Source organism: Balaenoptera physalus, assembly GCF_965194825.1.
Source record: "Balaenoptera physalus genome assembly, chromosome: 10".
NCBI lineage: Eukaryota > Metazoa > Chordata > Mammalia > Artiodactyla > Balaenopteridae > Balaenoptera > Balaenoptera physalus.
In genome coordinates, this window is record NC_138889.1 from 103,600,978 (window position 1) to 103,722,641 (window position 121,664).

Consider the following 121,664-nt stretch of genomic DNA (forward strand, 5'->3'; position numbering starts at 1 on the left):
CGTGGACAAAATGTACGAGCACCCACTCTGTGCCAGACCCCAGTGCACATGCTGGGGAGGAGGAGAGGGACAGGGAGAGTGGTCTCCATCCCCACAGAGCTCACCATCAAGTGGGGGTGACTAGGAACCTGGCCACTCTCAGTGCTTGGGAGGTTCCGGAGTGGAACAGAAGCACAGAGGCTTCCTGAGGAAGTGGCACTGAAGCTGGGCTCTGGGGAAGGAAGAGAAGCAACCAGGCAAAGGGAAACGGGGTGCTTCAAGTATAGACCTGGAGGGAGAAGACGGTGTTGTCAGATCAGAAGATAGTGTGTAAGGGCCGGAGGGGGAACAGTCAGCAGGGGCCAGATCATCCCAGGCCCCACCCCACTGAGGAGTTTGGACTTTACCCTGGGGGTAGTAGGGAGCCATGGAAGGATTTGAAGCAGGGAGAGAACAGGATCAGATCTGTGTTTTTGAAAGATTTCTCAGCTGCAATAAGGAATTAACTGGAAGGGGCCACAAGAGAAGTAATAAGCAAAATAATAAATAATAATAGTAATAAATAATTATTATATCTAATATTAGAATACATAATACTAATTGTTATATTATTATTCCCATTTATTATTGTTTACTGTCTTCTAGATACTGTGCTAAGCACTTTACATATATTAAATCATTTAATGCTCACAACAACCCTATGTTGGACACTTTTATTATCTCCATTTCACTGAGGACACAGAGGATCAGAGAGGTTAAGTAACTTTCCTAAGAACACACAGCTATTAAAGAGCAGACCTGGGTTTTAAGCCCAGTCTGCCTAATTCCAAAGGCCAGGCTCCTGGCCACTTAGAGAAGACCCACTGGGAGGCCCTTGCACATCCAAGGATGACATGGGAGGCCTCCAGGACATAGGGTCCCCCTACAACTTAGCAGATCCCAGAAGGGAAGCTGTAGGCCCCCCTGAAGTCCTATCCCTGCAGAAGAGGTGGAGGCTAGCTCGTTTTAAATATTCATACCCCAAATCCTTTAATAAAACAGACCCAACGTTTGTTCAGTTTTCCTGTTCTGTGTCTGAAAAGTACACCTGTGTGAGTGAATGAGTGTGTTTGATGTCAGGAACTTCTGATGGGTTCAGGCATGTTGACGACATCATTGATAAAGCCAGGGGCACCATGCACCAGCACTGACTGTGTGCCCAGTCTCATCACAGGTCTCTACACACGTATTTCAGTCCATCTTCGAAATACACAGAGGTTGCCGACATAGGTGCCGATCTTTTCCGCATTTCACACGAGAAGGAGCTAAGGCTTGGAGAGGTAAAGTGACTACCCTCGTTCCCCCGCCCCCATCACACAGCTAGGTAATGCGGAGCTGAGACCGACGGACTCCATGCTAATGCTCAGGTCTATACCAGCTCTGGTACCTGCAAGCTGCATGGCCTTGAGTGACCCCCATAGCCTCTCTGTGCCCCTCAGCTTGAGAAGGATTGTCAAGAGGATTATGTAAAAACTGCTGAAAGAATGAATGCATCCATGATTGAAAGAATAAACTGAGGGAGAAAATAAACAAAATAAACTAAAATTAGTTTGTAATCCACAAGGAGCTATGTGAATGTTAGCTATTGGTAGATGGCTGGATGCCTTGACGGGTACGTACACTGGTGCCGGGTGTGACGAGCTGAGCAGACGTCGTGCACTCCACACACTCAGTGAGCATCCGTCTAGCCCTTCACTAGTTCACCAACGACCCATTGACTACCTCCTACGTGCCCAACACTGTGATAAACTGAGAGGAGAAACAGACATTTCTTTAAATCAGTGGTTTTCAAACATGAACGTGCCTCAGAATACCCTGGAGGGCTTGTTAAAACACAGGTTGTTGGGCCTCATTCCCAAACTGTCTAATTTAGCAGGACGGGGGTGGGACCCAATCATTTACATTTCTAACAAGTTCCCAGGTGATGCTGGTGCTGCTGGTCCAGAGACAAAACTTGGAAGGCCATTGCTTTCAATGAGCAAATATTAATTGAGTGTCTATTAGATTCTAAGGACTGGGATTTATGTACATTACATCTTTTGATACAACTCTCTACCATTGTATCTGTGAAAACCAGCTGATGGAGGATTAGTACCAAACCTCCCTGCAACTCCCAGAATGGCCTGGAATACAAGCCTCCTAGTGAACTTTCTCCCACCACTCTTGGGATCTTTTTACACCTGCTCCCGCAGAATGAAATCCACAAGAGGAAGCGCTCAGTGGCAGCCCTCCATCCCACCAGGGCTGCCACGTGTGACTGCACCGGTTGTGCACTGCACAACTCCAGATGCCATCATGCCCATAGACAAATAATGTAAACAGCACCCCCTGGAATTGAACCATTCCATCCCAACTCCTGAGAGCCCGCTGAACAAATCTGAACCCCTGGCGATTGCTGCAGGAAACTCCCTGGAAAGCATGAGTCGGGTGGAGTGGGAGGGTGAAAACTTGGGGAGAGGGTGGAGGCAGTGGTTTGGTGATGGGCAGGGGGGATGGCAGGGCCTCAGTTCCTCAGGAGGTCATCCTCATGTCACCTCTGAGGCCCAACAGGCCCCTGGGGTAAGGGTGCACTTCTTTTCCTGCAAAGCCAGGCATCGTCTCCCTGAGAAGGATAATAACAACAGCTCCGCCTCCCTGAGCTTTTACTGTGCCTGGCACGGTGCTAAGTACATTTTCACATTTAACATTCATGGCAATCCTAGGATGTAAATATTGTTTTTCCCATTTTACCCTTTTGGAAACTAAGGTTAAGTGATTTGCCCGAGGACTCCTAATTAGTAAATAAAACACAGAGGTTTGAATTCACACCTGGCTGCCCCCAAGACTGTCAGAGCCCTTCCCCAACCTTGCTTTCCTCCTGGGTGACTGTTTCCTTTCTGATTTATATGTGTGAACACACAGCTGCCCAGGGCACTCACGCATCGGTTTCCGTGATGATGATGGCAATGATCATAACCTCCATTTACCAAACCATTCTGGTGTGCCAGGCACTCTGCAGGGCCCAGTATGAACATTATCTCGAATCCTTACCATGTCCCCACAAGATCATTTATTATTACATCAACTGCGCAGATGAAGAAACTGAGACCCAGAAGATAATGTAACATGGTGGCTCAGAGCACAAACCCAGGGACCAAACTTTCTGGGTTTGACTCCAGCTCTCTCCTCCTCTAGCTGTGTGACTATGGGCAAATTACTTGACCTCTCTGGACCTCCATTTCCTCATCTAGAAAATGGGATAATGATAGTTCCCACCTCATAGGGTGTGTGATAAGGACTATATGAGTTAATATATGTATAGTGCTACCTTAGAATAGTAACTGCTTCTGGAGAACCCAAGACCTCGCGTTAGTAAATAGTGTATCACTGATTCCTAAGGATCTAAGACTGACTGTGAGTTGTCATAAGCCAGATGTCTCACCCTGGAGGAGAAAGAGTACCACCAATCTACTGACAGACATTCAGAAGAGCATCACTTCCTGGTACCCACCTCTGTCACACGACAGCAGACTGCAGAATAACACCCAGTATCCAGGAGGCACCAAAATAGAGTGACCATATGTTCTTGGCATCGATCTAGTTTGCACCAGGTGTCCTGGTGTCCCAGCTAGACAGAAGCTCTCCTGTGGATGATAAATTATCAGGTCACTGCAGACCCTGGGAAAGTCACTCTCTGCAGACAGAAAGATCCAGAGACATGACAAGAGGCCACCAGGTGGTGGTGTGACATCGAGCACTGACCTTGAGCTGAACTTGCTGGGCCCCGTGGGGTCAGTCCCACTCAATCCTATGATGTAAGTATTGTTTTTCCCAGAAAGATATTTATTTGCAGAATGGAATAGAATTGGTGAAGGAGGGAGCAGCCAGAAAAGTCACAGGACTGAGACACCAAGCTGCTTTCTTCCTGGGGTCTTCCACTGACACCCACTCCTCCAGATGTGAATACCTCAACCACAGACACTAATCATGGCCTCCGGGAGGTTCTAAAGTTATTCTGCATGTATTATTAGGCTTATCTCACCAGCAAGAATATGCAGCCTGGCAGAAGTCATCCTGCTTGCAGGGAAGGTCGGAAACACTTGGGCACCCAGGGTAGTTTAAAATTTTGGCACCCTTTGAATTAATAATCTTCCAGTATTTGTTTAATGTTCACTTAGTGAGGACGGGAAGAAATCATTTTTCCATTAGTAAGAATCGTACCGCTTCTTTCTCTGTGTTCAGAATAGAGTTGTATTACATGCACCAAACAGAACTCTAGTTATTTGGAACTGTCTTTCTTCTTCTGATTCTTCCCCCGCTCAAACTGGAGAGCATTCCTCACACAGTTACAAACTGCAGAGGTGACTTGCTGGGGCATCATAACAAATCCTTTTCCAAATATAGTGACCAGGTGTTTCCAGATGTTCATGGTTTACTGTTCTGTAGCTGTTATTCTCTCTGTAGTTTTCTTTTGCAACCAAACAGCGTTTTAGGAGACGTTTTAAAGGCTTGCAGATACGTTCTTGGTAAACAGCCCTTTGCTGTGCATTATTTGGTTTCAAAATCTGAGCTGCCTGGTAATGCCCACTCCAGGGACTGTCAGCTGGCTGGTCTCAGGGCCGGACAGGCCTGTAGGCACAGAATCTTGCAAGGTGCATCACAAAAAGACCCTATGGAGGTGGTCTGGTGCTAGGGAGGAGAAGTTTTTCTTCCTACTTAAGGGTATTATCTACTTAAGTACTTGCTTAATTATCTACGTAAGGCTATTAGGGTAAAAGGGACACTAATTTCCTTTCTACCAGCTATGTAAGGATTTACAGATAGAAACCCAAGTTAACGGGAAGCTGATCTCTGATGACCCCCTGTGAAGTTTCAGTGTTCCTCTGAGTCAGCTGAGGAAGCTGCCCACCTGGCCAGTCTCTCAATCCCCCCGGACCTGCCTCCTCCAGGAAGTCCTCCTAGGTATTCCCTCACCCTCAGAAGCCTTAGCAGGTAAAACCCTACAGGTTTACCACTGGGCCTAGCTTGCCTTGCTGGGCTGGCGGTCTCACAGGCTTCAGTCTTACCTCTCCAGCTGGACTCAGCATAACTTGAGGACAGCATCCCCACCTCACACTTATTTGTGGTTCCCCTGACACTCAGCAGACACCAGGCAACAAAGATCATCTGAATCGATTCTTGTTTGATGATTGATCCTAAACCACTTTAGAGAGTGTCCAGGAACAAATTCCTTGAACAAACTGCTTAGCACAGACCTGAAATCCCCCAACTGCTCATCACACATTTAATGATTCTTTTTTTCCTTTATTTCAAGAAAAGGTTGGGACTCTTAGCTATGAATTATTAATTCCTAACTCTTTTAACTATTCCCTATTATTCTCGCCTCTTCTCTATTCTATTCTCTACTATGATTCACAAGAAATTCCCACTACAATGTGAGCTTGCCATTATCCAAAAAATAATTTTCTGTTATGATAATAACTAGAACCTGGTAATGTTAACTAAATTCTCTTGAGAAATCATTATCAAAAAGTGTGCTCACTTGATGTTTCATCTGCATTCACTCATTCATTCAAAACTTACTTATTGAGCAACTGCTAAGTACCAAGTACTAGTCTGGGCTCTAAGAATGTAGTAACATACAAAACAGAAAAAAAAAAAAATCCTGTCCATGGGGAACTGACATTCTAGTCAGTGGGAAATAAACAATAGACAAGTAAACAAGTAAAATGTATTAACATACTGAGACTAAAGAACAAGGAATCTGCTTCTGCCATCAATCTGCCTCTAATAAAGTCATGGGGCTACGACTGGGTGTCGTCCTTGCCAATCACACCTGCCCCAGGAGAAGGTGCAAAAGAGGCCACAAGATTTTCTCGCTTGAGATAGACTCCTGATTATGAGAAAATATCTCCTGGTTCCAGTTACTATTGCTGTGTAAGAAACACCCCAGAACTTAGTGGTGTAAAACAACCATTTCATTATGCTCACAGATTCTGTGGCCCAGAACTTGGACATGGCATAGTGGACAGAGGTTGCCTCTGCTCCATGATTTCTGGGACCTCTCCTAAGAAGACTCAAAGTTGGCAGTGACCTGACAGGTGGAAGCTAGAATCATCTGGAAGTATCTGTGCTCACGCCTGTCAGACAATGTGGGTTGTCAGCTGCGACATCAGTTGGGCTGTCAGCGGGAACACCTTCACTGGACTCTCCGTGTGGTCTCTCCACGTGGGATGATTTGGGCTTCCTCACTGCGTGGCAATTGAGCTCCAAGAGTGAGCAGCCCATAATAGCCAGGCGGAAGCGCATGGCGTTCTTATGATCTAGGCTCAGAAGTCACAGAGCAACAGTTCTGCCGTACTCTTTTGGCCAAGGCGATCACAAAGGTCCTACTACTCAAGGGAAACGGTGTCAGGGTCACACTGGAAGAAGAACACATGGATGGGAGAGACCAATGCAGCCAATATTTCTTTATTTATTTGGCTGCACCGGGTCTTAGTTGTGGCTCGAGGGATCTTTGTTGCCACGTGCAGGATCTTTAGTTGCGGCGTGCAGAATCTTTTAGTTGCGGCGTGTGGGATCTAGTTCCCTGACAAGGGATCAAACCCGGGCCGCCTGCGTTGGGAGCGCGGAGTCTTAACTGCTGGACTACCAGGGAAGTCCCACAGCCAGCTTTTTTTTTTTTTTTTAATTTAAATTCATTTTATTTATTTATTTATTTATTTTTGGCTGTGTTGGGTCTTCGTTTCTATGCGAGGGCTTTCTCTAGTTGCGGCAAGCGAGGGCCACTCTTCATCGCGGTGCGCGGACCTCTCACTGTCGCGGCCTCTCTTGTTGCCGAGCACAGGCTCCGGGTGTGCGGGCTCAGTAGTTGTGGTGCACGGGCTTAGCTGCTCCACGGCATGTGGGATCCTCCCAGACCAGGGCTCGAACCCGTGTCCCCTGCATTGGCAGGCAGATTCTCAACCACTGCGCCACCAGGGAAACCTCCCACAGCCAGCTTTTAAAAATGCAATCTCCTACACCTTCTGTGTCTGATTTCAAAGAACAAAAATGTGTGGTATCTACATCTACCCACAGTCATCTCACAGGCAGAGAACTAAAACAACTCAAGCAGAGGGTGATAATATCTGAGTGTTCTGTAATATGCTATTTTGAAGAGAAAATAAAAGAGCAGCAGAATAACCAAATACGCAAAGTTATAATCAATAACTTTGATTGATAAGCCCTGCTCTGTGTGGAAGGCATACAATTTCTTAACAACATGAAATTTCTGCCTCGGGACTTATTTTTAAAGAATCGAAAATTAGGCCTAGGCTAAAGAAAGGATTTCTTTTTTTATTTAGGTCAAGTGCCTAAAACACAGAGGCAGAGCGGTATAGGTGAAGGTATACCTGCTTTGGAGGCAGAGTCGTGGATTTGAATTCTCTATCTGCTTGTCTCCAACTGCCCGTCCCTGAACACTTTCCTTCACCTCTAAAAAGCAGGGCAGTAGGATTAATTTCCTCATAAGGTTGCCTGAGACTAAATGAGATAATACCTGCAAACGCCCTCCGTGCTTGGTAGCCACTGTGGACAGAATCTCTATCATTTAAACTGCCAGTGGAATTGGTATATTTTTGTGTTTTTGTAATCCACAGCAATAAAATGTCTTCTCATCAAATTTGCTATAATTTTTATGTCCTTAAAATTTACCATAAACACTATGCTTTTAAATCTGTAAGCATATGAAGGGGTCTTTAGGGGGAAATGATCTGTTCGTTTCTGTAACGATCCTTCGGTAGAGCAAGCCTTAGGGTGTGAGGTCCAGAAGGATGAGCCTGGCTGACCCACTGGGCTCCAGGAGCATGAGGTTTTGGACGCAGTGTGAGAGGAACAGAGACGCAAGACTACTGACTAAGGGGAAACCTCAACTTACCAGCTCAGTCTGATACAGGGCTGGTTTTTGTTCACTGCTAGGGTGTGCAGAGGGGGAGAGAGAGCAGAGATTCCCCTGCCAAAGGGCCAGCAGATTCCCATCCTCAAATCAGGGGCCTAGTTGGTCTGTGCTTCAGAAAAGGGGCCTCATAATTTGCACCTTGGTCACCAAGGCAAGGTCTCCAGGGGTTGCCATGGAGACGAGGCTGCCATATTGGATGGAGGAGACCACCCTCGCTGGAGCAGATATGGCACCGAGGAGGGGCCAGAGCTGCAGAGGAACCAGATGTTAGAGGACATGAGAGGAGAGGGGTAAGTGAACAGCGAGGAAAGAGGCGAAGTGAGTCACCGTGAAACTCTGCAGTTATCCTGGTCTCAGGAACTGAGTCCTGTGTGTGGGGGCGTGTGGGGAGGCGTGTCTGTCTGTCTGTCAAGCTCACCTTCCATCCATAAGAATGAAGCCCCCAGCTGTCACCTACGGACACGTGTCCAGGGTCTGTATCTCTGCCATCGAAATCCAGCCCCATGAAACTGAGATGTATCACAGCCATGGGATGGTGGCCAGATTTTGAGTTGAGAAGTCCTGAGTTCAGGCCCTGCCACTTAACATTCACGTGGCTTTCAGCAAGGCACGTAACCTCTCTCCAATGCTATTTCCTCACCTGTGAAATACGGATGATGATTCTTGCTCAGCTTTCTTCAAAGGGTAGTTCTGAGATTCAAGTGTTTAACACAAGTGCCCCGAGACAACGTAAGTGCCATCGAGGCAGGGACCACAACTGCCCTGCCCCCTGCTGTACTCCTAGTGCCTCTCAGAGTAAATATTCCATCAATATTTGGTGAATGAGTAAATGGTGGTAGGATGATGGGGAACTCAGCCCCAGCCCCGTGAAGGTGAAACAGGAAATCTCTCACCCCCTCCAGCAGGACACAGCTCCCCTAAGTGCGGTCCACGTACCAACATCAGCATCACCAGGGAGCTTGTAGAAATGCAGAACCCCAGGCCCACCCCAGACCTACTGAATCATCATGTCTGGAGTTTGGGTCCAGAAGTCTGGCTTTTAACATGTCTTCTATGTGATTCTGATGCCCACCCAAGTTTGAGAAGCATTGCTATTGGACACATTGGGGTGAGGGTGAGAGGCGCCATGAGTTGCCATGCCCCCCTTCTTGGGGTATCTTCCTCCCACCCGGCACAGGTGTTTATTCCCCAGCCCACCCCTGCGCTCCCTTCCTTGGCCTGCCCAGGGCAGGGGACCAGACTGTGGAAGCTGGCAAGGGCCCGGGGGTGTGGGAGGGCAGAGAGAGGTCTTGTCACACCGGCAGTAGCGCATCCACCCCTTCCTGTTTCAGCAAAACCTGCAGATGCTGTGAGGGGATCAGGAGATAAGCTTTGCGGGTTCACGAGAGCTTTGCAAAGGGGTCCCTTCCCAGTCAAGTCAGCGTCTCTGCACCCTGGCAACGCCCAGGGGTCCCAGGTGCCACTCCTGCCCGTCCTTCCCCCTGGCCCCTCTGCTGAGGTCTCTGCCCCTTCCTCTTGAGGATCGGAAACTCCTTGCGAGCTGCTGGGAATGCGCAGAAAAGATGAACCTCCAAGATAAGAACCCATGATAAGAACAGACATGATAACCTCGCTCTTGTTGCAGGTTCTCAGGAAAGCCCCATTCACGGTGCCCAGAGCAGCTGTTCACACGCCCACAGGAGGAGGGGGCAGCAAAGATTGAAGGAGGAGAACCGGGTCTCCAGAGAGGTCAAAGCAAAATGTAGCACGGCCAAATGACACATCCCGCACTTGTCTAGAAAAGCCAACAGCTCACGTCCAGGATCCTGGGATCGGCAGCTGGAACCAGTGTTTCAATTGGCAGCTCACTGTTGAGAAAGAGGGTGGGTGCCTGGCCATACTGAGAGGAACCATGGAGCAGGGAGGTGACAAATCCACTCGGCTCTCTGTGGGACCATCAACCCTGGGTGCCTGAAGGAGCTCTGGACACCACGGTCTGGAAGGCTGTAGAGAACCAGTGTCTTCCCCAGAGACTGACTGCTGTGGGAGAGACAGCTGCAGGAGCAGATATTCAGCCAGGATAAAAGACAATTCTGGGGAAGCTTCAGGAAAACTGTCTTCAAATACTTGAGAACCCTGAGTGGAACAGAGAGCAGCCTGGACCCACGTGACCCAGTGAAGGGCAGGCATGGGCAGCTCAAGTCCAGTGATGCCTCCGCCTCATCGGGGCCCTGCTCTCACTCCAGCCACACTCAGCGATGTCCCAGTCGCCAGATCCACCCTCCCAGACCGAGGAAGTCCTTACACATCCTCAGCCCCCGTCTCCTACTCCTGAGCACAACGCATGTGAGAGTGAGCGCTTGGGTTTAGAGTCAGGAAGCCCCGAGTTCCAGCCCTGACCTTGCACCTTGCACCCTCTCCTTGGGTCACCCTGTGCCAGATCACAGCCTGTCCCAGCCTTGGATTTCCTTGTTGGTAAACCGCCGATGTTCCTCCCTGCCCGTTCACTTATACAGCAAACGCTCATCCAGCACGTGCTGCAATCACCCTCCTGCACCGATGTCCCAGGGGATTAATGAGCACCCAGGGGAGGCCCGGCACTGAGCAAGTGCTCAAGGAGTGCGTCTGGTGACTGCCAGGACCCATTCCCCAGCCATCTCTGATCTTGGTGCTGAGCAGAGGATACAGGGATACAGGTCCCTGACATCTCAAACCTGACATGTCAAACCCTCTCAACCACAGCACCTGTGGCTGGATGGAGGCTCAATGGCTCCGAGAAGAACACCTGATCTGTATCTTCCGTCATCTGTGGGCACGCAGTTTCCTTCAGTCAGCAGATCTCAGGTTACATAAACAAGCCTGGTATTGCTGATTCAGCATACTCCGCCCCGGGGCGTGCGCACACAGAGCCCCGGCAGGCCCCTGAGGCGACCTGGCACCGAGCATCTCCCAGTGCGCAGACCAAGATCAGTGTGAGCAACGGGTGAGGGAGGCCCACGGGAGGGACAGGTGCAAGGCAACTAAGCTTGTCAGCACCGGAAATGTAGTCCTTGCTCATCGATGTAGAGCTGTGTGACTTTAGGCAAACAGCTTAGCTTTTCTGTGCCTTGGTTTTCTTACATGGATAACAGGGAGATTTACTCTTAAGTGCTGTGGCTCTGCAGTCAGAAGCCCACATGTGGATCCCACCTCCACCATTTCTCTGCTGTGTGACCTTTACAAGTGTCCCGGCCTCTCTGTGCCTCAGTTTTCTTTATCTGTGAAATGGGAGTAACAACAACAGCACCTGCCTCACAGGGTGGTTGTGAGGATTAAATGGGTTTGTACATATAGAGCACTTGAAAGAATGCCTGGTCCAATAATTGCTTGTCCCAGTGTTTTTGGCTGGGTTCCTCCACAGCTGACTCTGAGACAAGGATTTAAATGCAAATAGTCTATTCAGAAAATGACCCCAGCAAGGGGACTTCCCTGGTGGTCCAGTGGTTAAGACTCCTCACTCCCATGCAGGGGGCACGGGTTCCATTGCCTGGTCGGGGAACTAGGATCCCACATGCCACACGGCGCCGCCAAAAAAGAAAGGAAGAAAGGAAGGAAGGAAGGAAGGAAGAAAGAAAGAAAGAAAGAAAGGAAAGAAGGAAAGAAGGAAAGAAGGAAAGAAGGAAAGAAGGAAAGAAAGAAAGAAAGAAAGAAAGAAAGAAAGAAAGAAAGAAAGAAAGAAAGAAAGAAAGAAAGAAAGAAAGGAAGAAAATGACCCCAGCAAGCACCTATAAGGGAGTGGGAAGCTGAGACAGGAACAGGGGAGAAGCCAAAAGAAGGTGCATGAATGACCAGGTTGCCTTCGTAGAAACTGAGGCTCAATCCTGCTGGGGCCTCTGGGAGACTATAGAAGACCCACCCCCCTCAGCATCCTTTCCCCCGAGGGCAGGAGGCTGGGATGCCTGCAGTAGAAAGACAAAGAGCATATGAGAACAGGGTTCCAATAGCAACTGTCACACCAACCTTTTCTGAAAAATTCAGGAGTGTCCCCTGGGCCCCTGCACACCATTTATAATGACAATGACAAACTGAGCCTGGGTGGAAGGGATGGTTCTGGGCCAGAGATCGCTTGATGCCTCCACTGACTAGGGGTCTCCTCACCTGATCTGAAGGATGTCTGTAAAGCATCCCCTGCTCTTACACCACCTGGCAGGGAGCTGAGATCGCCCTCGGAAGTATTTTAAGCGGAACCAGGCTACGATCCAATTGGCGTTCGAGAGTGATCCCTCCAGCTGAGGACGGGTGCTCAGGAAGCCAGGAGAGCTGAGGGGACCCAGGGTAGGGCAGGACAGTGAGGTGGCGTGCCCCCTCCACAGCCCTGGTAATGCATGCCAGGTGTGGATCTGAGTGGCAGGCCATTTAGGCGGCCAGGCTGGGGCAGGGGATTTAAGGAACTGAGAATTGGGAGTTGGAAGAGCTGGCCAAGGAGGGGTCTGAGCTGCTTCTGCAGCGGGGAGCTGCACTGCTGGGCTGGGGCACTGAGACAGAGCCTCGCTGCAAGGATTTCCTTGGTCCAGGAGCAAGGGGCCCAAGGCCGCTGAGCCTGCAGATGGGGCCACTGAGAGCAGCCAGGAAGGCAGGGACTGACACAGGATTACAGCACAAGGGTGCAACTAATTCTGACAACCTCTAAGGATAGTGAAGAAGCCGTGCCATCGCCTTACCCTTAGGGAGGTGATTTCAACAGGCTAAACTCATCGGGGTGCATTCTAGATGCTGTGTGGCACCAGCCAAGGGGTGAGAGGTGTTAAGGGATCCTCAATCCATTTTTCCATCCTCCAGGAACCTTGCCTGTGTTTTCCTCCTCCTCACCTCCTCTTGATCAGCAGTCAAGACACCCTGGGGCCCATCTGATACTCTGATACTCTCACTCCTGCTCCAGTGTCCTGTCCGCAGTGACTCAGCAGGTGGGGCTGTGCTCAGCGCTGAAGCTGAGTTAGCAGTAAAGAAGTGAGTTAGCAGCAAAGTTTCCATCCAGCCTTGCCTACAGCCTCCCTGGATCTTTTTCCAATCCTCTTCTCTCCCGAAAATGGGACCCCTTCTACCTTTTTCCGCCTGCACACTCTCTTTCCCCCCGGGAGACTGGGCTCGCAGGTAAGGTGAATACGGATCTCAAGCTGGGACTCATTCTTCGATCACAGGTAAAAGCGCCAAAGCGCTTTGCGCATGCGCCTAGTAAGACCCGCTCTCCCCGGACTCCTCCCCGCGCCTCTTCGCCCATCACCAACATGGCCTCCGAGGCAACAGCCCCTCCTGCCCGGCGCAGACGTGGCGGGGTTATGACGTCATAGGACGGCGCCGGTAGTCCCAGAGACTGCACGTGGGCTCGCGTTTAGAAACTCTGTCCGGGCCATGGATACGCCGCTGAGGCGCAGCCGGCGGCTGGAAGGACTAAAGCCTGAATCCCCCGAGAACCCCACCTCGGTTCTGCGGGCGAGACGGGCCCTTGTGGAGTTCGAGTCGAACCCAGAAGAAAGGAGGGAGCCCGGGTCTCCTCGGAGTGTGCGGCCACCTGGCCTGGAGTCTCCCAGACATGAGCCGGAGACAAGCCCGGGATCACCCAGTCTACGGGAGGGGGCAGGCTTGGAGTCTCCCCGAAAGCAGCCAGAGCCGGACCCAGGGTCGCCCCAGCGTCAGCGAGACCCAGGCCTGGAGTCGCCCCAAAGACAGCCGGAATCGAGTCCTGAATTCTCCCGACTTCAGCCAAAGCCAAATGAGGAGTCACCAAAGTTTTCCCAGGACCGAGAAGAAGCGGATTCGGAGTTGCCTAAGAGTAAGGAGGAGCCGACCCCGGGGTCCCCCCGACATCAGTTGCAGCCGAGCCCAGGGTCACTAGAGCCTTCCCCCGGTCAGCAAGCGCCGGGTCCCGAGCCCTCTCAGCCACTACAGGAGCTGACACCCCAGTCGCCCGGCTCCCCACGGGATCAGCGTGAGCCGAGCAAGCCCCCGCCGGCCGGGCAGCCGGAGAGAGACGGCCTCGGGCCAAAGAAGCGAGAAGATTCTTCAGCCCAGGCCCCAGCGTCCAAGAAACCGAAGAAGGAGGAGGTCCCTAAAATCCCGAAGGGGAAGCCCAAGTCTGGGCGGGTGTGGAAGGACCGCTCAAAGAAGAGGTGAGGTGGGGGCCAGCTGGGCAGGGATGGGGTTCTGTGTGGTGCTGGAGCCTGGGTTCAGCCTGGAGATAGCCCGTAGGTTGGAGAGATCTCACATCACTGGCGGAGTCACACAGAGAGGTAATTATAATGTGATAAAATGCACTGGGATCTCAGGGAGGGGTACCCTTAAAGGACCCCTGGATAGCACCTCATCTGTGTTCATTCAACAGGCATTTATCCTTGTCTCTGCCCTCTCTAGTAAGGGGGCAGACGCAAGTAAACCAGCAGTGAGGTCTTCATCCACCATTATCTGTTACAGTTATTTGCCTTTTTGATAAAAGGCACTACCAAGCGCTGAGTATATAGGACGCTGCTAAGCGCTCTCGTACGGATTGGCCGGGGGAAGGGCCTGTCAAACAGGGAGCAGCATGCTTCTTGGCATTTAATCTGCCCATCAGCTCTATGAAGCAGCAGGCATTAGGATTATCCTCATTCTACATATGAGGACACTGAGGCTCAGGGAGGTTAAATGTGTGGTAGAGGCAGGACCTGAACACAGATCTGATTCCAAAGTCTGCGTGAAAGCCCTTTACCCATGCTCTGTAGAACCGCCTTGCGTTGAATTGCAACCTTCTTTTTTTTTTTAACTTTTATTTTATCTTGGAGCATGGTTGATTAACAATGTTGTGTTAGTTTCAGGTGTACAGCAAAGTGATTGTTATACATATACATGTATCTATTCTTTTTCAAATTCTTTTCCCATTTAGGTTGTTACATACTATTGAGCAGAGTTCCCTGTGCTCTACAGTAGGCCCTTGTTGGTTATCTGTTCTAAATAGAGCAGTGTGTACACGTCCATCCCAAACTCCCTAACTATGCCTTCTAAAGGGTAGGCGTGAGGTCTTGTCTTTCTGTGCTGCGGGCAGTAAGTGCTCAGTTAAATGCTTGTTGAGTGAAGGAACAAAGAGGTGCAAGTGAAGAAGGAAATGTTTAGGCTGCCAGGAAGGAGAGGTGGGGTCCAGTTCATGTTTTAGCTACTGGGAACCACTGGGCAGACAGCAATTCGTGGCTGTGAGGGCCCATAGGGGAAGGCAGTGATTTTACGGAAGAAGCGGACATTTACTAAGGGATGACTGTGCGTCAAGCTTTGTGCTAGGCTTTTTGCAGATGTCATTTTGCTGAACCCCTAAACCCCAAGGCGGTGGGCATTATTCCCCTCCCCCAAGCCCCTCCCCCCTCAAACAGAGAAGAAACTGAAACTTAGGGAGTGATTTCCTACAAGTCACCAATCAGAGACTTTGAAGATGGAGCGACTGTTGGACTTGGAGAAGTGGGTGGTGGCGCTGCCCCTCCACCTCGGTCCCAGCAGGTCCCAGAGAATGGTGGGGCCACTGGTGGCCATGTGGGACCAGATGAAGAGGTCGGTCCCGGTGGGAAGAGGATGGTGAGCAAGTTGAGTGTGGGAGCCTGGAGTCCTGGTGCCCGGGAGGTGTGGGGCGGGGGAGAGGAGCTCACTGAGCGTGAGGAGGCTGCTCCGCCACACAGGCCAGGAGGAGAGAGGGTCAGCAGAGGACACCGAGAAGCAAGAGAAAGGGTGTTTTGTCCCAGCTTCGTGCCCGAGCTGAAATGCTTCCCAGCTTCCTGTCGTTTGCTTGGAGCTGCGCTCCAGACTTCTTCCTCTCCTCTGCCATCTCTGCCATCACCAGGAGTCTCCCACACTGACCTCCCCTCTGTGTGCCCCCTGTAGGTGATGCTCCCTCCCAGCTCAGGGCCTTTGCACACGCTGTTCCTTCTGTTGAAAGGCTCCTCCCCTGGCCATTCCCTGCTCATCTCCCAGGGCTCCCCTTAAACATCACCCCCTGGGAAAAGCCCTCTTTGTCCAACCCAACCAGGGTTAAGTCCCCAAGCTATATGTTGTCATTGTACCTTGTATCTCTCTTTTGTCACACCCCCATTTGCACAAATGCTTGTTTACGTGTGTGATTCTTGTCGGCTGCCGGCTTCCCCTCTAGACCAGAGGCTCCAGGAGAGTGAGGATTTACCTACAAAGGCTCGATTCTCCCCAGAGCCCAGCACATGTTAGGCACTGAGTCGAACAAGTAGATGAATGAGAACAGAAGGTAGTTCATTCATTCAACCAGTTTATATTTCATTGAGCTAGGATCTGGGGGTAAATGTGGCTATAAACAAAACATTCTAGTTGTGAGAAATGGGTAACCAACACGTAATATATACATAGATCAGTAATTAGGACAATACAGGAAAATAACAAAGCAAGAGGTGCAGGGCGTTGTCACAGTGATTAGAGATGGCTTCACTGCCACAGGGATGTGAGCAGAGGCCTGAATGAACATATTGCGAAAGAGTATCCAGGCAAGGGGAACAGAAAGGCCAGAGGCACGCGTGTGCTCTTGTGTTTGAGAAACAGTCCAGAGGCCTCGTCACTGGGCACAAGGGGAGCGGTAGGAGGTGAGTGAGGTCAGAGTGGTCACGGGGCCAGGTCACGTGGGCCCACGTGGGCCCTTGCAGGGACCTGAGTGAGCGTGAGAGCCATGCGGGGTGTTGAGCAAAAGAGTGACGCGATCTGACCTCTGCAAGGACCGGTCTGGCCTGTGGAGAACAGACCGTTAGGAGGGCAGAGGGGAGACCAGGGAGACCAGTAAGGAAGCTGCTGCAGTAGAATTAAAGCACCTTCAGAAGCGGCACCAGGCCTGTGGATAAGGGCCAGAGGGGCTGTTGAATGGATGTTTGGGACCTTTGAGGAAGCAGCTTCAGCAGTTGGTGAGTGAGCCCGAGACAGCGGGGGCAGCACCTGCTGCACAGGTGTCCCAGCAAAAGGGGGCATGCGGGGGGAGGGAGTCGAGGCCGGGAAGCACACACCCACCCACCCACCCTGCCCCACCCCCCTTGCCCAGGCCTAATGCCACCTTCTGCCCAGTCCTCCCTGGGTGCACCGTCTTCCTTCTCTGAAGGGTGGATTCACTGAGCGCCTACTATATGCAGAGCACTGTGCTAAGTGCTTCTCGGGCCGTGAGCCATTAATCCTCCCACCACCCTTTGTGATGGGCATGGTTCTTGTCTCCACGTAAGGGGAGGGGGAGAAGGAGCAGTGGGGGGTGTGCTGGGGTCGGGCAGGCAGAACTGGGGAGGAGGGGTGGGAGGGGGGAGGCAGAACAAGACTGAGGACGGACAGGCCTGGGGTCAGGGTCCAGGCTGTATGTGCAGACTCCTGTGGAGCAAGAAAGGGGCAAGATGAACCGGAAGAGCCGTATTGACCTTCCCCAGGGACGGGAATGGGCTCTGCCCGGTGCCCGCTGCAGCCCACTGCTGTGACCGCTTGGGGCATGATAGAGGGGACGTGGGTAAACAGGAGCTCTTTTGAAAGTCAAGAAATTATTGAGGGAGGCGGAAAGGCCACTACGAGAGGAACTGCTGAGGGGGAAAGAAGGCCCGTGGGACACCCAAACAGGCTTCAAATCGTTCAAGGAGAAAGCTTACAGAAAAGGGGCGGCACGGCTGCCTGAACCTCCAAGCCCTCACCACCAGTCTCAGCAGCCCTCAGCATTTTCCTGGTCTAGTTTCCTCTTGCTCCTTGACGTTTTTCCATCTTCCTGGAATGTTTTACAGCACGTCCTAGATTTCTTATCCCACCCCTAGATCCTGGCGGTGTGCGTTCTTACAGAGGTAATCTCGCTTCTCCTGTGACCGTGTCACCATCACTCTAGGAAATCAAGACTTCCCCGATGTTCCCTAGCACCCACTCCATTTTCACATTTCCCCTGCTGGGAGAGAGGTTCTGAATCACTGCAGGGGACCGTGACCATTTGCGCTGTTCTGAGATGAAATGGGCGCCCCAGTAGGGAGTGAGCCCCCTCTCCAGAGGCGTCCACGCCCAGCCCTCTACGCGCGCGGCCGGAGGAGCGGAGCTTGGTGGTGGAGGCCGTGTGGCCTGGGCTCTGGTCACAGACTGCTGCTCAGGAGCAAGGTGACCTTGGGCCGTTACTTAACCTCGCTGAGTCTTTGTTTGCTCCTCTATAAACTGGAGGGAACAGGAGTTCCCACCTCAGGCACATAACCAGGGCTTAAGAAATGGCAGTGGGCGTGATCAGGGCCCTTTCCTGCTCCATGTTTCTACAGACCCGGAGGGTCGACTGCCGGGCAAGCAGGCAGGTAGGGAAGAAGGCGCAGAGGGAGGGCACTGGGGCATCCCGCGGACCCCAAGAGCACTCAGTCTCCCCCATCCAGGTTCTCCCAGATGGTTCAGGACAAGCCCCTGCGCACATCCTGGCAGCAGAAGATGAAGGACCGGCAGGAGAGAAAGCAGACCAAGGACTTCGCCCGGCACCTGCAGGAGGAGAAGGAGCGGCGCCGGCAGGTGAGGGGCCAGCCAGGCAGGGGTGGGGGGGGCTCGGTCAAGAGCCGTTCTCCAGCCTGGGGGCCCCGGGGAAGGGTGGGAAAGGCTCACAGATGGGAGGCCTCATCCGGGTGTTACTGGCGTCGGCAACACATCAGCGAAGTGGGCGGCCTGCGCGTCCGTCCAGCTCTCCCTCACGCTCATCCCAGGGCCACGGGTGCCCTGTTAGAGGTTCACGCCCAACCTCTCTAGTCTCCAGGAAGCCCCAGCAGGCAGACAGGGAGGTGGTGGTGTCGATCCACCAGGAGCGGACTACTCAGTGGGACATCACTCGCCTCGTGGTCCCCGGGCCACCGGAGGAGTCAGACACCCCGCCCCCAGCCTGCAGTCCCTGCCTGGCCATGAGGGGAGGGGGTGGGTCAGCCACTTGGTCATCTGTCCCCTGCTTTGAGTTGCCCCAGCTCGGCCTATGGCCAAGGCCCTGCAGACTGTGTGGCCGCCGCCTCGTGCTGAGGCCTTATCTAGCTTCCTGTGTGGCCCTGGCTCCCTCTTGGGCAAGAGAGAAACTTCTTGTCACCGTCCCCTTTAGAGGTGCCCCTGCCCAGCCCCCAGCCCAGACCTTCCCCTGCACCTGCGGGAGCTCAAGTGTCACTTCTCCTTTCTCCCCACGGGCCCAAGCCACCCCTTCTACCCTGTGTTGCCAAAGCCGAGGGAGGCCCCTGACCACGCACAGCCTTGGGGCCACCGTCCCTGCCCTGCCCCACCAGGGACAGCAGTCGGCGTAGCCGTTCCCAAGGAAGACTCCGTCTACATTCACCTTCTGAGTGTTCCCGGTGGGCCAGTACTATTCCAAGCCCTGTATGTGTGTTCATTCATTTAGTCCTCAAAACAATCTTAGGTAATCATCTTCACTTTAAAGATGGGCGGTTGAGGCACAGAGCTTAAACCACTTGGCCAAGGTCACACATTTAGGAAGTAGCAGAGTCGGGATTCAAACCGGGACCAGATGGCTCCGGAGCCTCTTCTCTGCAGCCTCCGCCCTTCCCAGCCCTGCGCCAGGGTGAACCTCAGGAAGCCAGCCCTCACCCCAGCCCTTGCATTCTAGGGGCTCATGGGCTTCAGGGGGAGAGGGGGGACTCTGAGAGGACGGGAATGAGGGAAAGGGCCAGCCACCCCTTCTCCCCGGGCAGTTGATGAGGGGCGTGGTAAGGGGAACCACTGTCTGCATGGGCCTGAGTTTCCGGGTGGGGTGCCACCTGTGTCTTACCCCGCCCCGCCCCCTCCAACCCCAGTGTCAACTAAGCCCCCGTCCTCAGGCGCCCCCCTTCTCAGGTGAAGTCAGGAACTTCCCACCACAGCGGGCCGCTGGGTGCTGGTCCCAGGGGCACAGGGACGGTTCCTTGCTGGCTCTCCACCCCCAAGCACCAGGAACGACCCGGAGCCGGGATAAGTGGGCCTTTTGCCCTCCTCCCTGGGAATTCTGTCACCTCTCACTGCCTGGGAGACCAGGGCCGCCTCGGTTGGCTCCCAGACCCGATCCCCTTCCCCTGTGTGTCCAGGAGAAGAAGCAGCGCCGCGCCGAGAACCTGAAACGCCGCCTGGAGAACGAGCGGAAGGCGGAGATCGTGCAAGTGGTGAGCATTGCCCTGCTTGCGGGACGGGACACGGCCAGGCCGAGTGTCGTGTTCCAGACACCCCGGCACCCCTGCTTCACGGCCCCCGCTCGTGCCGCAGTCCCAGGCCCCCGCGGTGGCCTCCCTTTCCCTGGGGAGCAGGGCAGAGACTCCAGCCATGCTAATACCCTCCCTTCAACCTCCCCCAGATCCGAAACCCCACCAAGCTCAAGCGGGCGAAGAAGCAGCAGCTGCGCTCCATTGAGAAGCGCGACACGCTGGCCCAGCTGCAGAAGCAGCCGCCACAGCGGCCGGCAGCCAAGATCTGAGCTCAGGATGGCCGAGGCCTTCTGTGGCCAACCACCGTGTCACACACGGCAGCCCTCAGGCCACTGGCCACACGCCTCTGCTGACCCAGCACTCCAACCCCATGGCTCCAAAACAGTGGCTCCACCCAAGACGGGGCTCTGAGCCTCCCAGAGGGCTCACAGGCAGGTCTTTGTGGCACAGAGACCCAGAGGTAGCCTGGGACCTGGCAGAGACTGGAGGAGGGAGGAGGGTCAGCTCTCCCCTCCCCCGTCCTCTCTGAGTGCCTTCAAACTACGAAGAGTAATTTCTGGTTCCTCAGGGAGCTGCTGACTGGCGGGTGACGCCCCAAAATATGTGTGTTCTGTCTCGGGGTCCTGGGTCTAACCCAGGCCAGGAGGCCGGAAGTCAGGAATCCACCTCCCCCCCACACACACCTCCCCCCACACACACACCTCCCCAAAGGCTGCTTTGGGTCCCTCTGCATCCCACTGACCCTGTCACCAAGCAGACTGCATCCAGCTCCGCCCCACTTTTCAACACTTAAGGTTAAAATGGGGAGGTTGCAGGGGGCAGGGTCTCTCTAGCTCCCCCTTTCCTGTACCAGACTCTGCAGAAGCCCCAGAGATCTGATTAACTCATGCCATCCAGTCTACAGCAGAAATATTTATTGAACGCCTGCTGTGTACAGGCACAATTCTAGGTACCAGGGAATACAGACAAAAGTCCCTGCCCTCAAGGATCTTTCATTCTGATGGAGAAAACATAATAAACAAGTAAAATGTGCTGTGTGTCAGTTGGCGCCAAGTGCTCGGTGAAGCAGGGGAGCAGGTAGGAGGGAGCATGGGCCAGGTCGAGATGGGATGTCCGTTCAGCCAGCTGTCTATCGACTGCTCCGTTTGCCAAGCGCTTGCTGTGGGCCGGGCCCTGCCTGGCACTGCCTGGCACTGAGAGTAAACGCTGGGAGCCCAGCTGCGGGTGGTGGCACAGGGAACACGACCAAGATCCCAGGAGAGTCTCTCCCCTGGCTCTTCTGCTGCCGTTCCATCCACCAAACGTGTACCACACCAACTCTGCACCAGGCCCTGGGATGCTGAGCTAAACAGACATGGTAGAGTGGAGATTCCATGGTAAGTTACCCCTCACACCTACAAATTGGGGGTCAGAGCTGCAGCCCCGTGCGGTTGGGAGGGAGGTGGGGGTGCTGCACAGATCTAGGGATTACCAGCATTGATCAGAGGGCGTCCCAGGGAACTGTAGGCTGGCACATGTGTCAGATGAGCTAGGAAATATCACCGGCTGTGGTCACGGAGGTTGCGGGGCTCATTCAAACACTAAAGACCTTCAATAAGGATGTCCATTGCACTTTGATTAGCCCAGGTTTCCCAAGCTTTTGACCATAGCACCCCTTGCTTTTTCCACTTTGGGCAATGCTGGGTCGGACAGGTAGAGATGGGGGCTCCCAAGCAGCTGCTATCTCAAGGACCTTGGGTATGTGGGGGGTGCCTTTTCACGTACTAAATAGTAATTGAACAGGTAATGCCTAATGGTTGGTATGCAGTCCCTGCACCTTGGGCAGGTTACCTAACCTCCCTGCACCTCAATTTGCACATGGTAAAAAGTGGGGCTAATAGAACCCGCCCCTCGAGATTGTGGGATAAAGCGTGTAGTTCAGTAAAGCACAACTAAATGACCAAAGCGAAAAGGTTAGACTGGAACAGTGCTTCCCGAACTTTTCCTCTCTCGCTTTCTACTCCAAAGCTACATCACTGGTTTAATGTAAAAATCCACCCCACCCATCATCTGCTAAAAACAGCTCCAGGGAGATGCGTCCTGTGTACCTTGGGGCGTCCACTACCCTAGTTTGAGATGTCTTAGGGTTTTAACCTCGCATTACTCCGAGTGTGGTCCCATCGCCTCCTGGGGGCTTGTTAGAAATGCAGATTGTCAGCACACCCGCCCAGCGGCCCGTTCAAGCAGACAGGATCCCTGGGTGACTCCCGCATAAGAAAGTCTGAGAAGCACGGCTTTAGCTCACTTCGTTTCTGAAAAGGATTCACTGAGTCACGTGGGGCGCTTTAACATGCAGATTCCTTAGCCTCCGACTAAACGTCCGGGCCCTGGGGAAGCTGCTGCGCGCGATCGCTCCCTGCCCTTGCCTCCCGGGGGCGTGGGGAGAATGGTCCGAGCGTGGCGATTCCCCGGCCCGTGCCTGCTACGCCGAGGTGGTGCGCAGAGTCCGGTTCAGGGGGCCCCGCTCGTCCTGGGATCGGGCCCGGTCCCTCTGCGGGGGTGCCGCGCGGCCACCCCGCAGCCAGCCGAGCAGGCCTGCGGGCCCGAGCGGGGACAGGCGGCGGCCGCCCAGCGAGAAGGAGGAGGCCGAGGTGGAGGAGGTGCGGCGGCGGCGGCGGCTGCTGCCCCCGCCGCCCAGCTCGCTGTCGTCCACCAGCACGCTCTCCAGCACGCTCCGCAGCGAGCGCCGCAGCTTGCGCAGCACGTCGGGGCAGGTGAACACGTACAGCAGCGGGTTGACCACGCTGTTGACGAAAGCCAGGCTGGTGACGAACGGCAGCCCACGCCACACGAGCGGCCGCAGCGCCGGGTCCGCGTGCGCCCGCGCCTCCAGCACGCTGAACACGTGGTAGGGCCCCCAGCAGAGCGCAAAGGCCGCCACTACGGCCGCCACCAGGCGCACAAAGCGGCCGGGCCGCCGGCGGCCGCGGTGGCGCAAATGCACGCTCACGGCCGCGTGGCTCGAGGCGATGATGGCCAGCGGCACCGCGAAGGCCAGCAGGAACTTGCTGACGGCCAGGGCCGTCTGGCGCGAGTTGCACGTGGCATCGCGGTCAGGCCCGGGGTTCAGGAGCAGCACGTTGTAGTAGCACATGATGCGCCCGTCCACCCGCGGGATGGTGTCCCGGAAGATGAAGTAGGGCACGGTGTTGAGCACGGCCAGGGCCCAGAGCGCCAGACATACCCTGTGGGCCACGGCCACCGTGCGGTGGTTCTGCGCCCACACAGGCCGCAGCACCTGCAGGCAGCGGTCCAGACTGATGGCGCTGAGCAGGAAGCCGCTGGCGAACATGTTGAGGAAGAAGATGGAGGAGTGCAGCTTGCAGAAGGTGGTGCCCAGCTCCCAGGAGTGGCCCACGGCCAGGAAGTAGGTGAAGAAAGGCAGGGAGGCGGTGGCCAGCAGGTCAGACAGTGCCAGGTGCAGCACCCAGGTGGTGACCACGGTCTGGCGCATGCAGCAGCCCACCACGAAGAGGATCAGTCCGTTCTCCACCAGGCCCAGCAGCGAGGCCAGCCCGTGCAGCAGCACTGACGCGTGGTCAATGTAGCGGATGCTGGAGTTGCTGTGGCCTTGGAGGCGGCTCATCTGCTCCAGGAGGGGACACAGGGGCTTCATCGTGACGTTGGCCGACATCGTGGGCTCTGCGGCGGAGAGAAAGAGGCACTGTGGTGGGCAGTGCCAGGCAACGGGCGACCCTGGCCAGGAGATGGGACTCTGACCCATGACAGTTATAGGTGAGGCCCCTGGGGATCAATGAAGTTGAGCAAGGGCAGTAAGGTGGGGGGATAACATCCCAGCCCCACCACCTGCTCACTGTGCAACCTTGGGCAATACACTTAACCTCTCTGAGCCTGTTTGCTCCTCTGTAACACGGATGGCAGTCATAATAGGATCTAGGTCACAGGGTTGTTGGTTGTTGAATTAAATGAGTTAATAATATATATAAGCATTTCAAGCAAGAGTAAGCATGCAGTAAGCACTGCATCAATGGCGTTGTGATTATCATTAAGCAGGCGGCCTAAGATCACTTGGAGAAATAGGAACCAAGGTCAGGCCATGAAGGACTCCTTTTCCCAATCCCCAGAGCACTGGGGCGTGAGCGAGGCCCCCCTGAAGGGCAGGAGGATTCAGCTGGGCTGGAGGATGGGAATGGAAGGCGGAGTCCATGCGTTCAAGGGATGACCCACCCACGCACCCACCCACGGCACCCCCGGACCTTGCCTCTCTGCAGATCGTCCTGTGGCCCTTCGCTCCCACAGTGGTGGCTGGTTGGGTGTGTTGACTGCAAACAGTGGAGCCAGCCCCTCCTTTGTTTGGTAGTTTAAGAGGAAATAAGATAAGAGCAGGGAGAGAGCTGGGCAGAAGGAACTACCAGATTTGGGCTCTGGAGGCCCAGAAGGGCCAAAAGACCTCTCCCCTGCTCAGGGGCAGCCCCCAGGCACTCTGCCAGCCCCAGGAAACCCAGCCCTGTTCATACTCATTCAACAGCTATTTATTGAGCAACTACTCAGCTAAGTGCTGGAGAAGCCAGCCCCTGGCCAGATGTGCAGACCCACAGCCTCATCAAGAACCTGAGGCCGGAACTTGCCTGGTGGCCCAGTGGTTAAGAATCCACCTGCCAATGCAGGGGACACAGGTTCGAGCCCTGGTCTGGGAAGAACCCACATGCCGCGGAGCAACTAAACCCGTGCGCCACAACTACTGAGCCTGCACTCTGGAGCCCGTGCTCTGCAACAAGAGAAGCCACCGCAATGTGAACTCCGTGCATCACAACGAAGAGTAGCCCCGGCTCTACGCAACTAGAGAAAGCTCGCGTGCAGCAACAAAGACCCAACGCAGCCCAAAATAAATAAATAAATTTATTAAAAAAAAAAAAAAAGAACCTGAGACCATCTGATGTGGAGCCAGTGGAGATCAGTGAGGGCAGAGGAGGTCAGGGTGGGAGGCTGCCTGCAGGAGGTGGGGACCGACAGATAGCAGGGGTTGGGAACTCCGATTGTCCTGGGCCCCCCATGACATGCCAGGGACTGTGGTAGATCCTTTACATAGGTACTCACTCTCTTGCTCACAGCTCTAGAAGAAAAGTGCTGGTACTTCTCTCCATCCCGTTTTGCAGATGAGGAAACTGAGACTCAGGTGTTTAAATCACTTACCCAAAGCTTCCCGAACAACATAGGCATGTGGAGGAGCGACAGTTTAGCACTCAGCCTGTTCTCTTTCCTCTACCTCTGCTCTAAGCACGAGATGATGGAGAAAGAAGAGAAGGAAAGTGGGGGAGGGAGGGGGAGGTGTTCTTCAGTATTCGTCTTTCCACGGGAGGCACTGTTGGCCAGGATGAGAAAATCCACACCCTTCTCCAGGGACCACGGTCCTTCGTAGGGTGAGGGTGCCGGATATCAAACTAGAATTTCCTTGGCAGGTGAGCCGCTTGGAGATGGGGACATGCACGTGGGGGGAGGGGAGCTGTTGTCCCCGTGCTCCCTGAAAATGCTCGTATTTCCCAAGCTCTAGAGTCTGCAGAGCAATTACATTCACAATGACCCTGTGAGACTGCATTTTTTAGAAGAGGAAACAAAGGTTCAGAGAAGCACAGCAACTTGCCCAGCGTCCCTCAGCTGCAGTGGAAGGGAGAGAACTCCACTCCCAGCAAACACACACGAGCCATCCCCTTTCTGTGCTGAAACATTCCCTTTAGCCCCATCTAAGTCCCATGGGGATGCTCAGACAGCACATCCTGCTGTGCCCTGGGGACCGATCCAGTATGGGCCTCCTGGCTGAAGGAGTCTGCCCCCCAGCCTCCCAGGGTTCTCAGGGAGCCCAGCAGCGAAGGTCCTGTTTTGACAGAGGGCTGGGGGCAGAGAACACCAGCTTTTGGTGTCAGAGACCTGGCTTTGAATCCCAGCTCCTCTTCCTGGCTGGGTGCACTTGGGTCAGTTACCTTAAGACTGCTCGTGTAACCCTCCCACCCAGATCGCTCCTGAGTCTGGGAAGAGAAGCTTTAATGGTTGACCACTGTGCCTGGCATCTAGTTATTCCCTAAGAAAATGTAGTCCTTTCCTCCTCGGAGCAGCAAGTCTCCTCCAGTCTTTGGTAAACCCAACCCTCTGCCATCCTAGCTGGTAACAGCCCTCTCCCCTGATAAAACTGTGCCTTCTCTCCTGGGTCCAGAGAGGGCACTGAGGCTGCGCAGCCCCAGGGCCACCGTCTCCTTACCTGGGCACAGAGGGAGCACAGGATTCCAGCCCCGGAGGCAGTCAGCTTCTGGAGGCAGCTAGACACAAGGCAGCAGGCAGGCAGAGGCAGGGGAGGGAGGCTGAGGGAGGAAATAGATGTCAGCCCCAGAGTGTGTGTGTGTGGGTGTGTATTTAGGGGTGGGGTGGGGGGAGGCGGGGACAGCTAGAGAGTGAGTTGTCACACTGGTGTTCAAGTAACATCCATCTCCATTGATGGGGACTGGACGTAACTGCCGGCAGCCCAGCTCATGCTATCTCCCTCTACGAAGGAGATTTTGCAAAAGCCCAAGGTCAAGTACAAGTGCACATGGGGACATAGGTGTGAGCCAGAAAGTATGAGCCCGAGTGTGCATGGGGGGTGCTTTTGAGAGCGACAGGTATGTAGGAAATGTGAGGAGGAGGGCGTCCTGTCCCTCTGTCCACTGTCCTGGACTGTCCTCCCCTGACCCCACCACCCTCAGGAAAGAAACCGGTGTGGCTCCTTCCATGTGCCCGGCAGCATGGGGGGCCCGTCTGTGAGGGGCCCCAGGGGCTCTATGGCCAGGAAGGCAGGGCGGGGCCATGGTAAGAACACAGGCCTGGCTGTCCATGCTGCCCGCAGGCCCAGCTGGGAGGTAAGCCACTTCCCCATGCCAGCCCCCACTCGGCCATCTGTGACCAGAGCGACAGTGTCACTTCCCAGGCTGAGTGAGGTGTCCTCATTCACAAAGCACCCAGCACACAGTAGGTACTCATAAAAATCAGGTTTCTTCCCTCTTGGGGAAAAATGGGTATAGGCTGCAGGGCAAAGGCAATGCAGCTTTTATTTTAAATGGGCTGGGACTTCCCTGGCAGTCCAGTGGTTAGAACTCCACGATCTCACTGCCAAGCGCCCAGGTTTGATCCCTGGTCAGAGAACTAAAAATCCCACAAGCCATGTGGTGCAGCCAATAATAATAATAATAATAATAATAATAATAATAATAATAATAATAATAATAAAATGGGCTGGGCTCAGAGCCCATGGATGAGGTGATTGAACTGTATACATTTGCATTGAACTGTTCCCTAAGTCTTCACTCCTGTTCGCTGACCAAGCTTCCTGGGACCTTTCCTCCAACCTCAGCATCCCAGCACCCAAGAAATACTCAAAACATGTTAAGAACTCAGTACCCCCAAATCAGGGCCAGGGTACCCCCATAGGATTGACTCTACAAAACTCTTCCATTTTGGTACAGACTTAATCCAGGACCTGGCACTGGATAAATTTGCTGAGAGACTGCAATCCTGAGTGAAGAATGTGATGGAGAAACTATTGCTCACTGTCATCCAAGATGGAGTCAGTAAGAGCCTTGATTAAACAAATCACTAGCTCTAGGGTAATGCCCCTTTCCTCTTAGTGACAGAGGGTCTCCGTCTGCTAAAGACAAGTGCCTACAGCCCTCCCTAGGTGGGTGTTTCCATTCCACTCGTGGGAAAGTACCTTCATCCCCATCCACCCTCCTCCACACCCAACCTGCTGAGCCATAGACATCCGCTAAGGCCATGCAGGCAGCGGAGTGTAGCAGGTGATCTTGGGCAAGTAACTTCACAGCAATAAAATATGAATTTTTTAAAGGTGCTCCTTCTGCACGGTCCCTGCCCCAAAGTGGTGCACAGACTGCTCTTTGGGCTTAGAAAGAATCCCTGCCTTGGGAATTCCCTGGCAGTCCAGTGGTTAAGGCTCCATGTTCCCGATGCAGGGGGCATGGGTTTGATCCCCGGTCGGGGAACTAAGATCCCGCATGCCATGTGGTGCGGCCAGAAAAAAAAAAAAGAATCCCTCCTCTCCTCTTATAACCTACCTCAGCTCTAGGGCCTCAGGCTTGGGGTGGGGCCCAGCCCTCCTCCTGGCTCTCAGCCCTCCCTCACCCCCTCCACCAGGTACCCTTGAGCAGTGAACACTCCTGCACAAGCCCTGACGGCGGCCCTGCTCACCTGAAACGCTCACTCCTCTGCCCCTTCCCCCAACCCTCGTTTCCAATCCTGTAGTCACTGTGGTGACTGTCTCCCAACGATCCCCGAGGACAATTTATGAAAAGTTACTAAAACAAACGAAGTACTCCAGATGAGCAGCGCCCCAAGGCATTTTCTAAACAAGGAGGCAGGGATGTTTGTTCCTGTAGGGCCCTTGGCTGCACTCCCACGGTGTAAACCTGCCTCCCACACAAGTCCCTCAGGCTCCACATGGAGGTGGCCTGGGCGGGAAGGAGCTGGAGTTGGGGCAGGGGGTGGGGGGGTGGGGGCACGGGGAGGATGTGCCTCTTCCCTGGATGTCAGGAATCTCGAACACTGGGGTTCTACACCAGACACTTGAGAGAGAAAGTCTCGGGAGCTGTGGGGGCTCTGAGCCGGGGCTCCCTGGCTGAAAGCAGAGGACAGGCGCCTCCGGGAGAAGATGCAATCAGAGAACCCTGTGGAGGCCTCCGCAGTGTCAGACCAGTGCTGTAGGCAGGAGGACACCCCAGCGGCCAGACGGGCCCGTGTGGCGCTCAGAGCCCGGAGGAGAGTGACGTGATCAGGGCCTTGGCCAATAGACCAGCCAATCCCGCTTGGAATGTGCCTCAGGACCCACTGGAGGGCTTGTTACGTCCAGACTGCTGGGTCCCCCACCCCGAGTACGTGCGATCCAGCAGGTCTGGGGGTGCAGCCTGGGCATCTGCATTCCTATCGAGTTCCCCAGAGCATGCTGATGCTGCTGGTTTGGCTGGGATGGAGAACTCGGGTTCCTTGCGTCTGGTGCACTCGGAGCAGGCAGCAGCAGCTGGGTCCTGGTAGCACTGGGAGGGAGGGAGGGTGGGCGGTCCAGTGACCCCCCCCCAGGACCTGGAGAAAGATGCAGCCACCCCCAGAGCACAGGCCATAGTCCCTGAAGCACAGCCTTCTCCATGGCTTGCAACTTGATGTCAGAGCCTGAAAGAGCCAAAGTCAGGTCTGTCTCCACGTCAACCACACGTACTGCCCTGGAGGAGACAAACCAGAGCCTCACAGAGCTCTGCGGGGGTTCTGCTGCCTGTGGGAACTGTCTAGACTCTCAAAGTAGCCTTCAGGTCGTCTCGGGATCCAGCACACTGCCCACCAGTCCCTGCCCCCTCCCCCTCTGCTCACCTCCAAGCCTTTGCACTCGCTGTTGCTGCTGCCTGGAATGCCTTTTCCCCTCCCCATTCATCTTGCAAGACCTCTTTTTTTTTTTTTTTTAAACATCTTTATTGGAGTAGAATTGCTTTACAGTGGTGTGTTAGTTTCTGCTTTATAACAAAGTGATACATATATCCCCATATCTCCTCCCTCTTGCGTCTCCCTCCCACCCTCCCTACCCCACCCCTCTAGGTGGTCACAAAGCAATGAGCTGATCTCCCTGTGCTATGTGGCTGCTTCCCACCAGCTATCTATTTTACGTTTGGTAGTGTATATATGTCCATGCCACTCTCTCACTTCGTCCCAGCTTATCCTTCCCCCTCCCCGTGTCCTCAAGTCCATTCTCTATGGCAAGACCCCTTTCTGTGATCATCAGTGTCTCTGGGCTCCCAAGAGGATGATCATGGCATCAAGTGTGTTTAACGAACAGTCAAGGGAAGGGACCAACTACCCCCCAGCCATGGGGCCAAGCCCAGAAGGGCCTTCTCCCTCCGGCCCTGCCTTAGGAAGCAGGTTTTCATGTTCCTTTCTGGCCTCTTCAAAGAGTCAGTAAAACAGGAAGTGAGATGCACAACAGGAAGCAGGGGAGGCATGCCCTGGAACCCTCCAGCCTCCCGTACTTGGGAGGCCCTGGAGTTGGCCACACACAGCAGAGGGGCAGGACCCCACATGACACCTCGTGGGAGGCCCGGGTGGAGCACCCTAATGCCACTCTCACCCACAGGTGGAGGCTTAGCGCCTCACATGGCCCATAAGCCCCTCAGTGATCTGGCCCTGCCTGTGCCTCCACCTTCATTTCTGCTTCTCCCTAATCACATCCTATCATCAGTCAGCATTTATCACTGCCTCCCCACACCCCGTACATACCAGACTGTTTCTGTCCCCTTGTGCTGTTTGCTTCCTGCTCTAGAGTACCATTTCCTCCCTTGGCCTCTTTGTGAGCTCCTATTCATCCTTCAAAACCCTGATCAGAGGTTACCTCCTCTGGGAAGACTTTACTGAGCCTTTCAGACCCTACCTCCCACATCCCTGCCTCACCTCATATACTGCACCTCTGCCCTCCATGGTAACTTTCACACAACTGCTCCCCACCCTCATCACGAGCAACTGGAGGACAGAGACAGTTCCTATTTTATCTCCTCATCACCAAAGCCAAGCAGAGGGCCTGACATGTGGGAGGGCTCTCAGTGAATGTTTGCTGCACAGAATGAATCTCTAGTATTGGAGATTAGGCCCGAAAAGAACCCCCAGTTCCTCATGGTGACCAGTCTGGATCCATTGTTACTCGTGGCCTGATGCAATTCTCCCAGCCTCTGTTTTCACCTGTGGTGGGTGCAACCCTGGGGACTAATAACTTCCTGTTATTATTAACTAATAACTTTTCTCAGACCCACATGTATGCCAGTTAATCCTCACCAAAATATATATATATATTTTATATGCATTATTTATATATATATACATATATATATACATATATATATACATATATATGTATATATATATATATACTGCACCCAGATAATCCAGGATGATCTCATTTTGAGGTCCTTAACTCAAATTACATCTGCAAAGCCCCTTTTTCCAAACAAGCTTTACATTCACAGTTTCTGGGGGTTAGGATATGGACATACGTTTTGAGGGGCCGCTACTCAACCTATTTCAAATAGTAACAGCTACACTTACCAGGTGCTTCCTATGTGCCAGGCACCAGGCTAAGCACTTAACGTGTATTAGCTAGTTTAATTCTCACGAGCACTCTCTGAGCCTGAGGTAGGGACTGTTATCCTACTCACTCCCGGAGAAGAAAACAGAGAGGTTGAGTGGCCCAGCCAAGGCCACTCAGCCAGTGGGCAGAAGAGCTGGAACTCAGAAGCAGGTGCTCCAGGGACTTCCCTGGTGGTCCAGTGGTTAGGACTCCATGCTTCCACTGCAGGGGGCATGGGTTTGATACCTGGTCAGGGAACTAAGATCCCACATGCCGTGTGGTGCAGCCTAAACAAATAAATAAATAAGTAAATAAATAAATAAACCAGGAAAAAAAAAAGAAGAAGAAGAAGGTGCTCCAGCACCAGAACCCAGCGCTTCCCAGATGACTGGACTCTCTGAGGTTCATTGTCATCAGCCCTGCAGGATAAGTAGGGCTGACTTTCTGCTGTTAAACATGCTCCACAAGCTTTGGGAAGCATCTCTGCAGCCGACAGGATCCACAGGTGTTACCAAGTCCAAGTTTGTACTGTTCGCCACAGGACAGGCCAGGAAACTGAGAGACCAATTGTTGGGGCAAGGCCTAGCGACTTTATTCAGAAAGCCAGGAGGACGAGAAGATGGTGGACTTGTGTCCCAAAGAATCATCTTGCCTGAGTTAGAACTCAGGCTTCTTTTATACTAAAAGACTGGGGCGGGGTAGGGGGGGCGGTGTGGGGGGGTGGGGTGGGGGAAGTCAAACACTTCCTGGTTCCAGCCAGACTCCGGAGGGGATGTGTTAATTTCTTCTTTCCTACAGCCATTCACATGTGGGCTTGGTCAGGATGTTTCCTGTGAGCTAAGCAAAGGGATTTTAGCTTAACACTCATTACCTGGGAGGCAGGGTTCCCAGAGATGGGCCATTATGTATAATTTAAGCTTATAGGCAAAATCCCTTTAGTGATTAACTTGTAGCAAAAGCAATAGAATACAAAGGTTAAAGTAAAATAAACAGATCCAATATGGAGTCAGATTTGTTCTTCCCTATGACACAGAGACCATGGCTAGGGCTTCCCTTGGGTCTGTCTGCAAGCCCCTGGGGTGAGGTGACCTGCTTCCTGCTGGTTCCCGTACATGCTTTGGTCCCCATGATTTTGTGTGGGTTTTTTTCCCCATGACACCAGCTGGGTGGCCTACAATTCAATTCTGACACTACCTCCATGGAGATATAGCATCAGATCCCACAGGTTAAGGACTCAGTCCTGTAAGACTGTCCCCTCCCCCTACTCAGACACCAATCACAAGTCCAGGTGTCACCTCTTCTTCTGATCTGAACTGGTTATCAATCTGAGGTTCCAACGACCCCCTCCTTGGGTTTGATTAATTTGTTAGAACAGCTCAGAGATCTCAGAGAAACGTTTTGCAGGAACAGCCGGATGGAAGAGGTGCACAGGCTAAGGTGTATGGGAGGGGCGCAGAGCCTCCATGCTCTCTGCGTGCTACTCTCCCCGTATCTCCACATGTTCACCAATGTGGAAGCTCTGAACCCCGTCCTTTGAGGGTTTTATGGCGGCTTCGCTACATAGATATGATTGATTGAATCATTTGCTGTTGGTGATTGACCTCAATCTCCAGCCCCTCTTCCCTCCCAAGAGGTGGGGAAGGGGGGATGTGTTCTAACCCTCTAACCATGTGGTTGGTTCCCTTGGCAACAAGCCCCCATCCCTAGGTGCCTTCCTAAAGGAACCTCAACAACATAACAAAGGACACATTTGTTTTGCTCCCCTCCCAGGAAATTCCAAGGGGGTTTAGGAGCTCTGCCAGGATGGGGACAAAGACCAAATACATATTTCTTATCATAAATCACAGTATCTCAGTCCCCTTTAGCCTTGCCTTTCCAGCCTAGAAAGGCCCCTGCCTCCACTGGCACCCTCCCTCCAGCCTTGGCTTTTATTAGCAGAAGAGATGGGGTGAGGACTTCCCTGGTGGTCCAGTGGTTAAGACTCCGCACTTCTACTGCAGGGGGCACGGGTTTGATCCGTGATCCCTGGTCAAGGAAGTTCCACTGCCTTGTGGTGAGACCAAAAATAAAGGAAACAAAAAACAAAAAACAGATGGGGTGGAGAACTAACGCGGAATTCTCAGCACCTCAGTGACTTCGACCTTATTTTTTTTTAATATTTATTTATTTATTTCGTTGCACTAGGTCTCAGTTGCAGCAGGCAGGCTCCTTAGTTGTGGCATGTAAACTCTTAGTTGCAGCATGCATGTGGGATCTATTTCCCTGACCAGGGAACAAACCTGGGCCCCCTGCATTGGGAGCGTGGAGTCTTAACCACTGCGCCACAAGGGAAGTCCCTTGACCTTATTTTTAATCCCACTTTACATATTCAGAAACTCAAGTCAAATTTTCAAAAATAAAAAGGACTAAGTTTAGAAAGGTGAGAAAGAGATAAACAAACTGAGGTTCAGAAAGAGGCCAAGAGGGAAGCCAAGGTTCCGAGTCAAGTCACCCTGATCTGACCCTCTCTCCTCAACCATAAAAAATAATGGTGGTTTTCACCACTATCACGTTCAAATGATTACCACATGCAGATTGTTCTCAGTGCTTTACATGGGTTATTTATTGAATCCCCAGAGCAACCCTACAAGTTATGTACCCTTATTAGCCCCATTATACAGATGAGGAAATGGAGTCACCAAGCCGGTAGGTGACTTTCCCAAGGTCTCTAGTGGGTGAGCATTGGAGCTTCAGGCTTGAGGCAGGAGACAGATGGGCTCCAGGCTGAGCAGCCAGAGTCTGTCGCCTGCGGAGAGATACTCCAAGATGAGGAGCAAAAGAATAGCTGAGCCGTGCCCAGAAAAGAGATAAAAGACCACATATTCCTCATTCTTGAAGTCAAGGAGTCCTTCCCAACTATACATGTGCAGAAAGGCTCCTCAGAGGTCAAAAGGGAGGGGGCATCATCTCATAGTAAGTGATGTCAACCTACCCATAGCCCTCTTCGCTAGAATCCATCTTGGCTAAGAGATGCGTGTGCACACACGGGAGGACCCCGAGATAAACCAAATACGGCCTCAGAACCAGGCAAAGCAAGATGATTGGCCAAAGGAAACCGGGAAGGAATGCCCCATATAAGTGATTCAAACTATCACAAGGGCATGACTCTCTCTCTCTCTCTCAGCCCGCCCGTGTGTCTATCCACACGTAACCCTTTTCCTCCTAATAAACACTTTACTTGTTTCACTACTTTCCATCTCTATATGGAAATTCGTCTCTACACAGCTGATGGGCCAGGGCTTTGCAACTGGCCACTTGTCCCTTGTGGTCTAGTGACTAGGACTCAGGGCTCTCACTGCCGTGACCTGACTTCAATCCCTGGCTGGGAGCTGAAACCCTGCTTCCAGCCGCTGCAGGCTGAAGCGATCCAGCATCAGGCAGATGAGCTCTGGTACCCATGAGTCTTTGCAGAAATGTAGAGTCATGACCAAGGGCTCAGGGCTCTCTCTCTCCAGGACAGCTCAGCACCACTTTTCTCAAAGGCATCCTTCTGCCCTTGGCCATGAGGAAGCTCCCCTGCTCTTTCTCTGCCTTTCCAGGGACTTGGGAGAGACGCCTTCCTCACGAGTAAGGTCCGTGATCCGTTAGAAAACACCTCTCTGAATATTATCTAATTCCATGCCTATTTTACAGACGGGGAAGGTCCCTTGGCTCCTGAGAGGTGAATGCAGGATAGAAGCCAGGTCTCTCAACTCCTCTGTCTGGTGCTTTCCCTGGCACCTAAAACCCCCCATCGGGGAAAGCTCTCTGTTACAATAGAAAGCAAAGCAATGTATTGACAGAAGGAATGATGGATTGGAGAACCAGCACACCAGTGGGTGAATGTTTGCTGAGAGGCGGGATAATTAAGTAGTCTCAAAATATCTCCCCATAATATACTTTCTAGTTACAAAGAGAAACACAGTAGCTAGCTGTAGAGTGGAGAAACCTGGCCAATCCCATCTCACCCAGTGATCAAAGATCTATCAGCAGTAATAGGACAAGCCAGTCCGATGGGCCTCCGGTTTGAATGCAATGAGAAGGACACAACATCACCTCTGGGGTGTTGCTGCCTGTTATGGGTTGAACTGTGCCTCCATTCATACATTGAAGCCCTAATCCCAGTACCTCAGAATGTGACTATTTGGAGATGGGGTCTTTAAGAAGTGATGAAGTTAAAATGGGGCTATTAGAGTGGGTCCTAATCCAATCAGACTGGTGTCCTTAGAAGGAGAAGAATTTTGGACCCATAAAGAGACACCAGGGGTGTATGCGCACATGTGAGGGCTTAGCAAGAAGGCAGTCACCTGCAAGTCAAGGGGAGAAGCCTCAGAAGAAGCCAGGCTTCCTGACATCGTGATCTTGGACTTCCAGCTTCCAGAGCTGTGAGAAAATACACTTCTATTGTTTCAGCCACCAAGTCTATGGTATTTTGTTATGGTGGCCCTAGCAACCCACACACCACCAAAAATGCATAAACTGCGTCTAAGCAGCGGGAAACACGAGACAAACCCAAATGAGGGCCATGCTGCAAAATAACTGGCCTGTACTCCTCAAAAATATTCACGCTATGAAAGACACAGACAGAGGGACTGTCCGAGATTGGAGGAGGCCCAAGGAACATGATTCTGACCTTGGACTGGACCTGGTCTGGGAAAAAAACTTTCTCCTTTGCTGTAAAAGCATGAGGACAATAGGTGAATTGAATAAGGTTCATAGATTAGACAGTTGGGTCATACCAATGTTGATTTCTTGATTTTGATCTTTTAACTGTGGTTGCTTGTTTTTTAAGAAATACACACAGCAGTGTTTAGAGTCAGTCACGTCTGCAACCAGCTCTCTCATGCTATATGGAAGAAATTGTGTGTGTGTGTGTGTGTGTGTGCGTGTATATACAATCAGAGAGAAGATGAGCGCTGAAACAAATGTAAAAAGAAGTTAACGTTTGAGGAATCTGGGTGAAGGATATATGGAACTTCTTTTCAGTAAGTCTGGAAGTATTTCAAAATAAAAAGTTGAAAACCTCCCATCGTCCCGCAGGAAGAAGTCACCTCACCAGCCCCTGCCCCCCTCCAGCCACCTCTCCTCCCCTTCCCAGCCCAGCTTAAGTCCGATGTTTCCCCACCTCTCTATGCCCTGCCCTCCCCCACCCCCAAATTCCCTCCGCTTCAGCACAATACCCCCCTCCACGGCACCCCCCGTGCCCACTGGCGTCTCTGCCTCTGCTCAGGCAGCCTTCCCTCCAGAAACTGCCCCCCCTCTGGGTTCGCAGGCTCCACCTGCTCTGCTCCCGGGGCCCTTAACCCACAGAGCTTCCCCCATCTCAGTGCTAATCGCAGTAAAAGTTGATCACTACCAAGTGTTCAGTCATTATCACAAATGACTTATCACCCCCAGTATTCGTCTCTTTCAGTCTCCCCTCACCCTGCGAGGTAAGCGATATCAACCCCAATCCACCAACGGGAAACCGAAGCTCAGAAAAATGACGTGTCCCTTGTCACAGCCAGAAAGTGACCAGGGGGCTGGACTGGAGCCAGACTCCTAACGACCAAGCCACATGCTCTCCCTGCAGCTGTGAATTATAATGACCTACGGGGACGAACACGCGCTGAGCCGGGCTCCTCCAGACCCTGCGCTCAGGCTTCCAGGAGATGAAGACGGGGACAGCCCCCCCTCCCCTCGGAGGATGGCCCCTAATGAGCTAATACAAGCAAGGCCTTGGGACCCTGCCGGCCGCGTGGGAAGCGCCCCTGTCTGTGAACCAGGCTTGCTGTTGTTAATAGACTTTATTTCTTAGAACTGTCCTAGATTTACAGAAAACCTGAGAAGATAGCACAGAGAGTTCCCATATACCCCACACAGCTCCCCCTGTAATTAGCATCTCACATTAGGATGGTACATTTATTACAATTAATGAACCAATGTTGACACATTGTTATAACTAAAGTCCATTTCCTTAGCTTTTACCTAAGGTCTTTTTCTGTTTTAGGATCCCAGCCAGGAGGCCACGTTATTTAATTGTCTGTTCCCGTTGTTTGTCATCGGTAACAGCCACGGTGGTATTAATGGCCTTAATCCCCCAGGAGACCTCTAGGAGGTACTTCTCCTGAGTGGGGAGTCTTTTCAGCAGACTCCAACGGCCTCTGGCTTCACCCTTCAGCATCCGTGACTCCTTCCCTCCATCCCTCTCTCCCCTCCCCCCATTGCAGATGAATTTGGGAACCCAGGGACCCGAGGTCTTTTCTGCCAATTACAAAGACTGTCATGTGCTGGAGAAGGTAGGGGTCTCACTGCTCTGGGGGAGACCCCACGGCTGGGAACCAGCTTGCCCTGACACAGTGTCAGGCTAGAGAGGCCCCTCAGGGACCAGGGACACATCGGAACCCAAGACCACTCAGTGGGCTGGTGGGTGAGGAAGACTAAGTCCTGGGCACTGACCCCTCCTCTTCCTGGAAGCTGCTCCCCTGCCGCCCTCTCTCCTGTAGGATGGGCGCTCCCACCCGAGGGTGTTCGTGGAAGCTGTGCTGCCCAATGGTCACTCTGATCTGTCCCAAACCTGATCACGCCTGGACTCCAGACTCCCACCTGGCACCACCAACCACATTCTCCCTTCCTGCCCCTCATCCACATCCCCTCCGCCCTACCCCAGAGGACAGCTTAGCCCATTTAACCCCTGCCTCACTGTCCCTGGACCCACCCACCCCACCCTAGCTCGACCCCAGCGGGGCACCTTGGAACACGGTGGGGAGCAGCTGAGAAGCAGCTTACGTAGATACGGAGGAGTCCTCCGTGCGCGCACACGCTGTCGGGAGCCTTCCTGAGGATCGGGTGGCCTGACAGCCCTTTGCTGGGCTCTACGAGGCCACTGCCCTCCATTTCCCTGGAGGTCTGCAGCCCACTTGGCTCCTTCTCCTGTCCTCACCACTCTTGTCCCCAGCCCTAGGTACCCTCTGACTCAGGAACAGTGCCAGGTGGCCTCCAGGCACATCCCCCGCAGAGTGAGAAGAAGTTCAAAGGAAGCCCGTCAGCTGGCTGCAGTCATGACAACACCAGAGAGGGTCCCTGTTACTATGGCAACACAGGTGCCACTTTTCAAACCGAGCAAGGCCCTGGTCCCCTGAATGCTGAAGGAATAGGAGGGCTTCCTCCCCCACCCCACGATGATGAAACTGCTCCACGCCCCGTTCCTAGGAGAGCCTGGCCCCCAGAATGGACCGCAGAAGAGATCTTTAGATGTGGTGACCACCTGCCCCAGCCTGATAACAGTTAATCTTTTTTTTTTTTTAACATATTTATTGCAGTATAATTGCTTTACAATGGTGTGTTAGTTCCTGCTTTATAACAAAGTGAATCAGTTATACATATACATATGTTCCCATATCTCTCAGTTAATCTATCTTTACATGTACCCCTACCCGTAGATCTAGAACATTCCAGCGTGGATGATAAATTAAATGGTGACCCTACTTCTAGAGTGTAGTTCACCTGTCTGTTGCCTGCGTGAGAAAGTCTGGTCTGTGAAGGCTTTGCTGGAGTTACCACTGCAAGAAAGGGCAGTGAGAGAAGCCAGCTCTCCCCTCCGAGGCCAGCCCTCAAATGCTGACGGTCGCCCGGGCCCTCCCCGCACCGTGTCTATGATGGACCCTGAACCCCAAGGCCCTGACCCTCCTCTTTGATCTGCCTTCGTCCCAGCGACTGTCCAGTGCTTCAGAAACAGTCACTTCGTCCTGGTGGTGTCCCAGGAAACGGCCTTGGTGTGCAGGACACTGATCGATCTCCACCTGGCCCGCTCCGCCCCCCGGCTGCCCCCTAGCCAGGAGGCGGGGTCCTCCGTGGTCTCCATGGCTGGCCCGCTCACCTGCTGTGACACCACGGTCCAGGAAGAGTGGGGGCCACCCTGGTGCCCATGACCACCCCCTGGGAGGGCCTCCCCCAGCTGTCTCTTCCTACAGGTGGACCGCATCCAGCACAACCAGCTGGTGACCAACATCGGCATCTGGATGGGGCCACAGGGTTCCATCACGTGGGACGGCACCTTCCTCACACAGGCTGGGCTGCGGGCTTGGGTGTGAAGGGAGCACAGGTGAGCTTAGCACAGGCTTTGGAGCCGTCTGGGTTCATGTCCAAGCTCTGCTATCACCCACTGTGTGACCTCGGATGAGCTACTTACCTCTTCCCAGCGCCACCCGCCCCCCAGGCCGGGGCAACACCCCTCAACCAGAGCTGATGTGAGCATTAGACCGGGCCTGCCCACGCCTGGCAGGCAGAAGCCACAGCAGGGCCTGAGAGGGCCGGAGTCCTCGGGAGCCCTCGCCTTTAACCCTCCAGGAACTAAGCTGAGAAACGAAGCATCAAGAAGCTGAAAAGTCCCCTTCCAGGCCCCAGGAAGAAGCCAAGGCTGTGCCTGGCCGTTGCCACCTCCTGATCTCAGAGGTTACAAAGCCGCAGATGAGGCAGAAGATAACTGGGGCTGAAGCTCTGAGGGTACGGGGTGGGGTGGGGGAGGAGCGGAGGGAGAATCCCTCACTGAAAGGGGCCACCGGCACCTGCTGACTCAGGTGGCAAAACGAGCCAGGAACCCAGGATGCCAGGGGGTAACCCCTGAGGACATCTGAGCTTGTCACACCTGTCTCTGAACCCCAGGGGCCAGGCACCAACCTCAGCCTGAACTAATATGGTAACCACGGGGTGTAGGAATTCTGTGCTTGGCACTGAGTCGGTTTCCAGATGTCTTTTTTCCCCACCCTTCCTGCCATGAGGGCTGGGGCAGGCTGCTGGCGTCAGGGTTCAAATGTCTTTTCTTTTAAAATGCTATGTATTCCCAGGGGCACCAGGGGACAAATCTGGCATGCTTTGGACATCAGGATTTAAAAGCTACGGGAGCTAGCCAGAATTCATCACAGAAGGGAAGCATAAGGGGAAACAGCTGTAGGCCATCAGGAATGAGCTGGAGGGCTCCGCAGAGGAAAGGCCTTCCGGTCAGGGTGGAATCGCTCGTGTGTACTGACACCTCCTTTGTGCCAGGCCCTGGTCTCCATTGGTAGGACGTCCTCCCCAAGGGCACCGGCCCAGGCCCGAACCCAGGGCTCTGCCACATGGAGAAGTAAAGGTCGAGCGCTCAGGAGCCGGGGTGGGGTGGGTCAGCTCCTCCTGCAGGACACCTCCGGGTGCCGGCGTGCCCCTCCCCCCACCAGGTGCGTGCAGTGCCACGCAGGCCAGCCAGGCACACTGGACCCAGTGGCAGATCAGCCACAACTGCAAGGACAATGATGACCCCAGGGTGCTATCTCGTGACCTCACTTGATCCTTAACCACAGCCTTTGGAGGGAGGGGGGTCAGCGCCATTGCACAAATGAAGAAATTGAGGCTTAGGTTAAATGGCCGGTAAATGCTGATAAGATTCAAACCCGGGTCTGTGAGATGACAGAGCTTTCAGAACAGGGTGGGCATCTGTCAGCCCCATGGGGGCTCCATCCTCGGCATCTAGAAGACGGCCTGGCACAGCAGGCTCGAACTGCCCCGAGAAGACAAGACGTGGTGGGCAGAGGATGGGGCAACGACGCACATCACCCAGGGGACTGCAGGTGGCATCCATCCGCCCTGCTGGACCAAGCCTCCTATGTCCCATCCACATAGTACAGTAATCTGGATGCGCCGATTCTGTGTCTCCTCTCCTCCATCCTCTCCAACTTGGACTTCAGGCTTCACATCCACTGTGTCTTCAACGCCAGTGACTTCCTGCCCCTCCAGGCGCCCCTCTTTCCTCCCCCATCCAGCCACTGTGACCCAGTACAGCCCCTGCGGCTCCAGCTGCAGATCGACAAGGGAAAAGGGTACACAGTCCCTGCGCTTTCTCTACCCACCCCCACTTCCCAGACATACAGCCGACCGAAATTCATGAGCCCCTCTCCCTGCAGACAAGGCTTTCAGCTCCTACTACAGGGAGGGGGACCACTCCATTGTGGGGCTGCTTCAAGAGTCTGACCCCATGGAGGTCTGGCTCCTGCAGAGGACAGACCCCATTCTGGTCCTGGTGCTGCACCAGCGCCAACCCCTTCCAGTATCCTCAGTGGCCCATCCAGTCAGGTGAGTGGCGGTGGTGCTGGAGCTGCCCCTCCCCTCCCCCTCCTTGACTTCTCTCCTCCCCAGGTGTCCTTTCGGTGACAGCTCAGGACCTGAATGATGGCCTTGGAGGGTAGCTCTGCCCTTCCACTCTCACTACCAGTGCTTCACCGTTGCCACCTTCGCCCTCCTGGACACTGGCTCCTGGAGGGCCCGCAGGGGACCACTCAGAAGCATGTGTTCTTCCTGCCTGCTCCCCATCTGCTAAGCGGGGATAAGCTGGTCACCGAATCCCTCCAGCCCCCTGCGAGCTAATGCGGACAAAGGTCCCCAGACGGGACTTGGTCTTCCTGAGTGCTGTGGAGGGCAGTGAGCCCCGACCTGCAAACCACTCCAGAAGGAGGAAGGAAAATGCCGGATCGTGAAGGCAATCAACCCTAACCTGATCCGGGCATGGTGTTCCAGAGTGGCCTCACTTCTGACTCTAGAAATGACGTGTTCAGCATAATTCTGCTTTGAATTTTATTTTAATTAATTAATTTTTGGCTGCATTGGCTCTTCGTTGCTGCGTGCGGGCTTCTCACTGCGGTGGCTTCTCCTGTTGCGGAGCTCAGGCTCTAGGCACGTGGGCTTCAGTAGTTGTGGCATGCAAGCTCAGTAGTTGTGGGTCGCGGGCTCTAGAGTGCAGGGTCAGTAGTTGTGGCACATGGGCTTAGTTGCTCCGCGGCATGTGGGATCTTCCCGGACCAGGGCTCGAACCCATGTCCCGAACCCATGTCCCCTGCACTGGCAGGCGGATTCTTAACCACTGCGCCACCAGGGAAGTCCCTCTGCTTTGAATTTTTATAACTCAACTTCTGCGGAAGGTAAATATGGATACATTTAGTGTATATTTAGGTTTTTCTATGTAATCTATAAATGGCACCATAGGCCACATACTACTGTTTAACTTTCGTTCTACTGAACAATATAAATCTTTCACTTTAATATAGACAGATCTCTATATATTTTAAATAGATGCATGGCATTCCATCAGATGTAGACAGATGTCACTGGTTAGCACCTGGGAGGCTAGCTGAATAACCAGCTCAGCTGCGTGCCTCTTCCTGAGCCAAGAGACCCTCGCCTGCTGGATGAAGGGGTACCTGTTGGTTACGCTGCTGGCTGCTGGTTCAGGTCAGTTCCTCCTGCTTCTACTCCTTTTTTGTTTTTAAATTAATTTATTTATTTATTTTGGCTGCGCCAGGTCTTAGTTGCGGCACGCAGGATCTTCATTGCGGCATGTATGCAGGATCTAGTTCCCCGACCAGGGATCAAACCCGGGCCCCCTGCACTGGGAGCGTGGAGTCTTACCCACTGGACAACCAGGGAAGTCCCTGCTTCTACACCTTTTGGGAGCTGCCCGTGGCTTTGTGTTTTTGGAAGCCATGGTAACCCGCCCCCCCAACCCTGCCCCCAGTCATTGGTCATTGAGGGCCAGGAAGAGAGGGCGCTAGACATCTGTTCTCCTGCTGCCCAGTTAACACTACGTCCTCGGAATCCCCTCTCCGCATCTGTCGGGTGGCAAAGGGAGCAAGTCGGCCCTCCCGGGGGGACTCTGAAGGCCGGGGCCAGGGCTCTACGCGGCACAGCGCTTCCCTCCCGCAGGGTCCACTACTGCAGACGTGAGCCATCCAGAACGAGGGAGGCACAGGTTCCAAATTGGGAAGCAGCACCTATGGCGCTGTACCTCGTGGGACTGGGGCTGGTCAGCGTGCCCAGATCTCTTCCCTCCTGCCTGGCCGGCAGCAGTGTGGGCCTGGGCTGGGTCCCAGACCCCATGTCCCTGCCTCAGGGCTTCTTGCCCATGGCTCTAAGCCAGCCCCGTGCCTTGACCTTATTCTCATCCCACCAGGTCTACTTCCTCTGCGGCACCTCTGCCTGCTGCCCCCCAGGGCTGAAGACTTACTCGACTACATGTAGCTCTGGGGCTGCGGGTGAGTCCAGGGTGGAGGACAGAATAGGGGGGTTCTTTGTTCTTTCATGTCTGCAGGCCTGTTCCTGGCTTCTGAGCCACGTGGGGAGCAGGGCGGCAATGACATTGCCAGGTCCAGAGCATGGTAAGCTCTCCCGGGCCACTGGGCTTTGAGGATTCCTACAGGTGGGAGTCTACGCTGGGGCCTGCAGGTATGAGGCTGTGGGCAGGCCCCTCAGGCCTTGGCCCTCCAGGGTGTGCTGACAAAACGGGGAAGCTCTGGCTATAGTGAGGGCAGGAGATGGTGTGACTGAATTCATTGGGGAACTAAGCAAAGCTAGCCACGGTCCACCTCACCTGCAAAAGGGCAGCTTCAGCTCTGCCCAGTGTGATTACCAAGGGCTGGGGTTTGGGGAGAGAGTTGGAGGGGCCCTTGCCCAGCCCTGCCATCCTTCAGATCCCTTTTGTCTGGCAGGCTCCACCATGAACTGCAGCCCAAGTCCTCTCCTCTGGGTAATTCTTTTGCTGTTGGCTGTTGCCCTGGTCTGAGGGGTTGGCGTCTTTGTGGACCTGAGCCAGGCCAAGCCCAGAAGCTCCTGGAAGGCAACAGAAGGTGAACAGGCTGAATAGACCCTTGTTTCAAGCCTAGTGAAAGCAGGTGTGGAAAAGCTACTTGTGATGACTAGACAGAATCATTCTCATCTCAGACACGTGCGCCTCAGAGTCAGCTCTGTCCTTTCAGAATTGCGGCCTCTATTATTGGGTAGAGTCCAATGCCTCCCAGGACTGAATTTAGGAGACTTTGCTTCTCCGGAAGGAAAGCCGGCATTGCAGGCAGAGAAAGCAGGACAAGAGAAGGTAGGGGGAGGTCAACTCATGGCAGAGTCAAAGCACAGCAATAGCTGGGAATCGGGAACCTGGCAGGGCTAATGGCCTGTGAAGGCTTGTCACCTTCTCACAGACACAGGAGCTCTGAGTGGGCATCCTCGAAGCATGCCACTTGGTTGCCATCATGCATGAGGGAATCCAGAGCACCCGGGGGCCAAAAGAACTAAACTTGACTTGAACAAGCTCCTCCCGGTCCCCCTCTGAGCCTCCCAGCCTCCCATAGAGGATGCTGGCTACTTCTCCCATCACCAGCCCCCCTTCCCACTCCCTTGGCCCCTGGGACTGGTCCACACAGGGGTGGTCGGCACAGGCTGAATGGCAGCCTGTTGGCCCTGAGGCTGCCTGATGCCACAGTGGGCACGGCTGCCAGACAGGTCAGTACCAGTGCTGGCTGTGCTGCTGACCGTCTGCTCGTGTATGACATGGGCCTTCATCTCTGACTTGTCGGTCTGGAAAGGTCTTTGCTGCCATGTAGAGCTTCTAGGGTGGGAAAGGTAACCCAACCTAGGTGGAGTGGGTTGGGTTCAGCCTCTGGCAGCTGGAGGATCTGGTGGGGAAGTCAAACTTGGTTTCAGACACCTCTCTGGCCTTTGGTAGGGCGTGAGTTAGAGAAGTGGCGTAAAGGGAACCACAGTGCTTGAGTCAGGCCCGTGGCCTTGACACCATGCAGGCACTCTCCAGCCCTGGCCAGCTCCATCTTTTCTGTTTTCAGGATACTGGTCGAATACAAGCCAGGCTGTTTGAGTTATAACCCTGGCTCTGCCTCTTACTAGCTGTGTGATATTGAGTTATTGAACTCTTCTGCGCCTCGGTTTCCTCATCTGTAAAATGGGAATAATACCTATCCCCATAGGGATGTTGGATAAAATGAGTTAATAGATAAGAATCCTTAGAATAGTACATAACAGCCAACATTTACTGAGTACTATTAACTACCAGAATTTCTCCTCCTCCTGCCCCAAAACTAATGCTTACCTAAAAATTTTTTTTTCTTCCCCATATGAGGACAAGCTTATAGCTCAAGATGAGGAGGGGCTAGGGGAAGCAGCTGCCTTAGGCTTTTCTAGCAGAATAGAGCACTTAGGCAGGAAGATCCAGACACTTGCTATGGAAGTTAGTTAAGGAACTCCCCTTAGCTGGGACTATTTCCCCATCTGTGACTAGGGATGACGTGTTCTGTCCCACCTCCCGGCTTGTGCAGGGCCTATGGGATATACTTTTCAGGGTCAGTGTGAAATAAGTGAGGATTCTCAGCTTGGATGTTGTTTGGAGGAGCCAGGCTGACAGGCTCTGAGGGGTCAGGGATCCAGTTCCATCCAGGGCCAACTCTTCTTACCATTGCCTTCATTGCACAAGCTCATTGTGAGCGTTTAAACAGCACGGAAGGGTGGTTCTGGGAATGGCATCGATGCTGTGTTTAAACCAAGCATGAGTCTATAGATGCCAACTGGAATCACATTACGGAACCAACTTTTCTCTTTAACTTTTTTTTTCATGCAAAGGTAGACATCTTGTGTCATTACCTATTACTTTTAACAGCTGCATTCTCCTTCGTATCATGGTTGAACAATATATTTGATCTCCTTTTTTAAAAACAATTTTTTTTATTAAAAACAATTTTTAAAAAAATTTTGACCGGGCTACATAGCTTGCAGGATCTTAGTTCCCTGGCCAGGCATTGAACCTGGGCCATGGCAGTGAAAGCAGCAAATCCTAACCACTAGACCACCAGGGAACTTCCTGATCTTCTTTTGATGGAAACCAAGTCTATCGTTAAGGATAACAAGTGTTGAATACAATTATGTAAGCGTGTAATTCTTCGTATACCATTTTCTCAGAAGAAATTCTTAGAACTGCTGGGTTGAAATCTACGCCCCTCTTGACTGTCGGGCTCTGGGAACGTATGGGTGCCTGTTCCCCACACTCTTGCCACCACAGATCAATAGCATTCTACAGCTTTGCCTATCTGAGCATCATTAGGTAAACAGCATTGCTGATTTAACATGGACCTCTTTGATTAGACGCCAAGCATCTTTATAGCCGCTTATATCTTATAAATCGCCTCTTCGTGTCTCTCATCTATTCTCCTGAGTTTGTTTCCTTGTCTGTAAAGAGCTTTCACAAGTCAAGGGGTGGATATCCTCATCTTTCAAGTTTCCCACTGAGTTGGCCATTGGTTTTTCTTCATGGGGTCCTTCCATCTTGCTGTTTGAAAGGATTACGTAACAATGAATATTTTTTCTGTCCTATTTTTATCTTTAAATGCAGCAAAGACCTTCCCTACACTATACGCTCATAGAAGTATCCATTAACTTTTTGTAATACTCCTATGACACTGCAGGTGTTTTTCTCCTGCTGTTTCTCCTCGTGTATACAGGCTCATGATTTTGATAGGTAACTTCGGCAAACACTATTTCCATTGTACATAGATTTCTGTCAACACTTCCATGTCAAAGGGTCCTGTTTACAGAAACAAATGTACAAAGTATGTGAACAATGAAGGTCCTTGCAGCGCTAAGTCCCCTGTACTTACCCTGGAGGGAAGCAATCTAAGTTTTGACTTTCCTGGATATCAAAAGCCAGTCCAAATTTGCCCAATTTAAAACTTCTTCCCTCACCTGAAACCACCTCCTGGTATAAGAAGGCCCCTGAACCTTGAGCACAGTTGAGTCAGACTTGATGGGGATGATTAACAAACCACTTTTGCTGACTTGTGGCAGGAAGCAGAGCTGCTCGGCATCTGTCAGGTTTTCTCTCTTCCTGCCTTTTGGGGAGAGGGCCAGGGGCCGTGGCTGCAGCTACGTGATACCCAAGGGGGATCCCCTCCCTCTCCATCTACCCCTGGCTCCCTCATCTTTACACTGAGATCATGGCACTTTGCCTTAAATAAAAGGGAGAATACTTCACAGCCTGTTTCTTCAACTTAAGCAAAATTCAACTCCGTAAAGTGTGACTCCATGCTCAGACATTTCTGTAAGGATGTTTTACATGAAAGTGACACTCTGGGGCTTTCCTGGTGGCTCAGTGGTTAAGAATCCGCCTGCCAGTGCAGGGGACCCGGGTTCGAGCCCTGGTCCGGGAAGATCCCACATGCCGCGGAGCAACTAAGCCCGTGCGCCACAACTACGGAGCCTGCGCTCTAGAGCCCGCGAGCCACAACTATTGAGCCCACGTGCCACAACTACTGAAGCCCGTGCGCCTAGAGCCCATGCTCTACAATGAGAAGCCCACACACCACAACGAAGAGTAGCCCCCGCTCGCCGCAACTAGAGAAAGCCTGTGCGCAGCAACGAAGACCCAACGCAGCCAAAAATAAATATAAATAAAATAAATTAAAAAAAGAAAAAGTACCACTCTGTTCCAGCAGTAGGAAGACCAGATACCCAGGTCAACTTTCAGAAGCAAAAAACTAAAATGCCAGATTTGTGTGTGTGTGTTTTTAAAAACATGTTTAAATCATTGCTGAGCTAATATTAAAAAAAAAAAAAAAAAAAAAAAAAGGCATGCACAGAGGCCAAAAATAAAGTAAAAACAAAAACTCTGGAAGTGAGCCCAGCTTCTATTCTGGGATTTCTGCGGAAGCCTGGAGGTCTTGACATTCTGCTTTGATGAGCACAGGGAACTGCAGATCAGCCCAGAGGCTGCCAGAGATGGGGAGCCTAGTGCAGGCCTCTGTCCAAGCTGGGACTCAGGGGGCTTCATCTTCAGGCCAGAGGGAAGGAGAAACAAACCACTGCACGGAAGCGGGCAGCAAGGGATCTTGCCTATCTTGACTATGGTGCTGGCCGGATGGATGGATGAAAAAAAAAGTCTCCCCTGAGAATTAAGAGTACAGTTCCCTCTTCTCTGGTCCAGATTCTCAGTCTAGGGCAGGGGTGAGTACTCTTGAAAGTTCAGTCTGGAGAAAACCTCAAGGGCTGAACTTAATTTAAAGTGATCCCGGGTGAGAATTAAAGTAGTCTGGGCTCAAGCAGAAGCAAATGCAAACCTTGACTGAAAAAAAAAACATGATTTCAGCCAAAGTCCCAAAGAATTCTCAAAGTCACAGATAAAATGAGCATTTCACAAACCCAAAATCACAAGACACCATAAAAAAGAGGGAAAAGACAAGGCTCCAACTGAGAAGATAGTTGCAACACAACAAGGGATTACTATCCAAAATATATATGCATTTTAAAGTTGCCGCAAATCAAAAGGAAAAAGACAACCCAAATAGGAACATAGGCAAAGGCACAAACAGGGCTTTCGCAAAAGATAAACTCAAATGGCCTGTAAGTGGATAAAAATATGCTCAACCTTATTAGTAATCATGGATGTGAAAATAAACTTCAAGATACTATAATATACTCCCCAGATGAGCAAAAATTTAAAAATCAGAAAATATTAAGGGTTGGCAAGGGTATGGAGACAGGTACACTCATCCATTGCTAATCAGAGTGTAAACTGGTACAACCATGTTGAAAAATAATTTGTCATTAGAAAACAGACTTGTGGTTGCCAAGAGGGAGGGAGGGTGGGGAAGGGATGGATTGGGAGTTTGGGATTAGCAGATGCAAGCTATTATATATGGGATGGATAAACAACAAGGTCCTACTGTATAGCACAAGGAACTACATTCAATATCCTATAATAAACCATAATGGAAAAGAACATGAAAAAGAATATATATGTATAACTGAATTACTTTGCTGTACAGCAGAAATTAACACATTGTAAATCAATACTTGAATAAAATAAATTTTAAAAAAGTTTGTCATTACCTATATGATCTATATAATAAATCCTCTCCTAGGTTAATATCCTAGGAAAAACCCTTGTACCAGAATGTTCACAGAAACACTGTTTATAATCACAAAAAAACTGGAAACCCATATATCCATTACCAACAATAGGACATATAAGTGCAGTGCGAGGTATTCCTATAATGGGATTCTACAGTGAATGAGAAGGGTTAACCTGTCCAAGTTTATCCCTTGCAGGCTGGCCTCCCAGAAAAGGAGGCCTCTTATAAGGCTCCATGGAATCCAGCCACTGCCAAGTGCCTAAGGCGCTGATCAATTACAAAGCTTGGACCCCAGCCCCTTAATTGTGTCAGAGGAGGGGCTGGTGCTTCTCCAACCATGAATGCAATGCGGTGAGTCCTGCTGCCCACTAGCCACATCCAACAGCTGCAACGGCATCCTTTGGACCCTAGATCCAGGATCACGTCAAGGGAAAGAGCTGCTACAAACCCCCCCGCCACCCACCCACCCACCCACCCACCACAAAACATGGAGCTGGCAGGTTAGGGCCTGAAGCAAGGTTCTGCTACATCATACTGTTACCGTCTCCCTTCCCCGGAGGACAACAAAGGAGAAGCTATGCTTCCCAATCGGGCCGCTCAAAAGCACCTCAGCCCGATGGTGGGAATCGTCCCCCAGAGCGCCCTGCCCAGGATGCATGCGCCGTGTGGGACCTGCACATCTGTACGGCTGCCCCCCGTCTCTGGTGAATGCTGTTCCAGCAACCTGGGGGGAGTTCTGTTTGGCCATTTGCCTTTGTTGGCACAATAGTGAAGAACTACAGCTACGTGTATCAATACAGGTAAGTCTTAGGAACAATGTTGAGCAAATGAAGTCAAAGAAAGAGAGTTGAATGATTTCATTTATATAAAATTCAAAGATAAGCAAAAAAAAAAAAAAAGGAAGAAAAATATATAGTGACAAAATTATAAAAGCAAAGGAATGATCAACCTCTATTTCAGGGTAGCAGTTTCCTCTGCGGGGGGAGAAAGAGGGATGCTTTCGTGGAAGGGCACACAGAGGGCCCCCAATGCTGTCTTTCCTAAGCTGAGTGGTGGATACAAGGGTGTTTATTATCCTTTAAACTGAAAAGATGTGTTTTAGACACTTTTGAATGAATGTTTCACAATAAAAAACTTCTAAAATGTTGGTTAAAGACCTGTTCCAAATTCTGAAAAACTTCAGATGAGATCTTAGACTTCACACTGCTGGTTTGAAACCAGCCACCTCCCAACCTGCCTGACTACGATCTGCTGGGCGTTATTCCACCATTCCTGCCCTCCACCCTCCACGCTGTCTGTCTTCCCCTCCTGGCTCTCTCCTCCCTCCTCACTTCAGCAAGGCAGTGGGGCTGCCAGAGCCTCTCCTTCCACCAGCCACCCCTACCCTGGGTCCACCTAGTGAATTTTTACTTCTCCAAAATATGCCTGTGTCGCCTCTCCCCAGATTTACCTTTCGTAACAGCTGCACCCCATCCTCTGCATTGGCACCTCTATGAGAACTCTACAGCCCCACGGTTGTATCACCTGTGTGCTCCCACCTCCCTGCCTAATCACGTTCCACGTCGTGTTATCAGAGCCTTATAAACATTAAGATTTATGAAGGAAGAAGGCCATGTCAGGCCTCACCTTTATAACACAGGTGTGGAGGGTCAAGGGCCACCAGGACCCCAGCAGTGTCAGTGGATGCCAGTGCAGACAGGAGCAGGGAAAATAGCAGCCAGCTATGGAGTGCTTCCCATGCCCTCTGCACACAACAGCCCTGTGCAGTAGGCACCATCAACTCAGTTTTACAGGTGCAGAAGCTGAGACACAAACACGTAAGTCATAGAGAGCTGCAGCTCTGGGATTCATACCTGGCTTCTGACTCCAGAGCCCACACCCAACCATAGCACTACATCCTGGAACACCGTGGAGCTGCCCGCTCCTGTCTCAGCTGATGATGGAGCAGTCAGCTGTCTCTGTAGCCAGAGAGCTTAAAACCCTGGCTCTACTACTTATGGTTTCCAGTCTGTGGAACGGGGAGAACAGGGCCCAGCTGTGGTGCTGACAGCTCGGTCCTGGGGCCAGTGTTACTGGGGAGACTAGTGTAACTACAGTGCCCCCAGGTGGCCGCCTTGGTCAGTGCTCCAAGGCCGAGCAAGCTTCACCAGTGGACGGACAAGGGTGGGCTTGGGGACTGGGTCCTCAGGCATCAACGATCCAGGAATGGATCGTCAAAGGGGCCAAGCTCATGTAGGATGCAATAAGCATTAATTACAAAAATTCATGAGTCTAATAAGGGTCCAGAATAGGTGAGCCCTTTAGAATCTACCAACTGAGCCCTACTTCCAAAAGGTTCACCTACAAGACAGCTGAGCTGAAATTTGGAGAGACGTGGCAGGGGTGACAGCTCTCCATTCCATTCTGGCCGCAATAACGGAGTCTGTCATCCATTTCCCCCCAGCCCTCCCCGCCCCCGCCTTTTGTTTCTGCGGAGACACAGAGCCTGAGCTTTGGTCTGAGCCCCAGGTTTGAATCTGTCTGCCCTTCAGCAGCAGTGAATTGAATGCCAGCAATGAGTACACGGTCCTGCCCTCGGGAGATTAAAACCTAGTTATGAGAGACAAATGCATAAACACCTCCAAGGTAACGTGGTTAGAACTACGCCAGAGGCACGAACCCGGGCTGAGGGAGGGCACTCGCCTGGCAGGGCAGCGACCCTGGGGAGAGCAAACAGTGCAGCAGCAGAAGTAAAAGTAGCAGCAGCAGCAGTTAAAATGTGTACGGCATTCATCACGCCCATCACTGTCCTGAGCACTGCTCACACGCTAACCTGCTTAAGCCTTACAACACCCCTAATAAGTACACTATCCCCGTCTTCCAGATGAAGGCACTGAACAGAGAGGAGTTAAATAATCTGACCGAGGCCCCTCACTGCTAAGTGCCAGAGCTGGGATTCAAAGCCCAGAGTCTGTCCCCAGAGTCCCAGAGCCTATCTTCCACCCTGGACTGCAAAGGGACATGAAGCCCCAGGGGGGTGCAGGAAGCTGCCCAGTTGCTGGACAGCTAAAGGCAAGGTTGTTTCAAGCATAAAATGAGAAAATGTACGTATAGTGTCTGGCACACAGCCCTTCTGCCCATGAGAGAGGAAAGAGGGCAGGAGATGAAGGCACTGCAGAGCCTCACGATCCACATACCAGTCCTTCTAGGGCAGCGGTCTGGAACTGACTGGGGGTGGGGGCGGGACTAAAGTCCCTCTGAGATATACTCTAAGCCCCGCCCCCAATGCACATCTGCATGGATACAACACACGCTTCACACAACCTGAGGGGGACCACGGTGCCCTTTCCAACCCACAGGTCCCCCAAGAACCTTTGTCCTTACGTCCCGCAGTTTCCAGTTTTCCTGGAAACGAAGGCAGACCTTAAGAATGCATATTAGTATCCAGCCAGAAGCCATGAGATGGTTTGGTGCTGTGCTGGCCCCAGGACACCCCCAGGGTCCTCAGCCACCCCCACCCTGAATGATGCTGATTCACCACCTGCAAACAGCAGCGGACAGCTCTACAGGTCCATCTTTCACTCAGCAGTTTCCCTTCTCCTTTTTGGTCCTGCTTCAGAACTATGATGGGTCTTTTCTTAAGACCCATACTCTTTTCAAATCACAAGAAATACCCCAAATTGGCTGAGGATACATAAAATTAGTATCATCACACATTGAGCCACACCTTCAAATTGGTACTACCTTGGTTGGCAAATGTGGGAAAACTTCTTAAGTCTTCCAAACGCTGGCTTACCACTCCACTCTTGGAAAGTTACCTGTAAGAACTAACCTAAGCTAGCAAAAGGCTGCATGCTTGAAGGTGCTCACTGCACACTGTTTACAAACAGCTAAAACTCTGGGATGTTTTCCAAAAGGCGAGTTCCATGGACACCAGGGGTTACACACACATACACAGAGCCTCTCCTTGTCAAATATTTATGAGGAAACTGGGTCCAAAAGTTAAATGGTTTCTTTGCCGGAGTTTCAAGGGTTTTACTAGTTAAGAGGCATTCTGACCCTCCTAGAAGGCACGGCACGCCCGAACCGACTTGGCCACACGGCACAGACACAGCAAAGCACGCGTGGAGGGCTCTGTTGTGTCAACATGGATCGCTATGCTTCGACCCCACCGCCACCCCAAGGGGACACCCCATTTCTTGGCTCCCCTCCCTGGCGCGATTCCTTACCTACAATCACTGCCTCCCACCTTCTCACTTCTCTCGCCGCAGCGCTCTACTGGGACCGCTCTTCTCAAGGGTACTGATGATCTCCCGGGGCCACACCCAGTGGCGCCACACTCCGGCCACACTGGCCTCCTTCCCCTGCTCCAAGTCCCTTGACCATTCCAGCCTTAGAACCTTCCCTCGGTCTGCAACACTCCACCTCCCCTTTAGCTCCCGTCCATCAGGCTTCAACCTAAGTGTCATCTGCAAGAGGCCGTTCCTGACCACCCAAAGCAGCCACACTGACCACCCCTATTTCCCTAATTAAATAGGGCATTCGCTGATCTTTTGCTTGTTTACTGTTTGCTGGCTGTCTCCCCTGGAACCAGTTCTATTTCAAATCTTCAAACACCAGCGCTACAGAAACCCTTCTGATTCAAGCTAGTCTGGGACAGATTTTCTGTCACCTCGGACTGAAGGACTGAGGAATCCCTCCTGACGTGCTGGCAGCTCCTCAGCTCCTCCCCCTCCCTTCCAGGCTCACGTGGGAGCCAACCCCACGAGGCAAGTGACGTGAGACCCTAGAAACACAAAGTCAAGGCCTGCAGGGATGTGGAAGAGTCATTCTGGCAAATGGCTTGTAGATTTCTGTTTGTTTCCTTTTTATTTCTGTTGTGCAATCGGAAAAAAAAGGAACGATGGGCATCCTGGTGGTCAGAGTCCTACTTGGTGCCCCTCCCCTTGACTTTCGCTGCTACAGACACACAGAGGAAGGTGGCTGTGTTTGGTGTTTTCTTTTTTTAATGAAAACTAGATCGCTGCTTACAAAAACCTGCCTGAGCCCTTGGCCCAGCCCCTTCACAGTGCCCTTGGCTCGGCCTCTCCCCGACTCTGCCCCACGGCTGCTCCCAGCGGGCCGGAGGCTGCACGGATGGGGGTGGGCCACGCCACCGCGGCTCTCAGCCCGCCGCCCGGACCAGAGGGAAATGATGCAAATGTCCCGCCCCATACACCCCCCGCCCCCCAGTAGTCTCTTTTCCCCTCCCCCCCCACCCCCAACGCTACCCCACTACTGAGATGAGGCCCAGCTCCTGTCAGGAGGGCCGGGGCCTACAGGCTGTAGAACTTGAGGCTCCTGTCCATGCCTGTTGAAGCAATGAACTTGGCGTGGTGCCCAAAGGCCACCCCCGTGGTCAGGCCGCTATGCTCTGTGGGGAGAGACAAGAGACAATGGTGAGGAGGCTTTTCTTCCTCGGGGTCTCAGCACTGACCCCTGCTGATACGCTCCCAACCCATCCAGCCCTCCCCCGTCAGTGCTCCTCATCCTGCGGGCCCCTGCCCGTATGGACCTCCCCGTGGCCTGTCAACCCCCGAGGCCAGGGCTCTAGTCTGACCCGCACAGCACTGAGCTCCAGGGCCTCACTCGGTGCTGGCCCACGGCAGGCCCCTAGGTTTTTGCGGCTGGGCTGAGTGGAACGCCAGTCTCCCCCACCTAAGCTTTCGGAGCAGCTACGATTCGGCTCTGCTCGGCTCGGTTCAAGTCCGAGAACTGACTGGGAGCTAGGCTGGTTGGTATGTATTTAGTTCGGACTCCCTGTGTGTAACTGGAATAGTCTATCAGCTGGTTCTAGCTCATGGGGTTAACTCCAGGAAACTTGGGCCCCTGGCACAGGGCAGGGCTGGGGCAGGGGCAGAAGAGGCTGGGCAACCCTCCTCGCCGGGCTTGGGCAGTTCATGGGCATCAGTGCAAATTCCTAGGACCACAGCCGGCCACCAGCTCCCCATGACAAAGCCACCCCGTGCCCCCAGCCCTCCACTCCACCTAACTCTGCTCCAAATCAAAGCACCAGGGCCCAGGGAAGGCTAAAACTCGTGGGCCACACAGTCAGGCCTGGCCACCTGTGGAACACACACACTGTGGAATCTGGGGTGGGAGAAGGTGCTGGCGCCCTGCCCACAACCTGCTAACGAGGACAACAACTTCATCAACAAAGACAACAGCAGCTGCCGTTCACTCCGCTCCCGAGGGTGCAAGAGGCACCCTGTCACCATGCAGCACCTCCACAGCACCAGCTGGCACAATCTGCAGTGTCAGAACGCCCATTTAAAGATGAAGCAACTACAGCTCCAAAAGGGCAAGTCACATACCTGAGGCCACACTATAGGGAGGTTGCCAACCGTTACCCACTGTCTCAGCGTTTCATTACTTAAGGCACTTAAGTAATTACTGGTGAAGTCACTCTACATCTGCCTTCCCAACCTGACCAGAAATTCCGTTAGTGCAAACACTGGGTCTGCCTTATTTACTGCTCTAATCCCACCGTGGACTAAGACGCAATACTGAATGATAGTAGCAAATCCTTCCTACGTGCCAGACACTGTTCTAAACACATACGTTTATGTGTATTGCTATTTTGTATTTATATATTTACACATTATGTACATTTGTATTTTATATGTTTGTATATTTATATAAACGCATCTAAATACATGTATGCATATATAAACTCAGCTAAACCTCACAGCAACCCCACTGGGCATGTACAGTCCTCCCTTGGTATCTGAGGGGTGCTGGTTCCAGGAACTCCTGCAGACACCAAAATCCACAGACGCTCAAGCCCTTTATATAAAATGGTGTAGTATTTGCATATAACCTATACACATTCTCCTACATACTTTAAACCACCTCTAAATAATTTATAATTCCTAACATAACATAAATTCTATGTAAATAGTTGTAAATATAAGGTAAATGCTACATTAACAGTTGCCAGTGTGCGGCCAATTCGAGTTTTGCTTTATTTTCGATCCACAGTTGGTTGAATCTGTGAAGGATCAACTGTACTATTATCATTCTCCAGAGAGGTTAAGTAACTTGCCCAATGTCACACAGCTTGAAGTGGTAGAGCCAGCATTTAAAGCCAAGCAGTCTGACTCTTTGAGTTCATTGTCTTAGCCATTAAACTCTACTGCCTCAGACAGTGATTAAAAGCGGCCTTGGCAAATGCAAGCCTACCCCTAGAAATTCCTAACACAGTGAGATTTTCCCACTTTCCTCTGGGCCAGGGCACCCAGAGACCTCAGGATCCCAGGGCCAGCCTCTACCTGTAAAGTGAAGAATCTCCGTCCACTGTTTGCAGATGTAGATCTGGACATCTGTGCCCCCAAGGGCCAGGTACGTACCGCTCTGGTCAAAGATCAGTGACTTCACCTGCCAGAATCAGGAGAGAGGTCGCATGAGGGGAGCAGAAACTATGAGCAATCGGGGATAAACAGAGGCAGTTTAGAGTAATTCAGTGAATAACCGACAAATGAGGAGGAGAGGCGACCAAGAGAGCTGGGGGGAGGGAGGGGGCGCACCTCAAAGTTGTTATCCAGCTGCAAGGTCTTAAAGTTCTTAAGTTTGCGCAGATCCCAGAGCTTGACAGAGGAGTCATCAGCCGCCGTAGCCAGGTAGTAGCCGTTCTCGGAGAAGGCGATGCTGGTGATGGGGCCCGAGTGGCCAGGGAAGTTGGCCACGTTGGTGCGCTCCTACAGTTGGGGGGCAGGGAGTAAAATGTCACCCACTGGTCAGGGGGAGAAAACGGAGCTCATCAAAGTCCTACTTCTGAGACGTCCTCTTCCCTCCTTCAGGGAGGACAAGCAGCAGGACAGCAGGGGTGGACGCCAGACCACACCTACTGCGTGACACGCACACACAGCCACTGCCCACTCTTGGGACACCCCTGGGGCCAGGCGCCATCAGCACTTCATCACACTGCACAGTTGCAAGAGCTCCAGCCCTGGGCCGCAGATGGAGGCCACCACGTCCTACCTTCAAGTCCCAGATCTTGATCTGAGAGTCCATGGTTCCTGTCCCGAAAATGAGTCCGTCCGGGTGGAACTGCGCACAGGTGAGAGCTGTGGAGAGGGGAGACGGACGTGCGTCAGAGCCCGCCAGGGGAGACTAAGCGCAGCAAAGGCAGGGTCCTCACTCTTCCCACTGCTCACCGGGCTGGCACCATGCCTGGCGCTCAGCACGTACCGGTGGTGAAGTGTGTTTTTAGAACAAATGAGCAAATGGCTAAATAAAACATTAAAATACACAAAACGTAGCAAATGACGAGCCCAGCGCTTCCGAGGCAACTTACAGCAGCCAGAGGTTTCATCGGTCACCTTGGTGAGCACACGTCCTGTCTGGATGTCAGAGAAGGCCCAGTACTGAAAAAAGAGAGACAACGGAGCCAGTAAGACAGTGGGTCCCCAGGTTCTGGTGGCCCCTCAGGAAGGCAGAGACTCTAGTCCGGCAGACCCTGGCAAGGCCAGCCCCTCTTGGTAGAGGGAACATTCTCCTTGGGGTTCTGGGGAACCGGCTGGGGTTGGTAAGATGTTCCCTCCTCCCAGGATATAGGAGCTTGGGGACCAGGAGCCTCTTTGGGGCCCTGGCTGGGACCACACCTGGTCATCAGAGGAGCTCAGGAGATAGTCACCAGTGGCGTGGAGGCTGAGGCCTGTCACAGCACTCTCATGGGCCCGAACAACCTGTACACAAGAGGCGTTCGGAACAGACCAAATCCTGATAGTGGCATCTGGGGAGGCGGAGAACACCAGCTCCTAAAAGGAAAGCAAAGAGGCAGATGATCAGAGACAGAGAAGAGATGGACCACAACCATCTTACAAAAGAGGGCTGGGGACAGCCACAGCCCCGCCCTGCCTGGAACCACCCATCCGCCCAACGATGCCTAAGAGAGCCCAAGGGTAAACGCTATTAGAATGGGAAATTAAACAGCCTTTGGCCAACGGCGGGAGGCCCCGCCATCTAGTGGTAAAAAGGATAACTGCACCAGAGGGAAATTTCCCATAATCCTTATCCAGGACCAGAGAGAAATGTGGCTAGTGCAATTGAGAAACCGAATTTAAAATTTCAGTTTACTTAAATAGCCACATGTAGCTAATGGCTACTGTCTGGGGTGGCAGAGGTCTGAACAGTACCAGGCCTGGAAGGGGCTGCAAGGGCATGTTCCAGTGCATCCCACACTTAAGGATTTCGGGGACAAGCTAATTCTCAGAAAAACTTACGTGGTGTCACCAACCAATTATTTTGGTTAGTTAGGACATTAAAAGCTATAAGGTAAAACCAACTACCATCTTCCATCAATGCACTTGCATAAGAGAAATAACATATTAACACGCAGTAAGCAGAAAAATAGTGCTTCAATTTGAATATATCTAGTTTAATGAAAAATTCACCATGTTATTTTTCTATTTCTAATTTCCTTAAAGGTACAGAGCAAAGACTCTGGGAAGAGCTGATCCAGCCACTTGTCCTACAGTCCCAAACTGCCCTAGACTTAAAAACTCAAATCCCATAACGTCATTAATCTGGTCAAACGAGCTGCCTACCCTCTAAACCAGCGGCTCTCCATCTGTTTTAACCCAACCACTTTCAGCGGTTAACATCGTTTTCACCCTCAGCCTGGAGGACCGTAGGAATACAGACCCATCTGTCTTCCTCAGATACATGAGGCAAGATTCTGTTGAGCTTTGTTTACTGTAGTTTGTATTATAAACGCTATAGGGTTTTTTTCCTTTTCCTAACATAAAACATTTCAATGAATATGCTTCTCAAACTACACAATTCCTTTCTCCCCTGGTTTGAAGGCCACGCTTCAGGAGCTCTGACACAGAGTAGAGGGCAACCCCGTAACCCCAAACCCGGCCCCTAACTGCCAGAGCTAGAGAGTCGGCACTCTTTCTCAGGCCCGTGTCACTTCACCAAGGAGGCAACGGGGTGGGGGTCTGGTCCTGGGACCCTAAACCACTGAAACAGGGCTCAGGAATGAGGGCTGAGGGTGCTAGGAGAGCCCTTACCTGGGAAGGGTGGAAGACCACGCTGGTGACTTTCTTGGTATGGCCTTTGAGGGTGGCCAGGATTTGCTCAGAACTCTTGTCGAAGACGACAACATTTTTATCTGCCCCACCTGAAGAGGACCAAAATGAGATCCAAAAATGTGTCAGGCCCAAAAATGTGTCAGGCCCACCCAAGTCCCTCTGCTGAAGAAGGTAATTTTGTCCCCAGGCCCGCTCTCACCAGTGAGGATCTTGTTGGTGTCGGAGGGGCAGAGGTCCAGGGCAAGGATCCCGGGAATGCTAGCACTGTGCAACCCCTGTGCAGAGAGAGCCACATCAAACCCAGTCACGGCCGAATCAAGGCAGGCCACAAAGCCACCCAACTGTCCTGGCCCCGTCCCCAGCCCCAGCCCCGGGGAACATAAGTGACTTCTGTTCCTCATCCACTGCACTTGGATTTCTGCCTGGATGCAGTAAGTCCCTCATATGCTATTGGGAAAGCCAGAGTTGGGCAGGAAGAGAAGCCTGACAACTCAGCAGCCAAGACTAGAAACGGGGCAGGGCCAGAGGCCCTGGTGACACTCCATGCTGACCTGCCCCACCCCAGAAACAGCCTGGGAGGGCCCGGTCTCCAAGTCTGCAGGACTCCGCCACTCACCACGTGGGATGCCACCTGCCGGTATTTGCTGAGCTCTTCCGGCTTCACCAGCTCCTCAGGCACAGTCTTCCCTCTCTGAGAGAAAGAAAAAGCCCCCCAAGAAAAGTGGCAGTGAGTGCAGGACTCAGCCATCCCCCCTCCTCCTAAGGGGCCAGCCACCTCCTCCAGGCCAGCTCCCTCCCCTGACCCTGGGAGGACTCACCTTCTTCCGCTCTGTGGTTAGCACAGTGGCCTTGTCTTGAAGCTGGGGAAGAGAGAGGGGAATACGCTCAACGTGAGACACATTATTTTGCCAGGAAAACAACACGGTGAATGCTGGTCACATCTACGCTTTCACAAGCATCACCAAGAACTCATCATCTGCCAAGCTCTGTGCTAAAGGCTTCTGTGCATTATCTCTTTTTACTTTCATTCCAACCTTATGAAGTGGGTGTTGATGACCCTATTTCACAGAGTAGGAAATTGAGCCTCAGAGAAGTGAAGTCACTTGCCCAAGGCCACAGAGGCAATAAATGGCACGGTTCCCAGACCATGCCTGCGCCACTAAGAGGAGAGCTGAGATGCATGCTGACAACCTGAATGGCTTGGAAAAGACACACACTATCAACTCGTACTAAGGAGGATCCCCTGAGTGTAACAGAGCACCGGACTTGGACTCAGGGGCCAGCTCTGCCTCTTGTGAGCTGTGCCTTTGAATCTGGACCTCACATTCTTTAGATTCTTCACTTGTAAAATGAAAGTCATCACTCCTGTCCTGTCTCCCTCAAAACAAAAAAAATGAAAACATGTAACAAAATGTTTTAGTATCTGCAAAGAACCCTAATAAGAGCAACAAACGGTACTTAACAGTAATCAAAATCTTTAAAATTCCCACAAGTCTATAAAGTAGGTACCATTATCCTCACTTTAGAAGCAAGGCAAATTAGACACAGGACTGGTTAAGTCAGCCCAAGGTCATAAAGCTTATAACCGGTGACATCAGAACACAAAGCCAGGCAGCCCAGTCGGAGTCTGTGCTCTGCACAACTCCGCTTCATCTCCAAGTGGATGGGATTTTTATTCATATTGGACTCCAGGCAGATAGTGAAAAGGGAGGGCCCATCAGCCTTCCCACCAAGTGAGAGCATGACATACCTTCTGAATAATCTCGGGGGTCATTCCCACCAGCTCGCCCAAATCCATCGGCTCGCCTGCACCCTGAAGAGCAGAAAGGTGAAGGTGAGAGGAGCACAGAAATGCCAGAGACCCTTGCAGAGGAGGGCTGTGTGAGCCACCGCGCGCATGCGCGTGCACACACGCACACACACACGCACACACACACGCGCGCGGGCTGCTGGCGGCGCTGCGGGGACACTCACCACAACACTCGGCTGGGAGCTCGGCACAGCCTGGGGCACGATGAGACCAGCCTGCGGTTTCAGGGTAGCCAGAGCTGGGAGAGAAAACAATGTCAGAAACGGGCTATTATAAAACAGGCGCAGCCCAGAGTGGGGCATGGCAGGCGAGAGGCCATACCTTCTCGGGCAGCAGTGACCTCCTTGGTGAGACGGGCGATGACACGGCAGGCGGCATCGTGCTGGTACAGAGCGTGCGACAGCTCTTGGCGGGTGGTCTGCAGCTGCTGGCGCAGGGTGAAGCTGTGGAGCATGACTGCGTCCTGGGAGAGGGAGACGCCACTGTGAGGGGGCGGGGAGGCGCGGGGAGCAGCCAGCAGAAGAGTCAGCCCTTGATAAGAAGACTAGACCAGTACTGGTGACCCAAGCAAGACCTGCGTGACCCTGAACGCTCTGGGAGATGCTCCCGAGCTCCTACGCACGCCAAACCCTGGGCACACAGACAGAAGTGGGAGCCAACTCTTTCCCATCCCCATCTTCTCTAATTTACCGGCACACCTCAGGTGTCATGCCGTCACCTCGTCAAAAGGGAATAAAATTGCTACAGCTGCTATTTATTGATGGCCCTCACTGTGTCAGGCACTACGCCAGACAATCCTCAAGATGTAGTCGTTCATTCACATTTTAGAGCACCTACTATGTACCTGGCGCTGCTCTCAGTGCTGGGGCTCTATTGATGAGTAAAATAAGCCCCTGACATCGTGAAGTTTATACTCTAATCTTATTCTAATTCTCCCAAAACCCCGAGAGACAGGCACTAATCCATGTCAGGCGGTCAGGAAAATCAGGACTTGGACGCGAGCAACGTGCCCAGGGACACGGCAAGCGGGCAACGGAACTAAGCGTGGAGCCCAGACCTGTGTGAGGTCAACAGGCAGCCTCCTCCTCTGCTCTCACCCTCCCCTCAACAGAGAAAATAATGCTCCATGCCTCCCACCCCCACGTCCTAGTCCAGTGATCCCCTCTCTTCAAGTGGGTAAGATACCAGTTCTCTTCCGGGGACTTACCCATTCGTCCTGCAAGGCCTTCAGAATGGCCGGGATGCTGGTGGCGGAGGGAGGCTTGGGCCGGATTGGGTGAGCAACTGCAGAGAGAGGGAAGTGGATGCGAGAACCCATAACCCGGGGCGCTCCATCGCTCCCCCCTCCTTCCCCTTCAGCCTGCACGAACAGGCCACCGCCCCTCCCTGAGCGCGCGGGCGCCCCCTCCCGCCCTCCCAGGCTGCGGGCAAGGACGGCCCTGGGTTGGGGCCAGCCGGCAGGCACCTTTGATATCAATGAGTTGCTCCTCGGACAGAGGCTGGTTGTTGATGGGATCTGTGCCGTTCTCTGCAATATACTTCTCAATGAGCCGCCGCTCGTAGACGTGATTAGAGACGGGGGACACACACGGGTGCTCTGGCACTTCATTGGAGACTGCGGCGAAGGGCAGGCAGTGAGCTTGGGGTGGTGAAAGGGCCACAGGGGTGCTTCCCCTACTGCTGGCCTCCACAAGACCACGCGTCCCTACGCTCGGCTAACAGGAATCAAGACGTGACGCCAAGCCAGTTTTGGACTGTACCCAGCACATTTTCCAGCCACCTAACTAGCGTCGCCATCAGTCTCCTGACAGTCAGATAGTCAATAAATAATTATTACAGGACTACTAAACGCCAGGCACCTAGAGAGCAGTCAATAATCCCCGCCCAGCTCATTTTTGAACAAAGATGCTTAGGCACCCATTGTACCGCAGGACAGGGAGATACACACGAGGCCATTCAAATCTCAAGCTAGAGCCTAGATGGATTCTCACACAAAGAAATTACAAAGCGATGTGCCAAGTGCTATGATAACAGAGAGCATTTACATGGTGTTTAGTAGGTGCCAAGGGCGACTGTAAACATTCTCCACTGATTAACTCATCCTCACAACAACCCCCAACAGAGGTACCATTTACACCCCTTGAGGACAGGGATTAGAGCTGGTCTCTGCCTTCTGGAACAATGCAGATGCCCAGCAGGCACTCAGTAAACATCTAACCGATGAGCAAATGAGAGGAAGGATGGAGCTGGGAAAAACAGAAAAGAGCTTTCTCAAGATTCAAACAATGAATGTGAAAATACTTTGCACACCGTCATTTCTTTAAGGTGTAAGGTTCCTTTTTCTACTCTCATTTCCTTTCGCGCCTTCTTCCCTTTGTATTGGATTTATGGAGAGGTTCTGAGAGAGTAAAGGGCTTGAGAGTTAGGAAGCCAAGAGAGAAACAGATGAGAAACTAATACCCAGATGAACAATGAGAATGCAAAACATCTGCACGCCTCAATAAAACACCTAAAGGAAAGACAGGACAAGGCATTTGAAAAGAGCATGGATTCAGGGTCAGAGAACCTGGCTCCATCATGCAGCTCTGCCACTTACTAGCTGTTCTGTTTTACAAAAGCCACATTCTCCTTGAGCCTTACATCTTTATCTGTAAAACCGGATGTTTATTTCTGCTTTGAAGAATTCTTACGAGGATACAACGAGATCACAGTCTTGGAAGCGCGCTGTAAACCAACAGAGGCTTTTTAAGTGTGCGCTGTTTTCATTAGTCCTACAGTCAGGCTGGGAGCTAGAGACCTGGCTTCCAGCCGTCACTGCCTCTAACCTACTGTGCGACTTCTGCAAATTGCAGAAGCTCTGCCTACCCAAGCGAGGCGCCTCAGACAACATCCAGTGCCAAGGCCTTCATTTTGCAGATAGGGAAACTGAGGCCCGCATCCCTGCGCCAGCGGAGGCGGATCCTGCACAAGCCCTAGGGTTTCTTGTTTTCCCCGCACCTGCTCCCCTCTATCCAGGCCTCAGTTCCACTGCGCAAACGAGGTGGGTGGCCTCAGTGCTGCCTGCGACAAAACGCTTGAGGCGTTATGTAAACTGTGAAGCGCAGCGCAAATGCACCCCACGCTTAAGGAGGAGGACCCCCGGGCTGACAGGCCGCCGCCCTGCCTCCCGGGAGCCCCGTTTTCACCTCCGCCCCAACCCCGGCGTCGCAGCGGCCCGCATATCCTCCCGCTCGGCTCTCCGGCCTCCTGCGACCCGGGATCGGCCCCAGCCGACACTCACTAGAGCAGATGAGGGACATGGCGCCGTCGCTGCGTTCCAAGGCTCCTCACACCAGGCTCCGGGATCAGCTTCCGAGCCTCCGCGGGCCACTTCCGGTTCCCCGCTGCTTCCGGGACGCTCCGCTGCGAGCGGGGAGCAGCCCCGCCGAGGGACGCTCGCGTAGGGCTTCACGTGGGACCGCGACCGGTCGCGCGCCTCAGCCTCTGGCACTTAACGGAAACTGCCCTTTCCCAGAATGCAATCGGGCAGGAAAGGGCGCGCCAGGAAATACTCGGCTATTTCCGGACCCTCTCGGCTCGTTCCGTAAAGCGCTCCCAGGGGCTAGGAAAGGAGAGCCGAAACTACATTTCCCATGATGCAGTGGGACTTTAAAGCCAATCAATTCAGCAACACCCTTTTGAGACCGGAGCTGGCGAGGACCGTGACACCGTAGTCTTGCAAACTTTGGTGTATGCGAGAATTTCTTAACGAACTTCTTAAAATGCATCTTCCTGGGGTCTACTTTAGAGAGTCTGCGTTGTCAGTGCGTGCCCCACGTGATTCTCGGGCAAGTGTTTCTCGGAATACGCTTTGAAAGACCCAGTGAAGAAGGCGCAGATGCAGATGGTTAGAGAAACTAACGCTGGCCAAGAAACTGTTCTGGTCTTGCCTCTACTACCAATTTGCTGTGTGATTTTGGGCAAGTCCTCACCTTCTGCTCATCCACACTGGCCTTTTAAGTCCTCAAACTTACCCACTCCGGCTGGTTCCAGTTACGTTTGCCCGAACATTTTCCTCAACTCCCTCTCTTCTTTCCCTCCCCTCCCATCCGCTCCAAAGTAAACTCAATCACACCTTAAGTGGTACTTCCTCTGGAGCCTCTTTCTTGACCCCTGACTGAATTTTAGTCATGGCACCCTGTAATTCTCCCCTGAGCCACTCTGGATAACTATAATCATTTAATTATTTAATTATGTACAAGTATCTGTTTGCTGTCTGGGTTCTCCGCTAGACCGTAAAGTCCGTGATGGCAGAAACCATGATTGTTCCGGTCACTGTTGTTTCTCAGAGTCTAACACGGTGCCCGACACAGAGCAGGAACGTCATAACTATTGTTGGTTGAATGACAGGCTGCGTGACAGGCCAGGCATCTTAAGTACTTGGATGTGGTAGGAAATAAAATGGATCCGTTTAGAGGGGACCTTGAACCAGAGGTGGTTAGACTTGATTGGGTTCACAGCCGGACAGCACATCAGCTATGGAGTGATAACCACATTTCCAGAAGATTCCTCTGGAGGACATTAACTGGATGGGTTGGAGGGGGAGAGAGAAAGACCCAATAATTCATTTGTTGGACAAATCTATTGAGTATCCACTATGTGCTAGTCAGGCACTGTACTTGACATTGGGAATAGCATTCTGAGCAAAACCAGAGGTGTCCCTGTGCTGGGGAGCTTATGGCTGTGACAGAAGATGGAGGAAATGGGGAGTCATTTCAAGGCTTTTGAGTTTCAAAACAAGCCCCTCAGGGAATAGAATGGATTCAGGGCAATTGATTTTGGAATAACTATTACAGGTGAGAACATGATCTCAGGTTCCTCCCCACTCCCCCCAGTCTCAGTCTCCCCACAAAGGAGATAAAGATTACCTAAGGCTGGGAAGGAAAGAGGTGGGGGAATGGGCTATATGCATAGCTGTCAGTGGGTTCTTGAGACTGGAACTCTATGCCCTGCTCCCCCAGGCCAAGGCTGCTCCTCCTTGGGAAGCAAAGGTACACATTGGTCAATAACCCAGAAGCTCCATTTCCCAGGTAGATTTAGCTGCAACCTGTGTGGACAACTGACAGGATTAACCAGGACAATGCAGCTCAAACAACTAAGAGGATTAGCTGAATTCTTCCCCTCCATCCTTTGGCCCTATGTTAATTTTCCAAAAGGTGTGTACAACCTGTAAAACAAGGGTGGGAAGAACCCTGAACTGTCTAAGAGTGTTCCTACCACTCAGATGGAAAAGAGAGTTGAAAAGAAATTAACTTGTCATAAGAAAAAAAAAAAAAAAGTTACATTTCCTGCACAGGAAAATCCAAGTGACATGAGATTGGTAGTCCTACAAATCAAAAACGATCTCACAAGCAAATGTGAAGTTGCAACTGTGAGAAAGGCTGGAAGGTGTGGCCCAGGATGCTACCAGAGCCTGTTCTGGAAGAAAGAGACCCTTAGCCAAGGCAGGAAGTGATGAAGGTCCAGAGGAAGATGGATGTGTCTGAGAAACATCTGAAGGAAAGAAACAATCTGACAGGGGGACAGACCGATTGCTACTCATGTGTAGTCTGTGTACAACAAAGAATGTCACTTATCATCCAGTCCTATAAGGATTAAATCATTAGCCACTATAATCGCAGCCCTACAGTACACCCTGAAAGGAATTCAGGACAAAGAACAGGATGAGGCACGCTGTGCTTTGGAAAAATGCACAAAACAGGCCCTTAGATGTAACAGGAGAATTTTTATGACCCCAATTCTTGCATCTTCCTATACTTTAGAAAAGCACTAAAATCATGAACTGAGAGGGACTTCCCTGGTGGTCCAGTGGTTAAGACTCCACGCTCCCAATGCAGGGGGACTGGGTTCAAATCCCTGGTCGGGGAACTAGATCCCGCATGCCACAACTAAAGATCCCGCATGCCACAACAAAGATCCTGCACACGGCATCCCGTGTGCTGCAACTAAGATCCAGTGCAGCCAAATTAATTAATTAATTAATTAAAATGAAATCCCAAACATTAAAAAAAAAAAATCATGAACAGAGATACCTGTTCCTCGTGACTAGCAGTAACCTTCTACTGAGATGTCGGATTGTACATACTCCTTGGCCAAAATCACACATATACTGGCCTCTCCCCCTACCTCTTTGGAGCAGTTCCTCAGAGCTATTGGAGAGGCTGTCTCCTGGGCTATAGTCCTCAGTAAGACAATGCATGAAACTCAACACACAGCTCCTATGTTGTGCACTTTTTTGTCAGTTGACAGTTTTGGTGACCATGAGGGGAGAAACCCAGAGCAGACTTCTCTCCTTTGTCTAAACTCTAGGGTGATCCAGACCCTTGGTACCAGCAAGGGCCCCTTGCGCCCGTCCGCCTCCTTGGTGTGTCCAGGTGAATTTAGCAGAGTCTCTCCTAAGCTCAGATCTCTCACCTTGGTTGACAATCCTGAGTTTAATTCAGAGGTTGTTAAGCTTCTTGGTATGAGGAGCGGGTTATCCTTCAACTTAGGTTCAAGAAGAGGTGCCTGTATTCCCCAGTTGAGAGACACTGGGAAGATTTTGCTCAGTTGCTGAAAGACACTGAGGAGGTTTGGACTGGGTGATTAGGTGGGAGGCTGACCTGATGTCTTTCCTCAAATCAGCTTCATAAACTTTAACAGGGTTTGTCAGAATAAAAGTGAAGATAGCATATGAGAGCTTTCAGCTCCAAAGATAAGAGACATAGCTCCTCCCAGGTGGTTTCGGCTTTCTCAGGCAACTGAGATATTTACGGGAGGGGGGAGGTGAGTCCTCATACTGTACCGCAGTCCCATAGGGAAACCCACTCATTAATTTACGTTATTTTTTTTCCTATAGGTCTTTGGGGTCTTTTTGTTCTTTGTTGTTCTTGTTGTTTTTATTTTTTTTAATTTTGGCCGCACTTTCTAGCATGTGGGATCTTAGTTCCCCGACCAGGGATCGAACCTGTGGCCCCTGCAGTGGAAGCACGGAGTCTTAACCACTGGACCGCCAGGGAAGTCCCCCAGTCATTAATTTAAAAAGTCGCTCATCCAGGGATGCGCACATAAGGATTGGCCGTCCGGTGCTCCGAGCACCTGCGGGGGTTTTAGATTGCTGGAAGGAGAAACCGAGACAGGTAAGAGAGCTGAAATGACTCTAAGGTGACACCTTAGAGGAATTAAGCTCACAAACAGCACATGGGCCCACCATACAGTTTTCAGTAGTAATTTTATCCTGACACACCAACTTTAAAATGTGGAATAGAGTTTTCCAAAAAGAAGAAAAGAGGAGCATCATACAGCCAACCTCCAACTAACACCCCAGTCAGGTTCATGTATTTACAGAACTTATACTTTGCAAGTACTTACTTAATTGGGAACTAAAGGAAATCCCACCCTGAAATGGCCAAGATGGGGCTCTTTTAACATTCCAAAACTGGTTTTTGCATTGTTAGAGAAATCGGTTTGATAAAACATCTTTTCAAAATTCTGAACCTAACGGAACAAAAGTCCTTCTAGGAGGAGCTTGCATTTCTCTCCTTGTGCCTTTGAGATGTAAACGTTCTACCAGGGCTCTCAGGAACTCTTATCTATCTAGACCATCTCCAATTCCTGAGACTGGAGGGGAAAAAATGGAAAAGAGGCCTTTTTAAACTCAAGCAAGTAAACAACTTATTCTGTTATATAAACAAATGAGTTTTATATTGTAATATCCAATTCATGACTAAGTTTTAAATGAAGCTTTGAGATCTCTGGTTGTGTTGTCTACATGTTTGTGTGTATGTTATAGATATGATATGTTTCTACCCGCAGGTGGTATTGCCAAAATCAATTTGTAAATGAGTTCTATTTAATTGGCTTAAGTGAAATTAAGCACTTATATAAATTCTCAGAAATATAAATAAACTAAACCAAATGGATTTCAGGTTCATATGATCTGGGAAATATTCAGTATTAAATTAATATTTGGTATTAAGTTAAAGTTTGTTGGTTTAATTAATACTGAGATGTCTTTAAAGTAATCAGCATTAAGTGTAATATTTTTATTGTATGTAGGTTTACTAAAAGTCAAATAAGATCTTATTATCTCTATTACAAAATTTGTCAGCAAGAAAAATAACTTGCTGTAGTAAGATTTTTACAAGTAAATTAAATGTAAATGAGATAAGAGTTTTTAGATGAACTCTTTAGGAAAAATTATGTTTTATCGTATGTCTTCTTAAAAATAGTTTCTCCAGGTTTTTGGTAACTTGAAACTTTAGAGCTTTGCTAAGTTAAGTTAAAGTTTATTGAATATCTAGAAGTTTATTGACTATCTAGATCCTTTACAAATAAAATAAGATACTGAAACAGTAAAATAGGCTTCCCTCTACAGAGAAACTAATGATATTTAGAACTATTAATTGAGACTTTTTTTATAAGAAAGCACATGTTTTTAGAAATTATAGAGTTAATAAGTTTGCCATTCTACAGAATGCTAATTAAGAGAGTTCATAATTGCTTACTTCTTAGCTTTTACTAGGAATTAAGGTTTTTAAAAGTTAAAGAATATAATTAAAATAATATAATTAAAACTTCCAAAAATTAATAAGGAAAAAATATTTGTGTGCAAAGGAAAAAGAAGGTTTAAGGAATGGAAATGAATTTTGTTAAGGGAAAAGGAAGTAATTTTGTCCTAAAAAGAAGTTAAAGAGAGAGAGAGAGAGAAAGGGAAAGCACAGGACAAAATCTGAAGGTATAAAAGAAAGTTATAGAAGGTTATCTAGGAAAAGAGTTTTGTATGTGATAAGGACTGGTGAAGATGGGAATGAATTTAATTGATTGAATGAGTTTTAATATTAAAAATAAGCTGGTACAAAATTAGAATTTGGTTTTCTCTCTCTGTCAAGAGGGGCAAAGTTTTCTTGGAATATTGATCTGCTTTCCGATAGCAGAATGTAAAGTTTCTCTACCTTTTAAACAATCTGTTGTAACTTTTTGTATTTGCCTTTGAAATCTTCTATTGTCACTTGATTAAGTGAATAAATATTGTTTCACAGTGACGGATGATCCTATTTGACCAAGTGTTTTGAAATCTTTTGATATCTTTGACAAACTTCCGTGCGTGCATCATGGGGGATGTTACCAGGGAACTCCCAAAGTTCTTCTGACTTCTAGCTAACTTTGGGATACTTCAGATACTAAAACATCTCAAAGAAAGATATTAAACTAATATCTAACATACTATTTGGTATGTTTTGGGTTTTTAAAAAAATTTTTAATTTAATTTAATTTTTTTTTTATACAGCAGGTTCTTATTAGTTACCTATTTTATACATATTAGTGTATATATGTCAATCCCAACTATTTGGTATGTTAAATTACAGGGGAAGCATTGTCAACCTTCTTAGGTTATCGTTTATGGGTAATTGTTATTAACATAAATGTTCTAGAAATTATATGAAATTTCTAAAATTTGAATGTAGAAATGTTACATTATAACATTAATAATGTTATCAGTCATAATGTTATCAGTCATAATTCTAGTTATTATTTCAATATTCTATGTCACAAAAATAACTAAATTTCTCTGACAATTGCATTGTAATCAGGTCTTTAACTATGCCTTTTAAAGTCTCCTGTCATTTATAGATAATTACTGTTTCGCTCTGATGCTTTTGCAAAAATGCTTCATTTTCAAGAAGATTCATAGAAAGGACTTTCTGATAAGTACAGGTTTCTGATAACCTTCAGATTATACTGCTGAATTGGGTAAGAAATTAAAGAATTCGAATGGAAAACCTGATGGCTTCATAAAACTATGAAGTATCAAGATCAACAAGTGTGACTTTTTGTCTGAAATATTATTGACTTTTAATCTTTGTTTTCCAGATATAAGCAAACCTTTCCCCTTAAGCTGTGACTTACAGCAATTTGGTAAATTATACCTTTGTAAGCAGCACTGAAACATTTATCTTTTCTCTCTACCTGATCCCTCCAGAATTTGGAAACTCTTAGTATTCTTATTTTCATGGCAATATGGTTATTTGCGTAAGTTCAATAAGAATCTACTCTCCTTATAACAGCACACAATTGGAAACATTCGTTATACTATCAAGGCTTTGATTGGAATGTCATAATAGAGAGAGATGTGCATAGGCTCAGATATGACCAGACAGCTTTAAGGAACTAAGACTGACTTTATGGAGCCATAAATCCCTTGAAAAAACAGTCTGGTATCTTGCATACAGGGTCCCCAACAGCCTTATCAGGTGAATAAAGAAAGCCACCTCCTGGCAGATGCAAGGACCTCAAGATATTTTGGACCTCAAGAAGAAAGAGGTTCACCCAAATTTATAGGTATTCCAAACAGAATCTAATGGCAAGTCCTTGGCATGTCTTTCCTGGCCTTGAGAGGACTTTTAAAGTTCAAATCTGAGATTCCTTATGAAAAGTTCCAACAAAGCCAATTTAAAAGAGCATATATGATCAATTATACTTATGTAAATAATCAGGCCAAGTTTATTGAAACCAGACTCATTTTGCAAGCAAATTAGTCTTAATTTGGCTATATTTGGTAGAGATGAGGGTGGTTTTGGAGATAAGAATTATGTTTCAGTAATATACCCTTGTGGATATTAAGTTCTAGTGCTGTTAGTAGTCTTTGAGTTTCGGTATTTACTGCCGAAGACTCACTTCCTAGATGGCTCCTTTTTACTAAGTTGCATTATTGTAAAGTTTAATTGAACTATTAAAAGGACATTCTAATCTTGTTTCTGAAGCTTACCCTAGTTATGTTTGGATGAAGATCAGATGCCCCATGACCTGCAACCAGGAGATTGTGCATACTGGAAAAGACATCATTTAAAGAACTCTCTCCAACCTAGATGAAAGGGTCCTTATCAGGTACTCTTAACTAGCTCGTGTGCAGTGAAACTGAAGGGAATTGACTCTTGGATTCATTATCTCCCACTTTAAAAAGGGCCTCTGTACCAGACTGGCCTATAGAGAGGACTGCTGACCTCAACATCAACTTAAAACGACACTCAGAGGAGAAACTACAGCCGCACCAGGAAAAAAAAAGACAACACCAGAAGTAGACAGCTATTCCAAGATGCTGGGCCTGACCTGTGTGATAATTTCTAATGTTTTCTTGGTTTCTACAACCGGTACATAAGTCCTATGCAGAGTTTAAAAATCAATCCAATTGTTGGGTTTATGGTCAATTACCTATGTCCAGTACTTCTGGTTTACCTTGGTGGATTTGTTCACTCCAACCCTCTGATTGAATGGCCCTTAGGAAATTTTTTCCAGAAGAAAGAAGTTATAGTTCCATTCAGGCCACTGTTGATATTGCTAGATGAGACCCCCTCACTTGGCCAGTCAATCATACCTGCTCTGACCCTGGCCATAAATACAAATATTTTTTAAAGGTTACTCACTCCAGCTCAATCGGAACAATGAGCTAAATTTCAGTCAAAAACCATAACCTCCTGCTTATTGGGAGAGACTGTCTCTCAATTATGGGATGGATTTATATGGTTAACACCAGGCTACAGTCATTTAAATTGAAAAGCCCCCTTATGTTGGGAACAATTAAATTATACTAAGGATAATCAGATTAATAACATTGGGAAATTGGGCTGAGTACCTTATGAACAATGCCAATTTATCATTACCCTTAAATATAGTGACTGGTATGGAACAGACTGGGTCAGGTGGCCAGGGCCTGCACCTAATGAAAGTTCTTAGTTTAAATTCCTACTTCAGACTTTATTAATGCTGCTAGCTATACTACTTGTACTCTGCCTATTCTACAAGATTGTTATTTCTTATATTACCCAATGTGCAATTGAGCCTCCAACAAAAATAATGATGACTAAGCAACTTGAAACAGTTGACCAAATATACAGTTCTATAAAAAATTAAAATGATGGTAAGAGTGTAACTCTAGATATGGGAAGAAGCAACAAGAGAGAATCATTTCCTGAACCTTAACAGACTAGTAATACAGGTGGTTCAGATACTTCTATGGCTACAATTAACAGGGTCTAGTCCAGTAATTTCACATTAGGCGGCATATCCACGAAATCCTCGCCTGACCTAGAAATAAGCCTTGCTGGCCCCATGGGACAAATTGGTTATGAAATGCCTCCCAAACCTTGGTTAAATTTATGACCACAGGGGGGCACTGTAAAACAAGGAATGCTACTCACCATGCAGTTCCACAAGTCTACTAAGGGCTAGTCTACTAGTCCTAAGCCACTGTACTTGCTGACCTACAGTACACCCTGAAAGGAATCCAGGGTGAAGAACAGAATGATCCACTCTGTGCTTTGAGAAAACAGGCAAAACTGGCCCTTAGATAGTTAGATATGACAGGAAAATGTTTTATGAACCAAATTCTTGCATCTTCCCATACTTAGAAAAGCCCTAAAATCATGAAGTGACATACCTGTTCCTCATGGCTAGCAGTAACCTTCTGCTGAGACGTATGCTGGATTGCACATACCCTTTAGCCAAAGTCACAGATATACTGGCCTCTCCCACTACCTCTTGGGATCAGTTCCTCAGAGCTATCGAAGGCTGAATCAGACAGCTGATTCAGGGAGGGAGGGAAGAAAGAGCTCTATTTTAGAGTGTTGAGTTTCAGGAACTGTTTTAACATCAAAGGGGAGCCTGCCTATGTCAGCCAATGTGATAAAAGCATTTGGACAGCTACTTGGATGTTTTTAAAAACATGTTCACCCCCCTTACTTCATTGAATCCCCACACCTACTGTGCATTGAAGAGGTATTTTTAGGACCTTCTAGTACTTTATACAGTTAAAAAGCAAAATTCAACCCAGTAAATTTCAAAGATCTAACTGGCTATGAAAGATTCATGAATCAGGCAGCAGGCCATCTCTCCAAAGGGCTACAGTAAGGGAAGGGTTTTTAAAGGCAGGACATGGAAGTCATAAACAGAAAAAAGGAGATTATTTTAGGCATAGGTAACCTATCCATGGGGAATGGAAGGGGTCTATATAGCAGATTATCTCATCTTCTTTGGAGGCAAGAGAGAGCCCATGTGACAGATTGCCTCATTGGTGCTGACCAAAAAATTCCTGACTGACTAGTTAAGACTACATTTCTGGGGGAGGCTGAAAGTTCAGCTAGGTCAGGTATTAATCCACGGTTTGGGGGCTTGTCCTAGCAATAAGTGACTCCATTTCGAGCCTATAGTTTTATTTCTAACAATAGCAAAGTTGAAACAAGGAGATCCAGAGAGATGAAGTGACCTGCTAGAATCACAAGGCAGACCAAAGATCACTTCATCCCAAATCCCCTGGCATTCCCCCTCATGATGCTGCCTTTTTTTAATATATATATAGAAATGGGTCTGGATTCGGTTCCCTTCCCTCTCTAAAACTGGGAGAACATTTAGGAGCCATCTGCAGAGTTTGGGTGTGGAAATGCTCTCAGAAGGAAAGGATGCATCTTCCCGGTTGTGCGCCTCTTACTTCTCCTCTAAAACCCTTTCCCTTTGTGCCTTTTTAGCGCGAAAAGCTTCTCAAAAGACCAGGTGCTCTGAGGCGCCTCTAGAACTACATTTCCCACAATACCCCAGGAGGCACCACGTAGAGGGAGAACTACATTCCCCGAAATGCCAAGCGGATTTTAGAGGCGGATAAGCTTCCACTCCAAATTCAAAGATCCAGTTTACCCACTCTATAGCCCAGACATAGTCACCTCTTTCCCCTTTCCTGCCAGAGACTTCCGTTCCCAGCTCTAACTTCCGACCCCATTCTTCTCTCCGTGGGAATGCTTGGGAAAAAAACGTAACCAGGGGGTAGGGCGCATGCGCTGACCGGCACCAGGTTTGGGCTGTGAGTGAGGCCGGCCGGTCCGTGGGCGCATCCCGCTTCGCGCGTGCGCAGACGATAAACCAACGCCCCAGTACTGAGGCGCGGCTTTACTGGCGCGGCTTTAGTGGCGCGTTTTAGTGAAGTTGCACGTGAAGAACAGCTGTGGCCGGAACCCGGTGAGTGCGACCCGAGACCGGGGCTCCGGGGCTGTACCCGGGACTGGGTTGCGGCGGCCGCTACAGGCGGGACCAGGGCGGAGCCGCGAGGCCTGGCGAGCACCAGTGGAGAGGGCTCCGATGTCGCGTGGCGGGGAGACTACCTGGGGACTCGGATCCTCGTTGCTATGCAACAGGGGGCGTCGTTAGTAGGTAACGGGAGGCGCGCGTTTCCGGGGAGAAGAGTTCCCAGCGCTGCTCCGAGGTCCGGTCAAGGCCGGGTGGCTGTCAGGCTGGGGGACGAGGCCAGCGCTGAGCCCCTCGCCCCCGACTCTCGCCCACGGCCCAGCCTCCCGCGGCCCCTCTCCGAGCCCTTTGGGGTACCCCGAACCCCTGGGCCGCGCCGCATCCCTTGCCGGTGACGCCACCCAGCAAGCTTGGCAGGGGACACGCGGTTCGAAATAGCACATGCATGCCACTGACACCCTGTCTCGGGGAAGATGGGTCCTGGGGAAGGCGTCGTGCGCCTGGGAGGCTGCCCCTTTGCCCGTCGCCCGGCCCCCAAACAGTTGCTGGGCAGCAGCAGCTGTCAGGGGTTTAGCGGGGGCTGCCCCCACCTGCCGGGACGCTGATTTCATTCTTCTCAGGGGCAGCTTCACCCGGTCTAGCAGCTTCCTTTCCACGCAGCTGTGCTTTTCGGGCGACCGCTGCATATTTGGATCAACTTTAAAATAGCCTCCTCTCCGCACCTCTCCATGGCTCTCCATTGCCACCCTCACCGCTTCTTGGCGGGCTTCTAATACTCATTTAACAAGCATTTATTAGTCATTGTTCTGTGCTAGGCGCTGGGGATTCCAAGAAAAGTTAAGTCTGACGAGGAGGTGCTCAAAGTCTGATGGGGGAGCCAGGCATAGAAACTGGTAAATGATGCTACAATACAGTGAGTGGTATATTGGCAGTTTGTGTACTGCAACGTTCCTATAGGTGTTTACAGTTTACAAAGTTCTTGCAGAAACATGTTAACTCTTTGCAATAACTCTTAACCTTGCTTAACGCCATTTTACATTTGAGGAGACTGAAACTCAGACAGGTGAAGTAATAAGACAGAAGGTAGTGGTTTTTAGTGTGTGGCAGAATTGAGCCTGGGACAGAAGGAAGTCTAGAGTCCTCTGTCCACTGCTGCACTCTGGGGGCTTTGCCCAAAGTAGACTTTTCCCTGTGCTGGTGATGATTGGTGGCAGCTGTCCCGTTATGCATCAGAAATCCCCGGGGAGCTCTAAAACCAAAAGCCTGAGCCCGTCTCTGGGGAGGGTCGGAGTAAGGAAGCCCCGGGGTAGGGGTGGAGCAGACCCTCTAGCTTAAACCGGCTCAGGCCCTTCTGATGGGCAACCAGAGTCGAGAACCGCTGCTCCAAAGGGGCAAGTCCCTCACCGATGGGGAAATCAGAGCCGGCAGAGGGTACTAAGTCAGCTGCCCCTCCTGCCACGTCGTGATTCATAGCGCGAGAGGAAGCTACGGGGGAGGAAGGAGCCTTGGCAGGGGGTGTGGGGACCGCCCCGCCCCGCCCACTTAGCAAACCACAGCTAAACATATGCGGCTCCTCACTACCATAGTTCAATGAAGCAGTTTCCCCAGCTCAGCCCGTCCCTTCCTGAGCCCCGTTGCAGCTGCCTGAACAAAAGTGGCAGGTCTAGTCCCAATTTTTGGCTGTCCTCATACCTCTTGCTGCAGAGCCATGACGTGTGAGCCCAGCAGGTGGGTCATCTTCTGGAGGGTGATATCCTCGTGGGAGTCTGGATAGTTAGTCCTCTAACTTTGCGATTGTTGATTTGGGGGGCAGAACTTTAAGCACCTTGAGGGCAGGGACCATGTCTTACTGAGGCAGAGTGGAGGTGTGGAAGGAGCTAAAGGGCAAGGTTTAGATCCTGGGTTCTGGAGTCAAGTCCCAGTCCTGATGTGTGTACTTTTAACAAGTCACTTGATCTCTCCAAGCCATTGTTTTCTGAGTAAAACGTGGAGAGTAGCAGTATCTTATACGATCGTTATAGGAGTTAAATGAGATGGTGAAAGAACAAGCACTTTGTAAATTATAAAGCAACACACACACTATACACACCACACACACACAATTTGTTGTGGTTGTTGAGTGCCTGCTGTTTTTCCGAGGTCAGGCATTGCAGGAGGTGAAGACGTTTAAGACATCCTTCCTCTCAGAGCTCAAGACTGCTTCGGCTTCTGACTACCATGGCTTCTCTTTATTAAAAGTATTTGATCGGGCTGAAGTGAGGAAGCGTAATGGTGGTGGGTTAGACTCATGCTGAAGAAGAAATGAGAAAGATGTTGTAAAGCAGAAACTAACACACCACTGTAAAGCAATTATACTCCAATAAAAATGTTAAAAAAAAAAAAAAAGAAATGAGAAAGAATCCTGTTAAAGAAAACAATTGGACGAAAGGGACAAGCCAGTAATCTGCTCTCTTATCTGCAAAGGACACACTCCAGAATCCTGTTAGATTTGGTTTCCAGTGCCCTTTGGAAGGTCAGCTGGCAGGGCAATGCCAGCCACCCCATGGAGAGTTTATTTCAAGGTCCCCCAGCTCCCCTTGACTGGAGCAAATGGCCGCCTGAAAGTCGAGGCTGGCACAGAACGCAGAAGTCTGCCAAGGGGGCAGCAGCTCATGTCACCCTGACCTTCCAGAAAGGAGGAGACGACATCTGATCCCTCCTGGTGGAGGTCCTTGGATATAGAATCCAACCCAAGATAGCAACCCTGCTCTTTATGTCCCCAGTGTGGTCATGACCCAGATAGACCAGGAACTGACCTGTGCTTTCCTCATCTCTGACCACCGGCAGGCAGGAACCATCTGGTTCTTGATTTGTGCCAAAAAGAGTAGAAGGCTTCCCAGCCTGAGGCCGTTCCCTATGAACTGCATGTTTTGCAGCCCTGCTTTACCTACAGGCCTCAGGAGGGACTTGGAGCAGCTGTTTCTGGGCCAGAAAGAGGCCCGAATGTGATATTTTTATAACTCCTTCTTGGACCCTGCTCCTTCCCACTAAACAAGAATGGGAATATCTTCTCTTCGCTCTCCTCCATCCTGATGGCCCCAGATTGCTGGCCGACTCCCGGAGTGCCCTGGTAACTACAAAAACTTCGAACACCTGGCTGCTCCTACCTCAGGGACATGGCTTAGCCTCTCTGCTCATCAGGTCTGAATCACAGAAACACCCTGGAGCTGCAGGTTCATTTCTGAGCCTGGGAGAGAACGGGATTTGCTGGTGCCATTTGACTTTTCTCAAGAGTGGTAGCAAATAGAAGTTGGAACTAAAAACGTTTTTCTTGGCCGAATCCACGCGTACTTCAATGAGTCGATACTTGTTGGGTCTTAATTTGCCTACAGTATCACATTACAGATGAGATCAGAGCACAAAGCGGTTAAGTGAATTGTCACCAGTAATTCATGGAGTGGATTGGTAGATGCCAAGTCTATTTTAGCTCATGAATAATCTATTGTAGGACTTTCCAAATCACTTCTGAGACTGAAGTTGGAGAGGATACAACACAGTGGTGTGTGTGAGCGGGTCTGATGTCAGATGCACCTGGATTCAAATCCTGGCTCCCCCGCTTACTACCTATCCTCCCTCAGTTTCTTCATCAGGAAAATGGGGGATAAGAACAATACCTAACTGATGGGTTGTTGTGAGGATTAAACGAGATAGGGGGCGCATGGTTAACTTTCTGTTAATAATAATAATACCTTTCCTTAAAAGTCGCGCTTTAACTCCTTGCCTACGTTGGGGGCTGGGGAGTTGAGGTCATCTCTGTATCAGTGGGTCTCAGCTTTGCACAGTGGAATCCCCTGGGGCGCTTTTGCAGGTCGAAGCCCGGGGCACACCCAGATGGTGACATCAGAAGCTCGGGGCTTGGGGCAGAGGTATCGGAACTTTGTGCCGCTTCCAGGTGATTCCAGTGAGCAACCACCTTCACTTCTGCGTTTTGGAAGCAGAAGCTTGGGTTTAACTCCTGACCTTTCTCCTTGGGCAAATGCTTATTAACTCCTAAGTCTCCGTTTCTTCTCCTCTCTCCCCTTAGTGGCGAGGAGGATAACGCCCACCTCACGTGATGGTCCTGCAGAGCGAATGGCCTATGTGCAGTGGGTTCTTATTTGTGCACCTAACTGAGCACTTTTCTTTACATCGTTATATAGCGGTAATCCTATTCGAGTGCTATTTTTTAAGGTTTTTTAAAATATAAATATCAGCTTTATCTTAAGTAGATTATAACTTCCTTGAGGACAAAGCTGTATAGTCTTGTTTTTTCAAATAAATTTATTTGTTTGTTTGTTTGTTTTTATTTTTGGCTGCGCGTCTGGGTCTTTGTTGCTGTGCGCGGGCTTTCTCTAGTTGCGGCGAGCGGGGGCTACTCTTTGTTGCGGTGCCAGGGCTTCTCATTGTCGTGGCTTCTCTTGTTGCAGAGCACGGGCTCTAGGCACACGGGCTTCAGTGGTTGTGGCTCGTGGGCTCTAGAGCACAGGCTCAGTAGTTGTGGCACACGGGCTTAGTTGCTCTGCGGCATGTGGGATCTTCCCGGGCCAGGGCTTGAACCCGTGTCCCCTGCATTGGCAGGTGGATTCTTAACCACTATGCCGCCAGGGAAGCCCAAAGCCATATAGTCTTATAATTTTTTTTTTTTTTTATGCCCAAAGCACCTAAGACACAAAGGCAGGCCTTCAGGTTTTTAGAACTGGAATAAGCCTTAGATCTTCTCATCCACCTTAAGGCATTGACTGATACTCGCTGGCTAGTTAATATGCAAGTGGTAAAGAACGTGAGAGAGGAACCCATGAATGAGATGGTTGTGCCCAGCTTAAGTTGAAGTCCGAGTTCTGCCTTTGTCAGCTAACAGGGAGGGGCGGAGGTGGGTGCTGGGGCCCGTCACGCTGGGGACAGTGGGTTTCTCGGCCAGTTCGGGCCCTCTGCTCACCCCATGCTTCTTCTCTGGCAGACCCAGCCATGGCAGGCTCAGGCAGCAGTTCACCATGGGGCAAGCATCTGTTCCAAGTCGTCCTGATGTTCCTAGTGGCCCTCCTCCTCCTCCACTCAGCGTCATCCCAGTCCCATCGAGACTTTGTGTCACCAGGCCAGCAGAAGAGGGAGGCCCCAGTTGATCTCCTGAGCCAGATAGGTCGATCTGTGCGGGGAACCTTGGATGCCTGGATTGGGCCAGAAACCACGCACCTAGTTTCTGAGGTAAGGAAGGTGTTCCCTGCTGTGGCTACACGCATTGAGGACAGAGGAGCCGTTGTTCATGGCCGCCCGTCTTGGCTCCACATCCTCTGTGTGTCATAATCCCTGGGGCAGAGAGCCCCCAGTTCCACAGAATGAAGCCAGACAGCGCCGGCCTTTTGCACTCTCATTGTTTCATTCCTACCCCAGGGCCTTTAGCTCCACCCCTATCTTTCCCTTATTCCTGCCCTTTCTTGCCAGAAAGGCTGGGAAATGAGCCATCTTTATCAACCTGTGTCACCAGTGACTATAGAGTCTGGCTTTGGTCTAAATCTGACCTAAAGTCTTAAATTGGCAAAATATCAAGACCTGAGTTCATTCTTTCACCTTTAGAGGTGGCGGTGAGGATGACTCAGGGTTCTTAGGCAGGGCTGTCTCTTCTACCTAATGGCATCCCAAGCATGCTGGTGCATACTTGTGATAGGTCGTCTGAAACAATCATTTATAAAGTGCATAATATAGAAGAGCTGATTGACTTCTTTTTCACTGAAACATCCTAGCCCTCCACCGATGTTACTTCACACACCTTCATGAGTCCTTGGGAGGCTAGAAGGACCCCAATTTTACAGGGTGACTACTCCAGGGATTTGATGATCCCCCCACACGCCCACGTTCACCCACTACTACCACCAAAGTATTCCAGCACATCAGTTGAACTAGGGCCCAAGTGTCCTGGGTTCCAGTTCAGACAGGAAGGAGAAATGGCCCGCCGTCCGTCCCCATGCACTGAAAGGTGGCTGTGGAAGGGACCCCTCAGCCAGGCTGAGAAGCAGGCGGAGATGTTCGTGGGCGGCGGTGGTGAGACTCGGAAGAGAAGAGCATCATTAATTACGGACTCAACTCATGCCCTCCTCTTCCCACAGACCTTGGCTCAGGTGACGTGGGCCATCTCATCGGCCATCTCTGTGGCCTTCTTCACTCTGTCTGGGATTGCCGCACAGCTGCTGAATGTCTTGGGGCTAGAAGGTGAGTGGCAGAGAACTGGTTAGGTCAGCTGGAGCTTAGCCTGTCCCTTCCTGTTTGTGGGAATTTATCTTTTCAGGGTCTAGACTTTTCCCCGGCTGTTCAGCATCTCCCAGGTCTCCCCAGAGGCGAGCATAAGAGAAGGCTACTAACTGCCGCATCACACTAAGCCGTAACTGTCACCCACCGCCCAGAGAATTACTCCCATTTCATAGATGCAGCAGGCTCAACCAAGGGAAGTAGTCTACCCACAGTCAGCTGGAACCGGAGCTGAGATTTAAGCTCTAGGACCCGGTGGGAAAGGAGTTTTCCTTGGCAAGGGGGTTTGGCTCCTTCCCCTTTTGGTTCTTGACGCCCTCTCCTTTCACGGCACCAGGTTGGCTGATTCTGTGACTCTCTCCCCTTCCAGGAGATCACCTCACCCAGGACCTGAAGCTCAGCCCCAGCCAAGTCCAGACCTTCCTGCTGTGGGGAGCGGGGGCCCTGGTTGCCTATTGGCTGCTGTCCCTGCTCCTTGGCTTGGTCTTGGCCTTGCTGGGGCGGATCCTGTGGGGCCTGAAGCTTGCCCTCTTCCTGGCCGCTTTTGTGGCCCTGGTGAGGTCAGTGCCCGACCCTTCCACCCGGGCCTTGCTCCTCCTGGCCTTGCTGACCCTCTACGCCCTGCTGAGCCGGCTCACTGGCACCCGGGCCTCGGGGGCCCAGCTGGAGGCCAAGGTGCGGGGGCTGGAGCGCCAGGTGGAGGAGCTGCGCTGGCGGCAGAGGCGAGCGGCCAAGGGGCCCCGGAGCGTGGAGGAGGAGTGAGAGGGACGCCGGACGCTGCCACCTTCGTCATACCAAAGAGCCGAGCTGCTTCTGGGTCGCACAGCCCTCCTTCCAGCCCCCTGCCCCTTTCTTGACCTGTCTCCGAGCCCTGTCTCCGCACCAGCCCCCTTAGCCGAGAGAGAGAGAAAGACCATCCCCTGTGCTGGTCCTCTGTGGTTCTCTGTCTGCGGCTGGTTCTCCTCACCCTTTCTCTGCCCCCATCTGTCTCAGCCAGGGGAAGGTGGGGGGCCTCCCGCCAGCTTCTGCATCTCCTCTCAGCAGACACCTCTGATCACTGCCAGCAGCCTCCCATGACTCAGCTGCTGCCTTGCCTTCCTCCGATGCTCTTGCTGTCCTGTCCTTCTCTAGTTCCTCCCCTGCCAGGTCCCCAGCTTCCTTCCTGTGTGTCTTCTCCTGCTAGCCCTGTACTCCAACCAAACCACAGTCCCTCAAGGCACGCTCCTGTCCCCTTCATTGCCCAGCGTGGGGAAGAGGCAGGGCATTTGGGGCCTGAGGGGAAGGGAAGTGGGGAAGTTCCCGCCTGGGGCCCGGGCCGGGATGTACATTGAATCTGTTACAAGTGCCTTAATCCGAGCCAGCAGGGCCCTCTGCTTGCCCGCTGCTGTACTGTATGTAGGAAACTGCCCTGTAGCTGTTTTGTGTCAAGAGGAAAGTGGTTCCTCTCAGAATCTTGATTTCCCTTCAGCCAGAGCAAAAGATGACTGCTTCGTAGGCTTGTGCCTGCAAGTAGGACCCTGCAGTGGCCATGAGATCCCCTGTGGGGATTTCAGAGACCTGAAGGAGGAAGGAGGGTTCATCTTCCTGTCTGTGCAGCTCCAGGCGGTTCTCCGTCTCTCTCTCCATCACTGCCACCAAGGAGATCGCAGATCAGTCGCCTAGGAGGAGCGCAGAGCAGACAGCAGAGATGCACCGCACAGCCCCTTCCCCTTCTCGTGCTCTGCGGCTGCACCCTCCCCACCAGGGCGCTCATTCTTCCTTCGAGGCTTTGGTGGAGGTGGGTGGCCTCCTCTGCCAGGCCCCACACGTGATGTGAAGAGTAGAGAAATGCCCAGTTCTTACTGTTGAGGTTGGATATGGAATCACAGCTGCAGTGAAATATATTTTTATCAGCGCTTGGTTGGTTTTAAATAAAGTGCACGCTATTTTATTATCTAGTTCTGGATCAAATGTATTTGCTCAAAGTCTGGCTTGCTTTGATTGCTCCCTCTCCAGCTAAACCCATTTCTGTGGAGCTGCTCAGCTTTCAGGACTTCTCCCTGCAGGTGTCAGGTAGTGCGAAGCTGGGAGAAAGGAAGGGAGTGCGAAAGAAGGCTGTTACCAGTCACCCTTGCCTCCAGGGGTGTGAGGAATGAGGAGGGCACGAGCCCCTGTTACCAAACTTCCAGGAACTGACCAGCTCTGTGGCAATAGTGTGCTTGTGGGGGAGGGGGAGGAGGGTACCCCGTCCAGCCCTGTGTGCAGGAGCGAAAAAGGCTGGCCCCCAGCCAGAGAGAGGCTTGCCTGTCCTCCCTGCTTCCCCACCAGACAGGAGTTTCTGCGCCGCGGTTCTCAACCCGGCCCATGGATTGGATCAGGCATTTCGGGGAGGGGCCTGGGTGTGGTTTTTCCTTTTTAAGCCGCTCAGGACCTCTCCCAATGCTGCCTGGCGAGCAAGGCTGCGCCGAGAGGCCGGACCTGGGAGGCAGGCCTTCCCTCAGCAAAGAGAGCAGCCCTCCCTCTTCACAGACCCACAGACTTCTCCCAGGGATGGGGCTGCCTGCATCTGGGGCGCTTCCTCTGTCAGAGCAGTTGTCACCTGGCCCTACTGGCCCCTCTCATCCCCTCTCCACCCCGGAGCTCGGTTCTCTACGTCCCCCCCACCCCGAATTCTGGTTCTGGTTCAAGTGTCAGATGCCTTTATAGGAGAGCTGCTTGTGGGGTGGGGGTGAGGCAGAGGAGGTGCTTTTTCCTCATTGGTCAGGAGCTTCCGAAAGGGAGCGAACCGAACACGTCGTCATGTCCCTTTTGGCAGAGGCAAGTCAGTCCCCGGGGAAGTGGCCTTCTGCCTGACCTCTAGCACAGGGGCGCTTGGGGCTTCGGGATCCGTAGGGCACTAGGACCCGGCGGGGCTGAGGGGCAGCCCGTGAGCCGCGTTCGCTCCCTCCCACCCTCCTGCTCCAGCTCTAGCTCCCGCTCCATTGTCTGGGAACTGCAGCCGCGGGGCGGGCGGGCCCGCGGATTGGCGGGCGGCGGGGACGCAGCCGGCCTGGTCGGGCCGGGAGATGCCGGGAGGACCGCGGCCACCTGAGCCGCCCGCCTAGTCCCGGCCTTGCGTGGGAAGGATGAACGTCTGGATGGCGGGGCGCGCGGCAGCGGCTCCCCGGGGGCCCTGCGGCTCCTGGCTCTGCCTACTGGTGGCCCTCGCCCTGGACGTCGTGAGAGGTCAGCGGGAGAGGAGGGGCGGGGCGGGGCGAGGGGCAGCCGGGCCCGAGCAGAGGCCGAGCGCGAGGGATGCTCGGGAGCCGGGAACCCGCGAGTTCTGGGACTAAACCCCGAGCCGGGTCGCCCCGCAGCGTGCCCTGAGGGTTGGAGAGGACTTACCCCTGGGATCTGGCCCCCAGCCTCGCGCCTCTATGGCTTTCCTCACTTGAATAACCTGGCAACTTCTTCCTGACCCAAGGCCAGCGGGGTCCCCGGGCTCTCACCGTCATCCCCCCATCCTCGCCGTGTCCCCGCACCTTCCACGAGTTTCCCCTCCAGTCGCGACGTCTAACCTGGCTGCCCCCTGCCCCGCACGCACCAGCTCCCTAATCTGCGGTACAGAGAGCTGTAGCCCCGTGGCTCCTGGCCTCCTCCCCGCAACCATCAACCCAGCCCCCACGGAACGGGAAGCAGCCCCTTTGCCCAGGACCTGCGAGATCCGCAGCCGCCTTCCCCCTGCCCCAAGGAGCTCTTTGACCTTGGAATTACTTCATCGGTGCCTTCCTGAGTATGGGGATCACTGGAGGAAGGGGCACCGCCTCCCCTGTGCCCCTGCGTGGGAGGCAGACTGCCCTTGGCGCGGGCTGAGGCTGCTAGGTGGATGATGCCACAGAGAGCGAGGCATTCCCTGCCCGCCTCCCCCCATAAGAGAGCTGAGCTCTGAGTGATGCGAGTCCGTGGGAGTCAGGCCACAGAGCATCTTGTAATTATCCAGGCAGTGGAGTATGGAGTAGGAGAAGGACCAGAAGCCAGGGTCTGCCCCCAGGGAGCCATAGTCACTCACCTGTTACACTTCGGGGTGGGGGGCGCGGGGAGTGGAGCTTCTCAGCCACATGCTCCTTGCTGGGGAGGGTCTAGAAGGAGGTTGAAACCATCACGACCCCCAGCCCAGCAGTGGGGCTGAGAGCGAACTGGCTTTAGGGCTGCTTTCAGCCACCTGCTCCCCTCCCCAGGGGACCCAGCAGGAGCCCTAATAACCCCTCACACAGAGAGAAGAGGAAAGCCTTGTCACATCTATTATGCAGCAGCAATAATCCCTCTTCCAGACAGCGCACCATAGTTTACAAAGCCCTCCCCTGTCCACCGTGTCACTAAATGCTCGCTTGTTCTACAGGTGAGGAAACTGAGGCTCCAGGATGTTAAATGACTGACCCAAGCCTAACCGAGGAAGAGTTAGGACGTAAACACAGGTCTCCAGGCTCCCAGGGCATCCTCTCCAGGGATGGGGGATGCTGGGATGAGTAAGACAAGGCCCCCAGCCGACAGACAGGAAGATAACTAATTCAGGGGTGCAGAAGACTGAGGGGACTGGTGAGAGGGCAAGCAATCAAGGGGGCTTCCTTAAAAGGAGGTGACAATGACTCTTGACCCTGAAGGAGGAGGGAGGCGCTGCCCAGCAGAGGAGGAGAGACCCACACTCTAGGGAATGAAGCCCACAGGGTGCACGGTGGAAAGCAGCACAGGGTGGAGAGAGGTGGAGGGTGGAGAGGCAGGGTGTGTAATGGTTGGTGTCTGGGCTCTGACTCCCAGCTCCATCACGTTCCTGCTGTGGGACCCCAGGCAAGTCTCTGAACCTCTCAGCTTCATTTTCTACAACCATAAAATGGGATTAATATTAATAGAACCTAGTTCTCAGAGCTATTACAAAACCCGAAAGAGTTAATACATGTAAAGTATTTAAAATAGTAGCCAACATATAGCTTGCTGTCAAAAAATGTTAACTATTATTTTTAGGGCTAACTAATAGTCAGTTGATACAAACCAAATATGGTCTTAGGGGTCCTTTGCCCTTCTGACTGTTGGTTGAATACTTTGACTCTCTCCCCAAGCTTATGGTTCCCACCCCCCTCCCCCATCCTAGACTTGCACTCCAGTACCCAGTTGGGATGGGTAGAATGGAGCAAGTTCGGGAAACCAGTGCAAGGTTGCCATGGTGATGATGCAGCGGGAGGGGGGGTGGATGCCCAGCCAAGTCTGGCCAAGGACCCAGGGGCTGAGAAAGGGTCTCTACTTCTACAAAGCTCACCTCATCACCATCTTTTACTACATAGACCCTGTCTTGGGAGGTCTGTACCCCGCAAATGCCTTGGTGTCAGAGGCAGGTAGGTAGGGGGCAGGAATGGGGGAGGAGACATTGAGAAGGTTCTGCTGGCGTGAGGAAGGCCTGGGTCTGTGGAAGGCAGAAGAAGGAATGACTCAGAAGCTGGCAGTCAGTCCTGGATGTAGATTCAAATCCTGGTCCCAGTTACCTCATCTGTGAAATGGGGAGACTCCCCCCGACACCCTGGGAGGATGGGACATTTACAACCCTTTTCTTCCTCCATCGCCCACCACTGCTGTGCCCCGGGACAAAGCTGAGTTCAGCCCCTGCCTGCTCTAAAGCTGTCACCATCCCTCCCCCTTCTCCCTCTTCAGTGGAGTGTGACCAGGACCCCCTGGACCCAGTCTACCTGCCTGCGGCCCTGGAGCTCCTGGATGCCCCCGAGCACTTCCGTGTGCAGCAGGTGGGCCGCTATCCACCTGCCAACTCCTCTCTGGGCTCCCGATCTGAGACCTTTCTGCTCCTGCAGCCCTGGCCCAGGGCCCAGCCACTTCTCCGGGCCTCCTACCCACCCTTCGCCACTCAGCAGGTAAGGAGGGGCCACCAGAGTCTCCTGGGCCAACCGGACTCAGAGCCAAGGTCAGCTGCGTGTGGCTCAGCCCTAGCTGTGCTCCCCATTTTCCAGAGGGGGAAAAGGAGGCCCATAAAGGCTCTCTCCTGCCAGCCTGAGTTTTTGCTTCTCCCCACCCCTTGCTTTGTTGAGCACCCCCGTTCTCCCTCCAGGTGGTCCCTCCTCGCGTCACTGAGCCACAGCAACGGCCAGTCCCGTGGGACGTGCGGGCCGTGTCAGTGGAAGTGGCTGTGACTCCAGCGGAGCCCCACGCCCGCGTCCTCTTCCACCTCAAAGGGCAGGATTGGCCCCCGGGGCCTGGCAGCCTGCCCTGTGCCCGGCTCCACGCCACACACCCTGCAGGCACTGCTCACCAAGCCTGCCGCTTCCAGGTGAGTGGGAGGGCCCCACCTGGGCTGGCCCTGCTGCTGTATCCGCCAGACGGTGGTCCCGGAGTAGGGAAGAGAGGGCCTCACCACTCCTGGGAGGTTTGGAGGTCATGGACCACCTGACTCCATTCCTGCTCTGCTGGCTTTCGCGGGTCCCTCTTATTTAGGGCCCCTTAAGGAGTTCAGTCCATTGTACATGACTTTGGGCAAGTAACGTAACCTCTGTGAGGCTCAGTTTCCTCATCAGTAAAATGGGATAATAACAGTTTTTACCTCATATTGAGTTGGAATAAAGAATAAATGAGATGGGTGCAAGAATAGCTTTCGGCACAATGCCTGGCACAAGAGCAATCCCTCAGTGAGTGTTTGTATTATTGTTAGCGTTACTCTTATTATTGCAATTTCTGCTCTTTTGCAGTCTAGCACAGGATTCCACTGGAGAGAGGTGTTCTGTGGGCTGTGGGATTCTGAGAGGCCTGAGGATTCTGAGTGGTCGTCAGGGCGGTCCTGGAGCATGATTAGGGGCAGGCGTTGGGGTTGGTTCCCTCTGGAATGAGGCTGTTCCCAAAGGTGGAAGAACGGCCAGTGGACGCGTTCTGAGACCTAGCCTCGGCCGCGTTGCCAGTTGGCTGTGTCACGTGGGATGCGTCTGCGGCCCGTGCTGGCCCTGCTCTCATGGACCCCTGCAGCTCTGGGTTTCCCGCCCTGGGTGCCGGGACTCCCCTCCCCCGCCACGCTGACCATGGCCGTTGTGTCTTTGCAGCCATCCCTGGGCGCCTGTGTAGTGGAGATGGAGTTCCCCTCCCACTGGTTCTCCCAGGGCTCGGCCACGCGGGCCGAGCTGGCCTACACACTGGAGCCGGCAGCCGAGGGCCCTGGGGGCTGCGGCCCCGGCGGTGAGGAGGACCCTGGGGAGCAGGCCCTCCCGGTGGGCGACGTGGAGCTGCGCCCCGCGGACCCCCCACAGTACCAAGAGGTGCCCCTGGATGAGGCAGTGACTCTGCGGGTGCCTGACATGCCCGTGCGGCCCGGTCAGCTCTTCAGTGCCGCCCTCCTGCTTCAACACAATTTCACAGCCAGCGTCCTGACCCTGCGGTGAGCACCGGGCCCCTGGGGGCGGGTCAGAGGCCGGAACCTCTGCAGGAAGACTGCGCAGGTACCTCTTCCTCTTGGGGTCTTTAGTGGAATCCTTGACCTCTGCAAAACATGGGTCCGCCATACCCCCTCCAGGCCAAGCACTGTGATTGCCCTGGCAGCAAGCAGGACCCGGCGATTGGGCACAGCCCTGAACTTGGAATCAGAAGGAGGAAGCTCCCCTCCCCTGGCACTTCCCTGAGACTCCTTTGTCCAGTGGGCTAATGTTGCCCACAGGGCAGTTGCGGCTCCAGGGAGGGGAAACGGGAGAGGGCTTAAAAACTGGGAAGTGCCGTGCCTGGGAGTGGTTAATGCTGGGATGCCCCGGCAGAGGCATTTGCCCTAGTCCCATTCATCTGCATCTTTTCCCTCTTACCACCCTCACCATGGGTCCTTAGCCTTTGGACAGAGCTGGCTCCTCCCCATAGGAGGGCCCTCCTTCCTGTCCCTTTCTTCAGGAAGTGCCCCACCCCCAGCCGTCCCCCACCCCAATCTTTTTTTTTTTAAATTAATTTATTAATTTATTTATTTTTGGCTGCGTTTGGTCTTTGTTGCTGCACGCGGGCTTTCTCTAGTTGCGGCGAGCGGGGACTACTCTTCGTTGCCGTGCGCGGGCTTCTCGTTGTGGTGGCTTCTCTTGTTGCGGAGCACAGGTGCGCGGGCTTCAGTAGTTGTGGTGCGCAGGCTCAGTAGTTGGGGCTCACGGGGCTCTAGAGCGCAGGCTCAGTTGTTGTGACACACAGGCTTAGTTGCTCCGTGGCATGCGGGATCGTCCCAGACCAGGGCTCGAACCTGTGTCCCTGCATTGGGCTGGGCAGATTCTTAACCACTGCCCCACCAGGGAAGTCCCCCCTACCCCAGTCTTACTACTACCAAGGATTTGCAGAGCGTGACTTGCCTATCCCATAATCGGGTTTGTGTGTGTCCCATCCCTGTGTCTCACAGGTGCCTGTCCCATCTCCCTGTCTCTCATGCCCTCCTCTCTCACTCGTATCATTGTTAGATCTCCCTAGACACTTAAAATATGCCAATCCCTGTGTCTCCACTCTGGACCTTCAGAAAAGAGCAAGGCCCGGTCCCCCTCTGGCACTAAGGGACCCCTAGTGGTAGGGAAGGGGATTGGACGGGCATGAACTGGATTATAAGCTCTGATGAAGGTACAAAGTGCTGCACGGGCTGGGGTTAGGGGGGTGGAGGCAGGGGAAATTCATCCTGCCACAGGGAGAGCTTAATAAAGGAAATGGTATCTGTGTTGCTGGAGACTTGAAGAATGAGCAGGTGAAGAAAGGAAGGGCAGACCAGGCTGAAGGCACAGCCTGAGCAAAGGCTTAGAGGCTTCAAGGGCATCGTGCTCGTGTACTTTGGGTGCAGCTAAAGCTAAGAGTGCGTGGAGAGATGTCACAGCCAAAGAAGAAACTGGACCAGACCCTGGAGGGCCTCGGATGCCAGGCTAAGACTTGACCTCGTGGGCAGTGGGGAGTCATAAGTGGTCTTTGAACTGGGGAGAGCTGTGTGGCAGGACCTGCCATGAGATGCGGTCCTTGTGGGTCAGAGGATGGCGAGGAGGAGATTCAGACTGGAGTCCCTTATCTTCCCGCTCTGATCCAGTCCACACTTCAGCACCCCCCTGACAAACTGGACCTGTGTCCCCTTCCCCAGGATCAAGGTAAAGAAGGGGCTGCATGTGAAAGCTGCCCGCCCAGCCCAACCAGCCCTCTGGACTGCCAAGCTGGACCGCTTCAAGGGCTCCAAGCACCATACCACCCTCATCACCTGCCACCGGGACAGGCCCGCGGGGCCAGACTCCAGGTGGGTACTTACCTCTCACGAGGGGTAGGGCGGGGAGGGATGGTACTAGAGTGCTAGTGGGCAGATTTAGGGGGCCCGAGGGGAGGGGGCTGCCGGCCCCCATATTCCCATGTAGGCAGGCACAAGAGCAGACTCCTTCGAGGAAGCAGCACAAAGCAGATATATCTTTTGTTCATTCAGCTACTATTTATCCATCCCCAGGTACGTGCCAGGAACAGTGAGTGTCTGAGTCTTATTCCAGGTGATGACAATCTATCCTGGCCACCCAGTCACAACCCTCACTGCAGCTACCCTGCCTCCCACTATCACCAAATGGGTCCCTTTTTCCCAGCCATTAATATTCCTCCAAAAGCCCAGTTGCAGTTCTTAACACTTATGAACTCTTCTTATTCATGCCCTGAGTCTGGGTCAAGGCCATGCGCTTTGTAGCCCCTGTCTGAATCCTAGTTCTGACACTTTTTGGATAAATAACTCGGGCAAGCCAGTTAAGCACGCCCCCGCCCTCCCCCACCAGAGCCTCTGTTTCCTCACTTGTGAAATGGGGGTAATGATGCATCCCTTAGGGTTTGTGAAAATAAGGTACCACCCAGCAAGCATCTAGGCTGGTTCCTGGCACATAGTAGGTGGTTGATCAAAGGAAACTGTGAGGTTATTTATTATTCAAGGTGTCAAGTGCCAGTTCTGGGACTGGGAAGTGAATCTTCCTACTTGGTAAAAATTGACATTGGTGCTTCATGCCACCCCAATGGCTGTGGAAGACAGAGGCCTGAGTGCAGGGGGCCCAGGAAGGCAGGAGAGCCAGCAAGCATTCTAGGGGTTGGTAAAGTGGCTCCATGGATCTTGAGCGGATAAGAACTTGGGCTCTGGAGCCAGGATGCTTGGGTTTAATCCCAGCCCTACCACTTTTTGCTGTGTGACCTTGGGTGAGTTACATAACCTCCAGACCTCAGTTTGCTCATCTGTAAAATGGGGATAATCGTAGGACCTACCTCACGAATACAGGAAGCGCTCACAACAGTGCCTGGCCGCTCTCAAGCACTCAGATTCTCTCTCTTCTGGCCAGCAGCCCCCTTGAACTGTCCGAGTTCCTGTGGGTGGACTTTTTGGTGGAGAATGGCACTAGTGGGGGCGTGGCGGTCACTCGCCCTGTCACATGGCAGCTGGAGTACCCAGGCCAGGCCCCCGAAGCAGAGAAGGACAAAATGGTGTGGGAGATCCTGGTGTCGGAGCGGGACATAAGAGCCCTCGTCCCACTGGCCAAGGTAAGGGGTCCCCAGCTCTTCCCAGACAGACTGGGGGCCAAGGGAGGTGAAGAGCTTGGGGCTGAGCTCCTCCTGCACCCCCAGGCTGAGGAGCTGGTGAACACGGCGCCGTTGACTGGAGTGCCGCGGCACGTCCCTGTGCGCCTTGTCACCGTGGACAGCGGCGGAGCTCTGGTGGAGGTGACAGAGCACATCGGCTGCAAGTCAGCCAACACACAGGTCCTGCAGGTGAGTGGCACGTATGCGTTTGTGTACGCGTGGCGCACACAGCGTTCCTCCTTCCCCACTCAGGTCCCCAAGAGAACAGCTTCTTCTTGACACCAGTAACCTCATGAGGGGAACCACAGCTTTGGTCCCACCAACTCTCTCCAGAGTCAAGTGGGAGCTGTGCAACCCCCAAACCCCCAACTGAGGCACTTTCACGTTCTTACTGCACTGGCAAATGAACTGACGTGGGAGAGTTAAGGGCATGTACTTTATGGTGGGAAAGTTTTCATTTGAAGCCCATCTTTGTTATCAGCTAGCTGTGTGATTGTGGACAAGTCTCAACCTCTCTGAGCCTCCGTTTCCTAAGCTTTAAAATGGGAATCTATTTTAGGGATGTTGTAAGAATTAAAAGCACTCTAAGACAGTATCCAGCAGAGAGCAGGGGCTGAACAACGGCAGCTATTGCTGTTATAATCATAATACAATACAATCATTATCGAATGGTAAAAATAATGACATCTGTTATTATTGGAACCTCATAATGACCCATGAGGTTAAAAAGAAGGCAGGGCAACACTCCCCATTTTGAATTCCCCTAAGAGGGGAAGCCCAGAGCCTGCATGTCCTAAATTCTGGCCGCCTGAGTGGAGGTGTCTTTGGCTACCTGTGCCAGCACTTTGTCTCTGTGTAAGTGGTTCCTACCTGAGGGTTCACGGTCTGCCGATAGGCAGATAGGTCCGCCTTGCCCTCAGCCTCTGCCTACCCACTCGTACCTGGCGGCTCCAGCACCAAAGCCAGAGGCCAGCACTAACGAGGAGCCAAAGTTGTGGATTCAAACCCTCCTCTGCCCGGAGATTTTGTCCTGTGCAAATAGCCAGTTCCCCCAGCTGAGCCCCAGGTGAACTCAGGGAAGGGCTGTTCCCGCCAGGGGAATGGATCTTGGCTGCATGGGGAAATCTTAATCTGAGGACACGCATTACAGAAAAATACAGAATGAATTTCAACCGTACCCCTTTCTTATGGTATGGGGGTCAAGAGATGCCCCCCGGTCCATACCTGTCCCGGGTGGCTGAGCCCACCCCCCCTGTCCTCTGCCCTCCCACAGGTGTCCGAGGCCTGTGACGCTGTGTTTGTGGCTGGCAAGGAGAGCCGGGGTGCTCAGGGGGTGCAGGTGGACTTCTGGTGGCGCCGGCTGCGGGCCTCGCTGCGGCTGACCGTGTGGGCCCCGCTGCTGCCCCTGCGCATCGAACTCACCGACACCACCCTCGAGCAGGTCCGAGGCTGGAGGGTACCTGGCCCAGCGGAAGGGTAGGTGGAGCCCTGGGGAAGCTGGCAGGCCTTGGCGAAGTCGCTCGGGGACTGAGGGTGCAGGGGACACAGCCATAAGCCCGAGCTGGGGTCTGAAAAACTGCCCGATTGCCTGCGGTTCCTTCTCCCCCTGCCCGCCCATCACCCAGCTTCTGACCGCTGTTTGTGATTGCCGACCTCCACTCCTCTCCTCCTTCCCTGCCTTATTTCTCTATAGTACGTATCACGTTCTAACATACCACGTGATCTGATTAATCTTGTTTGTGGTCTGACTACCCTCCACACTCCTCCCCTAGAATGTAAGCCCTTGAAGGAGGGGATTTCGTCTATTTTGTTCCCTGCTGTGTCCTCAAAGCCTAAGATGGCACTTAGTAAATATTGAGGGGATCCCACCAGAGCCCAAGGACGAGGTGGCCTCAGGTCTCTGGAATCTGAGCTCCCAGGCCCTCCAGAGAGTGAGCACCGTGGGTCTCCCCCATAAGAGAGGGTCTCGTCCCGCATAACCAGAGTTCCAATTAGGAGTAAGAGGAGGCCGAGAGCGGCTTGATGCATAGGCAAAGGCACCAGTCAGAAATGGGACTGGGGGCGCGGCGCCTGCAGGTGGAAGGACCTGACCACGGAGGTGTGGCTGCAAGCGGGGCTTGGGGAACGTGCGCCCACTAGGAGCCGGGGGCCTCCCTTGGGCGGGTCCCTCGGCCGGCTAGGGGCGGGGCCCGCGCTGACGCCCCGCCCCCGGGCCGCCGCTCCCCGCAGGGTGCCGGAGCCCGAGGCGGCAGGGGCGGAGGAGGCCGAGCGGCGCGTCCGCGGCTGCCGTCTGCAGTACCAGCGCGCCGGCGTGCGCTTCCTCGTCCCTTTCGCGGCCCACCCGCTGGACGGCGGCCGCCGCCTCACCCACCTGCTCGGCCCGGACTGGCTGCTGGACGTGTCCCACCTCGTGGCGCCGCACGCCCGCGTGCAGGACCCGAGCGTAGCCTCGCTGGAGGGAGGCCGCGTCCTGGTGGGCCGGGAGCCCGGCGTCACCTCCATCGAGGTGAGCAGACGGCCTGAAAAGGGTGTAGGTGACTCCCATAATGTTAATGGGAAGGTGTGACGAGTGTCGGAAGGCCCAGGGTGTACCTGGGGAGGTATGAACCCAGGGGGGTTGGGGTTTGGGTCAGAATAGGGCGGCCCGTGTAACGGGGGAAGTCCTCAAAGTATGAAGGGCTGGGGTTGGGTATGTGGGAGCCAGGTCTTGAGGTGCCAAAGGTGGGAAAGCAGCCTGTGCAGATGCTGGGAGCACAAACCAGATCCCTTTGTAAGGGTGCTGGGCTCTCAGAGGGCGGAGGCGGTCTGTGTACGAGGCCCCCCCCCCCACTTCCAACTCCCTCTCACCCTCAGGTGCGCTCCCCGCTGTCTGACTCCATCCTGGGGGAGCAGGTGCTGGCTGTGACGGATGACAAGGTCTCGGTGCTGGAGCTGCGGGTGCAGCCAGTGATGGGCATCTCACTTGCCCTAAGCCGGGGCACTGCCCACCCCGGGGAGGTCACAGCCACGTGCTGGGCACAGTCAGCCCTTCCTGCCCCAAAGCAGGTGACAGCTCGGGGGTCAGGGGGATGAGGTCAACATCTCCAGCTGGGGGTTGATAGCAGGGGGATGGGAGGTACCTCCACCCTTCACCTTAGGGTTTTCAGGATGAGGACTGACTCCCTGTAAGGTAGTGAGCTCTCTGCGGCTGGAGGTGATCAAGCAGTGGCTGGCTGGAGTGTGGCAGTGGGAGGTCATTAGATGGCTCTAACTGAGGACCCTCCCGATGACTCAGACCGCGGGGCTGAGTACAGGTGATTGACGCGTGTCCCCTCTCTCCCTGTGTTCTGTCCCTCTGCCTGTGTCTGTTTTCTCTCTGGTCTCTCCTCCTCCGTGTGGCCTGTCTCTGTGGGAGTGGTCTCTGTGTGCATGCGTGCGTGCCCTCGCGTGTCTCTGCCTGTGTCTGTGTGCCCGACAGGAGGTGGCCCTCTCCCTGTGGCTGTCCTTCTCTGACCACACCCTGGCCCCCGCTGAGCTCTACAACCACCGTGACCTGGGACTGTCCGTCTCGGCCGAGGAGCCCGGTGCTGTGCTGCCAGCCTATGAGCGGGGTGCCCAACTCGGGGTGGTGGTGAGTGGGGCGGGCGTCAAGGGGCTGCCCCTGCATGTGGCTCTGCACCCGCCCGAGCCCTGCCGCCGGGGCCGCCACCGTGTGCCCCTGGCCTCTGGCACCACCTGGCTAGGGCTGTCCCCCGCTCCCACCCCAGCCCCTGCCCTCCCATCCAGCCCAGCTCAGAGCTCACCGGCCCCAGAGGCCAGCGTGGGTGGAGAACGGCGGGCGGCAGGCAGTGTGGGGGGCAGCGGGGATGTGAGGCACAAGTTTGAGCAGGCAGAGGAGGAGGCCGGGAAGGAGAAGGCAGAAGCTAGGGAGGAGGAGGAGGAAGAGGAGGAGATGGTCCCCGCCCCTCAGCGGGTCACCGAGTTAGAGCTGGGCATGTACGCCCTGCTGGGCATCTTCTGTCTGGCCATCCTCATCTTCCTGGTCAATGGTGTGGTCTTCATGCTGCGCTACCAGCGCAAGGAGCCACCGGACGGTGCTGCTGACCCTGCCTCCCCCCAGCCCCACAACTGGGTCTGGCTGGGCACTGACCAGGAGGACCTGAGCCGCCAGCTGGACCGGCAGTCCCCTGGCCTGCCCAAGGGGGAGGGGGGCTGCCCCTGCGAGAGTGGGGGAGGAGGGGAGGCCCTGACCCTGGCCCAGGCCCCTGCTGGGGGCACCACCAGCTCCTCGAGCACCCTGGCCAGAAAGGAAGCCGGGGGGCGGCGGAAGCGAGTAGAGTTTGTGACGTTTGCGCCAGCACCCCCAGCCCAGCTGCCCGAGGAGCCCGTGGGGGCCCCTGCCGTGCAGTCCATCCTGGTGGCGGGCGAGGAGGACATCCGCTGGGTGTGTGAGGACATGGGGCTGAAGGACCCCGAGGAGCTGCGCAGCTACATGGAGCGGATCCGGGGCAGCTCCTGACCCTCCCCAGCCTGCCTGGCCCGGCGCCGTCGGCCTCTGGCCTGGGCAGCTTCCTGCTCATCCTCTGGTGCTGGTCGATGCGAGTCCCCTGCCTGGTCCCTCGCAAGGACTCCCACCCAGGCCCCCGCTGCCCTGCCCCTTGTCATGGACCATGGACGTGAGGAAGGGCTCAGGGCCCTTATTTATGAGAACCATTTCATCCTAATGTTGGGTACAGAATAAACTGAGAAGGAAACCCCAGCTGGGCCTGTGGCTGTCTGTTGGGGGAGAGAGGCAAGGGGGGGAGTGGGGGCCGTGTTCAGCCACTGCCCCTCCTGGGACAGCTTTGGGAGGCTGGGCCCTGGGCCACCCTCTCATAGCGACCAGCGATCCCGATATACAGCAAGGCCGTGGCAGCCTGAATGCCGGCCAGCAGGAAGAAATAGAGGTCCATCCGGCATTTGTTGATGTTCCCTGGGGAAAGGAGGGGTTGGCATTCGGGTCAGGGCAGGGATCCCCCAGCGCTGGCAGCTGAAGCCAAAGTGGGCAGTGGGTGGGGTCTGAAAACAGGGCAGATAGCGCACTAGCATCGGGCTGCCCTAGGTGTCTCCTGTGGCGTCTACAATGCCCTGGTAGCTTGCTGTTCTTTCAGGGGCTTAAAACATCATAAGTACCACAGAGAAAGGTGACCCTTAGCCAGAATGGCAGAGTTCCGGAAGCAGGAAGGTGCCTTGGAGGTCTGCTGAGTTCACTGATTCCTTTTGGGCGGTTAGGGTACCTGAGACTCAGGACAGGACCATGCTGTGGGCGCTGGGCCGGGTTTGGGCGAGAGCCCTGCTCTGAGTCTAGCGTGCCATTTCCATCTGCCTGGGGTCAAAGCACTTGGCAGCTGCCATCACCTTTCCAAGTCGCCCTCCACCCATGTCCCATTCCCGGGGAGGCCCCCCACACTCACCAAAATCCTCCGGGCAGTGTAGCCAGCCCCCCGGCAGTGACAGTAGCGCCACCAGGCTGGAGCCTAACAGCGAGCCCACCCCAGACAGGCAGAAGAAGATGCCCATCATGGCGCCCTGCATGGAACGCGGGGCCTCTGAGTACGCAAACTCCAGGCCTGCAGAGAGGGAGGAAGGACGACCCAAGGGGCTGGTGGAGGAGCAGAGCCTGCTGGGCCACAGCCCTCCCCTCCCCCAGCCAGGCCTCCCTCCTGGCTTCCCCTGGGTGACCCCTTGCCTCTGCCCTGCTCATCCCCCCTGAACACCTCCACCTGGGTGCTCCCACACTGCTCTGTCTCCCCTCTTCCCCTTCCTCCTGGGTCTCCCATTTCAGTGACAGAAGCCCCGTCCTCATCCTCTCTCTCTCTCACCCTCTCTGCCCACCTTCAGCAGCATCACCAAATCATTTTGATTCAACCTCAGAAATCTCCCAGTGTCTCCCCCGCCACATTCCCTCTGCCCTGGGCCACATGAACAAAGGGAAGACAGAGAGGACCGCCTTTGCCCAGAGGCCTTGGAGAGGGCCTCATGGAGGAGAGGGCAGTTAGACTGGGAATTGAAGGGGAAATGGGAGTTCACTTCCAATCTGGGAAATGGGAAGGCAGAGGGAACAGCAACCGCAAAGTCACAGAGGGTGGGGAACATGGCACCAGGGGGACTGTGGGGGAAGGTGGTATGGGAAATGTCTTATTCACCTCTAATCCCCACTGCCTATCGCAGTGCCTGGCACAAACCAGTGCTGATAAGTCCCCACGGGGTGACTGCAGCCCCGCTCAGAAAACCCTGCCTTCCTCCATGCAGACAAGCTCCAGAGGCTGTGCCCGTGGGACCTCTGACTTGGAGGCACCACCAGGCAGAGCCCATCACCCGTGCGAGAGCAGGGGAGGGGTCCAGCGTACCTGGGATGCTGGCAAAAATCTCACTGATCCCGATGAGCAGGTACTGAGGGGTCTGCCACCAGATGGACAGTGGTGCTGCATAATATGTGTTCTGCCCAATCTGCTGGGACACCGTCTGGTTGTGACTGATGTACTCTAAACGCTCCATCTCCAGGACTCCTGGTGGTGGGGAGAGGGGCTACAGTCAGGCCCACAGTAGACAGCTTAGCCCATGACAGAGCTTGGCATGTAGTGGGTGTTCACTAAGTAGCCAGTCATTGACTAGGCAGCATGAAAGGAAAAGAACACTGGCCCTCCAGCTCTTCCCTTTTTGCCTTGGCTGCTAGGAAGCTCAGAACTAGGTTTTGCACTCAACAACCGTAACAGTTCTCGTTAATTGAGAGCCTGTTATAGGCGAGGCATTTAATATGCATTCTTGTAAATAAGAAAGAGAAATTTAGGTTAAGCAATCAGCCCTGAGTCACACAGCTGATACGTAACTGAGGCTGTATTTGCGCCCCAGCGTGTCTGGTTTCAAAGCCAGCCCCATTCCCATGATACCACATGACTCCTCTACTGCAGCATCAAGTATTACAATAGCGTTTCTAACCTGGCTTTCAAGTTTAGTTTATCTCCTTCCCCTTCACTGCTTAGGAGACAGCTGTGCTCTAGTGGAATGAACACCAGATATGGAATTAGGTGACTTGGGTTCCAATCCTGGTCCTGCCACTGGCTAGCTGTGTGATGTTGGGCCAATCACTTAACCTCTCTGAGACCCAGTTCCCTTATGCAAGAAGTAGGAATAAAAACCCCAGGATTATTGTGAGGATCAAATAGGACAAAATGCACTAAAGCATGTAGCTGAAAAAGAATCTAGTTTGGTTTTCATACTTGCAACACAATACTAATTGAGCTTTAATTCCTCTGGTTCCTACTTGTGATCCAGGCATGGTGCTGGGTGCTTTACCAACTTCATCTTGTTTAATCCTCACAACACTCCTGCTAGACCACATTCCAGGAGGGTAGAGCCTGGCCTCTGCACAGGGTCTGAATGAATTACTCTCCGCATTTTAAAGATGAAGCTCAAAGACACTAAGTAACTTCAGGATCGTTAAGTCACAAAGTGAAAAGGGCTGAGGTTTGTGCAGTAGCATGCAAGGCTTCTTTACCAGAGCTTCTTTCCTATGAGTGGCTTCAAATCCTTTTGAAATGGAAGAGGGAAGAGAATAAATAATAGATACTTTTTGAAAACTGTCCCCCAACTGCTAAATGGCTGTGTGTCTTTGGAAGAATGCATTCAACACATTTTTTGAGCACCCGTGTGCATTATTCATAGCAGTGAATAAAAAAGAAAAAAATCCCCTGCCTTCAGGAAGCTTACATCCCACTGGGGAAAATCTTTTTTCCTCTCCTGGCCTGAGTTTCCTCATCTGTCAAAACGAGGGGAGGCTGGACTCAAGGAGGAGGGTCTCTTTCAGCTCACATCTTCCAGAAGCCAAGACTGGCACCCACGGGTGGAGGGTGTACTTGGCCCAGGCCCACAGCTTCAGCATCAGCCCCTGGTGGAGCCAGCCTCCCCCCAGCCCCAGAGAAAGGCCAGCCCCCTCCCCAAGGCCCTCCACTCAGGCCGACATACCTGCCACAGTGACCGAGGTGAAACCAAAGAACATCCCCAGCGCCATCTTCTGCAGAGCCGAGGGAAGCAGCTTGCAGCGCAGCAGTAAAGGATCGAGCAGGTGGTCCTTCACAGGCACCAGGATCAGCAACACCACGACGTTGGCCAGGAGGAGCCAGGCTTCTGGGATCTGGGAAAGAAGGAACCAAGAGAGGCAGGCTAGCAGAGCAGAAGGAGCTCTGGGCTGGAGTCCGGAGACCTGGACTCCATCCAGACTGTCCCTGGGTGACCCAGAGTCAGTCCTTTCCCCTCCCCTGATACACACTCCTCGGCTGGGTAACTAGGGGATGGATTAGATCAGGGATGGCAAATACGTTCCTTTAACTTCTATCAATTGGTAGTGGCTGCCTGGAATGTTCATGGGCTCAGCATGAAAGAATGCCATGATCGATTAGTGATGTCTGCCATGGGCAAGGAAGGGAGGTCTAGTAGCAGATATGTCATTTATCTGCCAGCTCTGAAGATCTTTGATTTTAAGAGTCTCTGAAATGCCAAGGAACTGGTTTGGAAAGTCCTGGTGAAAGGCAGAGATCTGAGCATCCAGGAGTCCCACTGAGGGAGGGAGCAAGGTAAAGTTGAGGATGCCCCCGAATGTGCCTGACCTGAGGGCCTGGTGCAAACTGGGCAGTGAGGCCCGCTTCAGAGCAGCAGTGGGTGGGAGTGAAGCTGGCCTGAAGTCTTGTATGTACTTGAGCCTTTTGGCAGGATGTCTGGGCCTCCAGGTGCGTTTCCTGTATCCCGAGGATGCCGTGCCGCTGGGGGACGGGAGTGTGGCGGCAGCTTCATTTCCTCCTTTTCTTGGAGGAAGCCCCCAGCCCGGCCTGAACTGGGGGCTGAACACGTTTGTGTCTCTCACCTTGTAGCCACCGCCCTGGGCCCTCAGAGCCGCGGATCTGTTGGCAGGGTAGTCTGGGAAGATGTTCGGGATTTGGAGGTGAAGACCTTGCAGGACATAGGTGGACTGCATCTGCCGAGAGAGCTGGAGGTGAGGCTGGAACAGAGTTGGCCGCCTCACCTCCGTCCCAGGATGCTCCCAGCTCCAAGGCAGGCATTCCTCCGCAGTAGCACAGGGCAGCTGGGCAGTTGTCTCCTCGCCCAGCTTCAGGGGGAAAGTGACCTTCCCACCCTCCTCCCTCCCCGGGAGCTTCCTTTGCTCTGTTCCCAGGCCTGAGGGCTGTGTGTGCCGCTTTGCTCCAGAGCCCAGGCCCAGCTGGTCTGGCCCACGTTCTTGTCTCCAGGGCCTGGCACGGAGTAAGCGTGGATAAATACTTGTGGACATGGGGAAGATAGTGCATGGCTGTCCCCGCAGGGAGCGCTCATCTGACACTGAGGCCAAGCTGAGCCCCACAGGTTGACGCAACTGGGGACCGCGTAGGCACTGACCCAGCAGAGTGGCCCCGGACAGCAGCAGTAGCACGCTCCAGGGGACCCCGCCATTCCGGCCGTTATCCCATTAGTTGCTGTATGAGGGAGGGGGCGTCTGGGAGAATCCTGCAGGAGGGCCTGGGGCCAGAGGAGGGCACTTGGGTTGCTCAGGGCAGCAGCTGTTTGCTGACTGGTATGGAAGGATGTCAGTATTCTGACAACTGGTACGACTAGGGATCAACCGTGGACACACGTGTCCCATCATAGACACCTTCCGCCTCTGTGCCACTCCCAAGTAGCAGGCTGGCCCTGCACGACCCTGACCCTCTGCAGCTCGCAACAAGGTTCCTGCAGAGCACGCGTGGGAGGCAGTGACCTTGTGGACTGGGGATTAGAGGCTGGGGTTAGGCTGCAGCCCGCCCTCCACACACCCGCACACACATTCACTGCAGTAACCTTCCCCTTGGGGAGCGGGCGGGAAGCAGCGGTTTTCAAACCTGGCTGAGCGTCTGCATCATCTGAGAAGTTTATTACACTAGAGACTCCTCCAGCAATTCTCTTTCGGTAGTCTGCGGTGGGACCTGGGAATCTGTATTTTTTAAAAAGCTCTGCAGGGGATTCTGAGGTGCAGCCAGGGTGGGGAACCGCTGTTGCAAAGCACTCGAGGCACTGAGCTTGCCCCTAACTTGCTGTGGGGCCTCGGGCAACCGACACACCTTCTCTGGGCCTCCGCTGCCAAGTCGGAGAATCTGAATGCTGCAGAACTGTGAGAGCCTCTAGTCTAACAGGAAACTGAGGCCCGGAGAGATGGGGTGACTTATTCAGTCACTGGGCCTCAGACCCGTCTCCAGAGCTCCTTGTGCTCTACCACCCAGAGAGAGTAATTATTGGGACGGCTTAGCGCCAGGCGCCACCCCAGCTGCTACGTGGCAGCAGTTCACTTTGTGAGCCCCTCCCCCTTTCCACATACCCTGAGCATCTACCGTGAGAGATGAGACCAGTGAGGGGCCTGGGGAGCCAGTCCCCCCAGAGCGAAAGGGCAGGGGTGCTGACCTGGAAGTATACCATCCAGTAGGGCACCAAGGTCACCAAGACGGGCAAGATCTTCACCAGCACCTGGAAGTTGGCGATGTCCTCTTGGGGGGAAGGGCCAGGCTGGGGAGACCTCTGGTCAGGCAGCAGCTGGGCGCCTGGAGGGTCTCTGAGAGGCCATAGAGGCAGCAGATAAAATGGCTGCTACCGTCACCACCACCACGGCCGCCTTCCCACCTCCCCCATCATCCCCTACTTTAATCCCACTCCCTGTCACCGGCTATCACAGACATCATCTCGGAAATCGCCACCCTCACGTCCTCCACTCCACCATCGGCATCCCTTTCGCCGTCATCAGCATCATCACCAATGCCAGCATCCCTATCATCACCATTAGCATGGTCATCACCATCACCAAAGCCATCCCCTCCGTGGAGTTCTCATTCTATCACCATTATTTTTTCAGGGCTGGCACTGCCACTGTCAATACTATCACTGTCATCCCTGTGGCAGAGTTGGCGATCAAGACCCATTCCATCCTAGAGCTGTGGCCTCTCGGGTCCTGGGGAAAGTAAGACCAGAGGCTGTGGCGAGCAGAGTCTTGGGGGATTTTTTGGCTCGTAGTGTTGATGTGCCATGGGAACCAGGGAAGCCCCAGTCCGTGCCTGACTCAGAGAGAAAGGCTGTCACAATTTGAGACACCCCAGTTCCCCCAGTGCGGTCTCCAAGTCCATCCTCCTCAACAGGCAACATGGGAGCCCTCTCCCTACAGAACAAGGGATGGAGAGGTAGGGGTGGAGGGAACATTATTAGGAGACAGGAAAGATCAACCTTCACCCTTTACCCTTTGCCCTTTGTCCTGAGAGGCTTCTAATCCCTACTTGCCCAAGAGCCTTGCCTCGTCCTTTGAGATTCCAAAAGGGACGACACCGGTGTGGTGCGACGGCCACCATCAGCTTCTCCCCACCCAGCCTGTGATGTTGCTCTTCCACTAACAGGTGGATTTTAGCTGCCCTGCCCTTGAATCTGAGCTGGCGTGTGACTGTACTGACCAACAGAATGAGGAAGGAGTGATGCTTTGGGACTCCAAACCTCCAAAAGGCCTTCAAGGGACCGACAGCTTCCACTTCTTGCCCTCTGGAACATTCCCTCTTGGAATGCTCCCTCCTCTCACAGTCCAGACACCTTGCCGGGAGAGGCTTCAGCCACCTGGGGGGCAAGGCCACACGAAGGGGAGCCGAGGTGTCCTCGTTGACAGCCAACGTCGACTGCCGGCCAGGAAAGAGAGCCGTCTTGGATGTTCTAGCCCTTTCAAGTCCTCAGTGACTGCAGCCCCCCGTGGTATCATAAGAAGCAGAACTGTCCAGCTGAGCCCAGTTACCCACAGGATTTTGAGGGGTCAAAAAAGGTGGTTGCTTAAGCCTCTAAGTTCTGGGGTAGTTAGTTAGGCAGCAATGGACTATTCGAACAAAACCTTACAGCAATGCACCAGGTTAGGGGAAAGCATGTTCTATACCTTTTCTGTCTAGATCTCACTGACAGGAGCTGTAACTGGGTCCAAGGTCTGGAGACAGGTTTGCTTAGCATAAGTAGTCAATTAACTCAGGAAAGAGAGGGGCAAAAGGAAGCCATTGTGCACACGCAAGGCCATTCAGCACCTTCCTCCCTTGAATGCCAGATAATGGGAAAGGGAGCCAGTTTGGCTGACATCTTAGCCTTTCTTATACTTAATATCCAGGTAGCGTAGACTGCTATCCCAACAACCTTCACTGGTAGATCATCTTCATAACCACCACTCTACCGCCATGGTTATCACCATTGCCAGTGTTTATCTTCCTTGTCACTAATAACACCATCATCCCTATCTTTATCGCCACCATCACTGTCAAGACCACTAACATCCTCATACTTTCCACAGTTAGTCCACTGCCACTACCACCACCAACACCCTGACCTCTATCAACATCCTCAGTCATGGCGGGCAGCTCTAGCCCACTGGGGAGCTGGTCATCATAAAGGGCTACCACTGGAGCTGATCCAGAATGTCTTTAAACTGGATCACGTGGCCCCTTCACCCAGAGCCCTCCCCTTACCTGGCAGAGTGTCGGCGCCACCGCCTGGGACAGCAGTTCTGGAGAGCAAGTTTGAGCATGGAGGACACTTGGCTGCCTGTGGGGGGCTTGGTAATGAAGCTGGGGGTGGCGAAGAGGAAGATGAAGAAGGCCAGGCCCACACAGCCCACGATGATGCTGTAGCCCAGCAGGAAGTTGATGTTCTGTTGGATAAAGGCCAGCACCAGCAACGACAGCACGGCACCCACATTAATGCTCCAATAAAACCAGTTGAAGAAGCGGCGGTTGGCATGGCGGCCAAGATCCATCACCTGCCAGGCAAGGGTGAGAGTGAGAGCCAAGGAGGTGTGAGGGCACCCTGCCGTGTGCCTGTACCCCCTCTCCCACAGAGACACTTCTTGGATCAGTGGGTGGGCGTTCTGGCACTTTCCTCATCCTGATCACTAAATAGATGCTCAATAATATTTGTTGAATGGATGAATAAACCCTTCTCTTGGGAGTCACCTGTTAATGATCAGGACATTTTGACACAGCTGTTTCTTCCTGCCCTTGACACACATTGCTTTTTTATTGTCACTAAGTAGTACACACAACAGATGTCTCTGGTGCCACTTTGTTCATTTCTAGCTGATTTATCCCTTTGTCTTTGAGCAATCCATACTGTGCGTCACCTTCATAGTCAGAAAAAAGCCAGTCAAGGTCTCAGGTCTGTTCCACATTATTAAACATGATTTGTGCATATTACTGAAAGAACAGTTAGAAGTCTAATTGAAAATTTCCTCTGCAGTTTGAAGATGCAAATGGAGTTTTCCATTGTGCTCCCACCACAACTTGCCTCCCAGTCAGACAAAGTTGGCATAATCAAGGAAAGCAGAAGTGGTCCCAGACACGGCCCCAAGAGCGGGCTCTGGCCTGGTGAAAAAAAAAATGGGCCCCCCAGCAAGGGCAGTAGGGCTGAAAATCTTTACCCAGGATTTGGATCAATCTGCAACAGCCAGGCCCCAGGCCCCCTTCCGGTCTGCTGGCTTGGATCAACTGCACTGGCTGCCCGTAGCTCTCCTAGACCCTGGTCCCACATTCTGACTCAGCAGGTCTGGGGCAGGGCCCGGGCATCTGTACTTTTTAAAAGCAGTGATGTCTGGAGGTCACCTCTCTAGATAAATGATTCTGTACCCCATCACCGTTTCAATAACTCCCCAAACCTCAGAATCCATTATTCTCCTTCCACCCAGAGATACATATATCCATTAGTTAAGATTTTATCAAGCTTTAATTTCTGTAGTTGCATTAGGAAAAAGGTAACTAGGTGTTTTGTTCATTTTCCAAATGTAAAATTTTAGTCCACACAGGTGCGCTTAAAACTGCATCCCCTTGGAGATTCTGAAGGGTCCTCTTGGCGATGAGGAGGGAGGGGCCTCTCACTCACTGAGAATCCTTGCTGTAGACTTTCAAGCAGAAAATTGAATAAGTCCCATTATGAGCAGGCACTCCATTTATTAATTGGATATAAATGAATACGACAATTGCAACTCTAAGGGGAAGACCAGGCAGCCCATTCAGGATATAAATGAGCTCTCCCAAAATGAGAAGCCACTTTGTCGAGAATGATGGATGGCCCTTTCTGAAATCAGCAAGTGTGTTAAACACTCAGTTCCTGGGTATGGCTGCCTGCCAGATGGTGCCACCCGCTCCCCCCCGCACTCCCCATCCGACTGCCCCCCCTGAATTCTGCAGCAGCCCCCTCACTGCTCTGGTGTGCCCACTCATGTTACCCCCATCCACTCCCTACCCTGTAACCAGAGCCATTTTAAAGAACTCAAATCTAATCGAATGATGTCCATCCCTGCCTCAAATCATTCTAGTGTTTCTGAACTGTCCTAGGGATCAGGCCAGACCCCCAGGCAGCCTTCCAGCCTGGCCTGGCCCGGCCCCACCCAGAGTCCATGCTACCCAGTGGCTGAGCCTCTGAGAGACCAATTCTGCCACCAAGAGGAGGGACAGACAGGAGGCACTAGATGGCTGAGGCCCTCTGGAGGTCAATGAAGTCAAGGGCACCTGGGGGTGGAGTGGGATGTCAATGAAAGAGCAGAATTAAGGGAAGATGAGAGATTCCCACTGGCAGATATTGGGGGTCTCCTGGTCTGCAGGAAGGTCAGTGGTGGCTGAGGAATGGACAGGGCTGTCCTGGGGGCACTGAATCCCCCGTCGTCAAAGGAATCCAAACGGGCTGGATGAGTCACTCCTTGGTAAGGACTCTGGAGATTGTGTTGGATGATGGACTGTGGATGCCAGCTGGATGCAATGTTCCTTCCAAAATGTCCCCTTTCTGATTGTAATGCATGCAATTAAAGAACATTTTAAAACAGACAATTAGGAAAAAAGTATAATTAGTCCAGTGGCACCTGATCACACTACTGTCACGATTTTTTCCTGTTTCCCCCTTTTGTTGACACCTGGTCTTTTCACATGGCTGTAATCATATTCTGTATGCAATTTTGCATTGCTTTTGCTCATTAACACTGTATGTGGTTTTGTTCAAGTCACGTTACATATTTTTAAAAATTACTGTCTAATAGCTCGCTGAGTAGAGCTATCAAAATATAGCCACGTTATATTATATACTGTTATATACTAGCCATAGCTATATATAGCCATGTTATATACTGTTATTACACAGTATTTACTCATTCATTTAACAAATATCTATTGAATTTCTCCTATGTGCCATGTTCTGTCCAAAAGGGTACAGAAAAAGGCTCAGAAGTTAAGGTATTGGCCCAAGTGCCTCTGGCTGGTGAGTGGCAGAGTTGGGATCTGAACACGTGGGCCTGACTCAACCTCTAGCACAGCTGGCAGGAAGAGGCTCCCGCCAGCCCCTAGATGCCGACAACACACAGATGGGGCGCAAGGTGTGGGGCCTGAAGTGCAGCCACCCTTACCCTGCTCTTCGACCTGCTCTCTATGAGACCTCAGCCAGGCTGATAAATGTCCTGAAACATCAGTGTCCTAATCTGTAAAATGGACATAAAAATACTACCTACCTTCTAAGTCGTTAAGAGGTTGAAATGAGTTAAAACACTGAAAGTGGCACATAGTCAAAGGCCAGCTACGGTTATCACTATTGTTGCCATCGTTTTTGTTGTAGGGGTCCGCACCCCCAAACCCCCAACCCCACAGCTTCTTTCACATCAAGAAACTGGGCCCGGAGAGGGGTCACGCCGGCTGGCAGCCAGAGCCTCTTGACTCCCGGGTCCGTCGCTTTCCCTCCGAACGAACGCGCCCCGGGCCTCCCGACGGGGCGGGCCCTCCTGCCACTCACCTGGTCGGCCCCGAAAGAGGTGAGGTTGCTCCTGACGGAGCTGGCGGCCAGGGCGAGCAGCAGCAACACCGCGTAGAGGATGGGGGCGCAGTAGGGGGCGGGCGAGGTGTGCAGGCAGCCGGGCGAGGGGCAGGCGGGCCCCAGCGGCAGGGAGAGCATCTCGCCGCAGAAGGAGCTGCGGCCGTCGGGGAAGGCGGTGGCGGCCAGCAGGCCGGAGGCGGCCAGGTAGAGCAGCAGGCTGAGCGCGATGGCGCGGTGGCGGCCCAGGTATACGTCGGCCAGCCAGCCGCCCACGGGCGCCAGCAGGTAGGAGGCGCCCAGGAAGACCAGCGCGGCGCGGGACGCCTGCTCGCCGGCCCAGTGGAAGTCGGCGCTGTTCAGGTAGAGCACCAGGTTGCCCGCGACGCCGAAGAAGGCGGCGCGCTCCAGCATCTCCACGAGCAGCACCGCGGCCGCCGCCGCCCGCCACCACCGTCGGGGCCCCCGCGGCCTGCGCTCCAGCAGCGGCCGGCGCTCCCCGGACTCTCGGGGCTCCACTGGGGCGCGCGGCCCGGGCATCCTGGGCCCCCGCTGCGCTTCTCAGACCCCCACCCTGTCCCCAGCCCTCCGCCCCTCCCCCGCGGCCTCCCTCTTCTCTTCTCCTCCCTTCCCTCCTTTCTCACCCCTTTTGGTCCCCCTGCCTCTCCCTTTTCCCCTCTGCTCCCCTGTCCCCTCTCCCTGTCTTTCTCGCCCCCTCGGGCCTCTGGGGCTACCCAGATTCTACTTCCCGCTCCCTAATTCTCTCCTCTCCCCTCCTCCCACCCCTAACTCTTCTTCCTTCCTCCACCCTTCCTCACTGCCGACCCTTCTCTTTCCTCTTCTCTGCCCCTCCCTCTCCTTTCCTGCGGGTCTCTCCGGTTGGTCGTCTTTTCTTAACCGTTGTCCCCTCCCCTGGTGACACCTGGCCCGCACTCCGGAGACGAGGGTCCTCCCACAGGGGCTCCCTCTGCCCTCACCGCCCCGCTGTCTCCTCCACCTCCTTGCCTTCCGGAGACTGCCTCCCCTGCCGCCCCTCCCAGGCCTCTCCCTTCGGGCTCAGCCTCTGTCCAGCTCTCTGCTCCTTGAGAAACTCTGGGAGCCCCTAGCTTCCCCTTTCGCTGCTTCTGTGGCCAAGCTGAGTCACATGGTGTCCTAGGGTGTTTAGGAGAAGCGAAAGTCTGGGTCACAGGGACCCTGCCAGGCCAGCTTTCTAAAAACCTCCCTCCCCCCCATTATCCTCCCCCCCAGCTCTGCCTACTTTCCTGGAGGCTGGAGGAATGTTTTCCATCTTTCACTTTCGTTTCTCTCCTGGATCCCACTTTTGCTGCATCCTCTTCCAATCACAAACCAAAGCTAGAGTGATAGGACCGGAAACGCCATATGCATCATTTAGTTCTACCCGCCCACTTTGTGGATGCAGAGACTGAGGCCCAGGGGAGGCGGGGAAGGGAGGTCCGGGGGTGACTGGTTCATGGTGGCTGAACTAGGGGTAAACCACTGCCCGGGCTCCTGAGAGACACAGGAAGCTCTCAAATGCAATTCAGATTTTGCAAATGCTATCATGAGGAAGGAAGTGGGGGCACCTTCAAGAAGCTTGTGGCGCCATAGAGGGCCCACAAGTAAGTCGAGATTGAGAGAGACTGACCTCAGACTAAATCAAAATCAGGCCTTAGCCCTCCCCTCCTCAGAGCCCTGCGGTGCACTTGGATTAAGCGCCAGCCTTCAGCCTGACCTAAAAGCCCCACGGCATCTGGTCCCTGCCCTCCTCCAACATCACGCAGCCCCACGTCCACTCAGGTCCAGCCACACTGACCTACTTTCTCTGTTCCTCTCACATGCTGAGCCCCTTCCTGCTTCGGGACCTTGGTCTCCGCTGTTACCTCTGCCAGAACTGCTTTTCCTCCACATCTTGGCATGGGTGGCCTTTTCTCTTTATTTAGATTTCAGCTGGAATGTCTCCTCTTCATGGAGACCTTCCCTGGTATCCTATCTAAGCAGTTGCCTACTGGATTCTCAGCATCCTGCCTCTGTTTTAATGTCTTCGGAGCACATAATACTCGTTCAATTACCAGTTATCACCTCCAGTGGAATAGAAGTGTCATTGGATCAAGGAACTTGTTGAACTTTTTTTTAAGACTTTATTTTTTTAGAGCAGTTTTAGGTTTATATCAGGAGGATGGTACAGAGATTTCTCATACCGCCCCCCCACCCCACACATGCATAGCCTCCCCCATTATCAACATCACTCACCAGAATAGATACTTTTTTTTTTTTTTTTTTTACCTAGGGTGAACCTACATTGACACATCATAATCACCCAAAGTCCATAGCTACCTTAGCGTTCACTCTTGGTGTTGTATGTTCTGTGGGTTCGGACGAATGTATAATGACATGTATCCATCATTACAGTATCATACAGAGTATTTTCACTGCCTTAAAATTCCTCTGTGCTTTGCCTATTCATTCCCCCACCCTCCCATCCCCCGGCAACCACTGATCTTTTTATTGTCTCCATAGTTTTGCCTTTTCCATAATGTCATAGAGTTGGAACCATAAAGTATGTAGCCTTTTCAGATTGGCTTCTTTCGCTTAGGCTTATACATTCAAGATGCCTCTATGCCTTTTCATGGCTTGATAGCTCATTTCTTTTTAGCACTGAATAATACTCCATTGTCTGATGGACCACAGTTTATTTATCCATTCACCTACTGAAGGATACTTTGGTTGCTCCCAAGTTTTGGCAATTATGAATAAAGCTACTATAAACATCCGTATGCAGGTTTTTGTGTGGACATGCATTTTCAAATCCTTTGGGTAAATATCAAGGAGTGTGATTGCTGGATCAGATGTCCAGCTGTTCCAGCACTATTTGTAGAAGGGGTTTGTGTAACTTTTCACTGTTTTAACCTAATGACTGCCCAGTGCTTGGCAAATAGTAGGTGCTCAATAAACTTTTGGTTGAATAAATAAATGAAAGACTGTCCCAAGCCAAGATTTGTAAGAATAGCCTCAGGAAGGCTAAAAGCTAAAATAAATGGAGTCTTGCAGAAGCTGTAGATACCACCAAAATCTGGGTCGTTAAAATTTTCTATCAGGTAAGAAGCCAAGCTGTGATGGATGGGACAAGCCCATGCAAGGGCAGGGGTAATGCAGGGTGATGGAGAGAAAGCAGAGCTCTCCACCCTGGATTCTGTTTCAGTCACGCCAGTCAGGGACAGTGCTGTGGATGAGGTGGGCAGAGACTGGAGTCTCCCAGTCCCTCCCAGATACTTGGACTAATCTGCCTCTACCTCGAATTGGTAGAAGCTCAGGATCACCAGGGTGTGGTGACGAAGTGCATGTCTCATTCAGACTCCACTCTGTCCTCTCTTGACAAGGTCACTAAGGTGGCAGAGGTGACAAATGCCATCCCAGAGAGCTGAGCCTTGCCAATGAGAGTGGTGACCTGCCACCAGTGACCTTCATGGGGTGGTGAACGAAAGGAAAGGTCCTAATAACTATGTAGCCAGCGGAGAAAAACCAGGAGAGGAAAGCAGCCAAAAAAAAAGAAGTGCAGTTTCTTCCTTGCTGACCAGTCTCCATCCCCGGAGGTGTGTGGTGACCAGGAACTAAGGCGGGGTGACTGGGGAAAGTCCTGGAGACCTGCTTTGCTGGGTAGGGGCGATTTGTGTCCTGCAGACAGCGGAAGTAATGTTCTGGAGATACTTGTGACTACCACCCAGGCACGAGTTGACATCGATTACCCATGTAATGGGCTAGAGAGCAGAATTTTAGTCTGAGGAGACCCAGAGCCGGTGGCCCATGACCATCACCCAGAAACATATGTGGTTTGGCCCAAACAACCTTTGGCCCCATGGTGTGTAATTTTAGTTCTTGTTTTGTTTTATAATTTTAAAAAATGTTTAAGTTATGTCCTTAAAAATTCAAAAATGTTCACATGAAAATCAGGCTTTCTGGCTGCTCTGGAAATTGGGGATGGTCTGCAACTCTGGGCCTGCAGGCTCACGTGGAGCCAAGTGTCAGCCCCGCCACCCTGGTCTAGAGAGGCCATCACTGAATCACTGAAGTGGCTCTGCAGATGTCTCAGTCAGAGGCTGGGAGCCTTTTCACATACACACCGAGCGGCAGCTACTGGTGAATGTGAGAAAGGCAAGGACGGCACTGTCTGCAAGCTGGGGATGTTTGGTGGCAGTGGCTTCACCCACGTCCTCCTGACAGCCTCTGCCAGGCCAGGTGAGAGACGCCAGGTTGTGGGAAGTCCCAAAGTGGGGTTTGCCTAAACTTTTAGCCCTCCAGCCCCACCTTCTAAAACCCAGCACAGTTACTTTATGTGGTTGAAAAAAGGAAGCGATGACACCTAGATCTAACTTCTAGTTTGCAGGTACAGTTTTTTAGCAACACCCCAGTGCTGTCCTGCTACATCACCCGCAGGTGATACAGACCCCGGTAAGCATCATATATGCACAGCCTCACTGCAACTCTGTAAGGATGACCAGGATGCAGCCCCTGAAGTGGAGCCAAGTTTGTCTCCCAGGCCCACCCAAGGCCTGCCACACACGTGCAGGACAATTTGGGTTTTTCTTATACCGGGACAACCTATTTCCTGTACCGGTAGGGGATCCTGGGTTAGAGGATAGGTAGGAATCAAAAACAGAGCTGGATGAAAACATAGCAGCGGTGGAGTGAGGAGGGGCAGAGTGGAGGGAAGGACAGCGACAGCCCGGGGCAGTTCCTGGAGGGCTGTGCAGGTGTCCACCCACAGCAGCTTCCTATGCCAGGGGTGGCCAATCCCAACACGTCCTGGGGTGTAGCAGGCGCACCAGGAATGGCATGTAACCTGCAGCTGACACGTCTGTGCAGGACTCACGTTCTCCACGAGGTGGGTAGCAGCACACGGAAGACCCTAGTTCCTAGTTGGGTTGTTGTAGGACGAGGTTGAGAACTGCTGGTTTATTCCGTTCCCATGACCACCAGGAGAACCAGGGGCCTTTAAAGGAATGGAACAGAGTGGACGCCTTTCCAAGGCGATGAGTGAAAGCAAGACATTTCCAGGGCTGAAGGTCTGGCATGGATGCGGACTGGCCTGTGGAAGGCCGTGGCCCCCAGGGGGCAGGTGGCAGTAGAGGATGCGTTCTCGCATTGTCTTCCTGTCCCCTTAGCACCCGTGAGTGTGAACATCCATGGATTGGGGTTTGGGTGGGGCGGCAACACGTGGCAGATGATAGGTATTACATATTATTTCCTTTTACTAAATGTCCATTCTCAACCTTTTACAAAACTGATGGGCCAGCAAGCCTGCCCCTCTTTCAGAATTTCCAAGGGTCCTGCCCCCAAGTCCCAATGATTTTGCCAGACAACCCTGTCTCGTCTCCACCCACCTCTCTCTGTCCCGTGGCACTTGGCCCATTCAGGCTGCGTCCTTCCCTGCCTGGACCACTGCAGCGGCACCTTCTAGTTCGTGGTCAGCATTGCAGTTGGTGTGCTCGAAACCCTGCAAGGGCTCCTCCCATCCCCTGCCAACTCCTGAGTCTCATCCCTCACAGCTCCCTCTCCATGGCCCCTGCCCCAACTCTGCTTTCAGCTTCCAGTCCTGTCTCTCATCTAGAAATTGGCACATGCTGCCCCAGCCTCCCCAGCCTAGAACCTCCCATGACTAATGAATCCTGGTCCCTCAGGACTTGACTGAGATGTCACCTCTTCCGAGAAGTCTCCCCTGATTTCCCAAGGTTGTATTAGCCCTCAGAGCCCCCTGCATGACTCATGTCATAGTTGTCTGCTTACTTGTCTGTTTCTCCCACTGGCCTAGAGACTTCTGGGGACAGGGATTGTGTCTTCTTCATCTCTGTATTCCAGAGCCTGACACCCTACCTCCACAAGGGAATATACCCTGGGGTTGGACACCTGAGAAAAGGCTCTGTCTTGACCTCTTAAGAACTGTGTGATCTTCAGTAAGCTACTTAACCTCTTCAGTTTCTTTATCTGAAAAATGGGGGAGAATAATACTCCTTATCTTACGGGGGTTTTTGTGAGCATCAAAATGAGAAAACCCAGCACTGTGGCTGGTGTACTGTAAAGGAAATACCTGCACTTTATTTAACTAATAAATTAATTAATACATGTTTCGAGATTGCTTACTATGTGCTGAGTGCTATTCAAGGGGCTGAGGACACAACAGTGAACAAAACGAACACAAATCTTTGTCTTCATTGAGTTGACATGTTGGGGGAGACAAACAAATGAATAGAAGAGAAGAGAATAAAATAAAAGAGAATAAGATGTATTTAGTGTCACATGTAATAAAGGCTATAATGAGAAAGTCGGATAAAGAGATGGAGATGACAGTGGAGGTTTCTTAGAGAGAGTATAATATAATAATAATAATTTATTATAAATCAGAATTTCTCAACCTCAACACTATTGACACTTCAGACCGGCTAATTCTTTGTTATAGGTCTGTCCTGTGCATTGTAGGGTATTTAGCAATATCCTTGGCTTCTATTAACAAAATGCTAGCTGCATCCCTCCACCTCCGTGTGATAACAAAAATGTCTCCAGACACTAGCAAAATGTCCCTGGGGGGTAAAATCATCCCTGGTTGAGAACTACGGCCATAAATGTCTGCTGTGAGAGGGTATCGTGGGCTGAATGGTGGCCCCCCAAAAGATATGTCCACATCCTAATCCCTGGAACCTGTGAATATTATCTGATAGGGCAAAGGATGTGATTAAATTAAAAATCTTCAGAGGAGGAGCTTATCCTGGATTATCTTTTTGGGTCCTAAATGCCATCACAAGTATCTTTATAAGAGAAAGGCAAAGACAAGAGATAACAAGTCTTTGTGAGGCTGTGGAGAAAGGGAGCCCTCATGCACTGTTGGTGGGAATGTAAATTGGTACAGCCAGTATGGAGAGCAGTATGGAGGATTCTCAGAAAAGGAAAAAATAGAACTATCAGATGATCCAGCAATTCCACTTCTGGGTGTCTATCTGAAGGAAATGCAATAACTATCCTGAAGAGATATCTGCACCCCCATGTTCACTGAAACATTATTCAAGACATGAAAGCAACATAAATGTTCACTGATGGGTGAATGGATAAAGAAAATGTGGTATATATACACAGTGGAGTATTAGTCAGCCATAAAAAAGAAGGAAATGCTGCCATTTGCAGCAACATGGATGGACCTTGAGGGCATTATGCTAAGTGAAATAAGTCAGACAGAGAAAGGCAAATACTGTATGATTTCACATATATGTGGAATCTAAAAAAAATGAATTCATAGAAACCGAGACTAGACTGATGGTTGCCAGAGGCAGGGGATGGGGAGTGGGGAAATGGGTGAAGAGGGTCAATTTATAAAGGGAGAGAGGGCTTCCCTGGTGGCGCAGTGGTTAAGAATCCGCCTGCCAATGCAGGGGACACGGGTTCGAGCCCTGGTCTGGGAAGATCCTACATGCCGCGGAGTGACTAAACCCATGCACCACAACTACTGAGCCCGAGTGCCACAACTCCTGAAGCCCAGGCGCCTGGAGCTCGTGCTCTGCAACAAGAGAAACCACCCAATGAGAAGCCCGCGCACTGCAACGAAGAGTAGCCCCCACTCGCCGCAACTAGAGAAAAGCCCGCACGCAGCAACAAAGACCCAAAGCAGCCAAAAATAAAAATAAATAAATAAATTTACTTAAAAAAAAAAAAAAAAAGAGAGAAAGGAAGACAGGTAGAGGGAGATTAGACAGACCCATACAGAGGAGAAGGCACTGAGAAGACAGAGGCAGAGATTGGTGTGATGCTGCAACAAGCAAGAAATGCCAAGGAACTCCCGTTGTCACAAGAAGGTGGAAAAGGCAAGGGACAGATTCTCCCAAAGAGCCTCTGCAGCCCTGCAGACACCTCGATGTCAGATTTCTGGCCTCCAGAACTGTGAGAAAATAATTTTCTATGGTTTAAGTCACCAAATCCTTGGTAATTTATTACATCAGCCGCAGGAAATAAATGTAGAAGAGATATGTCATCAGTGAGTGTGGTTTCACCATTAAACGTTATAATCCAAGATTCACATTTCCATAGGAGAATTTATGAAAGAGGCTGTTGACGTGGATGATGGGGACCCCATCTGCAGATCACACAGAGCTGTAAAAACTTTAGCCAGTGGACTCCAGACACCAAAAGATGTCTACAGGGCAGCTCTATATGGATGAAGTATACAGATTTGAACGTCAGGCCCTCTTCTTGGGGCCCCAGACCCAGCTAGAAAGGGCCAGGGTGACGTGGCTTAGCACTAGTAGGACAAAAAAAGCCTTAGGGATTTTCATCAATGGTAAATTCAGGATGAATCAACATTGTCTGAGGTCACCCTTGGCCACAACCTAACAGTGGTTGTCAAGGTGATGAGATTATAGTGATTTTTTTTCTTTTCTTAATTTTCAGCTTTCCTCTACTGTGCTTCTCAGGCTTTGATTGTTCACAAAATTCAAATTTGGTATCGGGGGTATCATTCTGCTCAACTCCAGGCTGATCAGACCCAATACGGAGTATTGGGTTCAGCGGGTACCACATTAAAATTTCAGTGGGGAGTGATCAGGAGGGGGAGTGGACTTGAAATCCTGCCCGTGGGAGAGGAAAGACAACTGGGCAGCATGTCCCTGTTGTCAAATCTCCACAAGGCTGCTCCTCCGAGAGGGCTTACATGTCGCTGGCAATGCTTGGGTGAAGAACCAGGATATTCAAGATGCTGGGTTTCAACTCTAAGTACCATAGCCCTTCCCACTGAACCAGCAGTTCTCAAAGTGAGGTCCATGGAACCCTAATGGGTCCCTGAGACCCTTTCAGGAATCTATGAGGTCAAAACTATTCTCATAAAGAAAGTAATTTTGAGATAACCAACAAGGACCTACTGTATAGCACAGGGAACTCTACTCAATATTCTGTAATAACTTATATGGGAAAAGAATCTGAAAAAGTGTGGATATATGTATATGTATAACTGAATCTCTTTGCTATACACCTGAAACTAACACAACATTGTAAATCAACTATACTCTAATATAAAATAAAAATTAAATTAAAATTTTAAAGTATGAAGACACAATTTGCCTTTTTACTGACATAATTTGCCTGGTACAAAAGCAGTGATGGGTAAAACTGCTGGTGTCTTAGCATGAATCAGAGGGGGGGCGTTAAATTTTACTAGTAGCCATTGAATTCTTCACCCCCATGCACCCAGAGTTAAAAAATAAAAAAAAAATTGCTAACTTTACTTAAGAATGTCCTTAAGGAAGCAATTAAAATGATTAATATGATTAAATCACAATTCTAATGTACACAAATTTTTAATATTCTACATGACAAAATGAGCAGTATAATAGCATAATAATGTATAAAACACTTCTTTCTGCTGAATATTGCAGTATAGTGGTTGCCTCTGGGAAGAGCAGTTGTGCTATTGTTTGCTTTGCCAGCTGAACTAGCTTTTTAAAATTTTTTCATGGAACGCCATATTTACTTGCTACTATGGTAATTCAGACTTAAGGACTGGCAGACAAGTTTTTGAAAATCAATGAAGTAAGCTTGTCACTTCAGAGAAATCAACTGACAGTATTTGTTGCCAATGATGAAATTGGAGCTTTTAAGTGAAAATTGGAATTTTAGAAAACTTGTAGTAGCCTCCATGATCTAGACAGCCTCCCAATACTTAAAGTTTCCTGATGGGATCAGAGATGATATTAATGAATGTGATTTTTTTTTACATTGTGTAATGAAATATGTCAACATTTGGAAGATCTACATAATTCTGTGAACCAGTATGTTCCAGAATGAGCGATGCGTGTTATTTCAAAATCACGCATGGATAAAAGATCCATTCAAGTGCAAGATAGACCAATGGATTTTAATTTAACAGTGCATTAAAGTTCATTGATATGATTTCAGATTCCATATTGCAACTAACCTTTAGAAATTATCACTTAAGTTTTGTAGTAGTGTCAGAGAAGACTATCTAAAATTACCTAAAAAGATAATTAAAATATTCCTTCTTTTTCCAACTACATATCATGAGGCCACATTTTTTCCATATACTTCAACCAAAACAATATATCTCAGCAGATTGAATGAAGAAGCAGATATGAGAAACCAAGTGTTTTCTATAAAGCCAGACATTAGAGAGATTGGTAAACATGCAATACAATGTTACCCTTCCCAATAATTTTTTTTGGGTTTGGAATATATATTAATGTTTTCATAAAAAGTGTTACTTATGTTGATATGTAATGAGTTTATTGTTGCTATTTATTTACCTTTTTATTGAGGTGTAGTTAATTTACAATGTTGTGTTAGTTTCAAGTGTACAGCAAAGTGATTTAGTTATACATATATGTATTCTTTTTCAGTATTGTTGCTATTTTTGAGCAAATTACATAAATATTTTAAATTTCTCAGTTTAATTTCTAATATGGTCAATGTGGACAGATATAATCCACATAAACAAAAGGTCTTTGGCGTGCTTGATAGTTTTTAAGAATATCAAGAGATCTTGAGACCAAAAGAGGTTGAGAGCTGCTGCCCTATTTGTGCTGAGCGATGGCAGATAAACCACACAAAGATTTAGGTGGGTGCCAAATTGAGAAAGATTTGGGGGATCCAAAGGTCTGGGGTGCGCTGGGGCATTGCCTCTAGGGTAAAGAACAAGCTTTGCACCTTACATACCCTACCACTAAGAACAGCACAGTACACGGTGGACCTCTCTGGATTTTGGAACATATATCACCTTTGGGGATTCTGTTCTGACTACTTCTCACGTGACTTGGGGAGCTGCTCATGCTGAGTGGGGTTCAGAGCAAGAGAATGTTCTTGTAGCAGGTCCAGGCAGTGGTGCAAGCCATTGTGCCATTCTGTCCCTAAGACCCATACAGTTTAATCATGCCGGAGACACCAAGGTGGCTAAGGATGCTGTGTGAAGTCTCTGGAAGGCTCTAATGGAGGAGAATTTGCAGCACAAACCTTTAGGGTCCTGGAGCAAAGCCATGACTCCTGTCACAGAGAACCACTTGTCATTTGAAAACCATCTCCTGGTATGTTACCGGGCCCTGGTAGAAATTGTGCCTGATGATGGGTCGCCGATGACCAGGCAACCTGAGGGCCCGTCATGATCTGGGTATTATCATACACACCAGGTTGTAAGATCTAGGGAGAGGGTAGCAGTGATTCACTTTACAACAGCTTCAGGCCCAAAGAGGCCCAGAAGGTTCAAGTTAGTTACATGAACAGAAGGTCCCACCTCTGTTGTCTCCATGTTTCTCTTTTAACTCATACCTCTGGCCTCAAGGGAGCTGGCCTTGTTGGAGGCAAACCTCAGGCCTGGTTCACAAATGGGACAGCACAATGGTTGTTACTAACTTGAAATGGACAGAAGCTGCCTTAAAACCTCACTTAGAGGTGGTCCTAAAGGATAACGATGAAGGGAAATGCTCCCAGCAGGCAGAGATGTGAGAGTACAGTTGGTCATCCACTGCCCATGGAAGGAAAAGTGGCCGGAGGTGTGGATATACCTGGACTCCTGGGCAGCAACCTGGAAGGAGCATGACTGGAAAGTCAGAGATAAGGATATTGGGGTAGATGAATAGGGACGGGTCTGTGGGAGTGAGCACAAAGCATGCAGTTCTTGATGTCTTATGTTAATGCCCAGCAGAGAAGGTGTACACAGGGAGACCTCCAACAAGCAAGCAAGGGGGCATGATGTCTTTTCCTGCAGGTGTTTCCAGCGTCTCTCCTTTGGCCACACCGGTGCTGCTGCAGTGGGTGACAGGAATGGAGGCCACATGTGGGGTGGACATTTCTGAGGACCATCTCATAAGTCTGAGATGGAACACTAGTTGCGCATAGTGTGACCAACTCAGTGGTGCATCCTTTTACTGACTTTCCTTCTTTTCCTATTTCACTGCTTCTTGTTCCTCTCTCTGCTCCCTGGGATCACATTCCCAAATAACCTACCTGCAAGCAAAGGCTCTATTTGGGGGGTGGGGGCAGGCTAAGATATTACCCTATTTAAAATTATAACCCCTTCCTGGCACTCCTAACCTCCCTTGCTCAGCTCTGTGTCTTTTCTCCATATAATTCACTTATTTATTATGTCTACTGTTTATTATGAGACTCTCCCACTAAAATGTGAGTATTATAAGAACAGGAACATCTGTTTGTTTTGTTCAGAGTTGTGTGTCCCCAGCACCTAGAACACAGGATAAAGTTGTTTGAATGAATGGCTAAGTGATTAGCGCTAATGGCATGTATATTAAGGGGCTGAATATTTAGACTGTGGTAGAGAACGCTGGACCTCAGGAAAGACAAGGGTTGGCTGTGGCTGGTTTGAAGACTGTGGTCAGGACTCAGGAGTCTCAGGACTTGAGACTAAGCAGTAGGCTTGACTTGGGCTGGGGGCAGGGCTGGTCCAAAGTTCAGAGTCCCACGGAGCCAGAGCCTTTCCTGGCAGAGGTGCTATGTTTCAGCCCAAGTCTTTATTGTTGTCTAGTGAAAACTCCCCCCCCCCACCCCGCCACCACCCCCAGCAAGGCTGAATTGCCTGTGGTTAGAGGCAGGGTCTTGGGTCAGACAGACCTGAGTTCAGAGCCCAGCCCTACTACTCTTAGCTGTGGGAACTTGAGCAAACTACCTCTCTAACCTCAGTTTTCTCGTCTGCAACGATGTGTTAAGGTTGGTGCCTATTTAGTTGGGCTGTTGTGAGACTTGAGGGGGGAATCCCATGTCAAGTGTTTAGTACAATTAGGAAGTGCTCACTAAGTATCAGTTGGCATTAAACTTTCCCCTATGTCACATGGCGGGGGGTGCAGCCCTAGGGCCTCCCTTCCTTCTGGTCAGAATCAGATTGCCCTCAGTAATGTTGCTTGTTCTTCTCTGCTGGGCCAAGGTCAGGAGAGAGATTCAGTGTGGATGAAAAATGCCTGGTTGTCCACATGATGCAGAAAGATAAGGTGTTCTTGCAAATTGGGTTTAAAAAGTCCTGGCTCCAAGAGTTCTAAAAATGAGCACATGAATTTGGGCCCCAGCTGGGCGCATCTGCCAGCTTCCTGTTCAGAGTTTTGTGTCCACGAAACATAGGCTACTTCAGGTGAATCATATGCGTTCCCAGTGATGCTTCCACCATGTGGTCCTCCCTCGTCCTGCCCTGTATCCTCTGCCAGGAGCACCCTTCCTGCCACCTTACACCTGTCTCTACCTGCTGAACCTACCCATCCTACTGTTTGTCCTGCCTTTCTTATTTCATTTCTTTTCCTCTCCTTTCTTGGTTTTATAGAAGGCTTTCCCCACTAATTGTTCCACATTTAACACGCACATTTAATTTAACCAAGTTAAAAGCTACTCAAACATTTGTGTTCCTGCAAGTAATAGACCTTTTTTTTTAACTCTGATCATTCCTTACCAATTCCTTTGTTATTGTTTCCTCGTTCTTTGTTTTTATCTTGTTTATTTTCCTAACCCAACAAATTAGACATTCTTACAATTATTTTATACCACTGATGCTTATTTAATTTATCTCCATGTTCACATATTTCTTTGGTCACTATTCCTACTTGAATCTTATTCTTGCCTTCTGGGATTATTTTCCTTGTCCTTGAAGAACATCTTTTAGAATTTCCTTATGTGAGGGTCTGTTGTAAATGTTTTGAATTTTTATCTGAAAATGTATCTGAAACATATTCAAGCTTAACAGTTATTTTCTCTTTGCACGTTGAGATGTTATTCCACTGTCCTCTGGCTTCAATTATTGATATTAAGAAGTTAGCTGTCTGACATGCACCCCAATGTTCATTGCAGCACTATTTACAATAGCCAGGTCATGGAAGCAACCTAAATGCCCATCGACAGACGAATGGTTAAAGAAGTTGTGGTACATATATACAATGGAATATTACTCAGCCATAAAAAGGAACGAAATTGAGTCATTTGCTGAGACGTGGATAGATCTAGAGACTGTCATACAGAGTGAAGTAAGTCAGAAAGAGAAAAACAAATATTGTATATTAATGCATCATGTGGAACCTAGAAAAATGGTACAGATGAGCCGGTTTGCAGGGTAGAAGTTGAGACACAGATGTAGAGAACAGACATATGGACACCAAGGGGGGAAAACTGCAGTGGGGTGGGGATGGTGGTGTGCTGAATTGGGCAATTGGGATTGACATGTATACACTGATGTGTATAAAATTGATGACTAATAAGAACATGCAGTATAAAAA

General features: G+C 51.8%; 6 protein-coding genes across 13 annotated transcripts; 4 read left to right on the forward strand and 2 right to left on the reverse strand.

Moving 5' to 3' along the window:
• The first annotated feature begins 12,414 nt into the window (after window positions 1–12,414).
• On the forward strand, window positions 12,415–21,101 carry CCDC86 (coiled-coil domain containing 86). The gene is made up of 4 exons (XM_082476120.1): window positions 12,415–14,061; window positions 18,289–18,418; window positions 19,957–20,031; window positions 20,220–21,101. Exons 1-4 carry the CDS (start codon window positions 13,304–13,306, stop codon window positions 20,337–20,339), a joined length of 1,083 nt encoding a protein of 360 aa, XP_082332246.1. The 5' UTR covers window positions 12,415–13,303; the 3' UTR covers window positions 20,340–21,101.
• Window positions 20,970–64,308, reverse strand: LOC309667533 (pre-mRNA-processing factor 19). Of its 5 annotated transcripts, none has more exons than XR_014267809.1 (17): window positions 64,058–64,307; window positions 62,243–62,392; window positions 61,985–62,061; window positions 61,099–61,240; window positions 60,942–61,015; window positions 60,718–60,780; window positions 59,786–59,827; window positions 59,584–59,658; window positions 59,167–59,242; window positions 58,947–59,056; window positions 57,534–57,689; window positions 57,227–57,296; window positions 56,911–56,996; window positions 56,457–56,627; window positions 56,202–56,307; window positions 22,204–23,751; window positions 20,970–21,414 (listed from the first exon to the last, which is right to left on the reverse strand). XR_014267809.1 is itself a non-coding variant. In XM_082476082.1 (17 exons), the coding sequence occupies exons 5-17, from the start codon at window positions 61,229–61,231 to the stop codon at window positions 22,532–22,534; spliced, it is 2,382 nt and encodes a 793-aa protein (XP_082332208.1). In that variant the 5' UTR covers window positions 61,232–61,240; window positions 61,985–62,061; window positions 62,243–62,392; window positions 63,418–63,501; window positions 64,058–64,308; the 3' UTR covers window positions 20,970–22,531. The 5 variants fall into 5 exon arrangements, 3 of the variants coding, with proteins under 3 accessions (XP_082332208.1, XP_082332207.1, XP_082332209.1); XR_014267810.1 differs by having other exon boundaries at window positions 22,158–23,751; XM_082476082.1 differs by adding an exon at window positions 63,418–63,501 and having other exon boundaries at window positions 20,970–23,751; window positions 64,058–64,308.
• On the forward strand, window positions 36,810–49,347 carry ZP1 (zona pellucida glycoprotein 1; the record flags this gene model as incomplete). Its single annotated transcript, XM_082409596.1, is given in 19 exon segments — window positions 36,810–36,935; window positions 37,435–37,503; window positions 37,711–37,760; window positions 37,762–37,862; window positions 38,066–38,251; window positions 38,254–38,307; window positions 38,918–39,099; window positions 39,178–39,291; window positions 40,862–41,207; window positions 41,209–41,269; window positions 41,271–41,315; window positions 41,375–41,400; window positions 41,403–41,422; window positions 41,424–41,526; window positions 43,320–43,373; window positions 43,376–43,524; window positions 43,527–43,787; window positions 43,791–43,821; window positions 43,824–49,347. Coding segments are annotated over 19 exon segments (2,013 nt in total). The 3' UTR covers window positions 43,859–49,347.
• A 10,245-nt stretch (window positions 64,309–74,553) lies between the features above and the next one.
• Window positions 74,554–83,000, forward strand: TMEM109 (transmembrane protein 109). 2 transcript variants are annotated; one of them, XM_082476158.1, is made up of 4 exons: window positions 74,554–74,799; window positions 79,781–80,025; window positions 80,925–81,027; window positions 81,434–83,000. In XM_082476158.1, exons 2-4 carry the CDS (start codon window positions 79,789–79,791, stop codon window positions 81,823–81,825), a joined length of 732 nt encoding a protein of 243 aa, XP_082332284.1. In that variant the 5' UTR covers window positions 74,554–74,799; window positions 79,781–79,788; the 3' UTR covers window positions 81,826–83,000. The 2 variants fall into 2 exon arrangements, with proteins under 2 accessions (XP_082332284.1, XP_082332283.1); XM_082476157.1 differs by lacking the exon at window positions 74,554–74,799 and adding an exon at window positions 74,832–74,991.
• An 892-nt stretch (window positions 83,001–83,892) lies between these two features.
• Window positions 83,893–96,328, forward strand: TMEM132A (transmembrane protein 132A). 2 transcript variants are annotated; one of them, XM_082476069.1, is made up of 11 exons: window positions 83,893–84,267; window positions 86,722–86,936; window positions 87,131–87,349; window positions 88,110–88,441; window positions 90,140–90,289; window positions 91,353–91,551; window positions 91,636–91,779; window positions 92,864–93,066; window positions 93,820–94,096; window positions 94,444–94,635; window positions 95,048–96,328. In XM_082476069.1, exons 1-11 carry the CDS (start codon window positions 84,168–84,170, stop codon window positions 96,086–96,088), a joined length of 3,072 nt encoding a protein of 1,023 aa, XP_082332195.1. In that variant the 5' UTR covers window positions 83,893–84,167; the 3' UTR covers window positions 96,089–96,328. The 2 variants fall into 2 exon arrangements, with proteins under 2 accessions (XP_082332195.1, XP_082332196.1); XM_082476070.1 differs by having other exon boundaries at window positions 83,895–84,267; window positions 91,356–91,551.
• Window positions 96,245–108,036, reverse strand: SLC15A3 (solute carrier family 15 member 3). 2 transcript variants are annotated; one of them, XM_082476104.1, is made up of 8 exons: window positions 107,401–108,031; window positions 104,103–104,392; window positions 102,031–102,178; window positions 100,469–100,579; window positions 99,574–99,742; window positions 97,959–98,117; window positions 97,023–97,178; window positions 96,245–96,541 (listed from the first exon to the last, which is right to left on the reverse strand). In XM_082476104.1, the coding sequence occupies exons 1-8, from the start codon at window positions 107,956–107,958 to the stop codon at window positions 96,387–96,389; spliced, it is 1,746 nt and encodes a 581-aa protein (XP_082332230.1). In that variant the 5' UTR covers window positions 107,959–108,031; the 3' UTR covers window positions 96,245–96,386. The 2 variants fall into 2 exon arrangements, with proteins under 2 accessions (XP_082332230.1, XP_082332231.1); XM_082476105.1 differs by lacking the exons at window positions 96,245–96,541; window positions 97,023–97,178; window positions 97,959–98,117 and adding an exon at window positions 98,990–99,138 and having other exon boundaries at window positions 107,401–108,036.
• Window positions 108,037–121,664: the final 13,628 nt, after the last annotated feature.

Bases quoted from the DNA above. Each gene is read 5' to 3' on its own strand.
- SLC15A3 (XM_082476104.1), bottom strand. From the start codon at position 107,958: ATGCCCGGGCCGCGCGCCCCAGTGGAGCCCCGAGAGTCCGGGGAGCGC. The intron at 104,393-107,400 runs GTGAGTGGCAGG...CTTGCCTGGCAG, and splicing joins CCTCTTTCGGGGCCGACCAG to GTGATGGATCTTGGCCGCCA. The intron at 100,580-102,030 runs GTCAGCACCCCT...CTCTCTCGGCAG, and splicing joins ACTGGATGGTATACTTCCAG to ATGCAGTCCACCTATGTCCT.
- TMEM109 (XM_082476157.1), top strand. From the start codon at position 74,967: ATGCAACAGGGGGCGTCGTTAGTAG. The intron at 80,026-80,924 runs GTAAGGAAGGTG...CTCTTCCCACAG, and splicing joins CCACGCACCTAGTTTCTGAG to ACCTTGGCTCAGGTGACGTG. The intron at 81,028-81,433 runs GTGAGTGGCAGA...CTCCCCTTCCAG, and splicing joins GAATGTCTTGGGGCTAGAAG to GAGATCACCTCACCCAGGAC.
- TMEM132A (XM_082476069.1), top strand. From the start codon at position 84,168: ATGAACGTCTGGATGGCGGGGCGCGCGGCAGCGGCTCCCCGGGGGCCC. The intron at 91,552-91,635 runs GTAAGGGGTCCC...CTGCACCCCCAG, and splicing joins CCCTCGTCCCACTGGCCAAG to GCTGAGGAGCTGGTGAACAC. The intron at 94,636-95,047 runs GTGACAGCTCGG...TGTGCCCGACAG, and splicing joins CCCTTCCTGCCCCAAAGCAG to GAGGTGGCCCTCTCCCTGTG.
- CCDC86 (XM_082476120.1), top strand. From the start codon at position 13,304: ATGGATACGCCGCTGAGGCGCAGCCGGCGGCTGGAAGGACTAAAGCCT. The intron at 18,419-19,956 runs GTGAGGGGCCAG...CTGTGTGTCCAG, and splicing joins AGAAGGAGCGGCGCCGGCAG to GAGAAGAAGCAGCGCCGCGC. The intron at 20,032-20,219 runs GTGAGCATTGCC...AACCTCCCCCAG, and splicing joins AGGCGGAGATCGTGCAAGTG to ATCCGAAACCCCACCAAGCT.
- LOC309667533 (XM_082476081.1), bottom strand. The intron at 57,297-57,533 runs GTGTGGTCCCAG...CTCTTTTTTCAG, and splicing joins TGAGCTCCTCTGATGACCAG to TACTGGGCCTTCTCTGACAT. The intron at 56,997-57,226 runs GTAAGTTGCCTC...CCCTCTCCACAG, and splicing joins CGATGAAACCTCTGGCTGCT to CTCTCACCTGTGCGCAGTTC.